Below are 139,530 nucleotides of genomic sequence, written 5' to 3'. Positions count from 1 at the left end.
GTGTGATAACATGCAAATGCCACAGGAGGCTTCTTGTGTAAATAGACGCCTGCTGCTGGCTTCGCTGAGCAGCTGCTGCAATCTGATCATCTGTGTGACTATTAGATTAACTGAGTGATCCTGCGGTTACTCAGGATGACCGGTGATTTCACACCGCCGACCAGTCAAGGTGCAAGGACACAGGTACTGGCTTTGGAACGTCCTGTTTTCTGCAAAACTGCTTGTTGCCTCCCCCAAACGTAAGCAGCGCATCAATCATATGACAGTCAGGGCCCTGCAAGCTCCATCGCAGACCCAGATCTGCACATATGCAGTTCTCAAAATATCAGATGTGTTAATTTCGAATTGACTAATCTCTGAATTAGCGTACAGTTGCAGAATTACGCGGAGACATGTACTCCCATTGACAGTCCCACAACTTGCTATCTTGCAGAGTAACGCAGGCTCCGGCCTACTCACATTCAACGCTCACAGCCTGCCTTCTTTTCAGCATTATGATCAGTCCTAGAGTTAGGTGGCCTTCCCTGTCCTGTAATGGTATAGGCTCAAGTTTTCTGGCTCTCAATAATTCCCACGCACAATAAACTCTGACTGGCTCTCACAATCCCTCTTTGACTTATGGTCTGGCCCAGCCCACATGGGATCTGTGCTAGGGGTGGCCACCGACCATCGATGATTCAAAATCATCAATGGCCAATGTTAAACTTTTATGATCGTTGGGGGAAAACAAGATGGTTTCCCACCATCGATGATGCACAAGCAAAAAAAAAAATATATATATAATTATTAATAGCAAGACCATGAGACAAAGACTGCACACACTAAAAAAGCAAAAGGAGTGCTGTAGCTTCAAAAATTTTATTAATACATGAGATGCATTAGAAAGCAGCAACATCATCTTACAAAGGTACAAGGTTATTATGGCATTTAAAGTGCAAATCGGATTAAAAAAATAGTCAGAGGGAGCATGTATTTATCATATTGTAGATCAGTGGTCTCCAACCTTTTTTGGGTCGGGAGCTACTCGCGACAAAATAAACCGCCCGAAGAGCTACTAAAGTAAAAAATGTAAAAAAATCTGCATAATATAAAAAAAAACACACTGCAATGCCCCAGACATAATATGGCACACACTGCAATGTCCAATATGTCACAAACATACCTCCCAACACTGGAGGCAGAGGAGAAGAGACATCTACGCGTGCCGAAGGCACGCGCCAAAAATTTTAGGGTTCAGCTACTACCGTGGAACTCCTGCGAGGCTACATCCCCCATTTTTTCCGCTATGGGGGCATGGTCAGCTCTCTAACAGCTGTAGCCACATGGGGTGCGGCCATGAAAAATGGGGGTGTGGTACACATATGCCCTCAATAGTGCAGTGCCAGATACACATGACCCCAATAGTGCAGTCCGTGATACCCATTATAAATATGCCCCGCACCGTGATGCTCCATTATACATATGCCACACACACAATGCCCATTATACATATGCCCAACAACGTGATACTCCGTTATACAAATGCCCCACACCGTGATGCTCCGTTATACAAATGCCCCACACCGTGATGCTCCATTATACATATGCCACACACCGTGATGCTCCATTATACATATGCCACACCGTGATGCTCCATTATACACATGCCACACACCGTGAGGCACCATTATACATATGCCACACAGCACACACCGTGATGACGATTATGCCTATGCCCCACAAATGATGCCCATTAAACATATGCCCCACAAATGATGCCTATTAAACATATGCCCCACAAATGATGCCCATTAAACATATGCCCCACAAATGATGCTCATTAAACATATGCCCCACAAATGATGCCCATTAAACATATGCCCCACAAATGATGCCCATTAAACATATGCCCCACAAATGATGCCCATTAAACATATGCCCCACAAATGATGCCCATTAAACATATGCCCCACAAATGATGCCTATTAAACATATGCCCCACAAATGATGCCCATTAAACATATGCCCCACACATTGATGCTCATTAAACATATGCCACACAAATGATGCCCATTAAACATATGCCCCACACCCAAGGTGTGGGGCATATGTTTAATGGGCATCATTTGTGTGGCATATGTTTAATGACTCAATGCCACACAGACGATGCGCACACAGAGTTTTACAATTTTTTTTTATCAAAACGAAGGACTTGCGCGCAGGACTTGAGCAGAGGCTGTGGCGGCGTGGCGCAGGACGGGCTGCTCGGCTGTGGCGTCGATGGAAAGTGCGCGAATTCATGCGCTGGGGACGTCAGGCGGTCACGCGGCACGGAGTCACTCTCTCTGAGACCTCCTGCCGCCAAGCGAGGTTGGAACCACTACGCTGCAGGAGGTCACTGCCGCAAAGTCAGGACCACAAACTCTGCATTACATCACTTTCTGACCTCCTGCCGCCAAGCAAGGAACCTCTACGCGGCAGGAGGTCAGTGGAAGCTGCCGAGCTACTTCAATACACCCGCCGAGCTACCCGTCGCTCGCGAGCGACGGGTTGGCGAACCCTGTTGTAGATTATAAGCTGGAGTCATAGATCAGCAAGCCCTCCACCAAGCAGTCATTGCGCCGACAGACTGTTTCGGTGCTAAGTCGCACCTTAATCAAAAGACTGGGCAGACCAGGGGCAAACGCAGGATTTTCAAATGGGGGTTTCCAGAGGGGCGGAGCAAAGCACGGAGATGGACAAAGCATGGAGATGGACACTTAGGTGACCCAGTATATGCCCGGTCAGTTAAAGTATTATAGATAGACCAAATGTATATAAATAATAATAAAATATATATATATATACACACATACACACACATACATACTTACATACATACATACAGGGGCGCCAACAGCAGTGTAGACCCCTGGGCATAGCAATGTATTGGGGCCCCTACCAATCCTCCAGAGGTAGGGGTGGAGGAAGCTTTGATGTCCCGTGAGTGGTAGGAGGTATTAAATCAACCAATCAGCATGTAGGGCCTGGAGCAGTAATTTACACTAATTACCCCTTTGATCTTTAATACTTTTTATTGTTTTTAAAAGAAAAAATGCCACATGTGGCCATCCACACCGGACGCAGTACAACCACCACCATCACTGCTGGTACATGGACTGTTTTGATAATATTGCAAATGTCCAGGAATCATGTCCAGTTCAACAAGTGTCCATTATACGTAGTGCGTATTGCGGTGTGGCCCAACATAATATGGCAAAAAAAAAAACACAAAGAAAGACATTGATAATAATAACGATAAGATACACAAGACATTTTATGGACAGCGAGGCACCTATTTACAAGACATTGTTGTTACGCTAAATATGCCATACTTGCGAACACCCGGGGGCATAGACAAACAAATATCCAGCCCGCAAAATCAGTTACATAGGCACAAACAAGCATATGTTGCACTACCTTGCCGCTTTATATGACCCATTTGTACTTAATGGCAGTAACATATCCAACCCAGGTTTCGACTACACTCCTACCCCTATGTAGCCTTATCATACTTAGTTTCTAAGGAATAAACAAACATAGTATATCTCGGGATACCTGAAGACAACACTACATGTAATTAAACAGTGTTATAACAAAATTACCCGCTCCGTTATCCTAATACAGTAATATTAATATTGATAAAGGGTACTAATTACCGTTTTGTGCTTCCAACTTTTGTGAATATAGTGATACAAAAAGATATTTTCATTACTACATTGACTATGTATATTTATTTATATCATTATACCTTTTAACTTAACTTAAATTAAACTCTACAGTCGTGTGACTAGATGTTAGCCATCTGTGCCAAATCTTAGTGCAGTGGCTTAAACGATTTTTTTTTTTTCAATAATAAATTTTTATTAAGTCTTGCACAAGTACAGAATGCAGAAGGACATTTTTTGCATAGAAACTGAATGTGCATTAACGAGTAATCATGAAAAAGGAAATCTTTCAACGTCAGAGTATATTCTGTGAGAGAATTGGCTAAGTATCGAGTAAATAAGCAAGACTAGTATTTAATATCGAAGAGGTGAGAGGAGAGAAAGGGGGAATGTAGAAGAGGTGAGAAGAATGAAAGGGGGAAAAGGGAGGGACCCAAGAGGGACTGGGGAGGGTAGGGGCAGGGGGTGGAGCCCCAGTGTGTGCCGTAGTGTAGTAAGAACACTGCGAAGATCCCAGGGAGGGTTCATGCTCCCATTATGGAACTATTCAGCTGAGGAATGTGGAGGAGTGGAAAGGGCTGATAGGTCTGATGGTTCAATATAGAAAAGTGATAGGCCCCGTGATTCTCTGTATTCGCTCCATTTGAGCCATTTGATATGAATCGACGAGGCTGAGGATGAGTATTTAACATTAGCTGTCTCGAATAAGAAATGTTTATGAGTAGTGTTAGCGATATGTAGGATTGAAGGTACTACTGGAGATTTCCAATGTTGGCCTATGGCTGCCTTAGTTGAAATCAGAATGTGTCTAAGTATATATAGATCCCCTGGAGCAAGTAGCATATTACGGTGTAGTAACGCCACTATCGGGTCAGGAGGGACGCGTATTCTCAGGACGTCACTGATGAGGGAGAATACTTCAGACCACAGCGGACGTATCAGCACACATTCCCAGAAAATGTGGTAGATTGAACCAACGCCACCACATCCTCTCCAGCAAAGCTTGGAGACGGCAGGCCAGATCCCATGTAGCCGCTGAGGGGTGAAGTATGCCCTTTGGCACAATTTATAAAACATCTCAGAATGATGTAGACATTTGGACATCTTAAATCCAGAATAGGCAATGGAGTCCCATTCTTCCTCAGTGAAAGTGATGGAGAGATCTGCTTCCCATTTTAACTGCGCTGGCAGTTTCCCTTTTTTCAATTTTGTAATTAGGTAATTGTACCATTTTGATATCCCCCCTCTATGCGTCTGAGAAGACAGATTGGAGAATAGGTATTTAGGGAAGGATGGGCCCACTGAAGCATTTTTAAAAGTCGCGGATAACCAATGGCGTACTTGGAGGTATTTGTAGAAGTCCTGTTTGGGCAACTCATACTGCGCCTGCAGAGTGGAGAATTGTATAAGGGCGCCATCGGAGAACAACTGTCTTAGGTATAAAATTCCTGCCTCAATCCAAGAGTCTAACTTTAAGTTAGGTATGAGCCTGGCTATGGATTTTATTGATAGGTTGGGGCCTGGCAGGGAAACCTTAACATCTTCCGATATAGCTCTATACCAGACCGATAGTGTAGCTCTGATAGCAGCACCCGGACCAGACCATGTTGGGGATGCATGTGGAGGGACCCAAAGCAAGTCGGATAGGGGAATTTTCGATGAGAAAGAGCGTTCCATCACCACCCAAGGCTTTGGGGAGTGAAGCTCAAACCAATCTCTGGCCTGGCTAAGAATACACGCCATTTGATATCTCTCTATATCTGGATAGACGGCACCCCCCGAGTCCTTAGGCAGCGAGAGGACTCCCCTGGCTATTCGGGGCCTAGAGCCCTTCCAAATATACTTAGAAAACAAGGCGTTACATTTACAGATAAGCGACTTGGAAGGGAGTCTAGGGATAGCCCTGAAAAGATACATAAGTTTAGGCAGTAAGATCATCTTAGAGGCTGCGATCCTGCCAAGCCAAGAGATCTCATGAATGGACCATTCTAGAATTAGTTTTTCAAAAGATTTTAGTAATGGGATAAAATTACAGTCGGTTATATTGATGTCTCTAGTCACATGCACCCCCAAGTATTTGATCGACTTCGTTTGCCAGGCATATCGGTATTTGTCTTTTAATAGCGCAGTTACTGCTGGGGGGATATTTAATGGGAGGGCTTCCGTCTTAGAGGTGTTCAATTTATAGAAGGAGACATTGGAATATTCCTCCAGGGTCTTATGGAGAGCGGGAAGGGAACTTGCAGGGTCCAATAAACAAAGGAGTATGTCGTCTGCGAACAAACATATTTTATGGGGAATTCCACTGATAGTCGGTTCTTTAATCTGACTGTTTGATCTAATTTTTTCAGCGAGGGGTTCTATGGCCAGTACAAAGATAAGTGGGGACAGGGGGCAGCCCTGGCGAGTACCGTTGGAAATGTGAAAACTAGAGGAAAGGCAACCGTTTACATACACCCTCGCAGAAGGGCATGAGTATAAAGCAAATATAGCATCCAGGAATCTACCGTTAATGCCAAATCGTAACAGGACAGATCTAAGGTAACCCCAGTGGAGCCTGTCAAACGCTTTCTCAGCGTCAAGAGAAAGCAGCAATAGGGGGTCTTGATTCAAATCGCAGTACTCCAAAATGTTGTAAACTCTTCGCGTGTTATCCGGGGCCTGTCTGCCCGGAACGAATCCCACCTGGTCTGCCGTAACAAGGGAGGGGAGTAAAGGTGCCAAACGATTAGCCACTAACTTTGCATATAATTTTAGGTCGGTGTTTAATAAGGCAATAGGGCGGAAATTTTGAACCGATGTAGAGGGTTTACCGGGTTTAGGGATCGCCACAATTCTTGCTTCAAGCATTTCTTTCGGGAAGCCTTTGGATTCTGATGCTTCATTAAAGACGTTCAACAATAAGGGGGCTAGATCAGACTTGAAGCATTTATAAAAGTTAGAAGGATAGCCATCAGGGCCGGGGGCCTTATCGTTTGGCATTATATCAATGGCAGCCTCTATTTCAGAGATGGACCAGGGGGAGCACAGAGACAGACAGGTCTCGGAGTCCAGCTTCGGGAGATTAATACTATTCAAAAAGGCATCAATGTCATCTGTCGTTGGTTGAGGGGTGAGCGCGTCAGTGTTAAGATTATATAGCTGCGAATAGTATGCCGCAAAGGTGTCCGCAATATTGAAAGGGTCAACCACTCTAGCCCCATGAGAATCATATAAAAGACTAACTCTAGCCCTAGCCCTCTGCCCCCTCAGTTTTCTGGCCAAAAGACGGCCCGCTTTATTCCCAAAGGTATAGAAGCGCTGATTCAACTTAGCTATATTCCTTTGCACTTCCTGAAGGGAGAACATGTTAACCTTGTCCCTAGCTTTAACAAGTAGATTAAGCAATGCTCTGTCTAGGGGGTTTGCCTTGTGGGCTGACTCCAATCTAGCTAATTCCTCTTCAGCCAAAAGAAGATCTCTTGCCTGGGCCTTTTTTAACCTGGATGCTACTTGTATTGCGGAGCCACGTACAACAGCCTTAAGCGAGCACCAGTGGTTAAACACATTAGTGTCCTCTGGTTGATTGGTGGAGACAAATGAAGAAAGGGAATCTTGAATGAATTTACGGGATTCGGGGTGGGATAAGGCAAGTTTGCCCAATTTCCATGGGCCCGGGGGCATTCTATAGGAACCTTGATCCCAAGAGAGCAGTAGAGGGGAGTGATCTGACCATGTAATGGGTAGAATGACGATTTTGTGTAGAGAGGCTAGTGTCCACTTGTCAGTTAACACCATGTCTATCCTGGAGTACGTCTGATGTGGATGTGAGAAGAATGTATAGTCACGGACCCCTGGGTGTTTAGCGCGCCATGCATCGTGTAGGTCGTATTCACTGATAATCTGTCTAAATCTATGGGAGTGATCCGCTACCTGAGGGCCTCTACTTGAACCAGGTCGAGACCTGTCTACGGCAGGATCCAAAACCATGTTAAAGTCCCCCAGGATCAGAAGAGCTCCCCTAGCATGTCTCTGTACTGCTGCGCAAAGTTTCCTAAAAAACGCCACCTGTCTTGTATTTGGAGCATAGCATGAAACCAGGGTGACCTCTACCCTATCCAGTAGGCCCACTAAAATAATAAATCTTCCTTCTGGGTCAGAGTAGCAGAGAACAATATTGCCACACCTGCTTTTTTAAGGGGACCGTTAGCGGTGTAACACTGGGGGTATCTGTTATCAAAAAATTTGGGAGGGCACGTCTTCTTAAAGTGAGTTTCCTGGATCGCAACTATATGTGCTTTCAATTTGTGGAACGAGGCTAAAGCTACTTTACGTTTCTGGGGGGAATTCAACCCTTTCACATTCAATGAGAGAATATTAACCATAATCTAGGTCAGGGAGGTATGTTACACTATTGTCATTGGGTTCTACATTGGAGTCACGTTCACACACTGGGGTCCAGAGGTAGGGCGGGAGAAACAGACAAGATATAGTAAGGGGAGACCAAGGAAGAAGAAGCATAAGGACAGCGACTCTAAAGAGAGTCGTAGAGAGGCGCCATAGACGGAGCGCCTCACCCAGGGTTCTAGGAGGGGGTAGTGGCCGTCCACCCCACATTAGCCCAATAATAATGATAGTAACAAGCATCAGTCGGATTGTACTGTAGTAAATTCTATTACACATAACTATTAATAAAGCATAGACGAGAAAACAGGAATATAAAAAATATAAGAGGGAGAAGACACGGTAAAGAGATACTTACAACTCTACTACTTATGTCACTAGCGCCTACAAAAAACATGCATCTATACTCCAGCTCCCACCGTTAGTGGTGATTCTGCTGCACGCATCCCGGCGCACCACCACTACCAGTGGTCAGAAGGGACATCAATGAGAAGCTTAACTAGAAGCCAATCACTTCGCAGTGCCGGAAGGTGCACCAGGATACGCCCAGAGGGAACACACACCCCATACATACAAATCAGTGGGAGCAAAAAATGCGTCAATCAACCAAGATATAAAGTATTCTAATGACTAAGAAACCGGTATACTAAGATATATATATATATAAACGTTACTGGTATGTGTAATATCTCAGAGCAGAAAAAAAAGATAAAAAGATATAGAGACCCAACAGGGTCAGATAAATATTAACAGGCATATGGCACCTCAGCCATGGGGCACTACTCTGCCGTCGACCAGTCCTGCTGGAGCCGGCGGGTCGGAGATGCCCCCGGGGGAGGGCTCAAAATGTTCCATTTGCGTAGGATCTCCAAACCCTCATCAACTGAGGAGATAGCGATGGTGGATCCTTCACGCATGATCAACAAACGGGTCGGGAAACCCCAGCGATAAAGGATATTAGCTTTCCTTAAAGCTGCAGTAATAGGTTGTAGGGAGCGCCGTTTGAAAAGAGTCGCCTGTGACAAGTCACTAAACAACTGGTATGATCCCAGAGCAGCGGCAGTCTCAGAAGAAGGCCTAGCAGCCTTCAATAGTGCTTCTTTAATATGGTAAAAGTGTACCCTCATAAGAACATCTCTAGGTGCCCCTTCAGGAGCGTTCCTAGCCTTCGGAAGTCTGTGGATCCGGTCCAGGTGTAAATCTGAGGACGAGGCCGAAGGCAGGAGTTTTTTAAAGATGTCCATTGCCACGTCATGGAGGCTGCTGTTAGAAACATTGTCGGGGATACCCCTAAGCTTGAGATTGTTCCTGCGGGAACGATTCTCCAAATCCGCCAATTTATCCCGCAACAGTGTAACCTCCCCCTCCAGAGCAGCATGCGAATCGATCAGGTCATTGTGGGAGGCAACCACTTCTCCCATTTTTGACTCCAGCGCGTCTGTACGTTCTCCCAAATCATCTATAGATCGCTGACACAATTGGAGGGAAGCGCGGATTTCCGCAGATACCTCGTCTTTCATCTGCGTCAGTAGGATTTTCAGAGTGCCAACTGTCAGAGCCTCATCGTCAGGTATTTCCCTCCGAGCAGGGGTCCCCGAAGGGGGGAACACGACAGGAGCTGGGGCATCCATCAGAGGGGGAGGGGTCGAGGTTGAAGTGGAGGGTGTAATGCCTCTGGAGGTAGAGGATCTGGGTGACGGCTTGAAGAAGGCAACTTGTGACACTGTCTTAGAAACTTTGCTCTTTCGAGGTCGCATAGCGGCGAAACTGTAAATCACACTCCAGGAAATGAAGCTATAGAAGCATGAGGAGCCAAATAAGATATTACATAAACAGAACTGTCAGTATGGATCCATATATATTGGGATCTATCAATCCGAGGTAACCACTTGGGCTGTGGGGTGTAGAAAAGGCAATTACTGCATATTACAGCGGTACATTGTCCTGAGATAGGAGAAACCGACCAAAATGAGGCTTTGGGATGGAGACCCGGCCGTGGGCATCAGGGGAACAAATCTCTCCTTGTCCCAGGAAAATCTAGGAGGGCGAAGGTCCAGTCAGCAAACTAGTCGGGGGTCCCCCAATTCCCTAATGCCCCACTGTAGGAGGCCGGCCCTCCTCGCTGGTGATTTTAGGGCTGCCAGGGAAGAGGGACACCCAGGGGGATGGTAGAGATTATAGCCTGGGGGGAGTCTTCAACAGCACCACAAGCCAGGGCACCCAATAAACAAATACCTGCAGGGTGTTGAGAGCGGCAACTGTAGTGTGGGAGTGTCCACTGCAGGGCTCCCGATTTCACAGCCTCCCAAGCGTGCAGAAATTCTCACAGGCAGATCAGTTACAGCTTCTGCTGTGAGATCATCCAAGATGGCCGCCGACTGTGGTGTTAGAGGGGGAAGCCTGGGGTCCCACGCTGATATATCAGCTCTGGGGCTGCAGAAGGTGAGGAGAGCAGGCTGTGTGGGCAGCGCAGGAGGGCTGGGACAGGATTTGTGCAAAAAAACGCGTTTTGTGGTGCTTTCGCGGCCGCGATCCGGCACTGGAGCCCGAATCCCGGGTGCAGTGATTAATAGAGGCCGCGGCTTGAGGACGGAGCTAGGCCGCAACCTGCCGGGACCTATATCTCAGTCCCCCGGCTCCGCAGCTCGCTCCCGCCGGCACCGGAGGGTCCCCGCCAGGCAGAGGGGGACTTTGAGGGGCGGCAGGGGAGCGGATGGTTGTAAAAGCAGCACTTTTGTAGTATAGGTGCAGGAGCCCTATTAAAAAGCGTCCTGCGTCCTTCGCGTCTAGGCCACGCCCCGGCTTAAATGATTTTTAACCAATGATATCCAGGCTGCGAAGTCAGGACCTTCCTTAGAGAGCCAGGTCCTAGCAATCAGTAGCTTTGGCAGTGCACATAAATTAAATACATAACTTTTATCATGATTATTGATTAAATTACCCTTATATACAGATAACACACAGCATTTACAGTCCAACACAGACCCGGGAATCCCCGTGTTTGTTAAAGTTTGTTGCACTTTGTCCCAAAATGCCCTAAGGACTACACATTCCCAGGTTAAATGCCAAAATGAGCCAGGTTCCTGTTTGCATTTGGGGCATAAAGGCGAAGTACGGCTCCCCATGCTGACCAACCTTGTGGTGGACAGATATGATCTATGGAAAAAGTACAGTTGCACCTGCTGCACCCTTATTGAGTTGGTCACAGAATGGCCTGAAGTCATGGCCATTCCCCACTCATCATCTGTTAGGGGGCCTACATCTACCGACCATTTTTCTTTAAGCTTTACCAGCCTGTCATCGAACTTAGCTACCACCAACAAATTATACAGCCTTGAGCAACCCTTTCTTTTGTTACCCACTTGCAGGGCTTTCTTTATGGGTGACACGGAGAAGCAGACCACTGTGTTCTTAAATTGGGCTTCCAGTGGGCTTCTCATTTGCAAAAATCTAAAGAAAAATGTCTAGGAAGATTGAATTCTGTTGCTAATTGCATAAAGGACTTCAAGGTACCTTGTTCATAAAGCTGACTGAGGGATTTCAGCCCATAATGACCCCAGATCCTATCTGGTTGCAGTGCCTTCAGTTCTTTCAAAAATGTATAGTCTGATAAGGGGTGATCAACCTCTATATCGGAAAATTTAACTACAGTAACTTATTTGCTTCCCTCCATATCTTTACTGCTTGTCTTACAAACGGTGGGTCATTTTGGAATATACTGCCCATCAACAAACATTGTAGAGGAGTAAAACTTGAGTTCCCCTGGGCTACCAATGATTTAACTATACTTGTCATGATTGGATGCCATCTTGTCATGAGCGATCGCCATTTTTACGCCAGAAGGAGCGTAATTGTACCACGCCATTCTGCCCTAATGGTAAATGTAATGGAGAAAGTGACCTGCCTTTGCCCTGGATGGTTGGGAGGACTGGGGGGTGAAGCAGGAAGGCAGATGGGATCTCTTTCCTTTGAAGTCCATGCTCTGTTTACAATACTGTTTCTGATATGGTGTGCAATCTACTCATCCTGTAATTTTATGAAAACTCCACAGGTTATCTGCTTCCCCCCTGCATCTATAAAACTTGTACGGAAGTCCGGGGTCTCTGGCAAATGTCTTCCCAGACCAGAAGAGATGTCAGAAAAGCAATTCCCTTAGAACTCTAGACTGACACCTTATTTGAGATAAGAATTAGGAGGCTCCAGGGGGTGATTGAATGGCCAAATTGCTAAGCCTCAAAAGAGAAGTCAATTAGCCAGCCCCTGGGGATATCCTCAGGAAACCCCTGGACAAGGAAGATTCCTGAGGTGGGGGCTGTGATTGTGTGTGTTTTTGCCAATCTTAAAAGTGTGTGTCTCACAAGACATTTTGTTCATTTTCCTTGGGATGATACGGGTCCGATACCTGTCTCTGAAATGATCCAGTATCCGGAGAGATTTCCACTCCAAACCCCGCTTCATGCTGTGTGTCCTTGAAGTGGTTTGTTTCTTTATTCCCATTTTGTTTTATTTTGAAACTGTTTTTACGTTTGACTTACCTATTAATCATATATCTTGTAACTTATGTTTTCTGTAATATACTGTAAGCCTTGTAGTGTTTTCACTTAATTAAAAAGTTATAATTAGTTCTGGTATCTGCTGTTTTCCAGCCCAAGCCTCTGACGAATTGCCAGAGCGCTACCCTGTAACTCATAATTTGGTGTGTCGGCAGAATCAAAGCTGTCGCGGACTAAGTCCAAAAAGCTTACTTTGATTGGTGGCAAGCGGAATCGTGGTGAAATACGCACACGCTTGGGATACTCAGTAGAAGTGTCACGTGGCCGGTATTCACAGATTGTCGTATCTGGGGAATCGCCGACTAGGGTCGTGACAAACTGGTGGCCAGCGGTGGGGATATTTCAAAAAGCAATTTTTGTTTTTTATTTGGATAACTTAAGTGAATACATTTCACCAGATACCAAAACTCAAGGCTTATGTAGTAGTGTAAGTCACTGTAAAAGCATTTTCTGTTCCCCATCCCTGTTTTATTATTTTGGAGAAGTAACTGCAGCAGAATGGCAGCTACTTATAAGGAGGCACAGATTAAGTGGAGATTGACCTGTGACTCTATGGAGGAAGATACAGAGCATCACGATGGCGGACTTGTGCGTGAGAGTTCACCAGCCAGGGCTACTGAGGTAGCAGGAGGTGGACTTCGTACTGAACTTTTACTTTCTGCGGAAATTAATAGTGTGAAGTTGGATCGTGATGTGGTCTCTGGTATCAACCGAGTGGAGCCTGCCAAGGGGCAGACCAGGAAACAGATGATCCAAGTCCTCAGAGATGCGGACCAGCAGGTAGCTGGGGGGAATCAAGCGGATTCCAGGTCTGAGGTTGGGAATCATTCTGGTTCCAGAACAGAGGAAGAGGAGAAGCGGACAATGAAGATTGCAGGCCCCACAAACCGTGGATTGGATGCCTCCAATTACTGCTCTGCCTTGGATCTGTATATGCAAGAGGCTCTGAAGTATGTGAAAGAGCCAGATAATGCCGTGGTGCTGAAACTGATAATGCAGTTTAATAAAAGGGAGTCCACTGCTGCAAAGGAAGCAGCAGATCGCAAGCTTCAGCTGGAACTAGCTAAGCTCAGCTGGCAGCCTGTGTCAGTGGATGCAAATTTCAATGGACTGCGTCACAATGATTTCCCTGTCTTTGAAACACACAGGGAGAGCAAAGTAAATGCCGGCTTGGTTGTGGATAACCAGCTGGACCTGGACTTTACTCAGGGGACTGGCATTTCTGCTAGTACCAGGGAGACTGGAGGGTGCATGGCAGTCACAGAGGCTGCGGAGTACCAATCCCCTATGGTACCGGAGGAGTCCAGTGGGTATATTGACCCAGAGGAGGATGATGATGTGTTTACCATAATGAGCACAGAGGAACTAACGGAAGAATGCCAGCTGCAAGGTATCTCCTGCCACCACCATACTCGTGGGGAGATGATCACGCAGCTCACCAAGGCAAGGGACGATGAGTGCAATGCCTTCAGCCAGTATCGTGCAGCATTTCGTGTCTGGGGTCCATCTGCATCTCCTGAGGTGCTGCTGAGAGAGCTGGGAGAATGTTACCAATTCGCGCAGCAGGAGGTCGCTGCTTGGAGAAAGCTGGATACCCCATTTTGGAGAGATCAGTGCCGCCGGGTAGATGCGGAGTGGCATCGCCTAGAACAGTTGCTGTTACCAGCTCTGGAAGCAAAGTCCCAGTTTAAACTGCTGGGAGAAGCAGAAGCTGAGGATGTCAGCAGCTTGCTCTCACCAGGAATGCCCTACCAGGACAAGGTAACTCTGCCTACTACAGTCGTCATGGAACCTGCTCAGGAGACCTCACATCACAAGGCCCAGTTTAAACTGCTGGAAGATGTGAGCAGCATGTTCCCATCCGTTGCTCCAGATTTGTTGCCGGAAAAAGAGGCTGCCTGCATAGTGAAAGTATGCAGGGAAGGGACAATGGGGTTTATTCTAGTTCATTCTTTCTGACAAAATCCTTCTTAGATGGACAAAACCATGTGCACTGCAGGGGGGCAGATGTAACATGTGCAGAGAGAATTAGATTTTGGTGAGTTATTTTGTTTCTGTGCAGGGAAAATACTGACTGCTTTATTTTTACACTGCAATATAGATCTCACTTTCAAGTAAAACCCCACCCAAATCTAATTCTCTCTGCACAAGTTACATCTGCCCCACCTGCAGTGCACATGGTTTTGCCCATCTAAGAAGGATTTTGTCAGAAAGAATGAACCAAAATAAGGCCCAATGTCGGAAAGAGGAATGGGACTTTCTGACTGCATGCACACAAATGTGTGTGGGACTACTGATGTGGGACTTTTATTCACTCCACACATATGTGTCAATGTTTTACCCACTGTCGCTGACCCTTCTGAACCATATGATGCATCTCAGGTAGTATGTAACCATGCTGAACATTGCAATGTTGTGATTTCTTGTGAAACTCCTGGGATGATCTGTGATAGTGCCGTACCTTCTGTAGAGGTAAGGGAGGGTGAGTTAGAGACAGGTATAGTGGGTAATCCTTGCCAGTTTGTGGGGTTAAACGAATGCCCTAATCTACTTGGGAATGAGACACCCTCACTCACCAATGGTAGGAGTGCTGCTGGTGATGTCATTCAGGTTGCGGTGCTAGAAGCTAACCCTATTCTTCCCCAGGGACCTGAGGCTATAGAGGTTTTACCACTGGCCAATTGTAAGCCAGCAGGATGGGTCCCATGTGTTGTGGAAGATGCACAGGCTATTTTGCAGGTATTGCAGGATGTCTCCCCAGGTTATGAGATGGATGTTACTGTTGATAATGTGATGTCTTGTGCTACTGTGGGAAATGTGGTACCAGGTATAATCAGTGACCTGGTGGGTCCTGGGTGCACTCCAGAACTGTCAGATAGGGAGAGAGTGTCCCTTACTGCAGCTTCCCCCATAGACCCCCCTTCTTCTTGTCAGGACACAGTCACACAGCAGGAGGTCCCTGCACACCCTGAGGGCTCAATAGAAAGTGGATCTTTCAAAGTGGAATTGATAACGGCGAGTCTCAGGGCTGCAGCAGCAGCTGAGGAGTCAGATGGCTCCCAGGGTACTCCCAGGCTGTACTGGGAGAATGGTTGTTTGCATAGAGAGTATGGAGTCCACAACACTCCACCAGGGCAAGTTACGGAACGTCACCTGGTCATACCCCAAAGGTATAGGGAGGGTCTGCTTAAGGTAGCTCATGAAATTCCCCTCTCTGGACACCTTACGGTTAAAAAGACCGGGGCTCGCCTGCCTAAGTTCCACTGGCCAGGTATGATGAAAGAGGTGGACTGGTACTGTTGGACCTGCCATACCTGTCAGATAGTGGGGAAGCCTGGGGATGTGGGCAAGGCCCCCCTCATTTCTTTCCCCGTGGTATCAGAACACTTTGAGCGGGTGGCTGTGGATATGGTAGGGCCCCTTGCAGTGCCCAGTAGCTCCAGAACAGAGTACATTTCAATAGGGGTAGATTACGCCACCCATTACCCAGAAGCTGTAGCCCTTTTATCCATTAGGGCCGACAAAGTGGTCGATGTCCTTGTCCCCATATTCTCCCGGGTATGGTTCCCCAGGGAGATATTGACGAACACAGGAACCCAGAAGGGGTCCCCTCCAATCACGGAGAGATTCTGTGACCAAACCACAGCCATGGAGGCTGCAAGCCTGCAAATGCCAGGTGAGCCGCCTCCCACTGCGGCTGCCCCGTACCTGGGAAGTGTGAAAGATACACATGGGTATAGTGAGAGGGTTGCTTCAGTAATAGAGCCAGTGGCAGGTCGTGAAGCTGCTGTGTGTAACCAGAAGGGTCTGAGGGCCCACGGAGCACAGATAAACTCAGCTCCATTAACCTCTAAAAGGCTGGAATTGGATGTTTCCAACACAGGGGACAATGACCTGTTGGTTTTCCCCCCTGCAGAAACCTGCCCCCCTTCGCAATTCACACACACAAAGGCTTTGAGGGAGTGTACCTTCCCCCCAGTGAAAGGGAGGGGGAGTCAATCAGCTCAGGCAAGAGAGCAGGACAAGAGATTCTTGGAAGGTGACAAGATTACCTGTCCCGTGGTATATAGTGCTGAGGTAAACACAGGAAAGGCCCTAGCCCATATGATTTGTATCATATTTATTGTTGTTAACCTCATGTCGTGTAAAGGTACTTTACAACACCTGATAGCATTGTCCCACAGTCCTCTTAAGGCTGCCCCAGCCAAGCAGAGGCTCTGGAATGCCTATACCTCAGGGGAATGCCTGTGTAGGGTGTGGCAGAAGAGGTTGGTTCTGACCCCAGGATGGCAAACGGAACTGCCGGCTGCAGGTGAGAATCTATGCCCAGGAGTCCAACGCACAGCTGGGGTGGGCTGTGTCCTTGCCAGCAAGGATGGCACAAGGGGACACAGCTTCCACTGTATCAGTGTGCCCACAGATGGCTTGGGCAGGTACACCTGTTTGCCCGCAGCTTGCTGTCTCCGGGAAGAGGAGCAAGAATCCGGTAGTTCGGAGACCCCGCCCATAGCGCTGGTCCTAACCTGGAAACTGCAGCAGTCTGTTGGGCAGGGCACTGACAAGGGTCAGGGCTCAGCATGGGATACTGTGGCTGGTTTGGCCACTGCTCCCATGCTGATCTTTAAAGGGGGAGGTGTCATGATTGGATGCCATCTTGTCATGAGCGATCGCCATTTTTACGCCAGAAGGAGCGTAATTGTACCACGCCATTCTGCCCTAATGGTAAATGTAATGGAGAAAGTGACCTGCCTTTGCCCTGGATGGTTGGGAGGACTGGGGGGTGAAGCAGGAAGGCAGATGGGATCTCTTTCCTTTGAAGTCCATGCTCTGTTTACAATACTGTTTCTGATATGGTGTGCAATCTACTCATCCTGTAATTTTATGAAAACTCCACAGGTTATCTGCTTCCCCCCTGCATCTATAAAACTTGTACGGAAGTCCGGGGTCTCTGGCAAATGTCTTCCCAGACCAGAAGAGATGTCAGAAAAGCAATTCCCTTAGAACTCTAGACTGACACCTTATTTGAGATAAGAATTAGGAGGCTCCAGGGGGTGATTGAATGGCCAAATTGCTAAGCCTCAAAAGAGAAGTCAATTAGCCAGCCCCTGGGGATATCCTCAGGAAACCCCTGGACAAGGAAGATTCCTGAGGTGGGGGCTGTGATTGTGTGTGTTTTTGCCAATCTTAAAAGTGTGTGTCTCACAAGACATTTTGTTCATTTTCCTTGGGATGATACGGGTCCGATACCTGTCTCTGAAATGATCCAGTATCCGGAGAGATTTCCACTCCAAACCCCGCTTCATGCTGTGTGTCCTTGAAGTGGTTTGTTTCTTTATTCCCATTTTGTTTTATTTTGAAACTGTTTTTACGTTTGACTTACCTATTAATCATATATCTTGTAACTTATGTTTTCTGTAATATACTGTAAGCCTTGTAGTGTTTTCACTTAATTAAAAAGTTATAATTAGTTCTGGTATCTGCTGTTTTCCAGCCCAAGCCTCTGACGAATTGCCAGAGCGCTACCCTGTAACTCATAATTTGGTGTGTCGGCAGAATCAAAGCTGTCGCGGACTAAGTCCAAAAAGCTTACTTTGATTGGTGGCAAGCGGAATCGTGGTGAAATACGCACACGCTTGGGATACTCAGTAGAAGTGTCACGTGGCCGGTATTCACAGATTGTCGTATCTGGGGAATCGCCGACTAGGGTCGTGACAATACTACTATCCATATTTTCCATTACCCAGTCGCACAGCTGCAATAGCTGTCCAGCCAAGTAGTAAAATCTAAAATTAGGGAGTGCAATACCACCCTGTTCCTTCTTCCTCATCAGTGTACTAATTTGGATCTTTACCCGTTTATTATTCCATATAAATGTCGATATTAAACTATTAATTTTTGAAAAAAGTGAAACTGGCAAATACACTGGCGACTGCTGCAGCACATACAGGAACTTGGGTAATATAATAATTTTTATTAAGTTGACCCGCCCTATAACGGTAATCGGCAGACGACTCCATGATTTAAATTTTGACATAATAAAGGCCACCAATGGTTGGACATTTAACTGAACAAAGTCGAAAGGGTCCCTAGAAATCCAAATCCCAAGGTACCTAAATGACTTCGTCCACCTTACTGGCAATGCCATATAAGGGTGGGAGACCATCTGCGGCTTTAAGGCGAGGATACTAGATTTCTTTACATTTACCTCGAAACCAGAAAAGCTGCCATGTATTTTGATCACCTGCAGCACGGTGGAGGCAGATTTAACATAATCAGACAACAAAATCAGTAAGTCGTCAGCATAAAAAGCGACAGTGTCGTACAGCTGCCCCTCACGGAAACCAACAACCTCTGGATGATTCCTTAAGGCACATGCCAATGGCTCAATAGCCAAGGAGAACAGACTTGGCGACAACGGGCAGCCTTGCCTTGTACCCCTAAAAAGGGGAAAGGCATCAGATGTCCATCCATTGATGGATATCCGTGCTATTCGGTCCGTGTAGAGCAGCTGTATCCATTTAATATAATTGGGACCGAAACCAAATGCTTGCATTACCGCCCACAGATACGCCCATTGTACTGCGTCAAATGCCTTATTAGCATCGAGCAACATTATTGCAGAGTTCCTACTTTGTTTTGTGGTATTTGTAGGTGCCTAAAAACTTTTCTAATGTTGATAGAAGTTGACTTACCAGGGAGGAACCCTGTCTGGTTAGGGTGAATGATTTTTCCTATGCATTTGTTCAGCCTTGTCACCAGTATCTTTGCCAGTATTTTAGCCTCTGTTGGCAATAATGAGATGGGCCTGTATGCCTCGGGATCGGCCAGATCCTTATCCTGTTTTAATAGAAGAATGATCTTAGCCTCCATCATAGAAGGGGGGCACACACCGGTCTCAAAGCATGACATCTCAAGCAGCATGGGAGCAAAGTGTTCTGCATATTTTTTATAGAGATTTTTTATAGAGATCAATAGGGATGCCGTCTAACCCTGGGGCCTTACCCCCTGGTAAAGTTTTTATGGCCCACAAAATTACTTCTAACATTATGGGGGCTTCTAGATCGCGACTATCCTCCGCCATAACTGAGGGAAGTTTTATCGCATCTATAAACTCCTGAATTTGATCTTGATCGTGTAATAATCTGGACTCATATAGTTTAGAGAAGTAATCTCTAAATGTAAACCCTATTTCTACCATGTTTGTTAACATCTGTCAATCTTTATTAATAATTTTTTATATTGTGTTTATAGGTTTTTCCGCTTGGGCTAGAAAGGCCAAATAGCTATCTGGCCTGTCTGAATTGGCATACCAGTATTTTGATCTCTGCTTCATAAATTTAATATTTGTTGTTTTAATACAATCTAACCATTTCTCTCTTGCTTTCTCCCATGCCAATTTAGCCTCATTTGTTTTTGCCTCCAGGTATATGGCTTCACACTCATTGGAGTTATTTTCTAACTCTATGGCTTTCGTCCTGCTGGCCCTTTTAATCTCACCAACCATTTTCTTAAGGGTGCCTCTCAGGAAGGCTTTAAACGTATCCCAAGTTATAGCCCCTGGTGCAGATCCTTTGTTAAATGCCCAAAATTCATTACACTGCACTATTAACGTTTCTCCTGGCCAAAAGCTTGATAGCCACGAGGCATTGAATTTCCAAAACATACAACCCTTCACAGTCGACTCCTTAAGCTCTAGTACCAATGGGGAGTGATCCAAGACCCCCCTCGTTTTATAGGACACCTCGGAAACTTGCGGCAGAAGCCCAATATAGAAACTAGGGCCAGATCTATTCTAGAGAATGCCACATGAGATGCGGAGAAGCAAGAATACTGAATAAGGTCTGGGTTTCTTTCTCTCCAAGGGTCTGCCCAACCCATATCCTTTACAAACCTGATTACTCCTACTTCTACTGTCCTACTGACCTGACCATTATGCCATCTATCTAGGCGATGGTCCATCACGTTGTTAAAGTCACCAACGCATACGACAGGGGTGTCTTGTGATTGTGATATAAAATCGGCCGCTTTGACCAGAGTATCGAATGAAAACGGAGGAGGAATATATATGGCAATATATATGGCAAGTAGACATATATGCAATGCATTGATAGTACAGTCTTGTTGTTGGGCAATATTACATTATTGTAGAAAAAAGCTCTGCCCAAATGACATTAGTGGAGTTGGGCAACCTTGAGTGGGCTACATAAATCCGGCATGTCCAAACTATGGCCATCCAGTTGTTGTGAAACTACAAGTCCCATCATACCTTACCACAGTTTTACTATTATGGAATGGTAAAACTATGGCAAGGTATCCTGGGATATGTAGTTTTACTACATCTGAATGACCACAGTTTAGACATGCCTGGCATAAATAAACCAGAAGAAAGACATCTTACACAGCAATTCATATTAAACATTGCTTACTTCTGAAAATATTTTTATCAGTGTGGTCTCCATCAATTGTGTCTGGTTTCTTGCGTTTTATTTTCAATGAAATTTCTAAAAAAATATGAAGATGTACAATTACATTTATTTCCGAATAGTAATAATATTCCAAAGCTTTCTATTGGAAATTGTACCTGTCACATCAGTCACAAATACAGAGGGCAGTCGGGTTGTATTCTCCCTCTAGGACTGCCGGGCCAGGCTACAATTAACAGAGTGTGTGCTTCCAGTAGAAAGCCAATCCCTGTCTTCTACTCAGCCCTATCCTGCTTCTATGCAGTGTTGCCTACCCTTCCGGAATGGCTGGGAGGGTCCTGGAAATTGGCTCTCCAGGGGGCAAGCCCCCCGGAATCCTGATCGGGACGATCCCGGCAACCCCCCTTGGTGAGTGGCCACAAGAATGCGCTGGCCATGCCCCAAAAACATGCCATTCCTCCTTAGAGCTGCACAGCCCCATTCCCATCCTGACCCCCTGCCCTTTTTTACCTCCATGAAAGGATATATCACTGTCAATTTGGATTGAAATAAATCACCCAATTTTCTGTGCATATATAAATATACAGCCTTAGGAATATAACATTCCCGCAGTGATTATATACAAGCAGGGTCATACTAGCTCGGACCTGCAACAATGAGAGTAAAAAGTAGGGTCTTCTTAGCCTATACCTGCTAAAAACTTGATCTAGAAAGCGGAGCTATACTATCCAATCCATAATCGGTGGTAAAATATAAATATAAATTTGTGGTAACCTTTATTCTTACGCCCGAATTCAACTGAGCCACATCGTTCACAAGTGGGCCATTTTGGACTATACCATATATAATATAAGGGTCATAACTAGCTTATACCTGCAAAAACTATTTTTTATTACTAAATGCAGGTACACAGTTTATTATTTTATACACAATAAACGGCCAAATATATGCTTGAATATTGGGATATTAGTTAAATGAATGATCTGATTGTATGAGGATATACATCCTAAACTTTTCAATTGAATTTTTTTTTATAATTTGAATACCTCACAATATCATATTTACTGTTGGACTAGAATAATTGAAACCCATACAGTATGTTTGGCTGTGACCCTTTGATCATTAGGAATGTATTAATAATAATTACCTTATTACTGGACAATTTCGAAAAATACTCCTGGAAAATACTCATTTTCTAGGCGTATTTGGCAGAACCCTGCACGGATCTGTGCAGGTTGCAGTGTGTAAAAAATAGAATAAATTACCCCCACTCCCGCAGGGACCTTATACATACTGTATGCTCTACTTTGCTGTGAGTACTGTTATGCATATCCTACTAACTAGAAGGGGTCTTAAAGATACCTTAATGTGACTGCCTGTTCCATTATATTGTAAGTTGGGGTATGCATTGAAGATTTAGACCATGTGACTAGAGATACCATGATAGTTTGGTGTACACCATCCCTATATCATTGTGTTTACTCTTGGGGGTCACAATGGGTAGACCTCAATGTGTTTGCTTTAAAAAATATATTTTTAAATGCAAGCTCCTTACTGACATTTTACTTACTTAAAGTTGGGATAAACCGGGATCACTTATTATTAATAAAGATTCATTTGCATGGGCACCAATCAGACTGCATTAGCGGCAGTGCTACAACATACACCTAGAGACTTGATTAGCTGAGATTCCTGGACATAAGTGATGGAGACACTTACCATCGGATTCCAGCTGCCCGTCACTTCCAGGACTTTTGTGTTCCACAAGAATTGCACCATCGTTGGCTGCATGAGGAGAGCAAAGAAGAGATGAGACATTCGCAATGTCAGATACAGAAACTAAGGACCAGGAAAGGAGCACAGTACTCTGTCATTCCCAACTTCACTATATACTATTTGCCTCTACTGGAATTATTCTCAACCTTAAAGTAAAATGTTTACTGATATAAAGTTTACAATAAGTGAGCACAACATTGGACTTTCTTAAGGTGCCCACACACTACAAAGATTTGTGAGCTTAAGATTTCATATGAATTCTCCTTCAGACCTGGACAAAAGATTTTGTGCAAAAAGTAAATTTTGACAAACATTTAATAATAATAATCAATAATAATAATTTTATTTATATAGCGCTTTTCTCCCATAGGACTCAAAGTCGCTTAGAATACATCAATACAAAAACATGGTACATTGAACAAAGGCATTAGACGTTGGAAAACAGAGAGAATTAAGGACATAATGTAGAGAGCACATTACGCATACTGCTGGGTTGGTGCAGACATTTTGGGTAATAACTTCTATGGGTTATATATTCCAACCATAAAAGGTTCCAGGCGCGGCAGCCATCTTGGGCGCACAACATACCTTGGGAGAAATAGGTCACGCCCAGAAGAGATAACACAAAATGGGTGGTTTCAGCGTCCTAGTGCTAGTGTCCCACCATAACCATCGGGTCCATGTGTTTTTATCCTATCCACAGGCATACCAAATAAGGCAGCCATATCTTAGGATTTCAGAAAAATTTGAATCCATTCAGTGATAAGCCCTGAAATTGTCCGGGCTGAGATGCGCTCACCCTACACACACACACACGCCGCTCTCCCCGTAGTTTACCTGAGCGCACAAACAATGAGCAAGCCTGAACAGCCAACTTCCTGAACAGCTGAGCTCCTGAACGTGCCACAATTCCCAAATACTCGAACGCCAAAAACGCCTGAGCACCCAAGCTCTTAAATACCCGACCTCACAAACACATCCGAAGACCTGAGCATCCCATCTCCCAATATGCACTGAAGTTACTTTTATGCAACATGTGGCTAATAATGCTAAATTGTTAAATATCTCTGCAATATACTGTATGGCATTCAATAGGCATCATTTGTCTGTTATACAGGGTGGCCAACAGTTGATTATCTCTATGCAATCCATGTCTGGGGTGTGAATGCATTTGCATTTACATACTCAAGGAAAAAGGCATATAAAAAATGGATGGATAACCCAGGGGCAAACGCAGGATTTTCAGAAGGGGGTTTCCAGAGGGGCGGAGCAAAGCACGGAGGTTGGACACTTAGGTGACCCGGTATATGCCCGGTCAGTTATGCTGCTTTCAGTCCGCATAACTGGCTTTGACCCTGGATTTGAAAACGTTTCCAAAAACGGGTCTGCCAGGTAAAACCCCTTTCACACCGCATCTCTTAAACGGTATATTACCGTTTAAGTGCCGTTTTTTTATACACTGGCAGACCCGTCTTTGGAAACTTTCAAAATACAGGGTCAAGGCCAGTGCGGTCTTCAGCGCGCTCTCCCCCCCTTTGCGGGTTAACACACACACACACCCTAGGGCTAACACCCCCCCCTCGCAATGTGTTTAAGAAACCCCCCAATGTGTTTAAGAAACACTCCCCCCCCCCCCCCCCCCGTGCAGCCGGTACCTCCTGCGTTAAGGATCCCGGCAGTATGGACGGATGCACTTATAAAAAAAAGTGTCTTTCGGAAAATGGCTGCCCCATAGGAAAACCTATTTAAAAAACTGTCTTTCGTATGGGGGCAGCCATTTTCCGAACGTCACTTTTCTTTATAAGAAATAGGGGACCCTCAGCTTTCATCCTAAAGACATGTATGGCTATAGGGTATATATAGCCATACATGTCTGCCCAGTCTCTTGCCCATGATTTAGGTGCGACTTAATATATCATTTTGTTTTTACAAAGGACTGGGACACAGATCTTAGCTCTGCGCCAACACATCTACAAAGCTCCGCCCCAGGTTCTCATTGGCCTGCAGCTTACTGAATTGGAAAGCAGGGGTGACCATGAGTGGGTGAAACCTTCAATGGTTCCCATGCAGATGGTACCTCACCAATGGTCTTCTCTACTGTGCAAAGGGCAGCCAGTTAGGTGTTCTCACACCTTCCATTTCAGATCCCTCATTGTACACACATAATACACATGTTCATAATATAATTTACCTTCTTCCTGCCACAATATATATGGTATGAGTTGACCTGTGCACCTACTGTACATAGTACTTCTCCTTGTATACTACACTATGTACTGTATTTTGATACATGCAGCACCTCTCCACTACGACAAGGATATAGACTACATATCCAATTAGCCCTGAAAAGCTAGCAGAGGCCACCGTTTATTGGGGATTTGGCTTCACTGGCCTCAAGCATGCAAAACCAAACCCCCGAAAACGAACCCTTTTCAAGCAAAAACCTGTGTGTTCTACAGGGGAAATATATTGTGGGAAAAAAATAAAAAAATTAGCATCACCTTAAAAAAATGCACAAAATATATTATTCTTCGATAGAACAAATGAAAACTACAAATGTCTATTGATGAATAAGGATGCGTGCGGCGGTTAGCTTTTTCCATTTGTTGTGATCGTTATAAGGCTTATCGGGGAGAACGTTTCACATTTCCTTTCTACCCCACTGTTTTTCCATTAGTTACACAGGTTTGGGGCTTATCTCATGGTATCACTGATCCTATTTTTACTAAAACAATACTGAATAAGAGAATTTGTTCCACGTGTGGAAAGTTTGCCTACTGTAATTACTGTTAATACCCTGATTAATCTGAGGATCAAACACTCAACAGCAATTGTAATTAATCCAAGCAAAACAAATAATATTTGGGAACAGCAGCTAAGATAAATGGTAAAGTGTATGGACAGTTTCACAGTTGCAGATTTCTGGCTACACTCAAGTTACTGGGGGAAGTGTAGTAATAACCAAGAAGAGAAATGTAGTGAAGATAAAATACCAGCCAATCAGATTATGTTATATTACAGGCTGTGCCTTAAAATGGTTAGCTAGGATCTGATTGGTTGGTACTTTCCCTCTCTCCACTAAATATTTCTCCAAGGTTAGATGCATTTCCCCTACTGTATTATTTGAGGTAAAGAAATAACTCAGTACAGTAAACTAATGCTACCCATACATTTTTTGTGATCGGATTCGATGCAACATTGAAGTGCAATGTCCATCGAATCAGATTGCATCATGTGGTGCAAAAAGTGCCCCCTTTCAGCACCCGATGTCGCATGCCCTCTTGAGATGGCACATCGGGTGCTGGAAGAGTGCGGGCAGAGGGTGGCGTTGTAGCATAGAACTAGAAGTAGCGCTATAAGTACCGCTAGCGGGCAGCGGTGGCGGCAGAATTGTTTAAAACACTTGGCAGCCCTCATACACACTGGCAGATGCTCAATTAGCTTAGTGATATCACTCAGGTGCTCGCATGGTAGGGGTAATTCTGAGTATAAAAAACACACTGGGTGAAATTTAAGAGATTCAGAAAGTGAGAGATTTGGTGAGAAATCTACAGTTCTTTTAGCGGCAATCATTTATATGTCAAAATCAAACTGGTTTTGCAGTGTTAATGATTGCCGCTTAAAAAAAACAAAAAAAACTTACTAAGGGCAATTTCACACTGTCCGGCTCCTGCCGGACGGCGAAAACCCGCACGGCTTAAAAGCCGTGCCGTCCCTGCAGTGTGTAATGGACAGCTCTGTGTCCATTCACACAGGACGGTCACGGCGCGGCCGCCGGGTAGCAGCCGGATCTTACCACTGCAGTGTCCGGCTGCCGTGCCGTGGCCGTCCCTTCCTGGCCGTTCAGTGTGGTGTGGAAGGCAATGGGCGCCTCACACACCATGGTAATTCCTGGATAATGAAGCCCGCCCCCATGTGACAAGAGGGGCGGGCGTACAGCACGTCAGACTGGACATGCCAGTCAGACTGTTTTGACCCGCCCCCATGTGATGAGAGGGGCGGGGATACAGGATCTCCAAACCGGAGCATGTGAATGCTCCTGCAATCCGGCTAAAAACCGGACAAACTTTGTCTGGCTTTTTGCCATCCGGTGAAAACCGGACAGTGTGAAATTGCGCTCAATGTACATGTGGTAGGGAATATTGATTGTAAGCTCCACTGGGGCAGGGACTGATGTTAATGGTCAAATATTCTCTGTAAAGTGCTGCGGAATATGTATGCGCTATATAAGAAACTGCTAATAAATAAATAAATACTAAATCTCTCTCCTTCCGAATCTCTCATCCAATAAATTTCCCCCTTTGTTTCCCCAGCATCCTGAATGATACCAGTAACAAGTTATAAATCCTATATGGAAACAGAATTCAGAGATCTTGGTTACATATATTTGCGCAAATGTATGAATAAGCCCTCAAGCAGTCGTCAAGGCTTCTCTGTGTATTGGGCGGCCCTAGTAGCGCTATATCTAGGTGGAGGGTGCAGAACCCCCCCCCCAAAAAAAAAATCAGCATAAGCCAGAAAGCCCAGGGCAGCACACCAGTGAAGAAACTATAGTGTTAATAAATATTAGCGTTAGGAAGAGGAAACTGTGGGGGTTATTCTGATTCACTCGGAAAGGCACAATCACTCTCTAATGGACAAAATCATATGCACTGCAAATAGAAAACAACTCCTTCAAATTCCCACTCCCACACATGGCCCTGGTTGGGGGTAATAGACTATGGGGAGATGTACTTTGAGAGTGATAAAAGGAAGTGAGATAAAATATCAACCAGTCAGTTCCTGTCATGGTTCAGCCATTGTTTGAAAAATGAGAGTTAGAATCGGATTGGTTGGTACTTGTATCTCTACCCACTTTATCACTCTCTAATGCTTAGAAGTATAGAAATGTTCACATGGTTTCTTTTATTTTATTTTAACCCCTTCCCGCCGCAGCCTGTTTTTGCCTTCCTGACAGAGCCCTTTTTTTCAAATCTGACAGGTATCACTTAAGTGGGGATAACTTTTTTTTGCTTTTACTTATCCCAGTGATTTTGAGATTGTTTTCTCGTGACACATTGTACTTCAAGTTAGTGGTAAATTTTGGTCGATACAGTCTGTGTTTTTTTGTGAAAAATACCAAAATGTCGTAAAAAAATTGAAAAATTTGCAAAATGTTAAATTTTCTGCTTGTGAGACAAATAATCATACCACTCAAAATAGTTAATAACTAACAAAGACCATATGTCTACTTTATGTTGCCATCATTATTTCAACCTCCTTTTAATTTTTTTGGACACTAGGAGGCTTAAAATATGAATAGCAAATTCTCAAATTTTCAAGAAAATTTCAAACACTGATTTTTTTAGGGACCAGTTCAGTTCTGATGTGACTTTGAGGGACTTGTATGTGAGACACCCCCATAAATGATGCCATTTCAAAAACTGCACCCCTCACAGTATTCAAAACAGCATTTTGGAAGTTTGTTAACCCTTTAGGTGTTTCACAGGAATTAAAACAAAGTGTAGGTGAAATTTCAAAATTTCATTTTTTTGCAGATTTTCAATTTGAATACATTTTTCTAAGGAACACAGTAGATTTTACTAGAGAAATGTGACTAAAAATTGATTCCCCCAATTCTTTTGTTTTCATAAATATCCTATATGTGGCCCTAGTGTGCACATTGACCAAACCACAGGCTTCATAATAGAAGGAGCACCTACTTGATTTTGGAGCCTCCTTTTTATGAGATTATTTTTTAGGCACCATGTAGGTTTCTAGGCACCATAAGATGCTAAAAGTTAGGAAACCCCCCACAAGTGACCCCATTTTGCAAACTACACCCCTCAGGGAATTCATCTAGGGGTATAGTGTACATTTCAAACCCCCAGGGGTTTCACCAATTTTGGTACAACTGGGCTGTGAAAATGAAAAATTACATTTTTTTACACAAAAATGCAGTTCTGGCTCAAAATTTTTCATTTTCACAAGGAATGAAGGAGACAAAGCACCCCAAAATCTGTGCCCCAATTTCTCCCGAGTACGGCAATGCCTCATATGTGACCAAAAAATACCATTTGGGTGCATGGCAGGACTCAGAAGGGAAGGAGTGATATTTGGATTTTGCAGCACACATTCTGGTGGAATGAATGGTGGGTGCTATGTTGCATTAGCAAGACCCCCGAAGCACCAATACAGTGGAACCCCCCCACAAGTGACCCCATTTTGCAAACTACACCCCTCAGGGAATTCATCTAGGGGTATAGTGTACATTTCAAACCCCCAGGGGTTTCACCAATTGTGGTACAACTGGGCTGTGAAAATGAAAAATTACATTTTTTTACACAAAAATGCAGTTCTGGCTCAATTTTTCATTTTCACAAGGAATGAAGGAGACAAAGCACCCCAAAATCTGTGCCCCAATTTCTCCCGAGTACGGCAATGCCTCATATGTGACCAAAAAATACCATTTGGGTGCATGGCAGGACTCAGAAGGGAAGGAGTGATATTTGGATTTTGCAGCACACATTCTGGTGGAATGAATGGTGGGTGCTATGTTGCATTAGCAAGACCCCCGAAGCACGAATACAGTGGAACCCCCCCACAAGTGACCCCATTTTGCAAACTACACCCCTCAGGGAATTCATCTAGGGGTATAGTGTACATTTCAAACCCCCAGGGGTTTCACCAATTGTGGTACAACTGGGCTGTGAAAATGAAAAATTAAATTTTTTTTGCACAAAAATGCAGTTCGGGCTCAAAATTTTTCATTTTCACAAGGAATGAAGGAGACAAAGCACCCCAAAATCTGTGCCCCAATTTCTCCCGAGTACGGCAATGCCTCATATGTGACCAAAAATGGCAGGACTCAGAAGGGAAGGAGTGATATTTGGATTTTGCAGCACACATTCTGGTGGAATGAATGGTGGGTGCTATGTCGCATTAGCAAGACCCCCGAAGCACCAATACAGTGGAACCCCCCCACAAGTGACCCCATTTTGCAAACTACACCCCTCAGGGAATTCATCTAGGGGTATAGTGTACATTTCAAACCCCCAGGGGTTTCACCAATTGTGGTACAACTGGGCTGTGAAAATGAAAAATTACATTTTTTACACAAAAATGCAGTTCTGGCTCAAAATTTTTCATTTTCACAAGGAATGAAGGAGACAAAGCACCCCAAAATCTGTGCCCCAATTTCTCCCGAGTACGGCAATGCCTCATATGTGACCAAAAAATACCATTTGGGTGCATGGCAGGACTCAGAAGGGAAGGAGTGATTTTTGGATTTTGCAGCTCAGATTCTGGTGGAATGAATGGTGGGTGCTATGTGGCATTAGCAAGACCCCCGAAGCACGGTGAAATGATGAACCTAATAATCCATAGATGTGTGGTATATTTTAAAACACTCCTTTATACATAGGCCGGGTTTGTCGGGGCAAGTTTCACAGTGGAAAAAAGTATCCTTTCTTATTCCCTTTTTATAGCAAACTTTGCACCTTTTTTGTGTCCTGCCCTTTTTTGCAGTGGAGGGGATTTCGTTAGGAAAATGCTGCCCTGGTACAATACGGGGGCCAGTACTAGAAGTACTGGGGCCCTCTGCCTGCTGGTTCCCAAATATTAGGCCCTTTATGACTTCCTCTTGAAAGTGCATAAATGTCCCCCTCTGGCTGGTAGAACGGAATAGCACGTAAGCGTTATACAGTGCCATCTGGATGATATACACGGCCAGCTTCTTGTACCAGATTTTTGTTTTCCGCAGGGCACTGTACGGCTTCAGTACCTGATCTGAAAGATCCACTCCGCCCATGTACTTATTGTAATCTAGGATACAATTAGGTTTTGAGGTGTGGGTACTGGTACCTTGTACAGGGACGGAGGTGGTACTGTCTCCATGAATTGTTGTCAGTATAAGGACATCCCTCTTGTCCTTATATTTGACCAACAACATATTTTCGGTGGATTGTGCCCTGCTTTCACCCCTTCTCAGTACTTGGGCAATGTGCGTTTTTGGGAGGCCTCTTTGGTTCTTGCGCACAGTACCGCAAGCTGCTGTACCTCTTGAACCAAGGGCCTTAAACAGGGGGATGCTAGTGTAAAAGTTATCCACATAGAGGTGATAACCTTTATCCAGGAAGGGGTGCACTAAATCCCAGACAATTTTTCCACTAACACCTACGAGGGAGGGGGGGCATTCTGGCGGTTCAATTCTTGAATCCTTCCCTTCATATACCCTAAACCTGTGGGTGTACCCTGAGGTGCTTTCACACAGTTTATACATTTTTATGCCATACCTTGCCCTCTTACTGGGAAGGTACTGGCGGAATTTAACCCTTCCTTTAAAATGTATAAGGGACTCGTCGATACAAATAAATTTTTCAGGGATGTACATCTCTGCAAATTTGGCACTGAAATGATCAATGACCGGCCTGACTTTGAATAGCCGGTCAAAGGTGGGATCATCTCTGGGTGGGCACTGTGCATTATCGGTGTAATGTAAAAATTTAAGGATTGTCTCAAAACGAGTCCGAGTCATGACCATACGGTAAAGTGGGGTGCTGTACAGAACATCTGTACTCCAATATTGCCTAATTTCTGGCTTTTTTACTATGCCCATATGTAACACCAGACCCCAAAACGTCATCATCTCTACTGCATCTACAGGGGTCCACCTAGCAAATGATGACGTGGGGTTTTGAGCAATAAACTGCTGGGCATATAAATTACTTTGGTCCACCATTAAATTTATAAAATCATCAGAGAAAAATAATTTGAAAAAGTCAATTTCTCTGAGACCTGTTGAATCAAATTGGATTCCTGGAATGGCCAAAAACTCAGGAACCTGGGGCTCAAAATTGTCTGGTGGTGGGGTCCATACGGGATCAATCATTTGGAGGGGGGGTCTCAGCTGCTCTACGGGGGCGTCTTTGAGGGGGTCCCTCATCACTAGAGGAGGAAGATGAGGTTAAGACGAATCCTTCAAATTCCCCGCTTGCATCACTGGCTGTGTCAGAGTCAGAGGCAAGCATGGCATATGCCTCCTCCGCTGAATACATTCTTTGGGATGACATTTGGGATGACATTTGGGATGCCATTTTTATTTTTGTGTTTCTGTAAGTGTAATGTTTCAACACGTGTATAGTGTAGGGGGGGTACAAACTTTATTTCAACACGGGGGGGTATGTAGTGTGTAGTGTGTATGTAGTGCAGAAAAAAAAATACTTTATACAGGAATTTGATCCCAATAAAAAAAAAAAAAATTAGATCAACCCTGTGGCAAAAATGCTGATCTGTGATGTACGTCACTCAGCAACTTCAAGGCAGCTTTTGGTACAACCTTGAAGGGGTTAAAAAAAAAAAAAAAAAAAAAGGTCCTGCGCCAAAAATTGAGCACAGATGTTGGTCAGTAACGTCCGTCACTGAACAGCGCTCAAAGGCAACAGGAATTTGATCCAAAAAAAATAGATCAACCCTGTGCCAAAAATGCTGTTCAGTGATGTACGTCACTGATCAGCGAGCGCTCAGCGGCCACAGGACACCCACAAAAGCAACGTGGGTGTAAAAACAATTTAAAAAAAATAAACCACAGCACTCTCCAAAAAAAAAACAATTTAAAAAAACTGCAGAAAAAAAATTGGTACTTCTGTAGTTTCATGGCGCCGCCGCGCGCACACTCTGGCTCAGAAACTTGGCAGACTGCCAGAGGCTCTGATTAACCGTGCGCGTGCCGCTCTAGCTCAGGCAGAGTGTGCTCGCGCCGCTCTAGCTGTACTGACAGCTACGTAAACAGCGTGGCGGCCGGGCAGCAGCAGCAGCAGCGCGCTGCCCAGGCGCTGGCAGGTCACTGTGGTACTTGTAGTTCCACAGTGAAATAGGCAGCGCCTGGGCAGCGCTGACAACAGCGGGGGCAAGTGGACACACCCCGGGCACAACGCTGACGTGCCGGGGCTTGTAAAGTACTCACCCCGGCACAGCGCAGTATCCCCCATGTACACGCTAAATCCAATGGCTTGCATCCTAGATCTAGGCGCTAATGCCCCTGGATTCACACTCCCTGCAAGCCGCTAAGAAGGAGGGGGGCGCCTGGATTTAGGCGCAAAACCCTCTGAATCCAGGCGCCTTGCGAGCCGCTAAGAAGGAGGGGGGCGCCTGGATTTAGGCGCAAAAGCCAGGCTCCCTGGGAGCCGCAAAGGTGGTTTAGCATCTAAATTTAGACGCTAAAGCGCCTGGATTTAGTTGGGTGGAGGGGTACATCTAAATTTAGACGCAAAAGCATCTAAATTTAGCTGGGTTTAGGGGTACACTATTAAAGCCCGTCCACAGTGGCAGTAGTCGACGCAACAGCTGTCGACTGTGTAAATCCCACTATCCACGCCCACCCGAAGCGTGGCGAGCGCAGCGAGCCCCGCGAGGGGCGGCGGTACGCGTCCTACGACCTTTTCATACCCCCACTATCCACGTCGGCGTGGAGTTGAGAATAGAATAGTGTGGCGAGCGCAGCGAGCCACCGAGCCCGAAGCGTGGCGAGCGCAGCGAGCCCCGCGAGGGGACGCGGATACCTTCACAGGTAAACGCGTCCCCTCGCGGGCTTCACAGGTGTCCGCGTCGACGCGGACACCTGTGAAGCCCGCGAGGGGACGCGTTTACCTGTGAAGGTATCCGCGTCCCCTCGTGGGGCTCGCTGCGCTCGCCACGCTTCGGGCTCGGTGGCTCGCTGCGCTCGCCACACTATTCTATTCTCAACTCCACGCCGACGTGGATAGTGGGGGTATGAAAAGGTCGTAGGACGCGTACCGACGCCCCTCGCGGGGCTCGCTGCGCTCGCCACGCTTCGGGTGGGCGTGGATAGTGGGATTTACACAGTCGACAGCTGTTGCGTCGACTACTGCCACTGTGGACGGGCTTTAATAGTGTACCCCTAAACCCAGCTAAATTTAGATGCTTTTGCGTCTAAATTTAGATGTACCCCTCCACCCAACTAAATCCAGGCGCTTTAGCGTCTAAATTTAGATGCTAAACCACCTTTGCGGCTCCCAGGGAGCCTGGCTTTTGCGCCTAAATCCAGGCGCCCCCCTCCTTCTTAGCGGCTCGCAAGGCGCCTGGATTCAGAGGGTTTTGCGCCTAAATCCAGGCGCCCCCCTCCTTCTTAGCGGCTCGCAAGGCGCCTGGATTCAGAGGGTTTTGCGCCTAAATCCAGGCGCCCCCCTCCTTCTTAGCGGCTTGCAGGGAGTGTGAATCCAGGGGCATTAGCGCCTAGATCTAGGCTGCAAGCCATTGGATTTAGCGTGTACATGGGGGATACTGCGCTGTGCCGGGGTGAGTACTTTACAAGCCCCGGCACGTCAGCGTTGTGCCCGGGGTGTGTCCACTTGCCCCCGCTGTTGTCAGCGCTGCCCAGGCGCTGCCTATTTCACTGTGGAACTACAAGTACCACAGTGACCTGCCAGCGCCTGGGCAGCGCGCTGCTGCTGCTGCTGCCCGGCCGCCACGCGGTTTACGTAGCTGTCAGTACAGCTAGAGCGGCGCGAGCACACTCTGCCTGAGCTAGAGCGGCACGCGCACGGTTAATCAGAGCCTCTGGCAGTCTGCCAAGTTTCTGAGCCAGAGTGTGCGCGCGGCGGCGCCGTGAAACTACAGAAGTACCAAAAAATTATATCAACTCTGTGCCAAAAATGCTGTTCAGTGATGTACGTCACTGATCAGCGCTCAGCGGCCACAGGACACCCACAAAAGCAACGTGGGTGTAAAAACAAAACCCACTGCACTCTCCAAAAAAAAAAAACTGCAGATCAGTGATTATTATTATTATTATTATTATTATTAACAGTTTCTTATATAGCGCATACAGATTCCGCAGCGCTTTACAGAGAATATTTGAACATTCACATCAGTCCCTGCCCCAGTGGAGCTTACAATCTATTTTTCCCTACCACATGTACACGCACACACAGACATTCTAGGGTTAATTTTTGTTGGAAGCCAATTAACCTAACTGTATATTTTTGGATTGTGGGAGGAAACCGGAGTACCCGGAGTAAACCCACGCAAGCACGGGGAGAATATACAAACTCCGCACAGTTAGAGCCATGGTGGGAATCGAACCCATGACCTCAGCGCTGTGAGGCAGTAATGCTAACCATTACACCATCCGTGCTGCCCATTGAACAGCCAATTCACATTGAACAGCCAATCGCAGCGATCGCCGACGGGGGGGAGGCATCACCGCCCCCCCTGGGCATGCTGGGACATGTCTGCTGTCAGGGACAGCAGATATCGTCCCTCTGTCACCGCGTCCCTAGACGCGGTGACAGTTTAAAGTCATGACGTATATATACGTCATGTGTCGGGAAGTACATCCCGGCCATGACGTATATATACGTCAAATTTTGGGAAGGGCTTAAATTAATTGCATGGAAATTATATTGACAAATTAATATTTTAAAATCAATGCTACTTACATTGAATCATTTATATTACCCCTGGAAACACACTTCTGGCGGAAGTGAGTGCGTTCCACCTAGGTGGAACGCACTCTAACAATTAATCATTTCTAGCCACTTCACAGCATATTTATGGTGTACACATGATTGGGAATATAAATAGTTATGTCATCTACTATATATTGTTTGTTCTGGATGTATAACTTGTACAAAGAACAGAGATATGTATGTTATAGTGAATAATGTAACCACTCCCCCCCAGAGGGTGGTCCTATCTCCCCCCCAGGCAGAAGGACATTGCACCTTGATAAAGACAGATACTGGCATTGGTGCTTTAATGTTGGAGAAGGCTGTATGTATTATACTTGTTAGTATACATGCCCCTCCTTTTATATTTACTTTTTAATAAATTCAACTATCTTTTAACATCTGCCTGGACGTCATTTCATTGAAAAGAAACCACTATATGAGGATCCATCGCGAGGCTAATGTAAGCATACAAGTGCGCACTTAAAAGAAACCTTGATATGTTTTCCACCTTCTTTACGAATGTAAGCTGATTGAATGCGTTCATTATTGCCTGCACAAAGGGTGAACCTATAAAGAATAGAACCCCCATCTCATACAGGAGGACTCTACTTATCATCTTTGGGAAGACAGCCCTATTATGAACTGTTGAGAACATACTACACTATATATTCCTTTGTTTTTTTTGTTTCTTATGTATGACTTGCCCGCGAGAAACCTGATGTGATACTCTCTTCATTTTGGCCATACAAAGCAAAGAATACGTAACTATTTTATTATTTGTATTATATTAAGCGCTACTAGGATTGCATCACAAGTCTGTTTTTTTGGCTATTATCTATGTGGAGGGACTGAACTATCCCTCATTGTTGGTTGTGATCTTTGTTGCTGCTCAGGGCGCAGTTATTACAGTAGAGAAAATGTTCTTGTTTATCTTACAATGGGCAATAGTTCCTGAAGACACAAGTGCCCAAAGAAGAAAGACATCCACATTAGCAAGAACATCAATTGTAGCGAAGGCTGTAGACGATGGCTCTCCAGCTGAAGAGGGTGCCATCACTGGCAGAGTGTTAGGGACACGGGAGATCTCGCCAACCCTAACTCCGTTGTCACCTCTTGGAGTTGGCGGATGCGTGCTAAGCTAACCTTCACCAATAATAGCCGCGTTCGTGGGAGCCCGTTAGTCAGGCTCCCACCCCGATGCCACCTGGTCTTACTAGTGACAACGCAGCCGCCAAGGCCAGAGGTAAACAAGGGGAAAGCTACCTAACAACCGAGAGGCGAGAACTACCCTGCCCTACGGAGGAGGGTGCCAGCGGATAGCACTCTAAGCTGGAACCCGCTATGCCAATGCTGCTGGCAACGGGTAAGACAATACACAGTAGCCAAACTGACAGGTGTAACAATACACAAGGTAGACCCAATAAGATAATGCTAACAGGTGTAACAATACACAGTATGCTGACACAATAAGTACTGCTGACGGGTGTAACAATACACAGTATGCTGACACAATAAGTACTGCTGACGGGTGTAACAATACACAGTATGCTGACACAATAAGTACTGCTGACGGGTGTAACAATACACAGTATGCTGACACAATAAGTACCGCTGACGGGTGTAACAATACACAGTATGCTGACACAATAAGAACTTGATGAGTAAGGATACAAAGAGTGGGAATCTCCCAACTTATCTGACAACAGAGGGATCAGCAGGCAGAAACAGACAAGGATCCTGGAGGCTGTCAGGAACAGGTCACTGGAAACAGGAGCCAAATGCTGAGTGGAGCCTGGAACCGGGAACACTCTGGACACCAGATCAAGAGCTATAGCCGGCGTCTGAGTGTCCCGGCCATTCAGTTTAAATAGCGCGCCAAGCGCTACCCTGACGCTGCGGCAACCGCCGGGACGGCATTAGAGGAGACTGCCGGGCGAGCGGAGGCGCTGCCCGTGCAGCTCCTAACAGTACCCCCCCCTTGAGGAGGGGTCACCGAACCCTTAGACCCAGGTTTGAACGGGAAGGTCTTAAAGAACTCTGCTTTGAGCCTGGGTGCATGTAAAAATCGCTCAGGTACCCAAGACCTCTCCTCTTCTCCGAACCCTTTCCAATGGACCAAAAATTTAAGTTGACCCCGAACGACCTTGGAATCTAATATCTGTTCTACTATGAATTCTTTGTGCCCTTGAACGAGGACTGGTTTACGGTTCAGAGCAGGCCCTGATTGGGGAGCCATCGAGGCTGGTTTAAGAAGAGAACAATAAAAGACATTATTGATTCGCAGTGCCCTGGGAAGCTGCAACCTAAATGCCACCGGGTTGACCTGAGCCGTGATCACAAATGGACCGATGAACCTGGGTCCTAGTTTTGGGCATCTCTGGCGAAGCTTGATGTGGCGAGTTGACAACCACACCTTTTGCCCCACTCGGAATAAACATGGTCTCCTATGCTTGTCAAAAAATTTTTTAGAACGTGCAGAAGACTGTCTCAGAGCTAATTGAACCTTTTGCCATGACTTCCTAAGGAGGGACACCGTGGAAAAGGGCGACCGAGAGGAATCCCTCGGAACAAAGAAGGAGTTGCATTTGGGATGGAACCCGAAATTACACAGAAAAGGCGAGCTCTTGGAGGCCACATGATAAGAGTTGTTATAAGCAAACTCAGCCAAAGGTACCAGCTCAGTCCAATTGCTCTGACATTTGGAGACAAAGCAGCGTAAATATTGCTCCAGGGCCTGATTGACCCTTTCGGTCTGTCCGTTGGACTGTGGGTGATACCCGGAAGAAAGACTGACCTGTATTCCTAACCCAGAACAAAAACTTCTCCAGAACCTGGCCACAAACTGAGACCCCCTGTCCGAAACTATATCCAAGGGAAGGCCATGGAGTCTGAAAATATGAGAGATAAAGAGCTGTGCCAATTCTTTAGCAGTGGGAAGTTTACGCAAGGGTATAAAATGTGTCGACCGTGACCCAAATGGTGGTAAAACGAGTAGAAGAAGGAAGGTCGACAATGAAGTCCATAGAAATATGGGACCATGGTCTTTCTGGAATGGACAATGGCAGGAGTGTACCCACTGGTGATGATCTGGAAGACTTATGTCGAGCACAGACAGGACAAGAAGAGATAAAAAGAGTAACATCTTGTTTTATGGTGGGCCACCAAACTGCTCTGGACAAGTGCTCAAGGGTCTTGGTAACGCCAGGGTGTCCCGCGACCCTACTGGAATGAAAGTCCTTGAGGACCAATTCTCTAAGATGTTTCGGAACAAACAGGCGATTATGTGGAGTCCCCTGAGGGGCTGAAGGCTGGGAAGCCAGGACACGGGAGGCCAAGTCCTGAGTCAGACCCGCAAAAATGACAGAAGACGGGACAATGGGTGCATCCTCCAGTTCAGCACTCTGACAAGTCTAGAAACTACGAGATAACGCATCAGCTTTGACATTTTTGGGGCCGGGTCTGAATGTAATGATGAACTGAAACCTGGTAAAGAACAATGCCCACCGGGCTTGTCGTGGGTTTAGTCGTTTAGCCGACTCGATGTAAGCTAAGTTTTTGTGGTCAGTGATCACAGTGATGATGTGTTTGGCTCCTTCAAGCCAATGACGCCACTCCTCGAACGCCCACTTAATGGCCAACAATTCACGATTCCCGACATCATAGTTCCTTTCGGCTGTGGAGAACTTGCGGGAGAAGAAGGCGCAAGGATGAATCTTCTGATCATGAATGTCCTTCTGAGAAAGGACAGCTCCAGCCTCTACATCCGAGGCGTCAACCTCCACAAGAAAAGGAATTCTGGGATCCGGGTGATGTAAGACGGGAGCCGAGCAGAAGGCTTTCTTTAACTTATGAAAGGATATGATGGCCTGTGGAGACCAAACTTCCGGATTGGCTCCTTTGCGAGTCAACTCCACAATGGGGGCAACAATGTCAGAAAAAGAACGGATGAATCTCCGATAATAATTAGAGAATCCTAAAAATCTTTGGATAGCTTTAAGGTTGGTTGGACGAGCCCAAGACATGATGGCCTGAACCTTGCTGGGGTCCATGGAAAAGCCCTTGGAAGAGATGACATAACCCAGAAATGAGACTTGAGAAATTTCGAACTCGCATTTTTCGAGTTTGGCGTATAGTTGATTCTCACGCAACTTCTGAAGGATCAGGCGGACGTGTTGCCGATGTTCAGGAAGTGACTTGGAAAAAATCAAAATGTCGTCTAAGTAAACCACAGCAAATACCCCCAGGTAAGGCCGGAGAACCTCATTGATAAAATCCTGAAAGACTGCAGGAGCATTGGCCAAGCCAAACGGCATCACAAGATACTCGTAGTGGCCTGAATGCGTGTTAAAGGCCGTCTTCCACTCATCTCCTTTTCTAATCCTGATGAGGTTATATGCTCCTCTAAGATCGATCTTGGAAAAAACCATCGCCTCCCGGATCTGGTTGAATAAAACAGAGATGAGTGGTAACGGATAGGAATTTTTACGGTAATCTTGTTCAAGGCCCTATAGTCTATACAGGGGCGTAAAGATCCATCTTTTTTTTTCAACAAAAAACCCCCCCGCGCCTACGGGAGACTTAGAAGGACGAATGAATCCCTTTTCAAGACTCTCATTAATGTATGAATCCATGGCCTGGGATTCAGGTGCTGAGAGGGCATATAGGCGTCCTTTGGGCAATCTGGCATTGGGGACTAAGTCTATGGCACAATCAAAGGGACGGTGAGGGGGCAACGTATCTGCTTCCTTCTTGGAAAACACATTGGCAAAGTCTCTGTAGGGTAAGGGTATGGAAGAAAAAACGGGAAGAACAAGACGAAGAGGAAGAGAGAGACAATGGTCAGAACAGGAAGAGCCCCAACGTGTGATTTCTCCTGTGACCCAATCAATACTGGGATTGTGCTTCCTAAGCCATGGTAACCCCAGGACGAGTGGCGTGAGAGGACAGTGAAACAAAAAGAAGGAAATCTCTTCAGAATGAAGAGCCCCCACCGAAAGCTGAAGAGAAGGGGTGCATGCGGTAACACTGCCGTTATAGAGTGGCTGACCATCAAGGCCACAAACCGACAAGGAATTGACCAAGGGAATGGGTTTGAGCCCCAACGAACGAACCAGACCCCTGTCAATAAAATTGCCGGCTGCCCCGCAATCAACAAAGGCAGTGGTATCGACAGTGCAGTTATTACAGGTGACAGAAACCTGAATACTTATCGAGTCTAGGGGAGAAAAACAAGATAGGCCCAAGTGAGTTTCCCCAAACACACTTAGGCCCTGTCTTTTCCCGCCTTCAACGGGCAGGCAACTGCACGGTGACCCTGACCTCCACAATACAGACAGAGACCCTTCAGCCTCCTGCGATTTTTTTCTGCGGCTGATAAACGTGTAGCCCCAATCTGCATGGGTTCGTCACAAGCAACCTCCGAGGTCTCCCCCAGGGAAGATGAGGGAAATATCCCGGAGTCCCTCTCCCTCTGGCGTTCCCGGAACCTCCGATCTACCTTGATGGCTAATTCCATAATTTCATCAAGGGAGGTCGGGGTAGGGTAGTGAACCAATGCATCTTTTAACGTTTCAGATAGACCAATGCGAAACTGGCTGCGGAGTGCTGGGTCATTCCAACCAGAATCAATGGCCCACCTCCTAAATTGGGTACAATAAGCCTCTGCATTACTCTGACCCTGCCGTAGTGCCCTCAGGTTGGCTTCGGCTGAGGCAGCACGGTCCGGGTCGTCGTAAAGCAACCCCATGGCAGAAAAGAAAGCATTCACAGAGGTAAGGGCCTCGGACCCTGCGGGAAGGCCGAAAGCCCAGGTCTGTGGGTCCCCCTGTAACAGGGAGATAACCATTCCCACACGCTGGGATTCCAAGCCGGAGGAGGCCGGGCGGAGTTTGAAGTAAAGCTTACATGACTCTCTAAAGTTAAAAAACTGGGAACGCTCCCCGGAAAACCGGTCCGGGAGACTCAACTTGGGTTCGGGGTTTCTGGATGAGGATAAGACCCCTTGCACCCGTTCCTCTTGTGAGTTCACCCGGAGGGTCAATTTCTGGAGCTCTTGTGTCAGGGTATGCATCTGCCCCGCCAAAGCGTGACTAGCAGCCTGCTGGGCCGGATCCATGACAGCTGACTGAAAGCTGGGTGAAGTATGTGGCCGGCTATAATGTTAGGGACACGGGAGATCTCGCCAACCCTAACTCCGTTGTCACCTCTTGGAGTTGGCGGATGCGTGCTAAGCTAACCTTCACCAATAATAGCCGCGTTCGTGGGAGCCCGTTAGTCAGGCTCCCACCCCGATGCCACCTGGTCTTACTAGTGACAATGCAGCCGCCAAGGCCAGAGGTAAACAAGGGGAAAGCTACCTAACAACCAAGAGGCGAGAACTACCCTGCCCTACGGAGGAGGGTGCCAGCGGATAGCACTCTAAGCTGGAACCCGCTATGCCAATGCTGCTGGCAACGGGTAAGACAATACACAGTAGCCAAACTGACAGGTGTAACAATACACAAGGTAGACCCAATAAGATAATGCTAACAGGTGTAACAATACACAGTATGCTGACACAATAAGTACTGCTGACGGGTGTAACAATACACAGTATGCTGACACAATAAGTACTGCTGACGGGTGTAACAATACACAGTATGCTGACACAATAAGTACTGCTGACGGGTGTAACAATACACAGTATGCTGACACAATAAGTACCGCTGACGGGTGTAACAATACACAGTATGCTGACACAATAAGAACTTGATGAGTAAGGAGACAAAGAGTGGGAATCTCCCAACTTATCTGACAACAGAGGGATCAGCAGGCAGAAACAGACAAGAATCCTGGAGGCTGTCAGGAACAGGTCACTGGAAACAGGAGCCAAATGCTGAGTGGAGCCTGGAACCGGGAACACTCTGGACACCAGATCAAGGCCCTTATTCTGAATCGAGCGGTACGGGCCGCGTGCGGCCGTACCGCCGATGTTTTCAGTCTGCACATGCGCAGAGGTCAATCTGCGCATGTGCAGGCGAAATCGCCGCACATAACGTTTCTACGCCGCAAAGGGGGCGTATAGGGGCGTGAGGGGCTTCATACCCTCATTTCCCTATGCATACGCCCCGCGTTTCATGGGCGTTCCCATGCAAACGCGGGGCGTATGCATGGTAATGAGGCTATGACGCCAGTGATGGGGGCAGAAAGCTGACATCGCCGGATGTCAGTTCTCCGCCCCCATACAAGCTTTCACACGGACGATTGTCCGTGTGGTCTCAGCTTGCGGGAGCTGGTGGGGCGTGCGGCCCTGCCTTCGATGGTCGCCGACCATCGAATGCAGGGGGCAGCTCCCACCATGGTGGAGGCGTACGCCCCACCATTTTCACGCGGATCGCCAGCCGTCCGTGTACGGACGGCCGTGGCGATCCGTACGGTGGGCGGGGATTGGTTTGTGCGGCCGGAGCACCGTATGCGGCTCCGGCCGCACAGATCTGAATAAGGGCCCAAGAGCTATAGCCGGCGTCTGAGTGTCCCGGCCATTCAGTTTAAATAGCGCGCCAAGCGCTACCCTGACGCTGCGTGCGGCGTCATGTACACCCCTACCTCCCTGCGGCCGCCAGGCGTCCCCCGTCGCCTTGGCAACCGCTGCGGCAGGGGAGGAAGGGGTTGTACGCAGGCAGCCTGACGTCCGTCAGCGTCCGCCGGAAGCTCCCGGCTGGTGACGCAACGGCGTCGAGGTAACCCGGCAACTGCCGGGACGGCATTAGAGGAGACTGCCGGGCGAGCGGAGGCGCTGCCCGTGCAGCTCCTAACACAGAGGCGGAACTACCATTGGTGCAGCAGGTGCAGTGCATTAGGCACCACTGCTGCCCCTGTCACCCTCCATCCACTGTTTATCCCTGTGATATACTGCCTCCCCTGCCTTTCACTGTCACCCTCTGCCTCTCCATGTCACCTGCTGCTATTTTGCTTATTATGAACCTGGGTTGGTGTGGAGGAAGGTAGCCTAAATTATATTTTTGCCCTTGAGCTCACCACCCACATGTTCCACCACTGATCACGGTACATACTGATCTAGACATGTTTTTATGGCGATTTTGTGCTGTAAGGCGAATTTTTGACTAAAACGGTGAATCACCCTATTTAATGACCAGATGGCGAATACATTTCAAGGTTTTTTTCACCATGATTCACCGAGTAGCAATCGCTATCTTTTTATGGTGAAGTGGAATGTGAACTTTTAAAATAAAGTGTTTTGTTTTTTTACATTTGGTGTAAAAAAATCAGGAATTTTATTCTGAGGAGGGGCATGCTATTTTTATTCATGTGCTGTAAGCACATGAATATATATTTAATAAAAATTTTTTTACACAGACCAGCCAGCAGGGGGCCGGAGCCGAGCCGCTCATTAGATATTCATATATTCACTGCACCCGATCATTACATATGCATGATCGGGTGTAGTGAATATACCCGGTCCCCTGCTGGACCTACGAGGGGCAGCCTGTGCTGCCTGGCACCCGGGGAGCCCACCTCCTCCCCCCCACAAACGTTCTGGGGCAGGCAGGGAGACTTCCATCTCCCTGCCTGCCGCCGTCCTCGGGCTCCCTGCGGCATCGCCGCAGGAGTTAAAATTCGCCAGTCAGGGGCAGCGAGCCCCTGACTCGTTGAATACTGGAGCCGGCGAGGCTCCGGAACGTGGTGACCAGTGGCGAATGTGCAGCGAATCCTAAACAGGATTCGCTGCACATCGCCAAAATGCTCATTGAATACTGCCCAATGATGACAACATTGACAGAAGATTACAGAGGGTAACAAGATTTTGTACCTGTTCCTAGCCTCCATCTTTCTTCTTGTTTTCCTCTCTCTGCCATGGTTCTTCCTCCTATATCCCAGCTGCTGTTTCGTTCCTATTGTTCTGCCTTCCCATTCTCCACCTTCACCTTGTGTGATTTGTGCCAAGAAAACACATCATGTCATGTCAATAGTTACAAGTTGCTCAAAGCCAGGAAGTGACTCAGGGGAAGGATAGCAATGTGCAGCTTCTGAGACAAACACAAGTGTATATTCATTAGAGAGAGCCATTGACAATTGATGGTTTAACTATTGAAAGTTTGTCCCTGATGATGAAACCTTATGGGTTTCCGCCAATGATAGCAGTGCGATGACAATGTTCTTTTTTCCCCCCTTTATGGGCATGGATCTTAGCCCCATTCCTGATGGCCTGGAAGTCCCATCTCCAAAGGTGAATAGCCCACTGCCCATCATGCACCTCAGCAGGGATGGTCATCCATAGATGCATTCCATGGAGAGGTGTGGATCATTAGGTAGGACCGAACAAGGTCGACATGCATTAGGTCGACCACTGAAGGTCGACAGGCCTTAGGTCACCACATGAAAAAAGTCAACATGGCTTATGTCGACCATGTAATTAGGTCGACACAAACATCAGGTCGACATTTGGGAAAGTCGACAGTTAAAAGTTCAACATGGGTTTATTCACGTTACTGTCCCAAATTTTGACGCAGTCGACATGGACACTGGAAAAGAGCACGATATACTCTCGGCACACTATTATATTCTCCCTCCGTGCCCTAGTAAAAACCATTTGACTGTTGACCCTCCCAATGTTGAACTAATGCTTGTGTCAACCTAATGACCTTGTTGACATTAAGCCATGTCGACCTTAAGCCTGTCGACCTTCAGTGGTTTACCTAATGCGTGTCAACCTTTTGACTGTCAACCTAGTGGCCGTAACCCCATGGAGAGTTAGCTGTTAAGGTGCCCATACACTAGTAAGATTTATCTTCAGATCTGGCTGGTTGGAACAAAAACATGGTTATGGATGAGTGACAGTTGGTCAGTTTTCCAGCATTTCCAAGCAAATGGTCACCTGTCATTTGCTCTCATCCATAACCATGTTTTTGTTCCAACCAGATAGATCTGCAGATAAATCTGCATGTGTATGGCCACTTTTAGTGGTCTAACACCATCAAAGTTGGCCATCGTTAATACAACATCACAGGAAGAGGAGGGTAAAACCATATCATAGCTCTTGGTTCAAACTCATTTATGAGTCTCATGGCATAATTTTGAGGTTCACACAATACAGATGTACATGGAGTGCAGTGTATGTTTGTTACTGTAGTTGTACAAAAAAAAAACTACAAACCCATATGGTGCACGCATTACACATGTGTGGGACATTTTACTGGAAGGTGGTTAATCAGACCCCCCCACCCCTCTCCCCGGCACCCAGCGAAGCAGAACGCAACACAGTTTCCTTTTGTTTGCAGGGTAATACATTCACCCAAATAGATTGCATATTGCAATGCGATCCTGGGCGGTAAATGTTGGACAGATTGCATTGCATATGCCATCCAATAGTAAATGGGCCCCTTAAAGTGACAAGTGACATATATTTTACAGCTCTTTATCACAGATCTGGCAGAGACTCAGGGACAGCAGCTACATGTCCAATCAAAGTGGTCCGGCTGAGGGATTGATGCTTTTGTAAACTAATTTACCTTCTCTGACCTCTTCTCCAATTGCGTTCGCCCATACGGGACCGTTTATCGCATAATATTTGCGGCTAATTCTGGTGTTTTCAGGGGTTAGCTGCAAATATTAAGTATCCCCCAAATGTATGTAGGAGGGACCGCAGCATGAATCTCCAATCCCTGCTGCGATCCCTCCTGTTCCTACGGTCGCCGCATCCCCCAATCGGGTAGCATCTCAGTGGGTCCCCAGACTACTGCCATTCTGAGATGGCGGTAGCCGATTGTAGTCAATGGGCTACAGACTGTACTGCTGGCTGGGAAGTGCGGTCAGCAGAGTTGGGCAGGGTTCAGCACTAAGAGCGCATTCGCAGACCCCCCAGACCCGGCAATGCAGAGCACAGTTACTGGCTCCTTTGGTGGAAGGGATTAATCCAATGTGTCGCCACAAAGGTCAGGTGAAGGCGCTTTGTGATCAAATAGCTTATTTAACCTCCAAATAGATAATCAAGAAACCACCCAAAGATTGGCTACTGTATTACACTGTAATGTGCGAGTAGGATATCGCTGTGTTACTCGCTGGCGCACTGCATAGAATTTCTCACAACTAGAAACTAGAAACCATCCATAAATACGTAAATGATTCAGTGCCAGTTATGGACAGCAGATGGTGCCATAGAACACTTTCATTGTTTTATTACCATTTATGTTATTCATGCTATTTTATAGACCAATAGTACAATGCTCTCTATATTGCATTGTGGCCACTAGGATGCTCTCTGTATTGCACAATGGTTAATTGGATGCTCTTTGTGTTGTATGGAGATAACTGGAATGATTCCTATATTATATGGCAGTAATTGAGATACAGTATGTGCTGGTTTGTATGGTGGTCACTAAGATGTTTTCTGTATTGTGTGATGGATACTACTATGCTTTATGTATTGTGTGACAGTAACAAAACCACCTAAGCAGCACTAAAAATGTTATTACAAAAATGTCATGACCGATTGGATTGACAATAATATTTAATAAATTGACACAATTAACGTACCAATAGCACACAATATAATAAAACAAAACATTTAAATAAATTCAGTTCAATCAGCGCTGCGTACATGGTTTTTGTTTTGGTATCTGTACAGGATTAACTACCCTGTTTGCTAGTAGCTGTTGGCAGTGGCGTAAGTTCATCCCAGTTGCCCGGAGGCAAGATGTATATTGATGCCCCTTAACACATCCACATCCACATCCACACACACACACACACACACACACACACACACAACCATATATATATATATATATATATATATATATATATATACATACACACAATGCAAATAAAGACGCATAATTGTTTTCTATATGATGGCCACTTCTTTAACCAAAACTCTGGCTGTGCCATGGGATCACCGGCAGCTCCGGTATATGCAAATGCATATATGTATGCAGTAGAAAACATCTATTCCTTGAAGATACTGCCATCAGATCCAGGATACTTATGTATCACAGATTTATAGATGATATTATCATACTCTGGACCGGCACCAAGGAAGAATTAATCAACATCATTCAAAAACAAAATTAATCGAATAGCCCGATTAAACTGACATACTCCATGAGCACCGATAGGATCAATTGTCTTGATGTGCAAATCATAGCCCAAGGGGGCAGGTTAGAGACACAACTATACTCTAAACCAACAGATCGAAATACGATGTTGCACAGACAAAGTTTTCACCCACAACACACGGTCCAAAGTTTACCATATTCCCAGTTCCTGAGGGTTTGCCGGATCAACAGCAATAGGGAGACCAGAGACGAACAGCTGGAATTAATGGTAAACAAGTTCCTAGCAAGAGGATACAAAAAACAGGACCTAATAAAAGCCAGGGATAAAGCATGTAAAAAAATAAGACATGAACTACACCGGAACACCAAGAAGAACAGAGAGGACAGCAAACAGACCTTCACATGGGTAACACATTATACGGATAAGAGCCCGGACATGGTTAAAAAGGTGAAATCGATCTGGCCGATTGTAAACAGTGACCCAGAACTGAAGAGCCTGGAAGGAAAGAGGTTAATGCCAAGTTATGTAAGAGGTCCAAACCTCAAGGACATCTTGGTAAAAACGGACATAACAGGCCGTGGAGTAACTAAACCTAAACATTTCCTATCTAGAAAACCTGGCTGTTTTAAATGTCTAGGATGTGCAACATGCAATTATCTTGTTGCATGTGACACCTTCAGACATCCATTTTCAGGGAAGGCATATAAAATCAAACACGCCCTCACCTGTTCTTCAAAATATGTTGTTTACCTGCTGTCCTGTCCATGTGGACTACACTATGTGGGCAAGACAGCCAGGCAATTTAAAGAAAGAATGGCCAAACACAGAACGGCCATAAGGGATTGACGCTAAGCAATAAAGAGAATAGAATAAAATAGGAAGACACAGTAGCTGAATAATATAATTTGAATATAAATACACAGAATACATAAAACAGCGAGCAGGTGCTGCGAATGACAGATTAATGGTAAGGTGATTCAGCTTAAGTCACAGAGATTTTTTTATATAGAATTTTTATATAGATTTTTTTATATACAGATTTATGAAATAGTTTTTCACGTTTTTTCACGTATTGTTGGTTGATACTTTTTTGAATTTAACACAGAATAGACAAATAAATAGTATATAAATCATCATATATTTAAAAATAATCACATATTTAAATAAGTACAGTATATTATTCTTAACAAGAATGGAGCTTTAGTAGAGGTGATAACGGAGGAAATAACCTTGAAAAAATTTTTTTTGCACATATATTGGATAGTAGCAACATGAAAATGTATAAATAAGATATGAATTTTAATGCACATGACGCCATCTGGTGGTCACCCCAGCACATGACATTGATTAATTGATTTTTTTATATAACACTCAAAAGAAATGTATAGATGCTGCAAATGATTTGTTTGTAGATAATGAATGGCACTATACTATATTAATGCACATTATATTTGTGATGTTTAATCAATGTTTACACTGGTTACTATGCAGGGTTACCGAGCAAGTGAAGGCGCAACATCACTTCCGGTTGAAGATTCCAGGTAATGTATAAAATAAGCACTTTGTTTAAAATTTAGCTGTGTATGTCCTGAAGACGAGCTAGTCCCGAAACGCCGTAGGCAGCAGTAAAGCACCTTTTTGCACACAAAGAAAGACCTGGAGTGACATCTTTATTTGCATTGTATATGGTGGAAGCTTTTCCTCTGGATGGGCACCTGGGCAAAACATATGGTTACTAGCATGAGGAGTGCAGGACCCTGCATAATACTATATATACACACACACCAGTGTGATGGGCGGCACTCAATCAGACTTGTAATCCAATGTAGGTTAAAATAGCCTTTATTTCCTACGGCGTTTCGGAGCAATACACCCCTGTTTTCAAGGACAGACAATACATCATAATGCACATAACACAATAATTCCCACCACCACTCCCCCAGCACTGGCGTGGACACTCCTTACTCACCTGCCTTGCTCATTACCGCCGGCGACGGTCACCGCTGTCTACCTCAAACCAAAGGTGTAGCGCCGCACTGCCTCCCCACGGAATCATGATGTTACCCAAAGGTTCCAGGTACCGCTCTGTGCTTCGCACACTTCCGGGGTTCCAGTCATGTGATGCATAATAACCAGTGGCCCAGTGATGTGTTGCCAAGCAACCTGCAATATAAACATATTGACAATAATATATACATATATGAATGTTTAAAATGTTTAAAAATATACATGCATATTAACAATCACTTTACTGGGTATGAAAAAACATATACTTTTATAACTATATATATATATATATATATATATATATATATATATATATATAATATATACACTTAACATCGGCCATCGGCACTCACCTTTCCTAGTTTTGGGGTGCCCTATGGCTTGTGACCACATTGTGTATATATATATATATATATATATATATATATATATATATATATATATATATATATATATATATATATATATATATATATATACATATATACACAGGTTGAGTATCCCGTATCCAAAATGCTTGGGACCAGGAGAATTTTGGATAACGGATTATTCTGTATTTCGGAATATTTTAATATTTCAATGATGTATTTTGAAGTATCTTGCATTTATGCTGTATAAACACATGAAATGCACACAAATATATATTTTTTTCAAAACATGAAACAAAATTTGTGTACTATCTCAGATATTGAATTTGAATGCCAAGCCATCATTTTCTTGTACATATTTAGTACCAATTACATATCATGTCCTCAGTAGTGCTGTTACAGATGTCCCCAATGAGTTTTTAGCATTTATTTTTTATTTTTTTCACTTTCTTGAATGTGTGGTTTTCGATATAATTCGGATAACGGATATTCGGATACGGGTTACTCAACCTGTGTGTGTGTATATATATATATATATATATATATATATATATATATGTACATAGGAATCCGCACACAATTCAATGGTTCATCCCGGTAGTGCTCACTCCAAGGCACAAGACCACCATATAGAATTTTGAAAGGAGGGCACTCACCAATTCGCAGATAAAGTTTCTTATTTATTCAATTCATTAAAATATTGAACCTCAAACAGTCGTCAACGTTTCGGTCCGCATTTCAGACCTTCTTCAAGACTGACAGTGTAACAGCAAGAGATCTTACTCCAACAGAGACCTCACCCTACTTTCAAAATTATATATATATATATATATAGACAAAGGGAAGAAGGAGCGCACACATGAGCTGGATATAAAATATTTACTAGAAAGAAATAAACATATAAGCTCAAAGCATATAAAAATAGATATATAAAAATAGATAAAGCCAGCATGAGAATAGTCACCGACAATATAGCATGCTGAAAGGTACGGGATCTGGGGACTCCAGGCAATTCCGACCACGATGTAACCAGCAGCAAAAGTTCTCACATATATGGGATGTTTATGGCACGGGATCTGGGGACTCCAGCAACTTCCGACCAATGATGGGCAGATAGGTGACACAGCTCAAGGCAAGGCACGCTGTAAGACCGGGACCTGGGGACTCCAGACTCTCCGACCACGATGAAGCAGCGGCAGCGGCGGCGTTCTCAGCACGGCACAAAACAAACAGACACGAGTCAGCAGCGGTGATAGGATACGTCAGGAAAGGCACGCCCCAACGCGTTTCGTCCTGGGACTTCGTCAGGAGGCGTGTCTAAGGTAAGTATGGTCTGGGTTTAAATAGCCAGCTGATTAGCGTAAATATCAAACAGCCTATGCTCGTTCACAAATTTGACAGGCTCAATCACACTATATAGAGAATACAGAGACTCAGAGGATTTTTAACAGATTACAACCAACGGAATAAACATCGCTGGTTGAAGTTACAGTATAAGTATACATGAAATAAAAATAAAAAACGCTCTAACCTCAGTTAGATTATATTTTAATAAAGAATAATAATACAAATATGCATGCATAAAAAAGACTATAAAAGCCATATCTAAATTTGACTGCATATAGCAGTATAATTAAATCATTAATTTATTAATTCCATACAGCTAATTATTAGTATAAATGAATGACCATGTGGGTATACCACTTTACTAGATATCTGTGAGATGAGAAAGAAAGTCGGGAACAAGAAGAAAAGACACGTATTAGAATACATGAATGAATAACTAAAGTATCACAATATGTAAAATATAAACATGTAAATAAATATATTATAAAAATCAAATAAATAAATAAATGAATATAAGGAGAATGGACATTGAACTACACAATGACCCAGCAAGAGCATGACCACTATAGGGAAAGTGCAGGAGCAAAAACTCAACAACAACACACTCCCAGTAGCCATGATCTGACCGAAACATTAAACGTGCAGAAAAGGGACAATATCCACACCCTCATTAAGACCGAAAGGAGCCAACGTATTTAGGGTATATATCCAGAAAGTTTCTCTCCTGCTTAATTTAGTCAAAATATCACCTCCCCTTTCATCCATAACAATATGTTCGATAGCCTTGAATGTAAAATTATTATCAATATCGGAGGAGCAGCAAGAGGCAAAGTGCCGTGGAACACTATGCGCTAATACCCGATTCTTTATACTCCTAGTATGTTCAAGAATTCGGAGTTTTAATATACGCTTGGTTTTTCGTTTTAATTACTTGCTTTTTCGTCAGGGTGCTTCACATACAAACATAGAAAATGTCTTACCTATATACCTTACAGTCCGTCCCGGTCCTCTCCCGCCGCCGGCCAGCGTGCGTCCGTGATGACGTCATCCGCCCACTTTGGGGGAGGGCTGGGAGGGCACCTATCACCAAAAACATATAACCAGTGAATGTAAAGGATACAAAGTATTTACAGGGTTCAAAAGAATGTATCTACAGCAAACAATATATCGGCATAGTAATCGACACATAGATAAACTGACACAGTGTACTTTTAAGTAAATTGCATGTATCAATACAGGGACTCTACATATGACCGACATTCACAATTCCTGAATCTATTTCAGGAAACAGGACAACCCAAGGTATTCATTTAACCCTCTGGGTGCCTGTGTGTCCAATCTGAAGATCCATCTGCACTCAGCTTGTAAAAGCTTTAACCCCCTGTTGCCCCCGCGGATGTTGGGCAAAATATGCTCAATGATGCTGTAGCGAAGGGTTGCTAGGGGATGCCTAGCTTCGGCAAAATGCCGGGCTACAGGGTGTTCGCTGCGTCCTGTTGCTATGGCTGCTTTGATGTTGGAGCGATGCCCAGCAGCTCGCTCCTTGAATGCACATTCGGTCTTGCCGACATAATGTCGACCACACGGGCAGCTGATAAGGTATACCACGTATTTAGTGTTGCAGGAGACTCTTTGTCTGATGGAATAACATTTACCTGAGAATGGATGATAAAATTTGTCTCCTGCCACCATGTAATTACACGTGATACACCCTGTGCACTTGAAGCAACCAGGACGGGCGCTCAAAACGAGGGGGCTTTGGTGGGGTTCACAAGCAAAGGGGCTACATCATTTTTAACTAGGTAAGATTTCAGGTTTTTACCTCTAGTGTAGGCATTCATCAGCCGGTGGTTGCTAAGAGATTTTAGAGAGTGGTCCCCGCTAATGATGGGCCAGTATTTTTTAGCAGATTTGTTAATCTGACTGCTGCCCTGATGATACTTATTGACCCATACAAATTTCTCTTGTTGGGCAGATCTATCTTTGGGCACAAAGAGCTTGTCCCGGGGGATTTTTAGCACCTTATTCTTAGCTTCCAACAGAGACTGCATGGTATAACCACGTTGGGAAAACTTCAAAATCATATCTGTGAGGGCACATTGGAGCTCTGCTGGGTCACACGTAATTCTACAGACCCGTAACATCTGTGAAAACGGGAGTCCTGCTTTTAGGGGGGTGGGGTGACTACTGCTGGCCAGTAGTAGATTATTCCGGTCTGTGGTTTTCACAAATAAAGACGTTTTAATTACACCATTGTTTAAAGCGATGTTGACATCTAAATAATGGATGTTACTGTTGCTAATCTCGAAGGTGAACTTTACCGGGGACGGTGTGGCATTATGGTCATTAATGAGGGTCTCCAGCTCTATTTGGGAGCCCGTCCATATGACCAATAAATCGTCTATGTACCGTGTATAAAGACGAAGTTCACTGCTGCTGGGCATCGCTCCACCATCAAAGCAGCCATAGCAACAGGACGCAGCGAACACCCTGTAGCCCGGCATTTTGCCGAAGCTAGGCATCCCCTAGCAACCCTTCGCTACAGGATCATTGAACATATTTTGCCCAACATCCGCGGGGGCAACAGGGGGTTAAAGCTTTTACAAGCTGAGTGCAGATGGATCTTCAGATTGGACACACAGGCACCCAGAGGGTTAAATGAATACCTTGGGTTGTCCTGTTTCCTGAAATAGATTCAGGAATTGTGAATGTCGGTCATATGTAGAGTCCCTGTATTGATACATGCAATTTACTTAAAAGTACACTGTGTCAGTTTATCTATGTGTCGATTACTATGCCGATATATTGTTTGCTGTAGATACATTCTTTTGAACCCTGTAAATACTTTGTATCCTTTACATTCGCTGGTTATATGTTTTTGGTGAAAGGTGCCCTCCCAGCCCTCCCCCAAAGTGGGCGGATGACGTCATCACGGACGCACGCTGGCCGGCGGCGGGAGAGGACCGGGACGGACTGTAAGGTATATAGGTAAGACATTTTCTATGTTTGTATGTGAAGCACCCTGACGAAAAAGCAAGTAAAGTGCTTTGAAACGTTGGTTAACAAACCTTTGTGGGTCTGATTCTTCCTGGTTGAGTGCCGCCGTCCGTACCTATATTCAGCGTTGGGATTACCTCTCTGCTTTGGAAGGCACCGCCGGCTATTTATACCTTGTATTGGATTTGGAGTGGAGCTAAGTGCCGCACAAAACTGTCTCTATATTTCGCGGATCATTGAGTTCCGTGTCATCGAAGGCACCCTCCTCCAGCAGTAGGTACCTACAGCCACAGCTACCTATATTTTTTTGAGTGCAAACCACTTCTTCACTGGTGGAGGCTTGCACAGATCACAGCACAAGGACGCACCTGTTCTTCTTTGGGTTCAAGTGACCAACAGCAGTTCCAGTGAAAACAACATGGAGAATTCTGCCTCCTTCCTGGAAACACTAGCAGCATCGGCACAAACCCGGGTTGAACTAAACCCTGGAGCTGTATTCAGTTACTCGGACTCCGATTATGACAACATTTTATTTAAAGGAGATACTACCGCTACCATTGGAGTCCCTGACAACCTCCATCTTTATCACGAGCTACTCAACCTGAAAAGAAAAGAGACTGATTTTTATTTCCATGGAGTCACACTCTCAGACTATATCCGCGAGAGGAAGATCCCTCGCGGCTTTCGGATTCGAAATGTCCCAACCATTGGGCGCTTCAATATCCCGTTTTGTAAAACGTGGACCTCTATCCTTAATAAATGTTCTTTTGATCTTATGCTTGCCGTAATTGAAGAAGTGTCTAGGGAGCTTAAGGTCATACAGAACAAAATTAAAGACTTTGAGACTATCAACATGCCGACACTGTCTGCCGACACTTCTGTTCAATGGAGTGAGAAGCTAAGTACCTATTTGGAGAAATACAAAAAAGACCTCACCAATTACAAAAGGAATAAAAAAGAGCGAGTAACATCTGACTATGACCGACACTTGGTCTATCCCTGCTTGACCGGGGGTGAACAACAGCCGAAAGGGGGCCGGAGACGTCCACCAAACAGATTCAACCGAGCTGGGTTGGATTCTGGAAATTCCAGGGATGAAGAGTCATCCGCTAGTGATGTGGACGCTCCTGGTCCGTCATCCAGACACATCCCTTTAGGGGTGAAAACCCGGGCACAACTCGCACTTCCAAGAGGCCGTGCACCCGTCGCGGCCGGCAAAACCAGAGGCAAGAACGCAAAGCGTCCGCCAGCAGCACTGACATGCAATGTGTTCAACTTATCTTCCCGACCGTTGTCTGCACCTGAACTGGGGGTCCTCTCCAAAGGTTTGAACTTTGTTCCAGCAGCTTCTCCTGATTTGCTTGATGTTAAAATTGAACAATTCAAGCTAGGTAGGCAGCTACGCTTAAGAGAACATTTTGACACACAAACCAGCATTAAAGTAACAGCTGAAGTCCCTTCCTTACCAGCTAAACTTTCTAAAAAATCGACATTTGACCCAGTGTCAACAAATGCTGCCATAAAAACCTATTGCCGCCTCATTGAACAAGACACCAAAAAGGCACTTCAAGCACCTATGGAACCTCATAGTAACTTTTCCAAAACAGAATGGCAGGCTTTGAAAGCATTGAGCTCCTGCAGGGAAATTATAATTCGACCTGCTGATAAAGGAGGGGGGGTAGTTGTACAAAACACTACGGACTATGTGAAGGAGGTCTACCAGCAGTTGGACGATAAGGAGATATATGAAAGGCTCCCTAGGGATCCCACGTCCAAATACAAAAAGGAGTTGGATTTGATACTGTCGACAGCAGTGTCAACAGGGGACATTCCAAAATCTACACAGGAAGCACTTACAACACCGTACCCAGTGGTTCCTCTCCTATATACGATCCCAAAGATCCATAAGGATGCCAGAAAACCCCCCGGTCGGCCGATCATCTCGGCACGGGGGTCCCTCTTTGAACCGGTGTCTATATTCCTGGACTCTATATTACAACCTGTGGTACAGGCTAGGGACACCTACCTCAAGGACACCAACTCGTTGCTCCTCAAATTAAAAGCATTAGAAAATCTCCCTCCTACCAGTCTCTTATGTACAATCGATGTAAAGAGCCTTTACACCTGCATACCCCACGAAGGGGGGTTGGCAGCTGTGGAGTCTCTTATTACTAACAACGTTTTTTACAATGGTCCCTCAACCAAGCTTTTCATGACGTTATTAACCATGACTTTGAAGTATAACTATTTTTTGTTTAATAATGAGTTTTTCCTGCAGTTACAGGGGTGTGCGATGGGGTCCTCAGTGGCCCCATCTTACGCCAACTGTTTCATGTTTTTGGTAGAACAAGAGCTATTCTTTTCCAGATCGTGCATCAGCAGTGAACTTCGTCTTTATACACGGTACATAGACGATTCATTGGTCATATGGACGGGCTCCCAAATAGAGCTGGAGACCCTCATTAATGACCATAATGCCACACCGTCCCCGGTAAAGTTCACCTTCGAGATTAGCAACAGTAACATCCATTATTTAGATGTCAACATCGCTTTAAACAATGGTGTAATTAAAACGTCTTTATTTGTGAAAACCACAGACCGGAATAATCTACTACTGGCCAGCAGTAGTCACCCCACCCCCCTAAAAGCAGGACTCCCGTTTTCACAGATGTTACGGGTCTGTAGAATTACGAGTGACCCAGCAGAGCTCCAATGTGCCCTCACAGATATGATTTTGAAGTTTTCCCAACGTGGTTATACCATGCAGTCTCTGTTGGAAGCTAAGAATAAGGTGCTAAAAATCCCCCGGGACAAGCTCTTTGTGCCCAAAGATAGATCTGCCCAACAAGAGAAATTTGTATGGGTCAATAAATATCATCAGGGCAGCAGTCAGATTAACAAATCTGCTAAAAAATACTGGCCCATCATTAGCGGGGACCACTCTCTAAAATCTCTTAGCAACCACCGGCTGATGAATGCCTACACTAGAGGTAAAAACCTGAAATCTTACCTAGTTAAAAATGATGTAGCCCCTTTGCTTGTGAACCCCACCAAAGCCCCCTCGTTTTTGAGCGCCCGTCCTGGTTGCTTCAAGTGCACAGGGTGTATCACGTGTAATTACATGGTGGCAGGAGACAAATTTTACCATCCATTCTCAGGTAAATGTTATTCCATCAGACAAAGAGTCTCCTGCAACACTAAATACGTGGTATACCTTATCAGCTGCCCGTGTGGTGGACATTATGTCGGCAAGACCGAATGTGCATTCAAGGAGCGAGCTGCTGGGCATCGCTCCACCATCAAAGCAGCCATAGCAACAGGACGCAGCGAACACCCTGTAGCCCGGCATTTTGCCGAAGCTAGGCATCCCCTAGCAACCCTTCGCTACAGGATCATTGAACATATTTTGCCCAACATCCGCGGGGGCAACAGGGGGTTAAAGCTTTTACAAGCTGAGTGCAGATGGATCTTCAGATTGGACACACAGGCACCCAGAGGGTTAAATGAATACCTTGGGTTGTCCTGTTTCCTGAAATAGATTCAGGAATTGTGAATGTCGGTCATATGTAGAGTCCCTGTATTGATACATGCAATTTACTTAAAAGTACACTGTGTCAGTTTATCTATGTGTCGATTACTATGCCGATATATTGTTTGCTGTAGATTCATTCTTTTGAACCCTGTAAATACTTTGTATCCTTTACATTCGCTGGTTATATGTTTTTGGTGATAGGTGCCCTCCCAGCCCTCCCCCAAAGTGGGCGGATGACGTCATCACGGACGCACGCTGGCCGGCGGCGGGAGAGGACCGGGACGGACTGTAAGGTATATAGGTAAGACATTTTCTATGTTTGTATGTGAAGCACCCTGACGAAAAAGCAAGTAAAGTGCTTTGAAACGTTGGTTAACAAACCTTTGTGGGTCTGATTCTTCCTGGTTGAGTGCCGCCGTCCGTACCTATATTCAGCGTTGGGATTACCTCTCTGCTTTGGAAGGCACCGCCGGCTATTTATACCTTGTATTGGATTTGGAGTGGAGCTGAGTGCCGCACAAAACTGTATATATATATATATATATATATATATATATATATATATATATATATATATATATATATATATAGAACAGGAGATCAAGAGATGCGCTCTCAGAGTGTAGTTTCACCAGTCCACAAATAAGTAAAGGCAATACAGAATGTATTTATTCCAAACAATAAAACAATTTAAAATACATTTGTTCTGAGTCGTTTACAAAGATTTTTTCAGATGGATCATTGCATATCAGTACAAGATTTCGACCATGGGTGCAAACTGATCTTAAAGGAAACCCTACGCGTTTCGTCCCTTATGGACTTCTTCAGGGGTAATACACCAAGATCAGTAAACCTTTTACACCTTAATTAGGCACATATACATTGAGAACCCACACTCTAGGGTGTGTACTTGGATAGTGTGGTCACCGTTGCTGTTCTGACAACACTGTGATGCTTCACTTTGTAAATGTTATAACTCGATTTCAAAACAGGGGGGCGTAATGTGACACCTCTCCGACTGGTGCCCTTTCCCAACTCTGCGGTAAATTCAGAATCAAAGTGGAATAGGGAATCCCTGACTGCGGATTATATATTGTTTCAGTGCATAGTATGTGCACAGTGGGCCTGATTCACTATGGGTCGCATATAAGCTGCACATACCGTAGCAATTTAGCATATGTGATCTTAGCAATGAAAATGCAGGAGGAGGCTCATTCTACCTCCTGCCTGCATTTGTCATTGCTAAAACTTCAATACAATCACAGTTCTAGATGAACATCGCAACCATCGATTGCAATGTTCATCTGCTTAGTGTTCCCTCTAGGAATTTTTGGGGGCAGGGCGCTGCTGCACGGGGGCAGCGCAATGAGGGCGGACCAGGCCTACCGACGTCATCGTTGTAGGCGGTCCCGGGCTGCCGACATCACTAAAGGGGGCATGCCCAGGCCTCCTACTTCACTAAAGGAGGCGTGCCTGGACAGCCGCGTCGCTAAAGGCTATTGCCAGGCCAAGAAAATGGCTTATGCAGTTTTACGATCATTGGAAACTGCGGTAACTAGTCCCTTCCAGCTGATAATGCTTGGCTTTAACCAGTGGTGTGCGGGCCCTGGGTCGACAAAGTCCAGGTCAACCACTAATGGTCGACAGTGACTAGAGCTGCACCTAAGAATGGTCGATTTACCCTAGGTCTACATTGACAGAATGTCGACACAAGCTTAAGGTCATACTTGCCGACTTTTGAGCTGCCCTCTCCGGGAGAGGGCAGTCAGCTCTGTTAGGCAGGGGGGCGGGGCCATATCCGGGAGTGAAAAAGAGGCGGTTCGGAGGCGTGGCCACACAGATGCTGCCCTGTTGGGGGCATGCCTACAACATCACGTCATTTTAGCCCCGCCGTGCAATGCCAGTATTTCAGGCATTGCACTGCGGGGGCGGGGTTAAAATGTCGCGATCGCGGCATTTTATCCGCAGACCTCCCAGCCGAGGGACACATCACAGGAGCTGGGGGGGATATGCGAGAGGATTGCCACCCTTTCCGGGACCCTCCCGGCCATTCCGGGAGGGTAGGCAACCCTGCTTAAGGTTGACGTGGACATGAATACGGTCAACATGAGTTTTTCACTTCTTTTTTTTAAAGTGGTTTTTCATACTTTACTATCCAGTGTGCATAGTGTGAGAATATAATGGTGTGCTGAGCGCAGCAAGGCACCGTGCCAGAAGCATGGCGAGCTCAGCAATCCATGCATGGGGATGCTGTAGACTTATACAGTGTCCATGTCAACATAGTTTAACATAGACGACAAAAAAAAAGTGAAAAACTCATGTCAACGTTATTCATGTCGACCTAGGGTATGTTTACCATTCTTAGATGTCGACCTAGACATTGTCTATCATCTATACCATAACCAGTGGGGACAAGCTCTGACAGACTAAATTTTGGGATTTTGGTACATCCGAGCGCAGTCGCCAGTGAGACACATGTGGACTGGTAATAGGCTTCTTCTGGGATCATTCTGTGAAATCTGCATGTTCCTTATAACATAAGATAGCCTGGATGGATTCATACAACAATGCACTGTATTTTTTGCACAATTAATGAGGAAGGAGAGGTTAGTAAATAGGTCCCTACACGTTTATATACCTGCATCATCTGCATGACACATACTGAGTATTTTCTACAGCTCGATTTTAATCTTAATTAACAAATGTGCAACATTTAAAAATAAAAATGATGACTTTTGTTTGGGGGGATATCACTGCCCTAATGCCCCCTGTCCTGCCAGTGTCACATGCTATGGAGACAATGCTGCTAATCTATATCTTCTGTACCCACATTGCACCCATAGGAAGCACACAAACCTCTTCTTCCCAGATGAATGAAGTAGCAGGCAGGCAGCCCCTGACATACAGTACGTGTCCCTTGTGCCAGTGTGCATGTACGAGCAGATGATTGTGATGTATGGTAATGCTACCTCCAGCCTGGGCTACTACCCACGTCCTCTGAGTAAGCTCTTAGTCAAAGAAGGGAGTGGCCGGTCATATTTAAGGAAATCCTGGCCCCTGTGTGTGCATCAGTCAGTGCAGTCACACAGCTACTCCACGACCCATCCTCCTAGCTGAGTGCATGGATCATACCCTCCCTGCACTTCCACAGACTCCTTATCCTGCTGCCTGCCACTAAAGATGAAGGTTATGAAAATCCTCCTGGTTATACTGATAGAAGGTAAGGGTTGAACCCTGCAGTCTTCTCAGCCCACTTTGTAGCACTTTGTGTAGCTTGTCTCTTTTTTACTGTGTCTTCTATTTTGGGTTGAGGGCTGCTATAAATGGCATCTGTCGTACTGCTCTGAGAAATGCAGCCCCAGTTTATTTCTATCACTGCTGGTATCCAACTTTTATTAAGCTAGAAAAAAAAAATACTTGTACCATGTAAGAGGACTGTATGAGATTTCATTTAGACTTTCTTTAATATATTGATTTCTTTATTTTGCAGGGCTGATCTCCTTTGATTTTTTATATGGAGCTGTCATTGGAAATAATCAAAATGAAGTTTATAATAAAGCCACGAATGATTTCTCAGCAGTGGCTGAGAGATTGGAGTATAATGACAAACCCCACCTTCCCAATGGGAACCACATCGCTGCCTCCTCCAGAGGTAGGTCCTGCATGTTTACAAGTGCATGTAAACAAAACGTTCTATAATGTGTCAGTCACTGATGGAGGTGGCTGCTTCCCATCCAGTACTTTAAGGGCTTCCTCATGTCTGCTCTTTAACCATGGAGCTCTTCTGAGTAGCAGCTGTTGGATTTGGTCTTTGAACTTCTGTGTTGTTTCGCTGGGAGTAACTTTGTTGTTGTTCATATTTAATATTGGGAAATAAGTGTTTTTTTATTGGTTGGTAGCATACTGCAGTAAAGATATTTTTGTTTTGTATGCATAATGCATTACAGAAAAATAGTCAATCTGGTATAAAAAAAAATTGCTTCTGTACTTTTTATTTTCTGCAATTTGCACATCTAAAGAAAGTTACTATTTAGGAATGGTATTATATGGTCGACCTAAAGATGCTCGTCAGTCATTAGGTCGACATCTCTCAGTCTACATACTGCAAGGTCAACATGGGTCTAGGTCGACATGGGACAAGTTTTTTACCTTTTTTTTTTTTTTTTACCCGAATGTTGACACAGTCGACATGGACCCAGGATTAAGCACACCGCGTCCCCTCCCACGGCTCGCTGCGCTGGGCACACTATTTTATTTTCCCACCATGCCCTAGTGCAGGGGTGGGGAACCTTTTTTGTGCCAAGGGCCGTTTGTATGGTGAAAAAATCCTTCGGGGGCCAGAAGTAAAAATTTATCTTACAAAATTGTCCTGCTGCAGCCGCTCCACACTGCCGCTGAATAGGACTTAAGCCCCGTACACACGGGGGAGATATATTGCTCATCCATATATTGCTAGCAATATATTACTGAGCAATATATTGCTCAGTGTCCCCTTTTCATCAGCGACCAGAGATGGTCGCTGATGAAAAGGAACCTCAGCCGGCGGTGGCGCAGAGGTAATCAGCTCCTGCGAGCAGCGATTAGAATCGGGCAGAAAACGGGAGCGCGCACTCCCATCACTGGCAATATGGTCGCCAGCGACCATATTCCCAGCGATTTCCGCCCCTATCGCCCCCGTCTGTACACAGCATGACAGTCTCCGGCTGCTGTTGATTAAGAGGAATCTTGCGAGAACTACCGGCCTCTCGCGAGAATTCCCCTGTATTTGACTCCCAGTAAAGCCGCCGGGTGGGTGGGAGGGCCACTCAGACTGGCTACGTTGGCCGCATACGGCCCCCGGGCCTGAGGTTCCCCACCCCTGCCCTAGTGGATGGTAGGGCATGAAATACCACCTGTCGGCACATGTTGGCTCAAAAAACTGTGAAAAACCCCCATGTCAACCTTTTGACTGTCAACTTAGACCATGTCAACCTAATGTTTGTGTCAACCTTATCACCTGTCGACCTTGTCCCATATCGACCTTGCAGTATGTCGACCTAATGACTGTCGACCAACCGACCGTATCCCTCTATCTATCACCAACTTCTCAAAGTATACAGTAATCTGCAATTTTATGTTTAAGAACATTAGTATTTATTATTATTATTATTATACTATTGAAGAGCTACTGCAGTATTATTATTATTATCATTTTATGTTTGCCCTGTTACTCTATCCAGGCTTTTGTCATTTACAGTACTGTTTTGTGGTTCTATCTATAAATGGCACTACAGTGTTAGGTGCGTACCCACGGTAAGATATAGTGCAAAATCTAGCACACTATCTAGCTACGGTAGTTTCGAATAGCATGCTAGATAGTGCACTATATCTTACCGTGTGTACGCACTATCCCACGTACGATGCGCGCTCCCGCTGGTCGTCTGACAGGGTGAACATGCAACTCAATTCTGTCTAGAAAGCATAAGATTCTCGCCTGTACACTCGTACGACAAGGCTCCGTGTTTTCATTGACTTGTTTCTTTCAGGGCTATAAAGGATAACTCTGCCTTCAGTAGTGTTGTGGTTACTAAATATACCTCCCGCTGTACTGCATGACAACACTGCATATTTATCAATCTCATTTCTCATACAAACTACAGTTTCTCTAAGCTTTTTGGTATCCTGATATGTACTATACCCTAAGGCAGTGGTTCTAAAACTGAGTGACTCGGACCACAGGCATGGGTGGCCTAGGGGGTATGAATTCTAGAGTCAGCACTATGAGGTCGACAAACATTCAGTGGACAGTCAGACTCCTGGTGCTGAATCCCAGATATTCTGTGAAAGCCGGGGACAGCTGTTATCGGGAGAGCTATACTTTTGCGACACTAATCTCATATGCAATTAGCAGCTGTGCGGTAAGTGGCGGCAATGTGTTTTTATTTTTCTTGTGGAGGTTTTTTCCCCCTGTGGGGGCCAATGTGTTTATTTTTTTCCTTGTGTAGTGTTTTTTTTTCTGCATATACTGCACAAATTCTGAGGCGCACACCAACAAGTATGTTATAAATGAGTTATTTCCAAGGTGATTGGCTAATCAGACACAGATGTAGCATAGTATGGTCGTCTTATTGTAGTGACATAGGCTTGTTGCTGAAAGTATTTGCGTATAGAGACAATGGGGCAGATGTATTAAGCCTGGCGAAGAGATAAACTGGAGATAAAGTGGAAGGAGATAAAGCACCAGCCAATCAACTTCCAACTGTCATATTTTAAACACAGCTGATTGGCTGGTGCATTATCTCCTTCCACTTTATCTCCAGTTTATCTCTTCGCCAGGCTTAATACATCTGCCCCAATGAATCTCTCACTCTGGAGGCCATACTCAGGCACTTAGCATCTTGCTGGTGAAAGTATCAACTGATGGTGGCATCTAAAGATGCACAAAGCATAATTGCAGTGTCGGGAGGTGTTGCATGTTGGGCTGTACACCAGGGAACGGCATTGTATCTACATTAGCGTGAAGTCTCGCACTGAACTGCAGAAAAAGACACAAGGAGTCCGCAACCGCAAGTCAGACGCTATGATGAGGGATCCCGCCCCCATTAGAGCTGCTTACAGAAATTTCCAATACTGCTCTTCCATCCCAATCCGCTACTGCTGCCAGGAACGCCGATACCCTGTAACTAGGACCTCAGGGGCTTTTAGAGGTGACAAAAAATTACAATATGGAGACTGCTGCTGAGAGAAAACATTGTAGTTTATTTTTGCCACTTGCTTTGGCCGCAGGTTTTGAAATAGCAAAAATGATACTGCAAAACTATCCTGGTTATATTAAATAAACCCTGACGTGTGTTCAGGGAAGACCGAAATAATAGAATAAGATGAGGATAAAATACTAATCATTTTTACATGGGAGAGCGCATGGTGAAATAAATAGTTCAAGGGCTTACTGAGAAAGAGGCCAGACAATGAGAGACCGTTACTGAATCGTTGTCAGAAAACCAGTACAGTTATTGGATGTCAGACATATTGGAGGCTAGTTATGATTATGAAGCAGTCATGATCCATTTTTTGCTCCAGGTGTTAAACAAGACGCTACCTCAGAGGGAGCACAGATTTTTCCTGCTGTCCCTCTATTTTCATTGGTGAGGACATCCCCATAGCCTTCTGTTGGGACTGTGCTGTCTGCACAATTTTATCAAGCAGCAGAGAGCTTGGGTAACACCACCCTGTGATGTCATAGGTTACAGATTTGTCTGTGTGTGAGTCCAACTATTTAATCAGACAGTTGGAGTATTAGCAGCCAGTAATAACTAGTCTGACAGGGTGTGTGTGTCTATTTTATGAAACATTTAATGTATTGAGGATAACAAAATATTTTCCAATCATTGCTGCAAACTTTTTCATATAAAGCCTCTATACCAGGGATTCCCAACCACGGTCCTCAATCCACCCTAAAGCTGTCCACGCAAGGTAAACATTTGTGTAGTGCCTTGATGGCTAACCTTGACACTCCAGCTGTTTTTGAACTACACATCCCAGCATGCTCTGCTTCAGTTTTGCTATTTGACCATCAAGGATGTAGAGCAGGGGTAGCCAACTCCCAGTCCTCGAGAGCTACCAACGGTTCACGTTTTCTAGATCACCTCACAGGTACACAGGTGCACTCATTACTGACTGACACATTATAAATGATCCACAGGTGGAGCTAATTACTTCACTTATGATTCTGTGATAGGGTTACCACCTTTCCCCTTTAATTCCGGACACATATTAATTACACAGGTTCTGTGGAAGTTTAAAACCAGGTGATATGGAGTCTTGAAGTCAGCCAGCCACAGAACCTGTGTAATTAATATGTGTCCGGAATTAAAGGGGAAAGGTGGTAACCCTATTCTGTGAGGAGACCTGGACAACGTTAACTGTTGGTAGCTCTCGAGGACTGGAGTTGGCAACCCCTGGTGTAGAGGGTGAATGGGTCTTATAACAACTGCAAATTCTATTGACATGTCATTAGCACATCATTTATCATCACTGCACACAGGAGAGTGGCCCTTATTCTGGTTCACTCGCAAATGCAAATTCCTTCTCAAATGGACAAAACCATGTGCACTGCAGGTGGGGCAGATGTAACATGTGCAGAGATAATTAGATTGTAAAGCGCTACTGAATCTGCTACGCTATATAAGAAACTGTAAATAAATAAAATAAATAAATTTGGGTGGGGTTTTACTTCAAAGTGCGATCTATATTGCGGTGTAAAAAATAAAGCAGCCAGTATTTACCCTGCACAGAAACCAAATAACTCGCCCAAATCTAACTCTCTCTGCACATGTTTCATCTCCTCCCCCCCCCCCCCCCCTGCAGTGCACATGGGTTTTGTCCATTTAGGAAGGCATTTTCTTTTGCGAGTGAACCAGAATAAGGGCCACTGTGCGCTAAATCTTGCACAACAGGTTGTAATTTTCCCTCCTGCTAAAGGAATCAGCAAGCTAGACGAATGACCGGCGGTTGGGCACATTGGATAGTTATCATGCCCACACATGGGTTTGAAAATTGCCATATAGTTTAAAAAAATCTTACTGTGTGTGTGAGTACCTTAACATTCCAGGTTTTCTAGCCATACTTGTGCACAGGTGACTTAATTAATACTTCAGTTATTTTGATTCAGTCTTCTGTGTTTTTTAAGGATGGATATCACTAAAACCTGTACGTCAAGTGTGCCTGGAAGGCAAACCCTGCTCTGTACACAGATATGCGTAGCAGAATGAAAACCCATATGGGAAAATTGTATAACTAAACCATTGCAATAGAAACATTTACAAGTAGAACCTATATATTATATGCTCCAATCAGGCTGCAAGGGATGTCCTTACAACCCCCCACCACCACCACCACCTGCTTGTACTTTACTGCAAGACAGTCATTCTTCACTGGCTGCTGGCATGGCACTACACATTGCAGAAGCAGCAGAAGGGTTGCCTACCCTCCCGGAATGGCCGGGAGGCTCCCGAAAATCAGGTCCCCCTTACGGCCCCCCGGAATGGTGGGCAACCCTCCTGGATATTGTCGCATCTCCCCCCCCCCGCAGCAGAGTTAATTTTGGGGGGGAGAGGCTAAATATGCAAATCACATCATTTAGCCCCACCCCATCCTTGAAGACCTGCAAATTGCGGGTTTTGCAGTACTGGGGAGGGGGGGTGGGGCTTGATGACATCTACATTAGGCCCTGCCCCCCAAGTGCTGCTGACCGTATCCTCTCTTCTCCCGGAGAGGAGACTTTAAAAGTAGGCAACCCTGATGGTGGCCGATTGTGCCTCTGCATCGTCCCCTTAATATCTGCTTGACAGAGCATGGTCGCCTACTATCCGGAGGTACCTAGTGCTCCGGGGGAGTTACTCTAACAGCATGATTACTTACATCTAGAAAGCAGAGATCACCTACTATATTTATCGATTCATGATTATTTCATTATCAGTAAAAATTCAGTGCAAAATAGTTATGTAAATCAGTCGGTATCTAATCATATGCACAGGGGACATGGGATTGGCAGCGTAATAAACTTATACGGATTGTCTAATCATGTGGAACTTTTTATTTATTTATAAAGACTCTTAAGGGAATATCTGATGAATTCACTCTTCTCCGGATGCCTGGGTCAGAGGATCAGGGAAATCCAACATATTTGAAATCCCCAATTCGCAGATTTTTGGTCAAAAAAATTATTGTAATTGGCCAGTTTTACATTTTCAACATGCTGTCTTTTCTTGCCTATTCTCCAATAGATTGCCGAAGGGCAACATGGGGAATTGGAATTGGCTTACTGCTGGTTTATATTGGGATTTTGCAGCATTTGATTGTTGCCTGTTTTGGCTTGCTAGGTGGTTTTGTTCTGTATCAGTTTAAAGTCTGCTTGTTGTTTTTACACCAGCGCTGACCTAATTGTCTATCACCTGTACGAATATCAGCCTGTTTACCTTAACCTTGTCTATTGCGCTGTCGGCTGTCTGTCCCAATTTTATACTGTATTTGACTTTTATTGCTGTTCGTGCTACTTAAACAAATAAATAAATAAGATGTAGAATCTGGTTGGTTGCTGTGGGCAACATTCCATCCCATATTAGTAAATAAACCCTTTTGCACTGTAACCCTGTGCTCTGTATACAGACTCGGTGGGTATGCATCACCTAATGTGTACCCAGTTAAGATGATCTGTCCAATCTGGCTGGTTGAAATGAAAGTGTGGTAATGTCTGAAAGCAAATGACAATCAACCATTTGCTCCCAAAAGCCAGAACATGGAAATAAATGGTAATTTGCATAAATTTGATTTAAATAAAATGGATTTAACAAAATGGTCTGAATGTGCAATTAATTTCAGCCAGAAAGATTGTAAAGATAATCTACGCGATTTGCAGCACCGCGGTATTAGCAGAACATTGTTAACTATCTCGGTCAGTGATATCACCCTGCCAGTGGTGTAGCTAGGTGCCACAGTACCCGGACCAAGGCCATTTATCGCACCCCCCCCCCCAGGTTTGTAGTAGGCGGGGCTCTTGTGTGGCAAAAATTGGGCACAGCCCCCTAGACACATAAAGCCACATGCCGTAATGCCACATAAGGCCACACATGAAGCCCATTTCATACTATATAACAAACCGTAATGCCCATTACACATTTGACACATAAGTGCCACTTACATACATGCTCATTGCTAGGCACTTCATGCTTGATGCCAGGGGCATTCATGCTTGTTGCCAAGGGGGACTAAATTTGCTCGTTGGCAAGGGGGAATGCAGCCCGCCTGCCGAGCTCTCCCGCTCACCGCTGTGCCCAGCTGAATGCAGCTATGCTATGTGAGTATGAATGCAGCATTCTGCCAATGTTCTGTACTGCCTGCCAGCAGAGAAGCAGTTAACCAGATTCTGGTAAGGGGAGGAGATAAGGGAGGCTGTGTGTTGTGTTGCTGTGCTATAATAACTTGTGTCAGTGTATCACACAAACCTAAAGAAGGTAAACAGGTGACTCAGCCAGTCCAAGGGGTTTGTACCAGCTAAAACCAATGTCCCCTTTTGTATCGGTTTTTTACTTCTTGCCTCCGCCAGAGTAGCTTTTCCTCCTACCCGGGCTCCGGCGAGTGTCCGGAGTAGTGGGACATCAACAGCAGAACCAGCCGCATCCTCCTACCCTGCTTGCAGCGCTGCTCTGCCAGGCAGCTGTGATAACATCTTCTGTTCTTCAGTTACGGTGGCCCAGAGCTCAAATCTCCAGCTGAACCGCTAGCCAATAGGCATTCACGGTCCAGCAGCCAATGCTGCTTCTGATTGACTGCTGGACTGCAAGCGACTATTGGCTAGCGGTTCAAGGAAAGACAGTCATTGAAAATAGCGGCGGGCGAGCAGGGTGGGGGAGCCGGCGGCAGAGTGCACGGCTCTGGTGCCCTGTGATATATCGGCGCCCGGAGCTGGTGCTCCACCCTAGCTATGCCCCTGCACCCTGCCCCCACTGAACATGCAGTCATTGTTGATGTAGGCAGTTTTTGATTGCATGTTCACAAGACGGGGGGTTGTGGAAGCGCATCGTTAACGATATAGTGCTTACACACTAGATGAAATGCACAATAATAAAAAAAAGCAATGTAATGTTGCTAATAACAGTCTATCTCTTGGCAGACTTTTTTTTTACTTTTGATAAAATTGTCCCCACTTTCTAATAATTGTACCTCACAGGAATAGTGGCAGCGATAACCGGTGTCCCTGCAGGTTACATGTTGGACATTTTTGAAAGACTTCTCCTGGGACTCTGAAAGCCCATACACACTGGGCGGCTTTCCCCCCAGCAATGATAGCAATCATCGCTGTCCATACACGCTGGGCATAATCGCCCAGTGTGTATGGACCTTAACCCTTTGTGTGCGCACGGTATCACATAGGTGCTGGAGTGGGATAATAGATCTCTCTCTTGCAAAAAATGCCTCTATAGCACAGGTTTGAAGTAAGTAAACCCATGGCTCAGATGGCTAAAGGCCCCCATACACTATCCGATTTTGGGACGATTTCATCCGATTTTGCACGATTTCGCGGTCCGGTGCGCATCGAACCGGATCAGGGAGGTCGGACGGTCAGTACATACGATCACGTCCGACCTCCCTGTATGCATATGCCTGCCCAGGTATTTTAAAAATCGAATAGCCGCAACTGCGCGTCCCGTCCACCGCTGCTGCTATTTGTTATCACATGCCCGGCCAGGTCAGCCAGCAGCACTCGCCGCACCCGGCACCACGTCCCCTCCCGACTCTTCAGCGCTGCTGATATATATGAACATCACCGCCCGGCCAGGTCAGCACTCCCCGGCGCTCAGGGACCCGCTGCCCGCCCCACTGCTCCCCCTGATGAGAGCACCGCCGCCCCCTGCCCCTCACCGCCCGCCCCCTGCGCCCCGACATGTGATAAATTGCAAGCGATTTATCACATGTCAAATTTGGCTCATCAAGTGCCAAATTGTGTGTGAGCCTCCCGGGGAGCTCCCGGGCGGCTCACAGGAGAATTGGGTCCGACTTGTCTTAAGGACAAGTCGGCCTAATGTATGGGGGCCTTAAGTCTCATTGACTGGGGCACAAGTTAAGTCAAATGTGGTTTCAGCATAATACAGTGTGTATGTATGTATGTGTGTGTGTGTGTGTATGTATGTATATATATATATATATATATATATATATATATATTATTATTATATTTTTTTTTTTTACATAGGCTCTTTTAAAGTGTGTTATTTGGTGCTAACAGGATATTACAAATAATGAATAAAAATGGGAAATAGAGGAGGGGAGCAGTGAAGGGGCAATTAAAGGGTGTGGAGTCAGTGAGGGGCGTATGTTGTATGTAGACCGTTTGTAAAACACTTGGGCATTTAATGATGCCCAAGGGACCAACGAAAATGATGTAGTGTAAAATAAAATCAGCGATTTACAGTAATACCATGAATGTAGTCTCTGTATGTAGCAGATGTGGATTGTAGCTTATAATTTCAGATGTTGTTTCATGCTTATTTAACTGTGTCACCTTCCTCTGGATGAACTATGATCTTTTAAGGGGGAAACGCTGACTTTGCAGAATGTATATGAATTCTAAATAGCAAACTATTTAGTGATGTTCTTTCATCAGGAGGGGGGGGGTATTCAGACCTGAGAGCGGTGCTCTGGAATTTTGCAGAGCAGCAATCGGGTATACCCCGCCCAAACAGAGTGAAGTCCCGCCCTGTGCAAGACTGCGAATTGATTAGCAAGGCTTGCGAGAATTCGTTGGATCTGCGATTGACTGTAAATACATTCACAAGCTTATTGGCATTGAAGGATTTGGTACTTGGATTTGGTACTTTTTTAGTTTCACGGCGCCCGATATATCGGATGCGATATCAGCCGATATATCGGATGCAATATTGGCTGATATATCGATGCAATCCGATGCGATTTTTTTTTTTTTTTTTTTTTTTTTACCTGTTCGTAACCCCACTATCCACTACGCATGGAATTGAATTTATATAGTGTGGATGAGCGCAGTAATCCGCGTCCCCTCACGGGGCTCGCTACACTCACCACGCTTCGGGCTCGGTGGCTCGCTGCGCTCGCCACACTATGTATAATCTACTCCATGCGTAGTGGATAGTGGGGTTATGTACAGGTCAAAAATCGCATCGATCTATATTGACTGATATCACATCTGATATATCGGGCGCTGTGAAACTAAACAAGTACCAAGGATTTTTCCAGTGTGTGCATGTTAGGAGCTGCACGGGCAGCGCCTCCGCTCGCCCGGCAGTCTCCTCTAATGCCGTCCCGGCGGTTGCCGGGTTACCTCGACGCCGTCGCGTCACCAGCCGGGAGCTTCCGGCGGACGCTGACGGACGTCAGGCTGCCTGCGTACAACCCCTTCCTCCCCTGCCGCAGCGGTTGCCAAGGCGACGGGGGACGCCTGGCGGCCGCAGGGAGGAAGGGGTGTACATGACGCCGCACGCAGCGTCTGGGTAGCGCTTGGCGCGCTATTTAAACTGAATGGCCGGGACACTCAGACGCCGGCTATAGCTCTTGATCTGGTGTCCAGAGTGTTCCCGGTTCCAGGCTCCACTCAGCATTTGGCTCCTGTTTCCAGTGACCTGTTCCTGACAGCCTCCAGGATCCTTGTCTGTTTCTGCCTGCTGATCCCTCTGTTGTCAGATAAGTTGGGAGATTCCCACTCTTTGTCTCCTTACTCATCAAGTTCTTATTGTGTCAGCATACTGTGTATTGTTACACCCGTCAGCGGTACTTATTGTGTCAGCATGCTGTGTATTGTTACACCCGTCAGCAGTACTTATTGTGTCAGCATACTGTGTATTGTTACACCCGTCAGCAGTACTTATTGTGTCAGCATACTGTGTATTGTTACACCTGTTAGCATTATCTTATTGGGTCTACCTTGTGTATTGTTACACCTGTCAGTTTGGCTACTGTATATTGTCTTACCCGTTGCCAGCAGCATTGGCATAGCGGGTTCCAGCTTAGAGTGCTATCCGCTGGCACCCTCCTCCGTAGGGCAGGGTAGTTCTCGCCTCTTGGTTGTTAGGTAGCTTTCCCCTTGTTTACCTCTGGCCTTGGCGGCTGCGTTGTCACTAGTAAGACCAGGTGGCATCGGGGTGGGAGCCTGACTAACGGGCTCCCATGAACGCGGCTATTGTTGGTGAAGGTTAGCTTAGCACGCATCCGCCAACTCCAAGAGGTGACAACGGAGTTAGGGTTGGCGAGATCTCCCGTGTCCCTAACATTATAGCCGGCCACATACTTCACCCAGCTTTCAGTCAGCTGTCATGGATCCGGCCCAGCAGGCTGCTAGTCACGCTTTGGCGGGGCAGATGCATACCCTGACACAAGAGCTCCAGAAATTGACCCTCCGGGTGAACTCACAAGAGGAACGGGTGCAAGGGGTCTTATCCTCATCCAGAAACCCCGAACCCAAGTTGAGTCTCCCGGACCGGTTTTCCGGGGAGCGTTCCCAGTTTTTTAACTTTAGAGAGTCATGTAAGCTTTACTTCAAACTCCGCCCGGCCTCCTCCGGCTTGGAATCCCAGCGTGTGGGAATGGGAATGGTTATCTCCCTGTTACAGGGGGACCCACAGACCTGGGCTTTCGGCCTTCCCGCAGGGTCCGAGGCCCTTACCTCTGTGAATGCTTTCTTTTCTGCCATGGGGTTGCTTTACGACGACCCGGACCGTGCTGCCTCAGCCGAAGCCAACCTGAGGGCACTACGGCAGGGTCAGAGTAATGCAGAGGCTTATTGTACCCAATTTAGGAGGTGGGCCATTGATTCTGGTTGGAATGACCCAGCACTCCGCAGCCAGTTTCGCATTGGTCTATCTGAAACGTTAAAAGATGCATTGGTTCACTACCCTACCCCGACCTCCCTTGATGAAATTATGGAATTAGCCATCAAGGTAGATCGGAGGTTCCGGGAACACCAGAGGGAGAGGGACTCCGGGATATTTCCCTCATCTTCCCTGGGGGAGACCTCGGAGGTTGCTTGTGACGAACCCATGCAGATTGGGGCTACACGTTTATCAGCCGCAGAAAAAAATCGCAGGAGGCTGAAGGGTCTCTGTCTGTATTGTGGAGGTCAGGGTCACCGTGCAGTTGTCTGTCCGTTGAAGGCGGGAAAAGACAGGGCCTAAGTGTATTTGGGGAAACTCACTTGGGCCTATCTTGTTTTTCTCCCCTCGACTCGATAATTATTCAGGTTTCTGTCACCTGTAATAACTGCACTGTCGATACCACTGCCTTTGTTGATTGCGGGGCAGCCGGCAATTTTATTGACAGGGGTCTGGTTCGTTCGTTGGGGCTCGAACCCATTCCCTTGGTCAATTCCTTGTCGGTTTGTGGCCTTGAGGGTCAGCCACTCTCCAACGGCAGTGTTACCGCATGCACCCCTTCTCTTCAGCTTTCGGTGGGGGCTCTTCATTCTGAAGAGATTTCCTTCTTTTTGTTTCACTGTCCTCTCACGCCACTCGTCCTGGGGTTACCATGGCTTAGGAAGCACAATCCCAGTATTGATTGGGTCACAGGAGAAATCACACGTTGGGGCTCTTCCTGTTCTGACCATTGTCTCTCTCTTCCTCTTCGTCTTGTTCTTCCCGTTTTTTCTTCCATACCCTTACCCTACAGAGACTTTGCCGATGTGTTTTCCAAGAAGGAAGCAGATACGTTGCCCCCTCACCGTCCCTTTGATTGTGCCATAGACTTAGTCCCCAATGCCAGATTGCCCAAAGGACGCCTATATGCCCTCTCAGCACCTGAATCCCAGGCCATGGATTCATACATTAATGAGAGTCTTGAAAAGGGATTCATTCGTCCTTCTAAGTCTCCCGTAGGCGCGGGGTTTTTTTTTGTTGAAAAAAAAGATGGATCTCTACGCCCCTGTATAGACTATAGGGCCTTGAACAAGATTACCGTAAAAAATTCCTATCCGTTACCACTCATCTCTGTTTTATTCGACCAGATCCGGGAGGCGATGGTATTTTCCAAGATCGATCTTAGAGGAGCATATAACCTCATCAGGATTAGAAAAGGAGATGAGTGGAAGACGGCCTTTAACACGCATTCAGGCCACTACGAGTATCTTGTGATGCCGTTTGGCTTGGCCAATGCTCCTGCAGTCTTTCAGGATTTTATCAATGAGGTTCTCCGGCCTTACCTGGGGGTATTTGCTGTGGTTTACTTAGACGACATTTTGATTTTTTCCAAGTCACTTCCTGAACATCGGCAACACGTCCGCCTGATCCTTCAGAAGTTGCGTGAGAATCAACTATACGCCAAACTCGAAAAATGCGAGTTCGAAATTTCTCAAGTCTCATTTCTGGGTTATGTCATCTCTCCCAAGGGCTTTTCCATGGACCCCAGCAAGGTTCAGGCCATCATGTCTTGGGCTCGTCCAACCAACCTTAAAGCTATCCAAAGATTTTTAGGGTTCTCTAATTATTATCGGAGATTCATCCGTTCTTTTTCTGACATTGTTGCCCCCATTGTGGAGTTGACTCGCAAAGGAGCCAATCCGGAAGTTTGGTCTCCACAGGCCATCGAATCCTTTCATAAGTTAAAGAAAGCCTTCTGCTCGGCTCCCGTCTTACATCACCCGGATCCCAGAATTCCTTTTCTTGTGGAGGTTGACGCCTCGGATGTAGGGGCTGGAGCTGTCCTTTCTCAGAAGGACATTCATGATCAGAAGATTCATCCTTGCGCCTTCTTCTCCCGCAAGTTCTCCACAGCCGAAAGGAACTATGATGTCGGGAATCGTGAATTGTTGGCCATTAAGTGGGCATTCGAGGAGTGGCGTCATTGGCTTGAAGGAGCCAAACACATCATCACTGTGATCACTGACCACAAAAACTTAGCTTACATCGAGTCGGCTAAACGACTAAACCCACGACAAGCCCGGTGGGCATTGTTCTTTACCAGGTTTCAGTTCATCATTACATTCAGACCCGGCCCCAAAAATGTCAAAGCTGATGCGTTATCTCGTAGTTTCCAGACTTGTCAGAGTGCTGAACTGGAGGATGCACCCATTGTCCCGTCTTCTGTCATTTTTGCGGGTCTGACTCAGGACTTGGCCTCCCGTGTCCTGGCTTCCCAGCCTTCAGCCCCTCAGGGGACTCCACATAATCGCCTGTTTGTTCCGAAACATCTTAGAGAATTGGTCCTCAAGGACTTTCATTCCAGTAGGGTCGCGGGACACCCTGGCGTAACCAAGACCCTTGAGCACTTGTCCAGAGCAGTTTGGTGGCCCACCATAAAACAAGATGTTACTCTTTTTATCTCTTCTTGTCCTGTCTGTGCTCGACATAAGTCCTCCAGATCATCACCAGTGGGTACACTCCTGCCATTGTCCATTCCAGAAAGACCATGGTCCCATATTTCTATGGACTTCATTGTCGACCTTCCTTCTTCTACTCGTTTTACCACCATTTGGGTCACGGTCGACCGCTTTAGCAAAATGGCACATTTTATACCCTTGCGTAAACTTCCCACTGCTAAAGAATTGGCACAGCTCTTTATCTCTCATATTTTCAGACTCCATGGCCTTCCCTTGGATATAGTTTCGGACAGGGGGTCTCAGTTTGTGGCCAGGTTCTGGAGAAGTTTTTGTTCTGGGTTAGGAATACAGGTCAGTCTTTCTTCCGGGTATCACCCACAGTCCAACGGACAGACCGAAAGGGTCAATCAGGCCCTGGAGCAATATTTACGCTGCTTTGTCTCCAAATGTCAGAGCAATTGGGCTAAGCTGGTACCTTTGGCTGAGTTTGCTTATAACAACTCTTATCATGTGGCCTCCAAGAGCTCGCCTTTTCTGTGTAATTTCGGGTTCCATCCCAAATGCAACTCCTTCTTTGTTCCGAGGGATTCCTCTCGGTCGCCCTTTTCCACGGTGTCCCTCCTTAGGAAGTCATGGCAAAAGGTTCATTTAGCTCTGAGACAGTCTTCTGCACGTTCTAAAAAATTTTTTGACAAGCATAGGAGACCATGTTTATTCCGAGTGGGGCAAAAGGTGTGGTTGTCAACTCGCCACATCAAGCTTCGCCAGAGATGCCCAAAACTAGGACCCAGGTTCATCGGTCCATTTGTGATCACGGCTCAGGTCAACCCGGTGGCATTTAGGTTGCAGCTTCCCAGGGCACTGCGAATCAATAATGTCTTTCATTGTTCTCTTCTTAAACCAGCCTCGATGGCTCCCCAATCAGGGCCTGCTCTGAACCGTAAACCAGTCCTCGTTCAAGGGCACAAAGAATTCATAGTAGAACAGATATTAGATTCCAAGGTCGTTCGGGGTCAACTTAAATTTTTGGTCCATTGGAAAGGGTTCGGAGAAGAGGAGAGGTCTTGGGTACCTGAGCGATTTTTACATGCACCCAGGCTCAAAGCAGAGTTCTTTAAGACCTTCCCGTTCAAACCTGGGTCTAAGGGTTCGGTGACCCCTCCTCAAGGGGGGGGTACTGTTAGGAGCTGCACGGGCAGCGCCTCCGCTCGCCCGGCAGTCTCCTCTAATGCCGTCCCGGCGGTTGCCGGGTTACCTCGATGCCGTCGCGTCACCAGCCGGGAGCTTCCGGCGGACGCTGACGGACGTCAGGCTGCCTGCGTACAACCCCTTCCTCCCCTGCCGCAGCGGTTGCCTAGGCGACGGGGGACGCCTGGCGGCCGCAGGGAGGGAGGGGTGTACATGACGCCGCACGCAGCGTCTGGGTAGCGCTTGGCGCGCTATTTAAACTGAATGGCCGGGACACTCAGACGCCGGCTATAGCTCTTGATCTGGTGTCCAGAGTGTTCCCGGTTCCAGGCTCCACTCAGCATTTGGCTCCTGTTTCCAGTGACCTGTTCCTGACAGCCTCCAGGATCCTTGCCTGTTTCTGCCTGCTGATCCCTCTGTTGTCAGATAAGTTGGGAGATTCCCACTCTTTGTCTCCTTACTCATCAAGTTCTTATTGTGTCAGCATACTGTGTATTGTTACACCCGTCAGCGGTACTTATTGTGTCAGCATACTGTGTATTGTTACACCCGTCAGCAGTACTTATTGTGTCAGCATACTGTGTATTGTTACACCCGTCAGCAGTACTTATTGTGTCAGCATACTGTGTATTGTTACACCCGTCAGCAGTACTTATTGTGTCAGCATACTGTGTATTGTTACACCTGTTAGCATTATCTTATTGGGTCTACCTTGTGTATTGTTACACCTGTCAGTTTGGCTACTGTATATTGTCTTACCCGTTGCCAGCAGCATTGGCATAGCGGGTTCCAGCTTAGAGTGCTATCCGCTGGCACCCTCCTCCGTAGGGCAGGGTAGTTCTCGCCTCTTGGTTGTTAGGTAGCTTTCCCCTTGTTTACCTCTGGCCTTGGCGGCTGCGTTGTCACTAGTAAGACCAGGTGGCATCGGGGTGGGAGCCTGACTAACGGGCTCCCACGAACGCGGCTATTATTGGTGAAGGTTAGCTTAGCACGCATCCGCCAACTCCAAGAGGTGACAACGGAGTTAGGGTTGGCGAGATCTCCCGTGTCCCTAACAGTGCATCTGTGCATAGCTCAGGACTTACGCTGTAGCCGTGATAGAAACAGGCTGTTTGGGGCCGGAGATGACATCACATGTCTTCCCTGAAACCTCCAGGGCACGCATGTTTTTTCCCTGACACTCTCCGAACACGGCTTGCTACCACCCAAACGCCGGCTTTTTGGCAGTCACCTTGCAAATGGCCAGCAATTAAAAAGAGTAGCAGGATTTTAACGCAGGACTGCCTTGCGCACGAGCACTATGTGCCATATGCATGCGCAGTCTATCAATTACCGCGCAGCCTGTTAAATCACAACCGAGCTATTAGGTCTGAATACCCCTGCCCCCTTTTTAAGGACAAACAAGCGAAGCCTGATACACACTAGATGCTATGATATCCGATCCAGCAGATTGAACCAACCTATTGGGCACATCGTCTATTGTGTAACAGCTATGTCAGTGACCGGGCTGACAGAAGATCCACCTAGTAAGGCCATGCTACGCCACCGCTCCATGCTGCTGGCATCAGCAAGTGTGTGTGTACTTACTGATGCTGTTTCCCGTAGCCCATGATTTCACTGTGTGCACACCGACTACTGTGTGTCTTACCCTATACATATCAAGGGGTTACTGCTGGTGACGGCACTGCAGTGGCAACCTCTGCTGGTGATCGGGTTGATCAGGTTCCTCTGGCAATATCCTCCACTTGCAAAGATTAGCATACAAAGCCATGTTCACTGGCAGTTATGTTTAGCATAGGTGAAACGCTGCTCCGCACGGATCGCTCAGCACAGGCACCCCCGCCCCCCGTGTGTACGGGGCTTAATAAAGATTTCGGTCAGACCCTACCTGCTGCCAGTAACATTTCAGCCTTGGCCTGCCAACATTCCACCCTCAAAATAAGGTCAACCCCGATTCACCCCAAGCCATAACTGTTCTGTGTTTGATCATCATTACACAAATTCAGAATGTTGGCATAGCGGTAACGTGTGTGTGTGTGTGTGTGTGTGTGTGTGTGTGTGTGGTTCTATAATAGGTGACAAGCGCAGTGGCACATAAAGCTAATAGGGAACTGCAAATATAGAGTATTAACATAGCTAAGGATACAGATCTATTAAGCCTTAACAAATTATAAAGTGGAGGGTGATAGAGAACCAGACAATCAACTCATAACTGCCATTTTCAAACCCAGCCTGTAACATGTTAGGAGCTGATTGGCTGGTCCTTTTTTATTACTCTTTATCACCCTCCACTTTATCCATACTTGCCTACCCTCCCAGAATGACGAGAGGCTCCTGAATATTGGGTCCCCAGAAGGGTGGGCAAACCTCCCGCATGTCCCCACATGCTCCAGGCCTCCCCCTCCTCTTCCTACCTTGGCAGTAAAATTCCCTGATTCATGGGTGAATGTGGAGGGGATAAAATGACACCATCTGCGTCATTTTTCCCCACCCCCTTCATGTACACCTGCAAATTGTGTGGTTTTTTTTTTCAATGGGGGCGGGGCTTGATAATGTACGGCTCCATCCCCGCCCCCCTAATAGCAGCTGAGAGTCCCCCTCTTCGGGCTTCTTAAATGTCGGCAAGTATGAGTATGCCTTTATCACTTGTCTGACCCAGTTATACTTATATGATCCATTGTCTACCGATCAGCCAGGCAAACATGTGACAAATAGGGCGAGCTTCACCAAACTAAAAATGCCGTAAAAACCCAGTTTTCGGGTTTTTACAGCATTTTCATATGCAGCAAAGCCCCACCACCGGGGCTTCACTGCGGGGGTTACGCCAGTTCTAGATGGCATAACCCCATGGAAGCCTATGGGCTTCCCTTTGCGTCCCCTGCCGCCCCTGCACCCCCCGCTGATCTGCGACGCACCCACCTCACCTGTGTCCGGGCAGCCTCCTGCTGTGCTGCCCGGACCAGTGACCTCCTCCTCCCTGCACCTCTTCCGAGTACAGGGAGGAGGAAATGGAGCCCTTACAGCCAGGTAAGGTTGCATGGAGGGAGGGGGAAATCTGTTGCACATCGCCGGCCATCACCTTTGAGTTAATAATCGCATATGGTACTGCATATGCGAATATTAACAATGCGCCCCCTGACTCATTGAATAGATTCTGTGCGTATGTGCACATTGCTATTCTCCACTACTCTGATGAGCAGAGCAGCGGGTGATGGGGGGCCTCACAACTGCACAGCGGAACACTGCCGGCCCTGGGTGGGACTGTCCCAAACAAACAGGATGATCCCTTAGAAATTGGGACAGTTGGGAGGTATTTCTAATCATAACGCATGTCGTACTGTCTAGGCAGATCTTCCTGAGCTTCAGCTCACATCATGCATGTCTATTCAGCTTGTCTACAATTACTATTGCAAATTAATAAAGACTAAAAACCAAAAGGAAAAAAAAACTAGAAAAGCTCATCACTCATGTAGCTGAAGTGCTAACATTGGCAGAAGATGGACTGTGTAAAAAGCTAAACTTATTGGCGTAGGCCATGCACACTGCAACATTGGCGGCTCGCGTTATTCCTGGGTCACACAGATACAACTCTGAAACTTTTCAACAAATATTCATTCAGTTCATGTGTGAGAGAACTAATCCACTTGCCGTGGATTAGTTGTGAGAGAACTCCTCCACTTGCCGTGGTTCTGCGTGAGAGAATTCCTCCACTTGCAGTGGTTCTGCGTGAGAGAACTCCTCCACTTGCCGTGGTTCTGCGTGAGAGAATTCCTCCACTTGCAGTGGTTCTGCGTGAGAGAACTCCTCCACTTGCCGTGGTTCTGCGTGAGAGAACTCATCCACTTGCAGTGGTTCTGCGTGAGAGAACTCATCCACTTGCCGTGGTTCTGCGTGAGAGAACTCATCCACTTGCAGTGGTTCTGCGTGAGAGAACTCATCCACTTGCCGTGGTTCTGCGTGAGAGAACTCATCCACTTGCAGTGGTTCTGCGTGAGAGAACTCATCCACTTGCCGTGGTTCTGCGTGAGAGAACTCCTCCACTTGCCGTGGTTCTGCGTGAGAGAATTCCTCCACTTGCCGTGGTTCTGCGTGAGAGAACTCATCCACTTGCCGTGGTTCTGCGTGAGAGAATTCCTCCACTTGCCGTGGTTCTGCATGAGAGAACTCATCCACTTGCCGTGGTTCTGCGTGAGAGAACTCATCCACTTGCAGTGGTTCTGCGTGAGAGAACTCATCCACTTGCAGTGGTTCTGCGTGAGAGAATTCCTCCACTTGCCGTGGTTCTGCGTGAGAGAACTCATCCACTTGCCGTGGTTCTGCGTGAGAGAATTCCTCCACTTGCCGTGGTTCTGCGTGAGAGAACTCATCCACTTGCCGTGGTTCTGCATGAGAGAACTCATCCACTTGCAGTGGTTCTGCGTGAGAGAACTCATCCACTTGCAGTGGTTCTGCGTGAGAGAACTCCTCCACTTGCCGTGGTTCTGCGTGACAGAACCCATTTACTTTCCGAAGCACGAATGTGACCCTTCCATTTTGCGCCATTTCAGTTTGGTCACCACACAGTCTCCACCCATATTTGCAAAAATTATTTCACAAAGGCTTTCTCAAACGATTTTTTTAGACACCGTTCACAGTATGTGGAGGGCATGTTTCTGAATATATTTGCGCAGTAGCATAACATCGCCCATTTGTGAAACCGGTACACTTTACCTAGAATGGCGCCCATCGCGACCATCGCATGCACTAAAAAACGGGTGCGATGCGATGGCCGCGATTTCCCATAGGGATCAATGTTAAAAGTGAGATTGGACGCGATTTTAGTGTTCAATGCATCAATGCCCGCGATTTTTACATAGGAAACAATGTTAAATGGGCCACAGAGCCCAAATAGTCACCGTGAAGTCTGAAATGGCCCCCACAATTGTTAACGCCACCCCACGATCAACGTCAACCCGAAGCGTGGCGAGCGCAGCGGTACGCGTCCTCCGACCTTTTCATACCCCCACTATCCACGTCGACGTGGAGTTGAGAATAGAATAGTGTGGCGAGCGCAGCGAGGGGACGCGGATACCTTCACAGTTATACGCGTCCCCTCGCGGGCTTCCCAGGTGTCCATGGCGACGTGGACACCTGTGAAGCCCACGAAGGGACGCGTTTACCTGTGAAGGTATCCGCGTCCGCTCGCCACGCTTCGGGCTCGGTGGCTCGCTGCGCTCGCCACACTATTCTATTCTCAACTCCACGCCGACGTGGATAGTGGGGGTATGAAAAGGTCAGAGGACGCGTACCGCCGCCGCTCGCCACGCTTCGGGTTGACGTTGATCGTGGGGTTGCGTTAACAATTGTGGGGGCCATTTCAGAGTTCAAGGGCACTATTAGGGCTCTGTGGCCCATTTAACATTGTTTCCTATGGCCAAATCGCGGGCATTGAGGCATTTAACAGTAAAATCGCGTCCAATCACAGTTTTAACATTGATCCCTATGGGAAAATCGCGGGCATCGCGTCGCACCCGTTTTTAATGTGCCCGCGATTTTTTACCCCCCGATGCCCGCGATGCCAATCGCGGGCGCCGTTCTAGGTAAAGAGAACCGTGAAACCATTGACATGGCATACAAATCGTAATCAAGTCCTATGTGTTCTTCTTTTTCGGAATCTGGATGATAAGTCGACAGTATGTGGTCGACATGGCAGTGATTGACACATGAAAAGGACGACATGAGTTTTTTTATTTTTTACCTTTTCATACTTAACAATGAACTCTGGGAACAGTATAAGATGAGCCAAGCGAGGGGACGTTGTACACTCATTTTGCCGAAATCTACAAATTGACACCCAAAAATATGAAAAACTCATGTCGACCTTTTGTCTATGTCAACCTTTTTCAGATAGCTCGAGGCTGTCGACCTTTTCATTGATGACCGAATATACTACCGCCCTTCTTTTCTGGATGTCAGCGGTGGCCACTCTGGTTCATTATCAAAGGAGAGTGCGTAACCACCGCTTATGAAGAACGATGAGATCTCCAAAGATAAATTGGCTTTATTTAGCATCCTTCTATCCAATTAACTGACTATCCTCTATTTCCGAGAGCTAAACTGTAAAGCCCCATACACACTAGGGGACCCTGGCCACTGCAGATATAGTTAATAATATCAGCCGCCGTTTGTTGGAGTGTACACAAGCAATCTGAGCGGTTTCTCTGTACACAATATTGTTCAGCGATGTCACTGGGACCTGCTGAAAAACGAGTTGTTTGGATATATAGCCCTAAATGTTCAATAAATATCAATGATACTTAACACATCAATAAATATATTAGTGTACACCCTAGAAGATATAGTACAATATATTGCTTCTTTTTCTGAGCAACACCTTTTACTATATCCTGTAGTGTGTGTGTGTGTGTGTGTGTGTGTGTGTGTGTGTGTGTGTGTCACTTCCATTGGGCAGTATTTTTTTAAGTAATTTTGTGAGCATTTTTGGGGGATACCTGCAACATTTATGTAGGGGTACTGTAGCAGATATCAGGGTGGACTGTAACCAGAACAGAACCATTGATCAGTAACCGTGATTAGCACAGCAATGAATAACAGTGCTGTTTGAATAGAACAAGGTTCTTCTAGTCGGGGATCCTGGTAACCGAAACTTTGCAAATTACATGTAATACTATTATCCATATGCTGTATCCTCTTAATTCCAATATGGATTTATATATTGCAAGTACTTTATCATCTTCTCTGCAGATTTCACTGTTTATTTAGAATAGAGTGGATTATTTTCACTACCCCTAGTGGATTAAACCATATGCTATGGGAACATGGAATATATTTTATCATCTGAAACAGCAGGTGGTGGTTTCTGCCTATCATTATAAACCGCCGTTTTAGGAAAGATAAATGGTTACGTTCCTGCTCAAAAAGAATGTATACATAACTGAAGTTCAGGTGCTGATTAGTTCAACATCATTTGTTCCTCCCATCAATGATTTGGGGTGGTATCATGTAAAAAGAACTTAATATAGTGAAGTACAGTTACCAACACTTTAATGTACGTAAAATCACTAGTAAACCACAATCCGGCTTACAGTGAGTATATTACACAGCTTTTTATACAGGCAATATACAGGGCATTCCCTACAAAACATCAATCAATAAAGAATTCCAAAGTGGGCATAACCATGGGAATTGTAGTCTCATAGAGAGACACACCGGGGATCGTTTTCTGGATGATTTACAGCCTTTAAATAGCCGCAGGGAAGGCGGCAGGACATACTACTTTTGGACCTTGATAAAGACTTATATTAAAGTCGAAACGCATTGGTCGTGACCAAGGCCCTTATTCTGGTCGGTGCGGATATATCCGCGTGCGTACGGGCCGCCGATGTTTTGTGTCTGCGCATGTGCAGAGGCGTCTCTGCGCATGTGCGAGCGGGGCGTACGGCCAAATCCCGCATGAAATGTGAACACTCCGAACAGGGGGTGGAGAGGGGCGTGAAGGGCTGTTTGGGCTCATTACCATATGCATACGCCCCGCGTTTCATGGGCGTTCCCATGCAAACGCTGGGCGTACGTATGGTAATGCGGCCGTGACGCACGTGTAGGGGGCGGACATATGACATTGCCGGATGTCAGCTGCCCGCCCAGATCCCGGCTTTTGCATGGAAAAATGTCCGTGTGGTCTGATGTTGCGGGAGCTGGTGGAGCACTCGGTCCTGCATTCGATGGTCTGCGACCATCGAATGATGGGGGAGGTTCCCTTAGATGGAGGAGGCGTATTCCGTGAAAAATACACGTGCGGTCCGTTCGGCCAGCTTCTTACCGCGTACGGACGGAGTTGGCGATCCGTATGGAAGGCGGGGTTTCGCACGCACGGTCCTGCCCGCATATTCGGATCCGGCCGCACCGATCAGAATAAGGGCCCAAGTGAGCAGACAGACGGGTCTGGATTGACAGTGCCGGAGGGTGGAAGTCGACTGGGAGTGAGTTGCCCCGGGACAATCTTGCGCATTTAGAACTGCTGATACCAGTTCTACCCTATCCGGTAATTGCTATCTTGACACCCTTATGCCCACTTTGGAATTCTTTATTGATTGATGTTTTGTAGGGAATGCCCTGTATATTGCCTGTATAAAAAGCTGTGTGATATACTCACTGTAAGCCGGATTGTGGTTTACTAGTGATTTTATGTACATTAAAGTGTTGGTAACTGTACTTCACTATGGCCCTTATTCTGATCGGTGCGGCCGGATCCGAATATGCGGCCAGGACCGTGCGTGCGAAACCCCGCCTTCCATACGGATCGCCAACTCCGTCCGTACGCGGTAAGAAGGTGGGAACGCCCATGAAACGCGGGGCGTATGCATATGGTAATGAGCCCAAATAGCCCTTCACGCCCCTCTCCACCCCCTGTTCGGAGTGTTCACATTTCATGCGGGATTTGGCCGTACGCCCCGCTCGCACATGCGCAGAGACTCCTCTGCACATGCGCAGACACAAAACATCGGCGGACCGACCGCACGCGGACATTACCGCACCAACCAGAATAAGGGCCTATATTAAGTTCTTTTTATATGATACCACCCCAAATCATTGATGGGAGGAACGAATGATGTTGAACTAATCAGCGCCTGAACTTAAGTTATGTATACTTTCTTGTTGTGCACCATTATTTTGTAAAGGGTTAAAGGGAATACCCTTCATACATCACTTGTAAGGCTGCGTAGCGCACTGATGGAGGAACATATTCTGTTTCTATACGTTCCTGCTGTTACACTTTTGAATTTGAACTAGAATGTTATTGCAGCAATGGGCCTGATGGAGATAGATTCATCAGATGCAGTGGCTGTCCTAAAATCTGCTTACTGTATGCCACAAGAGGCATCTCGTGTAGGCTCTTCCTGGCTGCTTCTGTGGTCTACTCTTGCACCTGAACATGCAGCATCGGATTGTGTGTATAAACATTGGTCATCATTCTCAAAATGGCCGTGTTTTTACTAGAGGTGCACGTTCAGATTTATCCAGTGCTCAAAATGGGATCTTATTGGCTTTCGGCTGTCACATGTTTTGGCTCTAAAAAACATGTGACATCCGGATAGCCAATAAGTTCCCGTTTTGAGATCCAGGTAAATTGAAAGCTGCACATCTCTAGTTTTCACACTGTTTGGGCCAGTGAAGGTGCAGCCATGGTCTCCGCACCTTTTTCTGAGACGCTGGCTGTCGCCACTCCTTCCCCCACCAGTAAATGCCAGCAACTTGCCAGTCATGCTGCAGCTAAGGGGGCACTGTGTCAGTTGTCGCAGACATGTGCACATGTGTAGATCTCAGAATATTGGATATAGGGTGGCCGATCCCGGGATCGGCGGGATCCCAGGATTCGTCTCCAAAATCGCTGGGCTTGGCATCCCTAATTTGGTATGCGTGCATCTCACCGGCCCCAATATTTGCAACAATTTTGGCTGCATTACTGTTTGTGTGTTGGTGGATGTCTGAGCTGGATACTTCTATTAGGTTTTTTTTGTTGTTTTTACTATGACCTGTTTTTATGTATATTCATTCAGTAAATAAAAATAGAGACATTTCTAGGGAGTAGGGTTATAAATCCTAGAACTGCCCATGGAAATGAAGGACATTTGGCAGCAATGATTCTTAATCATTCGCTGTGAGGCACGTAATTGTAAAATTACATTTCAGCAGCACATTATGTCATGCTCTTATCTTGGCAGTGCGGGCTGTACTATTTGTAGTCTCCGTTTGCAAAACACATTTAATGTCTGCATCCACTAATACTGTGTACAAATAAGTTTGGGACCAAGGCCCTTATTCTGGTTCACTCACAAAGGCAAATTCCTTCTCAAATGGACAAAACCATGCTGCACTGCAGGTGGGGCAGATGTAACTTGTGCAGAGAGAGTTAGATTTGGGTGAGTTACTTTTGTTTCTGTGCAAGGTACACTGGCTGCATTATTTTTACACTGCAATATAGATCTCACTTTGAAGTAAAACCCCACCCAAATCTAACTCTCTCTGCACAAGTTACATCTGCCCCACCTGCAGTACACATGGTTTTGTAAATTTGCGAAGGAATTTGCCTTTGCGAGTTAACCAGAATAAGGGTCTAAGAGTAAGGAGCTGCTTTTATATCTTTTTTTTTTTAATAGGAAAAAGAAGCGTTGCATCTGTGCTGCAGATTTGTTCACTGGTTAGTTTTTCCTTGTGACTTTTATCCAACGTATTGTTATATATTATGCTATGTTTCCTTTACACTGACAAATTATCTCTGTAGCTCAGTCGTGTTGTAATGCATTTCATTTTCTACTAAGCGATGTGCTATATTTGTCAACCGTATAACCTGATGAATGCTTCAATAAAAATATAACTAAAATAATAATAATAATGTGAAACCGTATTTTCACACCTTTTTTGCATTATTTTAGTATCACCTGAATGCATTAAAGGGCGTTTGTCACAGTTTTTGGTGAAAAAATGCTCTAAACGCTTTCATTTTTGCATTTTTGTTAGTAACCAGATTGCATGTCCCGTATACGGATATTGGAATCCCGACCGCCGGTACTCTGTCAGGGAGGCAAGCACAAAAAAAAAGCCCCTTGCGGGCTTCGTGGCTCACTGCGCTCACCACCGGTTCTATTCTCCCTCTATGGGGCTCGTCAACCCTCATGAGGGAGAATCACCCCTGTCAGTCAGGATCCCGACTGTTGGGCATTTGAACAGTCGGGATTCTAATGTCTGCATACTGACCGTTGGGATCCAGACTGTCAGGCCGTCATCCGGCACCCGCATTTCCCCTAGGCATAAAAAAGCAATGCAGGGATGAGGCCAGTGTGATCAGCTACAGTATGTGTGTCCGATGGATACACAAGCTGATCACTCTGTAAAATAAAAAATATATACATACTCCACAGGGTCCGCTGATCAGTGCTCTGGTGAGAGCTGCCGGTCATCTGGGCTCTGCGCTGCACCTCTGACCCTGCGATGCAGTAAAGTGATACTGCAAAGAGGCAGGTGTTGACACGACAGGGAGGGGGGTACCGGTGGCTGTGGTAGTGGCATTGATGGTGGCAGAACATACGCAGTACATGATCTGGATTTTTCACAAAAAAATGCCCCAATAATGCTGCGGAGAGGCAACTATCACTTTGCAAATCTGGCCAATATCATTACATCCGCATCTGAACACACTGGGTGACTTTCAGCTCGAAAGCTGCCCAGTGTGCATGAGGCAGCGATGAGCGCCGATGTGTGCTCCCGCATCATCGTTGGCCTGGCCGCTCATCTGCTGGTATTACCAGCAGATGAATGAAACAGTGGATGGCTTTTCATAGCATCCCAATGTGGAAAGTTGTCCACTCCCGGGAAAATCAGTAAAACGGTAAAAAAAACGCTCGGTGTGTATCCAATGAGCGGTTTTCAGCCCAGCGATTTCTTCACATTATCGTTATCCATAGACGCTGGGCAAAAACGCTCAGTGTGTATGGACCTTAAGGATCCGGATGATGATCAATCGGTCCCTATTACTGGACTTTCACATGAGAAATGACTTAAAGTATTGCCCCAATATATATGGCCATATCTAAAATACTGTTCATTCAAACTCCTTGCACCTATCAAAACCTGTGCAGCAGTTCCTCTTTCATGCCTGGAGTGTTACTGTGTACTGTGGTTTTTCTAGAAGTCTGGTCTGTATCTGAACACAGACCAGACTGTACTAGAAGCACCAGGCAGGAAGGAAGAACTGCACCGGTTTTGAAGGGTTCTAGAATGAGCACTATATAATGGTTGTGATATGTGCCATTGTTATGGAGCCCAGGGGCTTAGAGCATCCTGAACCCATGTTATAAAACTGCATGCCAATGTCCCAGATTCGCCTTGCTAAGCAATTGGATTTGATCCAGCCCGAATATGTCAATACATTTTTAGTTAGATGAGTGTGTAGTGGATAGTCTAATGGTAAAGGAAACTGTGTCATCTAATCTGTTCATTGTAATGTGGAGGGCAGTATAAGGTTACGTAAAAAAAAAAACTTGGGCACTTTAATGTAGCACAATATGAAATGGAGGCACTATAGTGTGGCATAATATGAACTGTTTAAGTCATGTATGTAGTTTATATTTCACTATAACGGTTATTTTACACTTATACAATTAAAATTTATATGTTAAAGTCTTTTCCTTAGTGCGCCAGCAAAAAAGACAATCCTTTTCTTTCCTTGCTCCTCCGGATAATGTATGTCATAATGTGAATTGCAGATACTCTGTGGCATAATTATTATTACATGGTTGCCGACTTTCTTGCTGCCCTTTCCGGGAGCGGGCAGCCAGCTCAGCATGACAGGGGGGCGGGGCCAAAATCTGGAGCAAATAGGGGTCGTGCTGGGGCGGAGCCACAGCCAGACTGACCTGTTTTGGGGGCGTGGGTAGAGTGATCGCTTCATTTAGCCCCCCCCCCCCGCCATGCAATGCCGGTATTTTATGCATTGCACTGCGGGGGGGGGCAGGGCTAAAATGAGGCGATCGCGTCATTTGACCCACGAAACACCCCCGCCAAGGGGCGGTCCGCTGGTGGTTGCAGGGCAATGCGGGAGGGTTGCCCTCCTTTCCGGGGGGCCGGGAGGGGGACCCGATTTCCGGGACCCTCACGGTCATTCCGGGAGGGTAGGCAACCCTGTGTTATTATTATTTATTAACAGTTTCTTATAGCACACACATATTCTGCAGCACTTTACAGAGCTTACAATCTATATTCCCTACCACATATACACGCACACACAGACACCGACATTCAAGGGTTAATTTGTTAGGAGCTAATTAGCCTACCAGTAGATTTTTGGATTTTGGGAGGAAACCAGAGTACCCGGAGGAGCATCACAGAAGCACAGTGAGAATATACAAACTCTGCACAGTTAGAGCCATGGTGGGGATGGAGCCCATGACCTCAGTGCTGTGAGGCAGTAATGCTAACCATTACACCGTCCGTACCACCCCCTATTACACTGTCCGTACTGCATACTGTGTACTTGCAGCCCTGCAATGTGACATCATGCAATCTGGGGTTCATAAAATAAACAATGACACTACTACGGTACAGAAAATTAACTAGGGCACTATATAATGGGGTAAAAAATTGTACAGTACTTCTGCGGAGAGGTGACTTTCAGGAAACATTTTGGACACAAATGATATACTATGCAATGCTCACAAAGTTCTTGTTACACACCTGCCAGTATATATGGAATAGGTGGGTAGTATTCCACCCACGATGTTGACAGATGACAGGCTTCCTTCTCAACCCATATAAGACATGGAGTGTGTCATTGTCTGCATGAATCTTGTTGGTTATGTATTTCCTTACACCACAGGAAATGGCTACAGTCTATTGTGTTGTATCCGATCTACGATGTGTTCAACGATGAGAATAGCCTTTGTGTGTTCATAGGCAAATTATATCTGGCCTGTCTCTGAACTGTAGATAATAGAAGTGTCTGATCCCATTGTGTGGGTGGCTTGAAACTAGCCAAACTGCTTTTTAGCACTACAGTATCTGTATGGGGTGTGATCATCAGATCTCATTATTAATATCCGCTGCAGTTATGTGAAAATATTATGTAACCGTTACCTCGATGCGTAAATGACTGACCACCTAATGACAGGACCTACTGTATGCACATACTTCCTCTTGTGTGCCTATGGTCTCCCTTCCCCATATCTGCCTCTGATCCTTCCATGTGTTCCGCTGACCCCCCTCTCACTATCTGTTGCTCTGGCTTAGCCACCATCCCTACTGTGCCTTTGCTTCACCCCCTCCCCAGAAGTAGCATGAAGATTAATCTGTGCCAAAATAGAGCCAAATAGTGACAATTTTAGAGCAGCAAGTAAAAGAAAAAACAGCCTTCTCTGGCCAAATTGTGTGAGATTATACAGTATCTTTTTGAGGAGGTCTTTATTTAGTGCCGCCCGCATCCCCTCGCTAGCATGCGTGGAGATGTGTACCAGAGTACATCCCCTCGCATGTGGCCGAAGGGGAGAGAAATCATTCTATTTCAGAACGGTGGGCTCCCTATCGGCCATGTTGTACAGTAATTATGCTATGTACTCGCTCAGCCCCAGGGACTCTTGGGTAAATGTATGCCAAGCTTGGCTCTGTAAACATTTCCTCACAGAGTCTTCAGGCTAAAAAATAATCAAACAGTGGAATTCCAAACCATTAGTTGATTCTGAGTGGCAGTGGTGTAACAGACCCTGCGACAGCAGGGAGATGCTGACTAAGTGTGTGCGCCGGGAGTCATGACATGCAAATCCACTAGTCTGCATCCCGGCGTTCCTCCTGGAAACTTATGGCTTCACAAAATGGCCGCCCCCTTACAGCAGACAGTTTTTGTGGATGCTAGAGGAGGTAGTGGCGGCCTCCTCTAGCTTCCTTAAAAAGGTCTGCTGTTAGGGGGCGGATATTTTGTGAGGGACATTTTTCATAAGGTGCCAGGAGGAGCCCCGGGACGCAGACTAGTAGATTTGAGTGTCCCAGCCACAGACCAGACGCGGAGGGGTAAGGCAGGGCAGGGGGTCTTCACTAGGGGGGAAGGGGGCGCAAAATTTGTTGTTACGCCACTGCTGAGTGGGATCCGAACCCCAGGCACAGTGCATAAAAAGCTGTGACCTCCACCGCTAGGCCATTACAACTACTGAACACTGAAGTGTACTGTAAATGCCGCTGGCGCTCGAGGCTATGCTCAGGGGTTTGTCACAATGTATGCAATATTATTTTATAAATAGAAACTGTATTTAGATGCTGCTGGAAGTGTGGTAGTACTGTTATCCCGTCACCCTTATTTTTTTATCTGCTGCATAATCACACATTTTAGCTCCGGAGACACTGGGGAAATGTAGGCCGATTCTCCGTAAGGACATTATGGGGATAGTTCAACATGGATCGCTAAATAGAGAATCTGCTCTTTTGTGACCAGTGGCGTAACTATAGAGGATGCAGGGGACGCAGCTGCTATGGGGCCCATGGTCTTGGCAGACAATCCCCTGCACCCTCTTTTAAATTTTAGTTTTTTTTTAAGCTGTGCCTCCCACCCCGGCACTGCTGGAGTTGCTGGGTTGCAGTCCCCCCACACAACCCCAGTGCTGCTGATGGCCGTAAGCTGACCTGAACTCCGCCTACCCCCTGCGCTGCTGGTGGCAGTAAGCTGGATTGGTGTTGCCCCACCCCTGGCAATGCTGGCAGCGGTGAACTGAACTGGAGTCCACCCACCCCCCCGGTGCCCCCCTGGTGCTGCTGGATTGGAGATGCCTGTGTCCCATTTCCGCAAACCCGTCCACACACACTGACCTGCAGTTTGCTCATGTGAACAGACCCGTCTGCTCAAGCAGCCTCTCAGTACACTACTGGATGCTTTGGACTGGCACATCCACCTAGCTCCCAACTGTCACGATTACAGCGGGACAGTCCCGATTTTCGGGTCCTGTCCCGCTGTCCCACCCGCGGCAGGCATTGTCCCGCTGCGGGGGGTGGCAGTTGGGAGACCCCCCAATCTAGTAGAATAGACGCTGTGCGCATGCGCACAGCGTCTATTCTCGTATGAAAATGAGGTTGCGACTAATTAGCATAAGCCGCACCCTCATTTGCATATGTCCCGCCCCTTTTCGGGCGGAGTGTCCCTATTTCATCACGACAGAAGTTGGGAGGTATGCATCCACGACAAGTCTCTTCTCCCCCTCGAGCTGCAACACAGCAGTGACTGCACAGGGTCAGCATTGACTGTGCAGCAGCAGCCAGAGCTGTAATGTGCATGGGCCAGGTCAGTGCTGCCACCTTGTCCTCACCTTCCTTCCCCTATCGGACAACTGAACCCATCCCACTGCCCCGATCTAACCCACAGCCAGTACAGTTACAGTGCCCCACACACAGTGTCCCCTCCTTTCCAGACTAGTGATTGCCCATCCCACCCCCATTTTACTGTCTCTCTTCCCATCCAGGCCAGTATCCTCCAAATATATTACCCCCCATCCAATACAGTGGGCCCCATCTGCTCAAAGACCCCCATCTGACCCACAAAAGTCTAGTTACGCCCCTGTTTGGGCAGATAGTCTTCAATTGTGTTAATATGCTACATAGTCGTAAATTCAGACTCCAGGATACAGTATGGAGATGTATGTACGTACATGATCTGTATTCGGCGATCCTGTAGTACAGTGCTCATCTGTAAAGCCTACTGTATATTACTGCATTTAACACACAGTAAGGTTCATTATAGTTTTTGGACTATATTACTGTACTGCATTTCATTAGAGACCTCACTCATGCTCAGTGGTTATTTTCAAAAGCAACATCTGGTGGATAAACCTATGCATTACACTCAACCGCAGCACCAAACACGTGGGTGCATCGCTTCACCACTCTGAAGCATGCTGCAGTGCGGAACAATTTAAAAAAAAAAAATATAATAATACCACCATAGGTAGGCCAGATGAGCGTGGCTAAATATCTGTATCTTAAAATGTAACAGTCCACTTTAATTTTAGCCACTATTTTACCCCTCTCTACCATTATTTATTATTCTTATTATTGTAATTGTTGCCCATAGAAACCAATCAGATTGGGCTATCCTTTTCTACACAGCACCAGAGTACTGACAACTGGAATCTGATTGGTTGCTATTATTTTTTTTAAAGCTTTTTAGATGTATTAAATGTACCAAAGAGGGCCGTTCCCACTATTGCATTCTAATATGTGCTTTAAAGTGTGTACACCCAGCACAAGCTATTTCTCATGCATTAACATTTGCTGCCTTTGCAAAAAAACGCAAATATAAAACACGTCAAAAACATGTTAAAGTTCATGCATTTCCATTACTATGCCATTGCATACGTGTGAACATGCATTTACGGTCTTCTCTCAGAATGCATTTCCAAATTAAAACTGTAAATTTTATTGCTACAATTTCTATATGGTCAGTTCATACTTATTCAGGAGATGTAGGTGGCAACTGTTGGGGCAGGGCTGGAATATGTCATTAGGCCGCATCCCATTAGGACAAAATATGGAAGAGTAGGCTGGACCATAGAAATTCTTCATATTGGCTCCACCCTCTTCTGCAATCATAGGTGCCTATTCTGTGGGTGCTCAAGGGCCCGAGCACCCACGGAAATTGATGAGCACCCACGGGCCCGAGTCCCGCTGCTGGGCCTCCATATTAACTTGCTAATTTCGGCTACATTACCGGACCAGCCACCTGGGAAACAGTATGCCAGGAAGAGTGTATTCTGTCCGCGGAGTACCTGCACTGTGGGGGCATTTATGCACCTGCACTGTGGGGGCATTTATGCACCTGCACTGTGGGGGCATTTATGCACCTGCACTGTGGGGGCATTTATGCACCTGCACTGTGGGGGCATTTATGTATGTGGGACTCTGTTGCCGTCATTTGAATATTGGAGCCAACTGTGCTGCATAATATAAATTGGTATTATTTTGTGGCCACACCCCTTTCCCATGAAGCCACTCCTCTATATTTTTGACTTGAGCACCCACCAGCAAAAACATAAATCGGCACCTATGTCTGCAATTGCCAGTATTATTCTCATTCTGCCCAATAAACTTAGATATGTTAGGACAACCCACTCTTCCTAAGCTAGGAGACTATTCAGATAGTTGGTAGAGCAGCTAATTATGGGCCAGTGCCCTAAAAGGTCTCATTTTCACTATATGGAATTGTTATTCTTCTGTAATAGCAATATTTCATCTGTACTAAAATGCACAGCTTTCTTTATAGATGTACAAGTTGAACACTTCTCCATGCTGGTGCTGATGGCTGGTGGTGATGACCCAGTCAGTTAGACAGCACACTGTACATCACACACATCAGCTGCTGTCTCAGTACCTTCACTTCTCAATACGAGTTGCAAGAGACAGAGGCCAGTATTCAATGCTCCCGATTCACCGGTTTTTTTTCGGTGAATCGGGCTGTTTTCACTCCTTGCAGTGAATTTTTTTACACTGAAAATCAGATTCACCCTATTCAATGTTCACTGTTCGCCGAAAGCGAACAGTGAATGCCGGCCAGTTCTCCGTTTCATGCTCGCTGCAATTCGCTGGTGTATTTCAATGGGGTTTTCACTGGGATTCGCCGAGAGTGTATTCAATGCTAGGATGGCGAATTGCTCTCTCTCTGATTTTTGCCATGATTCACCATTCACATCTTTTTAAGGTGAACTGGAAAGTGATCGTTTAAAATAAAGGGTTTTTGGTACTTGTGTAGTTTCACGGCGCCACCGTGCGCACAGTCTGTAACAGAAACTTGGCAGCCTGCCAGAGTCTCTGTTTAACTGTGCGCGTGCCGCTCTTGCGCTGTCTGACTGTGCTCGTGCCACTCTAGCTCTACGTTAACAGCGTAGCGGCCGGCCAGCAGCAGCGCGCTGCCCAGGCGCTGACAGGTCACTGTGGTACTTGTAGTTCCACAGTGAAATAGGCAGCGCCTGGGCACCGCTGACAATGGGGGGCATGATAAAGTGGACACCCCGGCACACCGATGACGTGCCGGGGCTTCTAAACTACACACCCCGGCACACCGCTCTAGGCGCTATGTATACGCTAGATTCAGACGCTAATGCGTCTGAATGTAGAGTCCCTGCTAGCCACTAAGAAGCGGGGAAGTGTGGATTTAGACGTTAAAGCGTCTGAATCCAGGCGCCTTGCAAGCCGCTAAGGTGGTGGGGCATCTAAATTCAGACGCTAAAGCGTCTGGATTTAGTTGGGTGTAGGGGTACATCTAAATCTAGAGGCTAAAGCTCTAAATTTAGCTGGGTCTAGGGGTACACTATTAAAACCTGTGCACAATGGCACTAGTCGACGCAACAGCTGTCGACCTTGTAAATTGCACTATCCACGCCAACCCGAAGCGTGGCGAGCGCAGCGGTACGCGTCCTACGACCTTTTCATACCCCCACTATCCATGTCGGCGTGGAGTAGAGAATAGAAAGTGTGGCGAGCGCAGCGAGCGCACGCGGATACCTTCACAGGTATACGCGTCCCCTCGCGGGCTTCACAGGTGTCCGCGTCCCCTCGCGGGGCTCGCTGCACGCTTCGGACTCGCTGCGCTCGCCACACTTTTTATTCTCAACTCCACGCCGACGTGGATAGTGGGGGTATGAAAAGGTCGTAGAACGCGGGGCTCGCTGCGCTCGTCACGCTTCGGGTTGGCGTGGATAGTGGAATTTACAAGGTCGACGGCTATTATGTCGACTAGAGTTATTGTGAACAGGTTTAGGAGTCTTTTGCACAGTGCACCTCTATGTACCCCTACACCCTACCAAATTCAGACGCATTAGCGTCTGAATCCAGCGTCTCAATTGTAGCGTGTACATTACGCTACGCTAATAGCGTAGCGCTGCAATGAGAACAGCTAGAGTGGCATGCGCACACGCTACGCTGGTAACGTAGCACTGAGAACAGCTAGGAGAACAGCTAGAGCGGCACTCGCACAGAGTCTGGCAGGCTGCCAAGTTTCTAACAGACTGTGCGCGCGGTGGTGCCGTGAAACTACACAAGTACCGGGTTGTTGTTTTTTTGGTGTAAAAAAAATCAGGTTTTTTTTTCTGTGAAGGGGCATGCTATTTTTATTTATGTCCTTGAAGCACATGGCTTGTTACGTGCAGGACCAGAGGAGCGGCTCCCTACCCCTGCCCCCCGTGCCAGCATTCCCGGGGGGCAGCCTCTGCTGCCTGTGCCCCGGGAGCCCTCCCCCATAAATTCTGGGGCAGGCAGGGAGGCTTACATCTCCCTGTCTGCCTCCATCCCCCGGCTCCTTACGGCATTCGCCGCATGGGTTAAAATCGCCAGCAGGGGCAGCGAGCCCCTGCTGCATTGAATAGGGTGACAGGGAGGGCTGGCAGCGAATGCTGCAGCCCTCCTGAACCCTGCAAATGTGCAGCGAATCCTGTTTAGGAGAACACAAACATTACTCCCCAGAGGCAGGTATTCAATGCCCTAATTCGTCCTGTGCAACGAATTCTGTTTTGGAATTTGCACAATAGCCCTCCCTCACCCGCTATTCAATGCCTCAGGGGCTCGCTGCCCCTGGCGGCGAATTATAACCACCACCACCCCCCCCCCCTCGCGTGCGCGAATGCCACAGGGAGCCGGGGAACGGTAGCAGGCAGGGAGATGGAAGCCTCCTTGCCTGCGCCGGACACTGTGGGGGTGAAGGAGGGCTGGCAGGGACACAGGGAGAGCCCCCCGAGAGCTGGCAGGGGACTGGGATAGTAGCCGCTGCACTCACTGGTGCAGTGAATATATGAATATTAATGAGCGGCTCCCGGCTGTTTTTTTTTTTTTAAAATACGGCGAATCTGAGGCATTGAATACTGGCCAGAGAGAGAAAAAAAAAAAGACTCATCCACCTAAAAGAGAAGGAGATGGGCGCGAATTTATATTTGCAAATGGTCACTTATTATACTATGGGGTAGATTTATTAAGCTCGGTGAAGTGATAAAGCGTCTGGTTTTTATCACTGGCCAATCAGCTCCTACCTGTCATTTTTCAAACCAAGCCTTTAACTTCACTGTTATGAGCTGATTGGCCGGTGATAAAAACCAGACACTTTATCACTTCACCGAGCTTAATAAATTTGCCCCTATAACCAGTGGTGCAAGTAGAAAAAAATATCTTAGTGGTACTGTGCTGAAGGCGCGCGTCGGAAAATGGGCGTGGTCATATGACACGAGGGGGAGTGGCTACATAACAAAACCTCAAGCCCTAATGACATAATGCACATATATGCCCCCACAGTGCCAGATATCATTTACCCCCACAGTGCCACACATATATGCCCCCACAGTGCCACACAGATATGCTTCCACAGTACCACACATATTCCCCCACAGGGCCACACATATGCCCCCACAGTGCCACACATATGCCCCCACAGTGCCACACATATGCCCCCACAGTGCCACACATATGCCCCCACAGTGCCACACATATGCCCCCACAGTGCCAGGTATGCCCCCCACAGTGCTAGGTATGCCCCCCACAGTGCTAGATATTCCCCCCACAGTGCTAGATATGCCCCCACAATGGGCGGTATTCAATGAGCCTGATTCGCCATGTTTTTATGGCGAATTTGTGCTGTTTGGCGAATTTTGGACTAAAACGGTGAATCACCCTATTCAATGACCACATGGCGAATACATTTGACTTTTTTTTCGCCATGATTCACCGAGTAGCAATCGCTATCTTTTTATGGAGAAGTGGAATGTGAACTTTTAAAATAAAGTGTTTTGTTTTTTACATTTGGTGTCAAAAAATCAGAAATTTTATTCTGAGGAGGGGCATGCTATTTTTATTCATGTGCTGTAAGCACATGAATATATATTTAATTTAAAAAAAAAATTATATATATATATATTTTTTTATTTTTTTATTTTTTTTACACAGCAGCCAGCAGGGGGCGCCCGAGCCGCTCATTAGATATTCATATATTCACTGCACCCGATCGTTACGATCAGGTGTAGTGAACATACGGTCCCCTGCTGGCACCCCCGGGGGGCAGCCTGTGCTGCCTGGCACCCGGGGAGCCCACCTCCCCCCCACAAACGTTCTGGGGCAGGCAGAGAGACTTCCATCTCTCTGCCTGCCACCGTCCTCAGGCTCCCTGCGGCGTTCGCCGCAGGAGCTCATATTCGCCGGTCAGGGGCAGCGAGCCCCTGACTCGTTGAATACCGGAGCCGGCGAGGCTCTGGAACGTGGCGAATGTGCAGCGAATCCTAAAGAGGATTCGCTGCACCTCGCAGGTATTCACATTGAATACCGCCCAATGCCAGATATGCCCCCCACAGTGCTAAATATGCCCCCCACCGTGCCAGCGGCAGCACAGCACAACTCACCGTGCAGTGCTGGCTGGCTGGTCTGGGCGGCTCAAGTTGTCCTGCTGCAGCCATGTCTCTCCCCCGGGCCCCTCCAGCCGCTGCCTCCCACCACGGCACCCCTGCCGCTGCTGCTGCTGAGGAAGGGGAGGGAGAGGAAGAAGAGATGCGCGATGCGCTCCCCGCCCTCCCCTCCATAGGGAATCTGCTGTGGTGGAGGGCAGTGGACCTGTACAGGCCACGCCCCCGCTACTTACATATGCACGCATGCGCACTAGGATTTGGGGGGTGTAATTTGTTATGGCTGTACGGGGTACCGGCATACTATCTTTTAGTGGTACGCCGTATCACCCCATTCCGCCTCACTTGCAGCACTGGAGGAGGCAGGGCCACATACAGTAGCAGGGCACTGTGTGCTGCATTGCCGGAGATCGGGGACAGGACTCATATTTTTATTTTATACATGATGGTTTATGGAACAACCATGTAGAGGACTGGAGGAGGCGGGGCAGTTGACAGCAGCACCGCTCAGAGTCACAGTCGGAAGGAGGAGGCAGGGCCACATGGGGTCTGGGCTGAGGCTGGCAGTGACGCCGCCTGCCGCTGAGCCCAGGATATTTGTGCTGTGTGCTGCAGCGTTGGACGGGGGAACGGAGCACTGGACAGAGGGAGTGGTAACACTGTGCAGGTAGGGGGCAGATCTGTGTGTGTGCATAACATTGAGGGGCGGGTCGTATGTGTGTATAACGCTGGGCGGGGATCTTAATATTCTAAGGCAGTCTGTCAATCACCCTGTGTGTATAACGCTGGGCGGGGGGCTGTAACTCCGCCCAGCGTTATACGCACAGGTGATTGACAGATCTGGCTAAATATATAGGAGATAAAGCTTCTAAAGTTCTAATTTATTATATTCTTCTTAGAAAAATTAAAGTTAAAACCCTCTAGTGCCTGCTACATGGACCAGATTGATTCAGACTGGATAAGAAAAAACAGACATTAGTATGGTTTTAAAATGCCAGTTTCACACATAGATGGTGATGTCGAGACAAAGAGGTCAGTGATGCCTATTGCTGTGTGGGCGAAGCCCACTTACTCTGCAAAGATCCCGCCATAGCCATATGAATGGCATTGTGTTGGTACAAATATCTCATTCTTTATGCTTACGAGGTGCAGTTGCCCTTTCCCTTAATGATGTAGTTGGATTTTTGTTCCACGTGTGGAGATGAAATGTTATTTAGCTCTGATAGACTAAGCCAGCAAAATGAATGCACCCTTTCAAAAAAAAGTTTTCATGGCAGGGGTCAGTTCTGGGGCATAACTCAGGGTTGCCTACCGTCCCGGAATGGCTGGGAGTCTCCTGAAAATCTGGTTCCCCTCCCAGCCCCCCGGAAAGGTGGGCAACCCTCCCGGATTCAGGGCCCCCCGATCGTGGCCATCTTATCCCTACCTCGGTATTTAAATGCCGCTATCCGCGAGTCTCAGAGGAGGGGGCGGAGCTAAAATGGCACAAACGCATCATTTTAGCCCCGCCCCCGTGAATTCGGCTATTTTGCATCATGAGGTGGGGCTAAATGACGTCACGCCCAAGCCCCGCCCCCTGAACGACTGCTGAAAGTTTCCTCTCCGGGCTTCTCCTGGCATAACTTTTAGAATGCGTTCCCTGGGTCGACAATGTCTAGGTCAATAGTCACTAAGTCGACAACTAATGGTCGACACTGACATAAGGTTGACACAAGCTTAAGGTCGGCATGCACATGGTTGTCATGAATAAGGTCGACATGAGTTTTTCACTTTTTTTTTCTTTTTTAAGGTGGTTTTTCATACTTTACTATCCAGTGGTAATATAATGGTTTGCTGAGAGGCACCATCCCTATATATAGGTATAGTAAATGGTCACCAATGCGTGTCACCAGTTATATATATGGTGAGCTTTGCATTCACTATATTCCCCCGGCCACTATCCACTGAGCCGCTGCAACTGGACTCCAGCGTGCTCCGGTATTACATGTAGCCTCGGAGTCCACTGTGACATTTCAGGGGTTTTGTTTTGTCCCAAATGTCGACGCAGTCGCCATGGACACCGTATCGGTGCACCACATCCCATCGCTTCGGGCACAGTGCCTCGCTACACTAGGCACACTATCTTATTCTCCCTCCATGCCCTAGTGGGTGGTAGGCCATGAGTACCGCCTGTAGGCTCAAAAAAAATGTGAGAAACCCATGTCAGCCTTGTGATTATCGACCTTCCATATGTCGACCTAATGTTTGTGTCGACCGTATGAACTGGTCGACATATACCCATGTCAACCTTTTGAGTGTGTCGACCTAAGGCCTGTCGACCTTCATTGGTCGACCCAGTGTCCGTATAGCGCTGGAAAACACTGACCTAAGCTTTTCACATGAAAAACTGGTTGATGCCTTGGTAAAGCTGTAGGTGAAATGGCCGTTGGCTCCTAACAGCCACTGCCTGAATACAAATCTTATGTTCATTTGAAAATATTATGTCAGTTTTTTGCATTCCTCCCAAATCAGAAAGCTTGTTGTCCAGAAACATGTGTGTCAGCACTAGGCTGGAAAGTAAATCCCACTTCAGGGACACTTGGTGCCCTCCGTGCTCTTTCTTTTTTTTTCCATCAATAAATTTTTATTGACACAGATTTGTATATGGGGTACAGAAATGAAAAAGGGGAAACATTAGGGGGGGGAGGGGGACTGCAATCGGGGGAGAAGACAATATAAAACAATAACATTTTACACGCTGAGTTTTATACATGACCGTATCAGACACGTTAGATCGCTATGCAGAGCGAGCTGTACATAGGCATATACATACAGAGTCAATTATAGAGTTAATCTAGGGTTGGAGAGCGACAATTAGACAGGGGCTTGGGGTGAGGGAGGGTCTGAATCTGGGTCGGGTGGCTCATTCAGGCTAAAGGTGGTTGTTTGTCCAGGCGTGCCTAAGGGGAAAAATCTAGTACCTTCCCTTTCAGTTGTGTAGGTATGCCAGGGAGCCCATTTAGGGGGTTATTCTAGTTCACTCTTTCTGACAAATTCCTTCTTAGATGGACAAAACCATGTGCACTGCAGGTGGGGCAGATGTTACTTGTGCAGAGAAAATTAGATTTGGGTGGGGTTTTACTGCAAAGTGAGATCTATATTGCAGTGTAAAAATAAAGCAGTCAGTATTTTCCCTGCACAGAAACAAAATAACTCACCCAAATCTAATTCTCTCTGCACATTTTACATTTGCCCCCCTGCAGTGCACATGGTTTTGTCCATCTAAGAAGGATTTTGTCAGAAAGACTGAACTAGAATAAGGCCCTTAGAGTGGGGCGAGGAGGGATTGGGGGAGTGGGGTTGGAAGCCGGTTTCCATGAGGAAATGGTGATTCATTTTTAGTATAACCTGAAGAAAGGGGGGGGGGGGAGACGGCTGCTTCCAATGTTGGGCTAAGTTTGCTCTTGCCGCTATGAGAATATGTCCAAGGACATTTGTTTTCCCTATCGGGAGGTCTTGTGGGTATACGTGGAATAAAGCTAGGAGTGGGTCAGGGGAAAGGGTTAGCTGAATCACTTCAGAGATGAGATCAAAGACCTCTCCCCAGTATGCCCTGAGCTTATGGCAGGACCAGAAGATATGGTAGATGGTACCTATATTTCCGCACTGACACCAGCACATATTGGAGCATGTTGGCCAGAAGGTGTGGGGAGACGGTCTGGGGTTAAGTAGAGGCGATTTATCAGTTTGATGTGCATCTCCGAGTGATTGAGGCAGCGGGACATTGTATAAGAGGATAAGAATATCTTACGCCATTGAGGGCCAGAAAGCTGGGTGCCCAGATCCGATTCCCATTTCTTATGAGCTGAAGTTTTAGTAAACTCTGCGGGGGTTATGAGTGTGTCGTACCAGAAGGAGATGTCCCCTTTGGAAAGTGACTGAGATGGTCGGGAGAGGATCGTCTGATGGCGGGGGTCCAGTGGGGGGCGTTTGGAAAAGTGGGAGTTCCACCAGTGTGCCACTTGCAGATAGTGGAGGTACTCGTGGGGGGGGAAGAGAGTATGTTTCTTGGAGGGATGTGATCCCACTTTGTTTCCAGAGGGACAGGTTAAGGTTAGGTATGAGTCTCGATACAGTGATGATGGGGAGGGTGGTGATAAGGGAGGATGAGGCGCGTAGAGTGGAGAGTAATTGGTCCCGTGTATGTAAGGTAGCGGACGTCGTTGGAAGAAGGGTGGGTAGGGGGGGCCTGATGTGTTGTGGGATCTTAAGGAGGTCGCTAAGGGGGATATTGGGGGAGTGACATTGTTCAATGTCCACCCAGGCCCATGAGTAGGGCTTTCAAAATAATGTTTAGATGGGGCAAGTAGGCAGGCTGCCTGGTATTGAAACAGGTCTGGGAGGTCGAGACCCCCATATGCTCTAGGGATTGACATTTTGGAGCGGGCCATCGCGGGGGGTTTAGATGACCAAATGTATTTTGTCAGGATAGAGGTGGCCTGTTGTAAGGACTTTTTAGGGAAAACATAGAGGATAGTGCGGAACAGGTACATTAATTTGGGCAGGAGCGACATTTTAAATGCTGCCATCCTACCCATCCATGAGATTTCGTACGCTGACCATGATCTGGATAAGGATGCAAGGGAGGTTAGGAGGGGAGAGAGGTTAACATCAAATACAGACGCCATGTTAGGGGGAATGTGGATGCCTAAGTATTTTATAGAGACAGCTTGCCAATTGTAGGCGTAGGTGGTTTTCAGTAGGGGAAGGTGGTCTGTGAGGTTGATCGGGAGTGCATCAGTCTTGGATGTATTAAGCTTATAATAGGATGCAGCGCTGTATGCAGCTAGTGTCTCGTGGACGTGTGGGAGCGTGTGAATGGGGTCTGTAACCAAAAGTAGCACGTCGTCCGCAAAAAGACTTAGTTTATGCTTGTTGGGACCCACCTGAAGACCTGGGATATTGAGGTTATTGCGAATGGCCGTAGCCAATGGTTCGATGGAGCTCCGTGCTCTTTCAAAGCTTTGATATATCTCCCCCAGTCAGGGGCTGGCAACTTTTAGCTTGGGGGGCAAGTTCAGAGCACCAGCCCACAAGTAAAGGCCAAGATGGAGGTTTTCAGTAACAAATATATATTTTTTTTAAATATTAAAACTGGAGTTACTTAACTTATTTACCTCTCCCTATAATATATATATATATATATATCTTATATATTTAGCCAGATCTGTCACTCATCCCCTGTGTGTATAACGTTCCCACCCAGCATTATACACAAACCCACCCCCCCTAGGGAAAAGACCAGGGTTATACACACCACCACCCCCTTGACATCACCTCCCCCCCGCCCAGCCAGGGCTACAGTACACGCCCACCATACACCATGGTGTAGGCGAGCGGCACCCCCTCCTGCGATTCGCGCTCGCCCCCCTCCCGTGATTCGCAGACCCCGCGACCCCCCCCTCCCGCGATTCACCGACCCCCACAACCCCACTTTCCGCAATTCATGCGCCCCACCGCGATTCACGGCACCCCCGCGCCCCCTACCGCCATTCGTGGACCCCCGCAACCCCCCCTCCCGCGATTCATGGACCCCCACAACCTCCCTCCCGCAATTTGCGATTCACGCTGATAGACGCTGGGGACGCAGCCTAATTTGCATAATCCACACCCTTGTTTGCATACACCACGCCCCCTTTTCGGGCGCTCGCGCGAGTGTCCCTATTCTTCAATTCAAAAAGTTGGGAGGTATGTATGCAAATAGTTATGTACAAATATTTCATAGAGCCCAAGCATTTGCAGAGAGTCTCTTCCGCAATGTCTTGTGGTCCAAGAACTGTTTGACCCAGGCTCTACTTGGTCTAGAACCAACTCTGGCAAAGACACAGTTTCATGGGAAATTCAACTGATCACAGTAAATGTTACAGCAAATATTGGAGTTAATCATCATAATTGTTTTTTTTGCCAGATTTTTTTTATTGAGAAAGCAAATTAATTGCTGTTTTTGCAACTTAGCTCCGGGCTGGTGAAACTAAATTCCTGATAGTACCAACTATTGGGGTTAATTGAATTTACCCCAGGGACACTGTGAGCTGTTAGCGCCCCTGCTTGGTAGGACTCCTTTGCCGTAGAGTAGCCTGAGATGTTCATTACATGGATACAGCAGCATGCTGTAAACATTCCTTACATATTGTGGTCCATGGGGACATGATAAAATCATACAGTTGCTGAAGATTTGTCTGCTGTACAGCCCTGCTGTAGTTTCCTGTTCCACCACATCCCAACAGTCCTGTACTGGATTGTGATCCAGTGACCGTGGAAGCTATATGTATACACTTTGGTTTGTGACATGGAAGTAGCCATTGGAACATAGGTCAATTGTGGCCATAGAAGGAATACACATGGTTGCAGAAATACTCTGGTAGGCTGTAACATTAAAATAATGCACAAATGTAAGGGGAGTAATATGTGTCAATAAAACACTCCCCACACTACAACACCGCCACCTCCAGCCTGAACCATTGTCCTAAGGCAGGGTGGATGGTCCAACAAACCGTGGAACCTGATCGAGTCGTCTGCTGCTGTTAACCACTGTGGCAGAGACAGCATCTCTAAACATGAGAGTAATGTGGAGGATCCAGACCAGGTTTTGGAGCAGTAGCAGAAGCCAGATTGTTTAATCAGCAGCACCTGTGATCTCCTGATATAAGTATTTCCAGGGCAGAGGGCAAAAGCTCTTGATGGTGGATTGGCTGTCCAAGCGATAGACCTGACAAGAGTCTGTTTCATGCTGTAATTACCTGTATGCTGCTGCCAGTAACTACGCTTGCCTGTGGAATTGATCTGGCATGCTGTGACCTGCTTTTCAAAATGAAGACCAAAGACTTCATTTGAATTTCATGTATGTGATCTTTTTCACACCACCCACTTCAATATGGGATGTGCTATCCATTCAGAGATGCTCTTCTGCTTACTACTATTGTAACTACAGTAACTCAAATAATCACACGTCGTCTTGTCACTTCTCTCATTAATGAGGAGACCTCACCCCATCACATCACTCGATGTGTTATATTTCTCTGTGAACTTAAGAGACTGTTGTGCATGAAAATCTCCAGATCAGCAGTTTGCACCATACTCAAACCAAACAATCTGGCACCAGCGATCATTCCACCACCTAAGTCACATATATCTTATTACTTCTCCATTCTGATGCTTTGACTGAACGATATCTGAAACGATGATGTTTTCGTGCCTTTATAAATTGACCAGTGACACATGTAATATCCTGTTTATATCTCAGTGTGTAATATCAGGTATGCTATCAGGAGGTGGGTGTGTGTATGGGGGGCTTGGATTATTGTCCAGGCCGGAGACAGAGAAGGGGAGTCTGCCCTTGCCTTATACCCTGTGTAGATGTTTGTTTGTTTTTGAGACATTGTGCACGTGACGTCACATATACCACTTCTGACAGAGCAGTTGTCTGTAGGATGAAGAGGACCGCTGCAGGCAGAATATACAGGCAAAGGTAAATGTCTTTGGGCTGCGGAGCTGGCTTAAGAAACAAAAGGGAGGCTGGCTGGAGACACATAATGGGGGGCTGGCTGGAGAGACATAAAGGGACAATGGCTGATGAGATGCAAGGGGGGTAGGCTGCCTGGCGTGAAAGAATGGAGGGCTGGCTGGATAAACAGAAGAGGGAGTTGGCTAATGAGACAGAAAGGGGGGCTGGCTGGAGACACTGGGAAGTGGCTGTGCAATACCCAGTATAGGACTGGGAGGGTATAGGCCCAACGAGGTGGGTTTGACGTGTGACATCACGATGCCCCCCCTCTCCCCCGGAACCCAGATAGCAGCATCTTCCCCCCTCTTTCCTTAACACAGCTGTAATAACCCCCCACCCCCACCCCCCAGGTAGACTGGAAAATGTGAACTGTTGGTAGCTCTCGAGGGCTAGGGTTTGGCTACCACTGGCCTAGGTCGACACTTGAAATAGGTTGACATGCTTACGGTTGAAATGTCAACACAAGCGTGGACAGTGTCTTAGTCAACAAAATAGTGTGACGAGCATAGCGAGGTACCGCACCCAAAGCACGGCGGGCAAAGTGAGCCATGCGAGGGGACGCGGTACACTTATACCTATTCCGACAAAAGAGATGAAAAACTTATGTTGACCTTTTTCATGTCGACATATTCCTTGTGTCAACCTTTTGACCATGTTGAGCTTTTTTCATGTGTCGACCTATGCCCTGTCGACCAATAGTGGTTGATCTATTGACTGTAATACTGTCGACCCTATGACCCACACCCATCAGTGCTACAGATATTTTGTTCCATTTAAATTTAGATTTTGCCTAAAAATAGCCTATATAAAAGTACGTATCCTGTGAAACCACTGCAGCTATATTTGCTCTAGCTCACTAGGGAGGTCATTCTGGTTTGTTCGGTCCCCGGCGTGTTTGCATCGAGGATCAATGTTTTAGCACTGCGCATATTTGCATATACGCATGTGCAGGCCTGCAGTGCGGGCGCCTTCGGAGACTTGCATAGTCTCCTTTTTTGCTCGTAGGGGGGGGCGGGTTGGAGGTGGGCAGGAGGCCTTTCCTGGGCATGCCCACGAAAACACTGGGTGTGCCCAGGAAAACTCTGAGCATCCCCATTTGAACGCGGGCGGACACATGCCTTGCGGGGGCAGGCGGCTGACTTAACCGGACATCAGCTGCCCGCCCAGTTCTTGGAGCAGGAAGCTGCAAATCTAAGTCAACAGAGACTGACTTAAGCTGGGTACACATATATACAATCGTCGGGCCGTTCTTCCAATCTGGGGGCAAACGGCCGTTCGATTGTATAGGTGTGTACGCTGTCCCAATTGCTGCTGTGCGACCGATAAACGGCCAAAAACGCTCTTGGCCGTCCACGGTCGGTCGGTCGAAGGTTCTTTGCTGCTTAATATTTCATCCGACAGGACGGCTCCATATCGGAACAAAAGTGAAGTGTGTACGCATGTTCGATCGATATGCTTGACAGTTTGACAAAGCACGGTGGTATGCTGCATTATGAGAGACCCTGTAACCCTTTGCGGTACTTCTTTACTTTCACGGCGCCAGCATGGCGCCGCACGTACTTCCGGGTTACGCTCGCCACTAACTAAGTAAAATAAACTAAGTTAACGCCATGCCAACATGGATAGTTCATACCTCCACTATCCATGTTGGCATGGAGTTGATTTTAATTAGCGTGGCGAGCGTAGCGAGCCACCGAGCCCGCAGCGTGGGCGAGCGAAGCGAGCCCCGCAAGGGGACTCTGACGCGCGGCGCCATGCTGGCGCCGTGAAAGTACAGAAGTACCCCCTTTGCCTGCTGTTTTAACTAATGTGTGTATAATGCCTCACTGCCCAACACTTTAGAGGCATCACTTTAAGACATTAATCAATGTTGAAGTTTTAATAGAGTGTGCTGGAAGCTCTTTTCAGGGCACCATAACACACTATTAAAACTTCAACATTGATTAATGTCTTAAAGTGATGCCTCTAAAGTGTTGGGCAGTGAGGCATTATACACACATTAGTTAAAACAGCAGGCAAAGGGTTACAGGGTCTCTCATATACTTCTTCTTGCGATTGTTTGGACGGGAGTACATCGGACGTCGCAAGTAAAATTGTACATATGTGTACGCGCAGAACGGTCATATGTTTTGGACGGCCGAACGTGTATTCGGTCGATCGAACGGTCGCAAGAAAAAGGAAATTGTACATATGTGTACCCAGCTTTAGATTTGTGAACACTAGAGAAATCATTCGATGGTCAGCAACCATCCAATGATTTTGCGCCTGCGGATGATAATATTAATGCAAAACATCCATTCGCATTGCGGCGGGTACATTCGCTGTGCGGTGGAGGCAGGCACTCGCACGCCCGGAGGGCAGCATTACAAGGCTTGTTAAGGAGCAAACTAACGCTGCTTAGCGAGCTAACTAGAATGACCTCTTTGGTCTGTGATTGGTAAATTGTAATTACATACATTGTTCTTTTCTCTGTTGTTTAGCTGCACATTCATCTAAGCCCCAAGAAATGGTAGGAGAAAATAAAGGGCGAAAAGGAAGGAAGAAAGGAAAGGGCCTGAAGAGGGACCCGTGTCAGCGGAAATACAAGGACTTCTGCATTCATGGAGAATGTCGATATCTTAAAGTACTGAAGGAGCCATCATGTGTGTATGTAGATTTGTTTTGTTTTCACTTAGTTTAAACATAGGCTGTGCTTGTACACTTAAACGTTAAAGGTCCCATTTATCAACAAGTGATGAATATAGTGAGTGATAAAACTTATTGTGTATGATAAATGGTGCTCCAGCCAATCCGCTCAGAACTGACCTATTTCAATCACATGACAGGAGCTTATGGGCTGAAGTACCATTTATCATACGCAATGGGTTTTATCACCCATTGATAAATGAGCCTCCAACTATAGGTGCCCATATACTTTACAATTATTGTATACAATATTGCATCTCGGTTTTGCGATGAGATGAGATCTAGTACACGAAGTATGTGCTGCACATACTTTTTGTACTAGATCTCATCTCATCGCAAAACCGAGATGCGATGAGATGCAATATTGTATACAATAATTGTAACGTGTATGGGCACCTTATGACCTTTGTAATGGTACAGAAATAAAAAATGGATTTTTGCAGGGGAAACACACTGTGTACAGTGGATGCAGCAATGTAGTGTACATTTATTAACGGTGAACTCCATCTGCTTATGTCTCTTTATGTAATGGCTAGAGGTGGAAAAAAAAAACGGAAGGCAAAAAACTAAGCTTTCTGCATATTCCATGCTGCCCGTAGGACAGAGCTACAATAGGCGGGTGCCTAATGCTCCTAGCAATGAAGGTCCAGTACAGAGAAGGAGTCCTATAGCTCTAAAGTGATCATTGCCTTACATGTGGAGCAGTGATTGCTGCGCTCATACAGTCGCTGTATGCTTACATGGACAATGGCCCTTATTCAAATCTGATCGCAGTACAAATTTGTTCTCAAAATGGGCAAAACCATGTGCACTGCAGGTGGGGCAGATGTAACGTGCAGAGAGTTACATTTGGGAGTGGTGTGTTGAAATCTAAATTGCAGTGTAAAAATAATGCAGCCAGTATTTACTCTGCACAGAAACAAAAAAACTCACACAAATCTAACTCTCTCTATACATGTTACATCAGCCCCACCTGCAGTGCACATGGTTTTGCCAATTTTGAGAACAAATTTGTATTACAATCAGATCTGAATAAGGGCCACAGTGTGTTAGATGCAGTACTAACGTTTGGGGCAGAGAGGAGGGTTCAGGGTGAGAAACTAAGATGATGCCCTCTTCAGCGGGCTGTGCAGCACATAAAGTGGGCACTGGTAATCACTGCGCACATTCACACACAAGGCCCGGTTTCCTTGTACTACCCTATAGATCTTATAACAGCACTGACTATAGTACTGCCTTCTGTAAATACGTTGTAGAGCTGATTTTTATGCTTTGTCTTGGCTAGGTGTGGGCATGGCTAGGGCTTGTCTAAGCAAAGCCATTACTATTGAGGCCAGTGTTTCTCAAACTCGGTCCTCAGAAACCCACACAGTTCACGTTTTCCAGGTCACCTGACAGGTACGCTCATTACTGTCTGACACATTTTAAAAGATCCACAGGTGGAGCTAATTATTTCACTTGATTCTGTGAGGAGACCTGCAAAACATGCACTGTGAGGGGTCCTGAGGACCGACTTTGAGAACCAATGATTTAGGCCATGTGCATAACGATTGCTTTTTGCATAATATATTTCCGTACCTCCCAGCATTGTGAGAGCCGGGATCGGGATCTGGTCACAAAAGGGTGCCTAGTGCAGAGAAGAACAAGGCTGCCACTTACCCGCTATCTCTCCCCTCCAATCAGCTAGTACTTTCAGCCTCCTGTGAGACCCATTCAGCGGTACTCTGCTGTGCTATGCAGCGCAGGGGTGAATGGTACAAGCCTTCCAAATGCCGGGCAGATCGAGACAGTAGAGTCCTCAAACCATGACTGTCCTGCTGAAAGCTGGATGGTCAGAAGAAATGCCTTTCTGTAGTATTCTGAATGCAATCTCAGTAAGGGGATGACACAGAGTTGGCAGAAAGGAATGTAGCATTATTATGGTTGACTTATGCTATTTAATACACAGAAAAATTCTGACTTAGAACTTTGTCTTGGTATAACTTAATCTCACCCATTGTTTAGGTGTCAAGCTGGCTATCATGGGGAGAGATGCCATGCGCTGATCCTTCATTTGGGAAACCCCCCAAATACTTACGATCACACGACTGTGCTGGCCGTGGTTGCAGTTGTGCTCTCATCTTTCTGCCTAATTGTTATATCATCGTTATTAATACTAAGGTATGTTTCACTTTAAAGACTTTGACAATTACTTGATATTGTGAATGATGTAAAAGTCACCACTACTGCTTAAAATGTCTGATTTTATATCAGCATGAAAATGGATCTAAAATAAAGTAATAACTGTTTACATATGAGCAGTGGCGGCTCTTACCTCTGTGGGGATGGGGGGGGGCTGCTGCAATGCTGGGGCCCACCTTCACTGCCGGACCCCACCGCCGGTGCCTACTGGTCCCCGCTGCTGGTCCTGACCCCCTGCTGCATGACCAGAGTATGTGCAGTAGCTTCAGTACTGTGCATGCGCTGGCCCACAGCCTCTATGGGCTGCTTCGGCAGCAGTCCATAGAAGCATAATCATGGTCCTGGGTTCTGGCACATGCACAGTATCGTCCTTGGTACTGCGCATGCGTAGAACCCTTTTTTATGGGCTGCCACCACAGCAGAGGGAGAGAACACCTCCCAATGGGACTTGGTGACTGGCAGGTCAGACTTCCAATAAGAAGTCGCTGCCAGTCACAGTAAAGCCAGGGCAGTCACACAGACTGCATCTGGCTTCACACAGTGGCGGATTTTACCTGGGGTGGCTGCAGCTCTGCAGCCCCTAGGTAAAAACCGCCACTGCATATGAGATGATAAATTATGCTAGGCTTCCTATTGGCCACGTGTTGTACATAATTACAACCAGAGCAGACATGTTTTATGGTGCAGGAGTGGTATGTCCGAAGGGTTCTCTTTTGCTGTCCGGTCGGCAGGTCAACAATATCTAGATCAACAGTCACTAGGTTGACCACTAATGGTCGACAGTGATTAAGTTAACACCTGAAAATGGCCAACATACACTAGGTCAACAATGACACAAGGTCCGACTTGTTCATACTTTACCATCCCAGTGGGCATATTTCCATAATTTGACGCCAAAATGATATTATTGGGTGAAATGTAATAGGATGAGAGATTCAGAAAGTGAGAGATTTGGTAAGAAATCTCCAGGTTTTTTTTTTTTTTTAAAGCGGCAATAATTTACACATCAAAATCAAACAGGTTTTTTTTTTTTTGCCGTGTAAATGATTGCCGCTTTAAAAATCTGCAGATTTCTTACCAAATCTCTCACTTTCTGAATCTCTCATCCTATTATATTTCCCCCCAAGCTGTCTTTATGAGTGGGGGTAATTTGGTGTTTCTGGGTAGTAAATGACCTATCACCGCACTTATTACATAAAGTATCTGCTTGATTTACAAAAAGTATCAAATAACAAAATAGAGGCGTCACTGAGTTGGAATCAGAGATATAGCAGTCTTTGTACATACAGACATACAGAAACTTTGGATATTCTTGAGTAATATATAATCCATTTCCAAACAAAGAGCTTCATATAATTAATTGAAGGCTGTCCGCATCATCCTCTCCTTATACAAAACAGGCAATATACCCACCGATATCCTGATTGAGCTAAGTTCAGTGCCAATGTCATATATAGAGTATGGTCAACACTTTAAAAACCAATGTTTATAGGTGAGTTACCTAGCCCAAATCTGGTCCATATTATGTGTCCGTGCGCCTGTAGGTAAAGACCAAATGCTGCAGGCAAAGGCAACTATTCATATCTCTTCACCTACTGAGGAAAACGCTCTTGCCAGTCAGCATTGAAATATGTCAAGGAGCAAACTGCTTTAAATTGCATGATTACTGCAGAGCCTGTCCATACACTATATTTGAATCATTGTCCCTCCAGCTGCTTCCACGCCTCTCTGTGTCCCTTCAGCCCTCTCTCACCTTGTATTCAGCATGCACAGAGCTTGCTCCTCCTAGTGGCTTTTTTCTTCACTTCAGCTGCAGTGACTGCATGACATCACATACGGCGTGCCGTAAACGAGTTTGACCTGAGGATGAGACGCACGCCAGCTCCTTTTTGTGCAAGAGGATATCTCTGCAGATGAGCCAGCATTCCCCATAGTGATGCCACTGATCAAGAGGCATGTCTATCACCACTCAAGGGTGTGTCCAGAACTATTTTCTTTTCATCAATGCCTACCTCTCATCATTGTCCCCTCATAGCCCCCATATCCTTATGTTCAGGACTCTATCCAATCACTTACCTACTGGACGCCCTTTTGTACAGCACAGTAGTGCCCCTGATTCACACTATGCCAAACAGAACCCTGCAGTTTGTTTTAGATAGTACATTTGCAATGCACTGCACTTGTCCATCCTCGGCCCTCCTCGGGTGGGTGGTGGTGGAGATTATTTGGGCACAAAGTGAAAGGGAGGGTGCCACTGACGCATTCAGTGACTTCATCACCGAATCTCATGTTCTATATTTAGGGTGTGCCTGTGTGCACGCCTATAGTTACTGGTCACATTTAATGTCTCCGATTGCACAGTGTATGTCTGCCAGGCAGGGTGGCATTGATTGCACAGTGTACCTCTGCCAGTCAGGGTGGCATTGATTGCACAGTGTATGTCTGCCAGTCAGGGTGGCATTGATTGCACAGTGTATGTCTGCCAGTCAGGGTGGCATAGATTGCACAGTGTACCTCTGCCAGTCAGGGTGGCATAGATTGCACAGTGTACCTCTGCCAGTCAGGGTGGCATAGATTGCACAGTGTACTTCTGCCAGTCAGGGTGGCATAGATTGCACAGTGTACTTCTGCCAGTCAGTGTGGCATAGATTGCACAGTGTACCTCTGCCAGTCAGATTGTTTGATAAGGTCCTCTAGCCAGTAATGATTTACTATTAATCCTTGTTTTTATTTATTTAATTTATTACCAGTTATTAATATAGTGCACACATATACTGCAGCGCTATACAGAGAACATTTGGCCATTCAGGCCCTGCTACAGTGGGGCTTACAATCTATTGGGGGTTATTCAGACCAGATTGTTGGGCTGCTAACTTGCAGAGCCCTGCGATCAGGTAATCGCTGCCCAGCCAGAGTGAAATCCCGCCCTGTGCAAGCCTGCAAATCCATGTACAATGCTTGCGAATTGCTTGGGAAAAATCACGCCGATTTTAGTGATTAGCAACAAATCCATACACAAGCCGCTTTTCCATTGCGTGCAGTCTGCGCATAGCCCAGAACTTGGCGGCTGCTATAGAAAAAGGCTGATCATGGCCGGAGCTGACGTCACATGACTTACCTTCAAACGCCTGCGCACACTTGCTTTTTCCCTGACACTCCCAGAAAACGTCTGTTTTTCCGTCAATCAACTTGCGTACAGCTAGCGATTACAAAGAAATTGCTGGATTTTATCGCAGGATGGCCTCGCACTAACATACTGTGAGCCGTACGCATGTGCAGTTGTTCGATTATCGCTCAGCTTGCAAATTTGCAGCTGTGCGATCAGGACTGAATAACCTCCTATATTCCCTATCACATTTACACTCATACACATTAGGGCTTATTAACCTACCAGCAAATTTTTGGATTGTGGGAGGAACCGGAGTACCCGGAGGAAACCCACGCAAGTACGGAAAGTCTATACCAGTGGTAGCCAACCCTAGCCTACGAGAGCTACCAACAGTTCACATTTTCCAGACAACCTAGCTGCTGCACAGATGCACTAATTAATCACTGACACATTTTAAAAGATACACAGATGGAGCTAATTAGCTCACTTGTGATTCTGTGAGGAGACCTGCAAAACATGCACTGTTGGTAGCTCTCGAGGACTAGGGTTGGCTACCCCAGGTCTATACAATGCTGCAGTGTTAGGTCCATGGTGGGAATTGAAACATCAAACTCCGTGCTGAGTGACTATAATGCTAACCACTAAACCAGCCATACATTATTTAGAATCCTATTTAAATTATAATGGTGACATAGTTAAATGCTTTAAATAATACACCCGTAATCTACCGCCAACGTAATGCTGCCAATATTTTGTCCGTCAAGTGTTTGATGGTCCCAAAAATAATCTTTCTTTATGTTTTTGCAACCGTGCAAACAAATATAAACCATTACTATACAATAAAACACAGACCTTTTCTAATGACACATGGCAGAGTCTACATAGCTTATCTCGGAACACACTGGGAGAGATGCCTGGGGTCATGGCCCGGTGTTAAAGGGTCCCTGAAAAAGACAAACCACTGGTCAACTCGAGAGATCCAACCCAGGTAGCAACATGAGTTGGACACGGAACCACCTGTGTTAGGGGGCATTGTGAATGGTTCGACTCATGTCACATTTACAGTATAGGAAGAGCTGGATTCCGGTGCTTGAAGGGCACTTTCCGGGGGATTGGTTCTAAATCCCGGGCGGTCGGAATCCCGACGTTCAAAATCCCAACGCCGGAATCCCGACCGCCGAAATCCCGACAAGGGGGGGATGTGGATCGCCCCCCCCCTTGCGGGCTCGCTGCGCTTGCCACACTAATTTATTCTCCCTCTATGGGTGTTCGGCAGTCCCGGCGGACGGAATTCCGACCGCCGGGATTGTAACTGCATACCCTTTCCGGAGCGTCTGTGGCAGGGACATATTAAGAGAAAAGGTAGCCTGGAGAAGCGGCCAAGTCTCCCAGAGGCTGCCAACTGCTGCCCTTTTCCAAAGTTAGGTAGGCGGTCCAGGCAGTACAATGATGTAATATGTCAATTATGTCATTGTGCCCCCCCCCCTACACTGCAGAGTTGACATGGCTTCACATTCCTAAAGGGGTCACCTGGTGAGTTGGAAAAGGTGGTTTTGGAGTGGGTATTAATAATTGTGTCTTGTACAATAATCTGTCCCCCAACAGGATATATTTGTGAGCAACCATTGGTGTATGCTACAAAACGATATCATATGTATAAATTCTTGGGGAAAAAGTGCCAAGCTCCGGTGCCACCCACCCTTGCCAGGGGGCATGAACATTTTACAATAGATAGCTAATGACTGATTTCTTTGCCACATAGAATCCCCGGGGCTTATTGTTATGAGTGCAGGGCGTGCTTCTGAGTGACAGTTGCTGCAGCCATACACCCATATGTGTAAATTTAGAAAGGTGGCTGACTTTCAGGGAATCCTTTAAATAGTAGTGCAGTAGCTAAGTCTGGATGTAAGATGTAAGTCTGGCTAACTGAACTACATCCTGTCCTGAAAACCACACCAGTCTGGGATTGTTAGAGTGGTCATCTTCTATTCCCACTATCATCAGTCTTCTGTGACAAGCTCCGCCATTGTGCCAATGCATTTGGAGAATGTTTTATCTAATTCTGTCTCTTGGTTTGAAGAGAACTTTGTTCCATTAGTAACCTGTGTACTTTACAACTAAAGGTCTAATTCTGCTTTGTTAGCAAAGGAAAAAAGTACGCAAATGGTCCAAAACCATTCTGCACTGCAGGTGGGGTAGATGTAACATGAGCAGAGAGAGAGTTAGATTTGGGTTTTGAAATCTAAATTTGGTGTTAAAACAAAGCCGTCTGAGTGCTTCTCACGGGGGGGCGGTAATCACGGAAGTCTCCGAGTAGGGCGGGAGCCTGTGAGCCCTCTGATGTGTGGAGCCAGGTGAATGCTGGGAGAGTCGGGTCGCGCTAACGTGGCGTTCTAGCATGCACGAAGGAGACAGAGTGACTCCCTGACTGGACCGAGAGGAAGGTGATACGCACACGCCAGCTGCCGACGGGAGCGTGGAACAGGGCGCCGCAGCACAGTACCACACAGCCCTGATACCTGTGGCCGGAGCGCTCTGTGAGCCTGTACAGCTGGGAGATCCGAGGCAACCAGGCGGCTATTAAGAGGAGACAGCGCCGGGACGTGCCTACCCGTGGAGGGGGGAAACCAGGCGAGCGGTGCAGCGCGGAGAGGCGGCCTCCCACGGGACGGACGGAGGTGCCAGGAGAGTGGATGGAGAGCCCCCGACACACCAGGAGCCTGACCGGGCGCTAAACAGCCGACCCAGAGGGTATAAGCTGGGAGCAGCGGGAGCAGGCTGTATATCCTCTGCACTGCCACAGCCACTGCCGAGAGAGCCTTCCAGAGAGGGTGTGCACGTCAGAACTGAGTGAGTACTCGTCCCATAGTACAGTGCACTAAGATTTGGAGGTTTGTGGTGGTGAATGGAAAGGCGGCCAGGGACAGAGCCAAAGCAGGAGGGAAACGGCCGACCCCGGAGAGTATAAGTCAGACTGGTTGTGTATATAAACATTGAGCTGAGTTGTAAAAACAAGTGAGACAAGGTCTGCTTAATACGCTGCACCCACATAGTAAATATGAGGAAGGCCGGACAGGCAGCTGCAGCAGCAGCAGCTGCTGCCAAACTGGAAAAATTTGCAAGGGATAGTGCAAACCAGCATAAGGCCCAGAGTAAAGGGAAACGGGACTCAATGTCACCGAATGAATCCGCCCTGCTGAATTCTACAATGTCTGACACGGTACCAGAGGCCACCTTTCAGAAACTGCTAGAGGCCATTAATGGGAGTGAAGAGAGATTAAGTGGCAAGATTGAGCAAATGCAATCCGAAATTACCCTGCTAAGGCAATCGGTACAAAGCATACAGACCCGGGTTAATGAGACAGAAGCTAGAATATCCCAGCTAGAGGACATTCAGAGCCCTATGGCAGAGCAAATTAAAAAGCTAACGGGGACGGTGGTACAGGTCCAGAGTCAAATTGCCGACATGGAAGGGCGCCTTAGACGCAATAACATTAGACTAATTGGGGTTCCCGAGAAAACGGAGGGGGAGAGTGCCGAAAACTGGCTGGAATCCTGGCTGTCAACTCAATATGGCAGAGACTCGCTCTCAGCACAGTTCTGCATAGAGAGAGCTCACAGGGTCCCAATGAAAGCCCCGCCACCAGGTGCCCAACCTAGAACCCTGATAGCAAAAGTTCTCAATTATCGGGATCGAGATACTATAATTCGGAAATCAAGAAATCTCGACTTAAAAATCAATGGGAACAATGTAATGATCTTCCCGGACTTCGCCAAAGAGGTCCAAAAGGAAAGAGTGAAATATGCAAACATCAAGAGACAATTAAGGGACTTAAATATTCAATATTCAATGATGTTCCCAGCCAAGCTGAGGGTAGTCATTGAAGGTAAAACCAGATTCTTTAATAACCCAGAGGAAGCATCGGACTGGTTGACAAGCTTTAAACCAAAAGCAGGAAGATAAGGAATGACCACATGATGGACTGTGCATATACCCATGAAACAGGAATGTTGTCACTAAGCGTGAACCCAATTTTTTTTTTTTTTTTCTCTCTCTCTCTCTCATAACGTAATATAGAGCAAGTGATTAACATCAGAGGGCCCACTCGAGAGTGTGATTACTAAATGTTTTATTGCCCCAAGTGTTTGAGATTTGTGGGTGTGTGTGTCGGGGGGGGGGGGGGGGGGAGGGCACTAGGTATACTGTAGTGGGGATGGTATACAGGGAGGGGGGTGGGGGGAGTAAGGGGAGAGATTTGTTGCCAATAGGAGTTAGGTTAATGTCGGTAGAAAACAAGGTAAAACATGGTAAAAATTGTAACACAAGGTAAAACATGGTAAAAATTTTATATTGGAATGTTCGTGGTCTGAATGACCGTATAAAGAGAGCAACCGTGATGAACCAAATTAAGAAATATGGGGCGCAGATTATATGTTTGGGGGAAACACATCTGATTGGGGAAAAAATTATGGCCCTGAAAAGGGCGTGGGTTGGGAGCATGTACCACTCATGTTTCTCCAGCATGGCAAGGGGCGTGTCGATAATGATCCATAAAAATGTACCCTTTGTGTGCGAGAAAAAGGAAATTGACCCAATGGGAAGATACGTGTTCCTACAGGGGAAGTTATACAGAAATCAGGTATGCATCATGGCGGTGTACATCCCCCCACCGTTCCACTACGAGGTACTGAAAAAGGCAGTGGAATTTGTGGCTAGGTCAGGAGGGGCGGCGGCCTTATGCCTGGGGGATATGAACAATGTACTTGATCCCAGCTTAGATAGATGGAGGAAGAATGATACAGGCACCAGTGGGGGCAACAAGGGCCTGCACAAGTTTTTGGAAGATGTGGGGTGGAAGGATTGGTGGAGGGAGAAGCACCCCGAAACATTAACATACTCCTGCTACTCTAAATCATATGAAACCTTCTCACGTATAGACATGGCCCTGATGGATGAAACTATGTTCCCCCATATACAACAGGTGGAATATATGACACATGGGATCTCCGACCATGCGCCCATCTTGGTTCAGACTAGTGAACAAGTGGATAGGGGTAGGCGGATGTGGAAATGCCATCCTTCCTGGCTGAACCAGATGGGTGATGGGAGTGAGATCATTAGGGAATGGGAAATATACTATGAGGATAATGAAGGATCAGCACCAGAAGGGGTGGTGTGGGATGCCGGGAAAGCTGCCCTGAGAGGAGCCCTTATAAAAAAGATTGCCCAAATCAAAAAAACCTCGAGGGAGGAAAATGTAGAGGCAGAAAGGAATAGCAAAGCCAGGGAGGTGGCATATTGGCAGGAGGGGACTGAGGATGCAAGAAGGGAATGGGTAGTTGCCAAGACAGCATGGTTGGATGCAGTACAGGAACATACAGTGAGACAGGAGTCTTTCAGGGAACACAATAAATATATACTATATGACAGACCGGGTAGCTACTTGGCACAACTAGCTAGGGGTGAAATAACCAGCTCGAAGAATATAATATATGTGATGAGAGAGGATGGTAGTAAGGCGGAAACCACCCCTGAAATAGCTAGCGCCTTTCTTCAATATTTTGAAGAACTGTATAAGTCTATATCCCCAAGGACAAAAGAAGAGAGAACAGAATTCCTAAAGGGAATAGAGGTACCTACTTTAAGTGAAGCAGATAGAGTAGCATTGGAAAACCCCATTTCAGAACAGGAAGTTGGAGAGGCAATAAAAACTATGCCTGGGGGTAAAGCGCCAGGTTGCGATGGGTTACCACCTGAAATATATAAAAAATTTGCAACCCAAATGGTGCCTAAGATTACAGAAATGTTAAATCACAGTCTGCAGCAGGGGCTAATCCCGGAATCAATGGGGGAGGCGATGATAGTACTCATATTGAAGGAAGGCAAGAACCCAACTGCAATGGAATCATATAGGCCCATATCATTAATAAACACAGATGCCAAAATTTTGGCTAAAGTGTTAGCAAAACGGTTAGAAGGGGTGATGGATAAACTTGTACATGAGGACCAAACAGGATTTCGCAAAGAAAGGAGTACAGCAATAAATATCCGTAGGTTTTATATAAATACACAAATCGACCAGCAAGAGGGAGACACCCCATGCACCCTCTCTTTGGATGCCGCAAAGGCATATGACAGTATAGAATGGGGATACCTATGGGAAGTATTGTGGAGATTCGGCTTCGGGGGGAAGTTTATTAATTGGATTAAAACTTTATACGCTGTTCCAAGGGCCAGGCTACAAATTAATGGGTACGTAACGGAAACCTTTGAACTTGAGAGGGGAACGAGGCAGGGGTGTCCAATGTCCCCTGCATTGTTTAACCTGGCACTGGAACCATTGGCATGCTCCCTGAGACAAAACCCAGCGATGAGTGGTCTGGGGCGAGCCGTCGAAGGAAAAAACAAACAAGTGATATCTGCCTATGCAGACGATATGTTAATATACATTGCGGACCAAGACAGGGAGATGCCAATCGTATTAAGAACATTGGAGGATTTTGGGCAACAGTCTGGGATAAAAATAAATTGGGATAAATCCAGTATAATGCCAGGTAAGGGAGGATGCCCAACCAGTCGGACGGAAGAGGGAGTGGTAAAATGGACAGGGAGTATGAAATACCTGGGGGTCCATATATCAAATGATGCAAATAAGTATGTCAAGATGAACCTGGAACCATTGATAAAGTGGTACCAGGGGAAAATCAAAACATGGGCAAAACTGCCGCTATCCATAACGGGGAGAGTGAATGTGGTAAAGATGGTAGTACTGCCCAAGATGCTTTACACCCTTCAACAAGCACCAGCCCATATACCCGCAAGAATATTCAAAAAGATCGATAGTATAACATCAACCTTCATTTGGGGGAATAAAAGAGCTAGAATTAAAATAACTACTTTAACTAGAAATAAAAAGCAAGGAGGCTTGGGGCTGCCACATTTTAAATTGTATTATATGGCAACACAGATATGGCACCTGAAGGGCTGGGTAGCAAGAACTAGCGAGAATAGCCTAAACGAGTTAGTGGACCAGAATAGAGAGGGGGACTCCCCAAAGCAGGTTCTACTGGACCATAGCAAAGGGAAAACTCAAAAGCCACTAATCAAACAAGCTAAGAAGATCTGGGATCAGACAAATAAAATTCTGGGCTATGAGGGACTGGATCCGGAAACCCCGATCTGGGCAATAAATACCCAGGGAGGAGAAGTTCGATACAGGAGAAAAGAAATTAAGGCTTGCTGGGGAAAATATGGAATAACGCAAGTAGGACAAATATATGAAGAAGGAAGGATAAAGACGTTTGAACAGCTGGCAACGGAGTATATGCTGGGAAAAAACATGTTCTATAGGTATCTCCAGCTAAGGAGTAGCTTAGGGGCAGCATATGGGAGGGAAGGGGTTAACATAGAGGACTCCCCAGTAAAGAAAATCCTAGACTCAAAAAATAAAATCAAAGTAGCCGGTATATACAAAATATTGATAGGGAAGGTAGAAGATAGCCAAATAAAGAAAAACAGAAGTGAGTGGAGTAAGGATATAGGGAGTATGACTGATGAGGAATGGGGCAAAGTATTGGCATCCCCTACAAAGGCAACAGCATCAACACGGTTCCAACAAATACAGCTCTTCATAGTACACAGAGTATACGTGACCCCAGTAAAACTCAAACAATATAATAAAAGAAATAGTGATAAATGCCCCAAATGTAGAGTACACCAAGGAACATTTCTACACATGATTTGGCAGTGTAGACATGTTCAGAGGTTATGGCAGGCGGTTGGCCAAGTAACTATACGGTTGGGTTTCGACCAAAACATTCTAAATGAAAAAGTATGTATATTAAATAGTCATGCACAAGTTGGCACAGATAAATACCAATCACAATGTATTGTAAACTTAGTCACTTTGGTTAAGGTATTAATAGTCAGAAAATGGCTGGCACAGGACACCCCGAATATAAAACAATGGAAAAATTTAGTAAATAGCACTATTGCACACGAAAGATACATGTACTCAAAGAGAGGCTGCATAAGTAAGTTTCACCAGGTTTGGGATATTTGGATACAGTCCGAATTTTATGATGGAAAATAGGTAGGTTCATAGGAACAAAAAAGGCACACCATGCACTTTAATAGGATTAAAAAGATACAGAGGAGATATAACAATAAGACGACTTAGAGGGGACAAATCCCGGGGAGGGTAGGGAGGGGGGGGATGGGTAGTTATTAGGATAGGGGGGGGGGAAGGAGTCCCAAGGGAATAAGGAAGTCCGGACTGTTAATATTGGATAGGATGTTATTTATGTGTTGTATATATGTTAAAAGACGTTCGGATTTGGACTATATGGTTGTCACCACCTGACCCCCCTTTTTTCTGTGTTGTTTGTTTGTTTGTTTGTTTGTGTAAGAAAAACTGTAATAAATAAAGACTAATAAAAAAAAAAACAAAGCCGTCTAAAATATGTGGGCTACATGTAAAAGCAGCTAGTATTTAACCTGCAGTAAACAATGTAAATGTATTTGCATCTCTTGCAACATGGTTTGTTCCATACACAGAATTGCTTGTTTTTTTTTTTTGCTTTACTGAATCTGGTCCTAAACTCACATTCCTTATACTGGAGTTATGTATATGGGATTGGAATTGCTATCACTACTGCTGTATGGTAATGCAGAAGGAGGAGTCTATTATAGGCAGATGCCTCCTCCTACTGTAGTGATTTGACCTGCTTCCTAGGATGCAGCATCGGATCACTGACTCCCCATTGGGCGGCATGCGGCACCCATGATTGCGTGTAAGCCACCTGTCGGAGTTCCCTAGCCCCTTGCCTCTATCTCCCATATTGGGAAATAGAGGCTGTCCTCAAAAACTTTTGCAAACTATAATTCAGTAAAAGTCTGCTGTCGTCCTTCCTTCATTGCAAGACATATTTAAGAAGAACAAGTCCTCCACAATGTATTAAAGCAACTGTCCTTATTTTCGTGGGACAGTCCCGTTTTTTTTTATGGAGACTGTCCCATGTCCCGCCCAGGGACAGCAGAGTCCCATGGTGGGGGGGCAGTTGGGCATCCACTCTGCCTGCTCAGCAGAGCAGAGGGGCATAGATGCTGAACCAGAGGGGATGGGGCCATGCCCCCATAGTGACAAAAAAAAACGAGGGCCCTTTTAGGGTGGGTGCAGGGCGGAGGCATCCCGATTTAACAGAACTGAATAGTTGACAGATATGCCAAAGTGGCACATTCCATGCCAAGTGATCCAGTGCAAACTACCTTAATATATACTTTCACATTTATTCTCAGGCTGAGACTGAGGCCTCAGCTTGGGATCAACATCGTGACAGATGTTTGTAATGTTTCTCGCAGATTGCCAACTGAATAAACATCGGCTAATGCTGGCCACACATCAGACCAACTTTCCTGGTACTGGATAGGAGGAAATGTAATTTGAGATTAAGTAAATCAAATAGGTCCAACTACCGTACATTGTCTGAGTGACAGTTGTTGTCCATTTTCAGATTTGAGAAACAAATGACTTAATTACAAATTACTTTTGCTCCTATACGGTGCCAGGTTTTTATTCCATCCAACCAACTAGTTGGATGGTTGGAGGAAAGTTGGTCTGATGTGTGGCCAGCCTAACTCTGTCATTGGCACTCCTGGAAAATGAGAGCAAGATGCACCCGTTTCCAGAAATACCGGTTGTCCCCGCACCACCCCCCTGAACACCTCTTCCTGTTAATGAGGCAGAAGGTGGACTTTGTTCAATCACTCAGGCCCCGTTTTGCACATACGCAGGATGGAGCCTGCACCGATTCCCAATAATCTGGAACCTTACGTGGGCATTTCAAACTACTACTCCCCCATAAAAAAAACACCCTATGGGGGTTGTGGTTGCTGTTGGGCACGGAGGAACAGCAGCAGATATCGGAGATACATGCTGTGATCCCTTCTTAATACATGGGAGTGACACTGTATAGGGGCTATCCAATTACCCCTCCCTTTTTATTTTTTTTACTGATTGGATTGTCTGAGAAAAAAAAATGTAATCGAAAACACACAGGTTCAGTGCCGTTTTCTCCATGCCGGTTTATCAGGGCTAATTAGATTGTAACTCAAAGTAGAATGCACTAAATGTTAACAAAAAGCCACAGAACACTATGGGTGAGATTTAATAGGATGAGAGATTCAGAAAGTGAGAGATTTGGGAAGAAATCTCCAGGGTTTTTTTAAAGCGGCAATCATTTACACTTCAAAATCAAACTGGATTTGCAGTGAAAATGATTGCCGCTTTAATAAAACTGGAGATTTCTTCCCAAATCTCTCACTTTCTGAATCTCTCATCCTATTAAATCTCACCCTATATGCTAGTCAGGGCCGGCGCCACCACTAGGCAGCTCTAGGCATTTGCCTAGGGTGCCGGCACCTGGAGGATGGCAGTTCGCCCCTCACCCCCAGCGAGTTGTGGAAAAAACTTGCAGGAGCGGTCAGGGGTGTCCGTGCAGCAGTGGTACCTGCGGTCAGGGGTGTCCGTGTGGCAGTGGTACCTGCGGTCAGGGGTGTCCGTGCGCAGTGGTACCTGCGGCGCCGTCATGTGTATAAAGCTGGCTGCGGCCGGCTGGGTCCCTGTAGTGAATAGAAAATAACTAGCGCTATGCGCGCAGCGGCGCAGGAAGCGCTAGTTATTTTCTATTCACTGCAGGGACCCCGCCGGCTGCAGACAGCTTTATACACATGACGGCGCCACAGGTACCACTGCCGCACGGACACCCCTGACCGCTCCTGCACTGCAGGGACACCCCTGGCAGGGATGCCGTCCACCCCCCCCCCCCCCGGCACCAGGGCGCCCCGACCCCGACTTGCCTGGGGCGCTCCGGTGCCTTGCACCGGCCCTGATGCTAGTCCATTATGGTCGCTACTGTATGTGTCAGATATCCTGAGCATTATTCATGCATAAGTAAAAAGGGACCTAGATCAGAGTTGGATATTATTTGCATCATTGTCGCATCTTTTGGATGTGGTAGTGATGTGAATATATATTCTTATACCACAGGAGGCTTCTAAAGATGTCAGTCATGACGTCTGCAGCCATTGGCCATCTGAGTAAGACCAAGCTTACTCCGAATGACCAATGGATTGCCACTGACGGAACCAGGAACTCTACATAGGTAAGTCCAAACTCTTGCTTCGGCATACTTGCAAAACCAGGGCAAAACATACCTGTTTTGTAAACTGTTCCCGGTCACCGCCCACTCCCCTGGTCCAAAAGTACGTGGGACCATATCTGCCTACTCTCCAGCAGGTAGCGGGAGAAGCGGGCAGGAAAAGCAGTTTATCCCCAGCATTTGTGGCTCCATATGTTGCAGTATTGTCCTTTAGCCCCACTCATGGTCCCACAAATTGCAACATTTTACGTGTACTAATGACACGACCGCTGCCCCCGAAGGGACCCACAGAGTCTTCTGGAAGGGAGAAGTTAAAAGTACATAAGATTGTGCAGTCCATTTACAATCAGAGTTCTACGCAAACCATGATCATCATATAATCATTCTGCCATTCAGTAGAACTTGTGATGGACATTTGTATTTTATTATTTGTAGAATGATTTATCAATGTGTTTTTTTGTTTTTTTTCCCCACAAAGGTACCACAAAAGAGGAGCTTATAATGTGGAAAATGAAGAAAAACTCAAATTTGGAAGTCCTACATAAAGATACCGTTGTTGAAAGAAAATTTATTATAAATTATGGATATTTCAAATAGACTTCATTACGGGTTGCTGGCAGAGGGAATGGACTGTCCAGGGTGATGCCACCTCAATGACGTATATCCTGCCTGAAGATGGAAATAGTTCTGTATTTATTGTCCGTATAAACTTTTGAACATTTTCAGCAACTAATTCTAGCAGAGTTCTAAATAGTAAGGATGTAGATGCCACAATGCAATGAAGGAAGTGACAGATTAAAACTACACTGGGCCCAGGTATAGTTCTGGCGTATACTATCTGGGCTTTTAGGTTACTTTTTTTTTTTTTTTTACTTTATCACTTAGAATGTTTTAATATCATGGATCGCTTATTAATATTATTAATAATAAGTGAAATAAACAGCCCAAAATGTACTAAATTTATTAGGATTATATAGCAATCCCATTGGCTAAAATTCTTTGAATCTATTGTCAAAAGTAATACCTGTACGAGAATCCATCTGGTTCTACTTGCTGTCCTGGGCCCTTACCGTTATTGTAGTGTTGCCTGCTACTAAGTGAGGGTGCTTCATCTATCATTATCTATGTTTTTCATCAGTGTATTATGCTATGAGGTATTCTGGCCTACTTTCTTAGAATGTTCAGGACTATTCAGAATCTCGTAATCCCAAAATAATAGCCAACCTCCTGCATCTGCCCACTTCCCTGAGGAAGTCTCCAGTATCCACCTACTTTTCTGTGGAAGTCTCCTGTATCTGCTCACTTCTCTGAGGAAGTCTCTTGTATCCACCCACTTCTCTGAGGAAGTATGCCATATCTTCCCACTTCTCTGAGGAAATATTCCATATCTGCGCACTTCTCTGATGAAGTCTCCTGTATCCACCCACTTCTCTGAGGAAGTATCCCGTATCCACCCATTTCCCTGAGGAAGTATCCTGTATCCACCCACTTCTCTGGCTCCTGTACCTACCCACTTCTTAGACTACTCTCTTGGGATTCTGGGATAGCTCCACAAGATTTGGGATACACCTGGACATTCCAGGAGGCTTGCATAGTTCATAGTTGCCCCACCCCAGCTTCAGAATGCTGACTATCACGGTATTGTATTGTGGCAAATGAAGCCACAATGATGCAATTCACTGTACCATGCCCAGTGCACCTTCTCACCCACTGGCATTTTTCCCCAGTTAAAAAGTTGGTAAGTATGCTATTGGGTCATTTCTTAACCAATGAAAACCCTTCACCATTGTTAACGCTATTTTATTGTATGTGTTGTGTTTGACTGGAACTTCAAATAGTATATTCTGGGAGCATCCAGGATGTATAATGGGGCATATTTACACAAAAGGTGCTAATCTTTTCAACATATACAGCTAATAGGTCACATGAGGTTTTGGTTTAGTACTGATTGTAAATGAATTATTTTCTAAAAGAAAATCTAAAGGAAAACTATTATTAAAGATAGATTTTATTATGTTGTGAATAAGAGCAAATCTATATAATGGCCTGATTCAGAGATAGAAGTTATTGGTTCCACACTAGCGGCTGTTTGCAAGAGTTGCGGGTGCGATCATTTACCAATCCCCTGCTGCACTAGCGCGTGCAGGCCCTGAGATGCCTATTTTCTGTGCACCTGCCTATGGGAGATGCAATGTCTCTGCCTGAGCATGGACCCTGCAGAAGGAGCTACGTGTCGGAGAACGCAGCTAGCTTCCACTGATATACCAACGAGACAATTTTTTTTTTTTTATCATCAATCATTTTTAGTGAACAATATAATTGTCCAATAAAGAATCAACGACACAAAACATTTTGTTTTAAGAACAAAATGAGGGGGGGGGGGGGGGGGGGGTGATATAGAGAGAAAAACATGGAGTGGAGGAACAGGGAACATAAAATCAAAATACAAGGCATGTTTACAAGTGAACCAAGAAAGGTTACAAGAAGGAGTATAAATAAAACATCAAACTAGACATATCCAAGTTAGCCAACACATGGTGTATAATGTAGGGTACTTGTGGAGTATCACGGTCCCATCGCATGCCATATATAGTGGCATGCGATGCAATGCGATTTTTACCGTTTTTTGACAAAATCGTATGCGATCGCATCGCATGCGATCGCATACGATTTTGCACTGAAAAGCATCCAAATGCATTGTAATTAGTATTAAACATGTTCAATGGCCCCCAACTGGCATTTTTGAGGCTGTACCACCCCCACTATCAACGCAAACCCGAAGCGTGGCGAGCACAGCGAGCCCGCGAGGGGCGGCGGTACGCGTCCTACGACCTTTTCATATCCCCACTATCCACGTCGGCGTGGAGTTGAGAATAGAAAGTGTGGCGAGCGCAGCAAGCCACTGAGCCCGAAGCGAGGGGACGCGGACACCTGTGAAGCCCGTGAGGGGACGCGGATACCTGTGAAGGTATCTGCATACCCTCGCGGGGCTCGCCACGCTTCGGGCACGGTGGCTCGCTGCGCTCGCCACACTTTCTATTCTCAACTCCACGCCCACGTGGATAGTGGGGGTATGAAAAGGTCGTAGGGCGCGTACCGCCGCCCCTCGCGGGCTCGCTGCGTTCGCCGCGCTTCGGGTTCGCATTGATAGTGGGGGTGGTACAGCCTCAAAAATGCCAGTTGGGGGCCATTGAACATGTTTAATACTAATTCCAATGCATTTGGATGCTTTTCAGTGCAAAATCGTATGCGATCAAATCGCATGCGATGCAATGCGATTTTTTTGCATACGATGGCCATCGTGGGAGCCGTGATACTCCACAAGTACCTAATGTAGACCTAGAGTGTTGAAATGAGGACTAAAAAGATGACCGTAAAAGGGAAACAGAGTGACGTGTGGAACCTTTTTTAGGAAGGGTGTCCAAGTAGACTAAATTGTCGTGGATTTCTGAGACATTTTCCAGGAATGCCCATCACTGGTCTATTTCCTATGCCAGAGCTTCCGTATGTGGCGGCGAATTTGTGTGTACGTACAGTCAGGGTAACGCAAATAATCGCTCAACTGTGCAAACATCTGCATTGGGTTCAGTTAGCATCCACCTCTGAATCACACCATAAATGTCTCCTGAAAAAGAAAGGCACAGTAGACCCCCCCCCCCCCCCTCAACAGTATCATTTTGCCATAGACTAAACTTCTCTATGACCAGCTATAGCTACATTGTTCTAAATAGGGCCTAATTCAAACATGTACACAAATCTGATGGTTTGCCAAAATCTCCAATGTTCACTGGCCCATATACAGGTGCAGTTCCGGTGTCTTCTGATGCAGTGTCACTGGCCCCAGCAGCGTGAAAACACTGGCCACCCTGAGTGGCTGGAGGCAGGGTCAAAACTAGGGTTTTTGGTGCCCGGGCAAGGCAGTCATTTGATGCCTCCCCTCCGAAAAAAAATAAAAATCCAATTCATATGTCATGAGGGGGCATGGTCACACAAAGCTAGAGGCTATTACACATGATGCCAAACACCGTAATGCCCATTACACGTGATGTCAGGCCCATTATATATTATGCCACATAAGTGCCACTTACCCACATGCTCATTGCTAGGAGTTTCTTTGTCAATGCCAGGGGCTTCATGCTCAATGCCAAGGGGGATTTCATGCTCGTTGCCAAGGGGTTTCATGCTCATTGCCACGGGGGGGGGGGTTTCATGCTTGTTGCCATGGGGGATTGAGGCTCGCGGTAACAACCAACTGGCTTGCGACCCGGCGCAAGATTTCAAATAGCCACAGACTCTCTGAAGACAGCCGGGCAGCCTATCGCTCTCTGCCCAGCTGTCACATCGCTTCCATTCTGTGGCAAGCCTGCAAATGTGGCGGCTTGCTGGTGGCTGTCGTAGCTCCCGCATGGTCTTCTTCCTCCTGTGCCATGAGGACAACCCTCCTCTGCATCAGTTGTGACACTGACTGCCTCAGCTCAATAACCATGCCCCCCCCCCTAAGTTATGGCCCTGCTGGAGTGTATAGTGCTAGATCATAAAAGCATTTAGTGGGCAGTACATAAAGCACAGACATCTCATGACGCTTTTGCAGATTGGAGCGAATGTGCAATACCGTCCATCTCTGAACCAGGCCTTAGCCAGCAAATGGACATTTTCCAATGAAATAGATAGCACATTTAACTATGCCTGCTCTTATACAACATTTACCTATTTATTTATTTTTATTTTTTAAGTTCTCCTTTAGTATTGTTATTGTGTGGTGTTTTTGTATAAAAAGTGGATAGATTAAAACTATTCCTTTTATTCCATTTTAAAGTTCTTTTTAAAATAATGTGTAAAAGATGGTAAAGTATGTTCTGTTAGAAGAGCAACGGTGGATCTCTGAATTGTGAAGAAAGTATACTGTTGACAATGGTGCCTAATTTATGGAAATGTATGTGTACATATAATCAAACTTTGTATTAAATTATCAAAAATAAAAAAATAAAATAAATTATTTTTGATAATATGTTTCAATGAGAAAGTATTCCTGAACAATAATGCCTATTATCCAATGTTGTGGCGTACTAAATTAGTGGCAAAACGATTCCCTATCAGGGGAGTAAAATAAATTGAATTACTGTTATTGTGAACAAAAATGTTTATTTTTTTTTCAATTTCGACCCCTTAGTGATTTGATATTTGTGAATCTTAGGGACACGAGGCTTATTTTGCAAAACTACAACTGCCATCTCTAGCATGCGGGAGCTGCCCAGCACAAGGCAAGGCCTTCCCACTTGCAGGGTCCCTCCCTGCAATACGATTGCAAAAGTTTTTTGCTAAATAACGAAGTGCCCGCATTTCTCTGGTAAGCCCCTGCTTGTACAGCCTAGCTGCGAAGGCAAACACTGGGCCGCCATGTTTTGGGTTGCAGCGGCTGCCTCCATTTTCCACATCAATCACTTTTTTTATTTTTCAGAATATGAACGCAGCATAAGGGCTTGCACATGAACACAGCAGTGTGAGCGCGTGTGCAGATTTGATGAAATCGACAATGCGATTTTAGCAAATCTACATCTGACACTGAATTTTCCCATATTTGTCAAGTTCTCCAGGAATAATATTTATTTTAATTTTTTACTACCCAAGCCAATTTTATAACCCAGGTTGAGCAACCCGGCTATTCGACCTGGGTTATAAGCAGAGTTAAACCCGGTCGCCCTCTGTAATGGGTGACCTGGGTTTAGTATGAATGCACAGTATCCGGGTCTCTGCTGGGTCGAACCCAGAATAGCGATCTGATAGGGGTATTAGACTGTTATTTTATTTTTTTATGCATATTGGAATTTTAAATCTTTATTTTAATTGGATTTAAAACAACAAAACAAAACATTATTATTGGTTTTCTGAATAGAGGGAAACCCTGCAATTAAATGAAAATGCTCCCTGGTTTAGTTCCAGAGAGTGGATTTTTTTCCTAGGAGCCTCCGGAGCATTTGTATGCATTTAACATGCAACCCATAGGTTGCTGCACTTTTATGTGGAATCTATGGATGAACACACATTCACACAGGGATTACTGCATGGGGAAAATGCTGAATAATTGAATAGTTCTGGGTGTGAAAAACTTGAGGCTATCCCTATATGAAACCCCAGCCCCTCTCCCCTTATATTGGTTTTCCTTTGAATAAGTTTGTTAGGTCTGCATGAGTACTATATAAGACACTGCAACACTTGATATACTTGGTGTACTGATCAGTCGAGATTGTACGATTGGGTACAATGTTGTTCTGGTGTATGGGGGCCTTAAGACAGGTCTTTCTGATTTATTTTATTAACAGTTTCTTATATAGCGCACACATATTCCACAGCGCTTTACAGAGAATATTTGAACATTCACATCAGTCCCTGCCCCATTGGAGCTTACAATCTATATTCCCTACCACATATACACGCACACACAGACATTCTAGGGTTAATTTTGTTAGGAGCCAAATAACCTACCAGTATATTTTTGTAATGTGGGAGGAATCCGGAGAACCCGGAGGAAATCCACGCAAGTACGGGGAGAATATACAAACTCCGCACAGTTAGGGCCATGGTGGTTATTAAACCCATGACCTCAGTGCTGTGAGGCAGAAATGCTAACCATTACACCATCCTTACTGCCGCAATGGCCACCTTAAGGGGGAAATTTACTAAGATGTGTATTCTACTTCACATGTGATGTTGCTATGGGCAACCAATCAGAATCTACTTAGCACCCTCTAGAAGATAGTAGACAGGATCTGATTGGTTGCCCATAGCAACATCACAAGACTGGTTGCCTTGCGCTGCTACAGATGTGCATGCCACACTTCAGGTAGGAATGTTAACCATTAAGTCGCCTCCTCCCTGTTATATCATTTGCAGTGAGTTCATGAAATGTATCTGACAAAAGTGTAATCATTTTTTGTAATGAACACACTCCTCATTAGCCTCCTCATCAGCCTCCTCATTAGACCCAAACAAACCAAGTACTTCGGCCACAAAAGTGGCTGAACTGCTTGGTTAGTAAACCTGTGCATCAGAAGTCTGTAAAAGAACACCAGAATGATCAACTGATTTTTACCAATTAGAATTAACATGTGAATCCCCATTTTGGAGCTTTATTACAGCAACTGAGGAGAGAAAAGGCAATAAAATTTTAATATACAACACCCTCCCCTATACCCCCCTTGATAAACATTTCCAGAATCAAAAATTTTAATTGTAATGGGATTTGCAAAACTACAAACCAAGCTGAATTAGGCTCTAGGATAATTAGGGGGGAGTCCAGGTCACCCCATGGACTTACTAGCCACAGCACCTGATAACAATGATATAGAACTATCTATTTTCTTCCATTGGGGCAGGGGATGGCTGCATGCTCGCAAAGCTCCCATCCTTGGTTTCCAAAAACTCCTCACCTGTTGCTGCATTCAGGGGACACCACCCAGAGACCTCTGCCGAGTGGCCAAATAAGCCCACCAACAGCAGCAACATATCCTTTGCAGGATTCAAGCAAGAGTTCAGGGATTTGGCGGGAGAAGCAGCCCAGCTCCCGCCAAATCCCAGCACTCGCCACTGTACTATTGCTTGCAACTGTGCCCTACGCTAATGCTGTCACCTACTGCCTCCCCTAAAGGCTTATTTGCAGCACTAATGGCTGCAGCAGCTAAGAAAACTATTATCAAAACCAGAGCAAGTCCCTTAACTTTAGCACAACCCAGAATTTTATTTTCATGATGGACTGGATAGATCACAAAGATCCATTTTTCTTTACACCTGCTGTCCTCGACAGCTAAAGATTCTCTGTGAAAATATTTGCAATGTACCACACGGTACAGCTTGGAGGTTCTTGAGGGTGGCACTCCCCAGGGCTGTGAAGAGGGGGGTGCTGTTGGACAGCTGTCCCAGGCCCCGGCCTCTGGAAATGCCTTGTCAACACATTTTGCCCAACGCAAACCCCCCCCCCCCCCTCGACTGCCTCCGCTGCGCTGAACAAAGCAGAGCGGATTGGCTCACCAGCCGGTGCTGCATTTTTATTGGCCGCCAAAGGAGTTGAGGGAGCATGAGCCAGGTTACGGTAAATCAAGTGAGGGGGGAGCTTGGGAATTAGTCCCAGGCCCCAAAATTCCTGATGGCAGCCCTGGCGCTCCCTTCTAGTTTCTTGCCACTGTACCAACTGGTTCCGCTTTCACTTTTTCCATATACACTATATGGTATTATCTCCTGTTGTGGCTTTATATTTTCTACTCTTCCACCTCCAACGGGACCAAACCCCATTCATTCTTCTTTTTTGCTAACCCCAGTGGTGCTGACTACTGAAATGTCTATGGAACATGATGTGTAAAGGTTTACTTATTACCATACGTGCCTACATTTTTTCACTCCTCTCTGGGAGAAGCCCGGAGAAGAGCACAGGGTGAGACCGTGCGTGAGTGTGATAGAGCGCATTCTGCAGGATGAGGGAACACGTCAGTGTGATAGAGCTCAGGGTGACAGAGTGGAGTGGTGTTTCTGGGTTCTGTGCGCTTAATAAAACAAATGCAGCTTAACACACATTACAATGAGTGACATCCAAATACACTCAAATACAGTAGAAGTGGAAGAAAAGATGTTTGTGTGTCCAGTGCCTATGCTGTTCCCATACACTTTTCACACCAAATGTGAAAGGTAAAATGATACAGTCACCATCAATCAGTCCGTCTTTGTAGTAGGTGGATCGGGGGTGGTGATGGTTTCAGATGACGTCCTCACACTCTCCACGGTGTATATGAAATACAATTGGAGCACAAAATAGTGCAAATACGTTTGGTAAACAAAGTATTTTAACCCCTTCCCGACATTTGACGTACATGTACGTCATGGTCGGGAAGTACTTCCCGACATTTGACGTACATGTACGTCATGGCTTTAAACTGTCACCGCGTCTATAGACGCGGTGACAGTTTGGAGATGTCTGCTGTCCCTGTTGTCTATACACATATATATATATATACACACACATATATATATATATATATATACAGTGATCGGTGCTGTTAAGTACAGCACCGATCACCACCGATCGCCAGCCCCCCCACCCGGCAGCCCCCCCTCCCACCCACCCGGCTGCCGCAGCGCCAGCACCCCTCCCCCCCCCCACCAGCCGCAGCGCCAGCACCCCTCCCACCCCCCCACCAGCCGCAGCGCCAGCCCCCCTCCCAAAGCTGGTGAGCAAAATGGGGTCACTTGTGGGGGGGTTCCACTGTATTGGTGCTTCGGGGGTCTTGCTAATGCGACATAGCACCCACCATTCATTCCACCACCAAATATCACTCCTTCCCTTCTGAGTCCTGCCATGCACCCAACTGGTATTTTTTGGTCACATGTGAGGCATTGCCGTACTCGGGAGAAATTGGGGCACAGATTTTGGGGTGCTTTGTCTCCTTCATTCCTTGCGAAAAATTTTCATTTTCGCAAGGAATGAAGGAGACGAACCCCCCCAAAATCTGTGCCCCAATTTCTCCCGAGTACGGCAATGCCTCATATGTGACCAAAAAATACCATTTGGGTGCATGGCAGGACTCAGAAGGGAAGGAGTGATATTTGGTGGTGGAATGAATGGTGGGTGCTATGTCGCATTAGCAAGACCCCTGAAGCACCAATACAGTGGAACCCCCCCACATGTGACCCCATTTTGCAAACTACACCCTTCAGGGAATTCATCAGGGGGTATAGTGTACATTTCAAACCCCCAGGGGTTTCACCAATTTTGATACAACTGAGCTGTGAAAATGAAAAATTAAATTTTTTCATTTTCACAGCCCAGTTGTATCAAAATTGGTCAAACCCCTGGGGGTTTGAAATGTACACTATACCCCTAAATGAATTCCCTGAAGGGTGTAGTTTGCAAAATGGGGTCACTTGTGGGGGGGTTCCTAAATTTTAGCATCTTATGGTGCCTAGAAACCTACATGGTGCCTAAAAAATAATCTCATAAAAAGGAGGCTCCAAAATCAAGTAGGTGCTCCTTCTATTATGAAGCCTGTGGTTTGGTCAACGTGCACACTAGGGCCACATATAGGATATTTTTGAAAACAAAAGAATTGGGGGAATCAATTTTTAGTCACATTTCTCTAGTAAAATCTACTGTGTTCCTTAGAAAAATGTATTAAAATTGCAAATCTGCAAAAAAAATGAAATTTTGAAATTTCACCTACACTTTGTTTTAATTCCTGTGAAACACCTAAAGGGTTAACAAACTTCCAAAATGCTGTTTTGAATACTGTGAGGGGTGCAGTTTTTGAAATGGCATCATTTATGGGGGTGTCTCACATACAAGTCCCTCAAAGTCACATCAGAACTGAACTGGTCCCTAAAAAAATCAGTGTTTGAAATTTTCTTGAAAATTTGAAAATTTGCTATTCATATTGTAAGCCTCCTAGTGTCCAAAAAAATTACAAGGAAGTTGAAATAATGATGGAAACATAAAGTAGACATATGGTCTATGTTAGTTATTAACTATTTTGAGTGGTATGATTATTTGTCTCACAAGCAGAAAATTTAACATTTTGCAAATTGCTAAATTTTCCATTTTTTTGCAACATTTTGGTATTTTTCACAAAAAAACACAGACTGTATCGACCCAAATTTACCACTAATTTGAAGTACAATGTGTCACGAGAAAACAATCTCAAAATCACTGGGATAAGTAAAAGCAAAAAAAAGTTATACCCACTTAAGTGATACATGTCAGATTTGAAAAAAATGGCTCTGTCAGGAAGGCAAAAACTGGCTCTGTCAGGAAGGGGTTAATATAAAAGTTGCACTTACAATTTGGACGAAAAAACAGACATGAATAGGATTTCTTTGGCAAAGCAGCAACCAATGATGGAGATGCAGGGTAACCACAGCAGCACAGGGTCCGGACCAGTCACTACTGTGAGCCCCGTATGGAGGGCCGGTTCGCCCAGAGGAAATCCAGTTCAGGTGAAAACCACACTTAACGCGTATCGGTATAAAACCTTCGTCTACAAAGACGGACTGATTGATGGTGACTGTATCATTTTACCTTTCACATTTGGTGTGAATAGTGTATGGGAACAGCATAGGCGCTGGACACACAAACATCTTTTCTTCCACTTCTAGAGCGCAGGGTGAGGCAGTGCATCAGTGTGATAGAGCGCATGTTGCAGGGTGAGGGAACGTGTCAGTGTGATAGAGCGCAGGGTGAGGCAGTGCGTCGGTGTGATAGATCGCATGTTGCAGGGTGAGGGAACGTGTCAGTGTGATAGAGCGCAGGGTGAGGCAGTGCATCAGCATGATAAAGCGCATGCTGCAGGGTGAGGGAACGCATCAGTGTGATAGAGCGCAGGGTGAGTCAGTGCGTGAGTGTGATAGAGCGCATGCTGCAGGGTAAGGGAACGCGTCAGTGTGATAGAGGGCATGCTGCAGGATGAGGGACTGCGTCAGTGTGATAGAGTGCAGGGTGAGGCAGTGCGTGAGTGTGATAGAGTGCAGGGTGAGGCAGTGCGTGAGTGTGATAGAGAGCATGCTGCAGGGTGAGGCAGTGCATGAGTGTGATAGAGCGCATGCTGCAGGGTGAGGCAGTGCGTGAGTGTGATAGAGTGCATGCTGCAGGGTAAAATTTGCCTTAGGCGCTGGAGATAACTGGGGTGTAACTAGCTACCCAGCAGCCACCACGTAAGAGGGTTGCCAACCTCCAAAATTACAGAAACACAAACAAAGATGTGGGGCGCTCTTGGGTATCAGGATGATAAAAAGTTTTATTAAACACACAATGTTTAAAAGTAACACATGAGTAATATACAATGAAGCATGAAAAACACATAATAAAAAATTGAATGAATGGAAAAATTAATAAATAAAGGAATAAAAAATAAATAATAAACTAAAAATAAACTATGCAATTGATGGATAATAGCACATCCGACTAAGTAAGGTGCAAATGGTTGCTCAGCATATTCCACCAGTGTGATTTTCTTCTTTGCCCTTTTGTAGGGTCTATCAGGTGGGTATATGCAAATATATAGGGTTCAGTTCCTTATGTAAGGCTTAAGTGTCCAGTTATTGACTGAGACCAATTTTAGGTACAGATGGCTAGTGTGCACACTAAATTAAGTTGCAGAAAAATGCTTGGCAAAATAGCAGTATATTTGAAGCAAGAGTGGGAGCAAGGACTTCTGTTTTATTGTTACGTGGTGAAACAGTGTCCGTCCTGTCCCCTTTCAAGCTCTTACCAGTGGTTGTCTGCTGGCGTTTCAAACTTGCGCTGAATGGAAGGGTCAGCACCGCAGCACCCGCTCTCTCTATCCTCCGCTCGGCTTGGGGATTGATGTCGCCGTTCAGCCGGTAGGTGTGTAGTAGCAATAGCCGCTTCCTCCTGCAGCCTTCTCCACTTGGAGACTCTTACGGCGCTCTGCCACAGCGTCCGGACGCTGTGGCAGAGCACCGTGTGAGTCTCCAAGCGGAGAAGGCTGCAGGAGGAAGCGGCTATTGCTACTACACACCTACCGGCTGAACGGCGACATCAATCCCCAAGCCGAGCGGAGGATAGAAAGAGCGGGTGCTGCGGTGCTGACCCTTCCATTCAGCGCAAGTTTGAAACGCCAGCAGACAACCACTGGTAAGAGCTTGAAAGGGGACAGGACGGACACTGTTTCACCACGTAACAATAAAACAGAAGTCCTTGCTCCCACTCTTGCTTCAAATATACCGCTATTTTGCCAAGCATTTTTCTGCAACTTAATTTAGTGTGCACACTAGCCATCTGTACCTAAAATTGGTCTCAGTCAATAACTGGACACTTAAGCCTTACATAAGGAACTGAACCCTATATATTTGCATATACCCACCTGATAGACCCTACAAAAGGGCAAAGAAGAAAATCACACTGGTGGAATATGCTGAGCAACCATTTGCACCTTACTTAGTCGGATGTGCTATTATCCATCAATTGCATAGTTTATTTTTAGTTTATTATTTATTTTTTATTCCTTTATTTATTAATTTTTCCATTCATTCAATTTTTTATTATGTGTTTTTCATGCTTCATTGTATATTAATCATGTGTTACTTTTAAACATTGTGTGTTTAATAAAACTTTTTATCATCCTGATACCCAAGAGCGCCCCACATCTTTGTTTGCATGCTGCAGGGTGAGGGAACGCGTCAGTGTAATAGAGTGCAGGGTGAGGGATCTCATCACTTTGATGGTTACAGTATACCGGATCAACTCTGTCTAGAATGACCATGTTATGGTCGACTACCCTTAGTCAAACCCCTCTAGATAGATGCCTAAAGATAGTTGACTGTGTGTAGATCGACAGTAACGGAAGTTAGATGCCAGTGTTAGAGCAGTGGAAGCGTGGTCGATGGTCATATGGTGGACATGAGTTTTTCACCTTTTTTATGCCAGATGTTACAGGGGTGCCCTTGGACACTATATATATGTTCACAGTGTCCCCTCACATGGCTCGCTACACTCACCATGCTTCGGGCACGGTGCCTCGCTACACTCACCATGCTTCGGGCACGGTGCCTCGCTACACTCGCCATGCTTCGGGCACGGTGCCTCGCTACGCTAGGCACACTATTCTAGTCTCACTCTATGCCTACTTGGACAGTAAAGTATGAACCCAGTCGACCTGTGACATTTGGCACCAAAAAATTTAGAAAAACTCTTATCGACCATATGCCCATCAACCGCACTCCTGTCCCTCTAACGCTGGTGTCTAACTTATGTTACTGTCGATGTAGACATGGTTGACTATCTTTAGGCTTCTATCTAGATGGGTTCAACTAAGCCTTGTCGTCCATAACATCATAGATCCGTCGACCGGATACCCAGTTTGATAGCGGGCAGGCCAGGGCTGCTCCCAGAAAATTCCTGGGCTGGTTTTCCATCCCTGACCACCCCTGACTCCAACCCTCCCTCCCTGCTATGCACCACTCCAGTAATTGGCACAGGCCACTTCAAGTTTATGTTCCAGCATGGAAGATAAACTATCAATGTATGGGGCCCCAAGATTTTTGTTGCCGGCCCTTATGATGGCGGTGCAGTAGAAGACCATGCTGGTCACACCTACTGTGGCTGTGCCCAATATGCCCATCATAAATTTCAGCTCCAGGCCCATGTGGACCTTAACCTGGCACTGCGTGCAGGGCTGCTGCGTGCCTGGTATAATCCTCCATATTATTGGTTCAGTGGGCCATTAACAGATTTGAGCACCTTGTAATTTTTCAATAGATCTCAGGACTGTATTTCCTTCTCTAATTAATGCGGCTGTATAGCCAATTCCATTATAGAGAGGAGACAGTAGGGACTCACTGATCTGCTGATAGAAGCTTATTAATTACGTAAAGCAGGGGTC

The 139,530-nt window shown here is 46.1% G+C and overlaps 1 protein-coding gene across 1 annotated transcript; it reads left to right on the top strand.

Moving 5' to 3' along the window:
• Positions 1-60,502: 60,502 nt before the first annotated feature.
• On the top strand, positions 60,503-127,508 carry HBEGF (heparin binding EGF like growth factor). Its single transcript, XM_083179615.1, has 5 exons — positions 60,503-60,795; positions 61,066-61,227; positions 108,498-108,663; positions 110,707-110,862; positions 125,631-127,508. Exons 1-5 carry the CDS (start codon positions 60,756-60,758, stop codon positions 125,695-125,697), a joined length of 591 nt encoding a protein of 196 aa, XP_083035741.1. The 5' UTR covers positions 60,503-60,755; the 3' UTR covers positions 125,698-127,508.
• Positions 127,509-139,530: the final 12,022 nt, after the last annotated feature.

The sequence above is a fragment of the Crinia signifera genome, chromosome 4, assembly GCF_055691185.1.
Source record: "Crinia signifera chromosome 4, ASM5569118v1, whole genome shotgun sequence".
NCBI lineage: Eukaryota > Metazoa > Chordata > Amphibia > Anura > Myobatrachidae > Crinia > Crinia signifera.
The sequence above is the reverse complement of the archived record's forward strand: the minus strand, read 5'-3'. Positions and strand labels throughout refer to the sequence as shown.

Coding starts and splice junctions, on each gene's coding strand:
- HBEGF (XM_083179615.1), top strand. CDS start 60,756: ATGAAGGTTATGAAAATCCTCCTGGTTATACTGATAGAAG. Junction 60,796..61,065: donor CCTGGTTATACTGATAGAAG/GTAAGGGTTGAA, acceptor TTTATTTTGCAG/GGCTGATCTCCTTTGATTTT. Junction 108,664..110,706: donor CTGAAGGAGCCATCATGTGT/GTATGTAGATTT, acceptor CCCATTGTTTAG/GTGTCAAGCTGGCTATCATG.